This window comes from Myotis yumanensis, unplaced genomic scaffold (genome assembly GCF_028538775.1).
Source record: "Myotis yumanensis isolate MYYU_CA2020_CCGP unplaced genomic scaffold, mMyoYum1.0.hap1 SCAF_13, whole genome shotgun sequence".
In the NCBI taxonomy this organism is placed as follows: Eukaryota; Metazoa; Chordata; class Mammalia; order Chiroptera; family Vespertilionidae; genus Myotis; species Myotis yumanensis.
The window spans coordinates 40,292,334-40,409,660 of NW_027223764.1; the positions used below are offsets into that span (position 1 = coordinate 40,292,334).

At 39.3% G+C, this 117,327-nt stretch overlaps 1 protein-coding gene, 2 non-coding genes and 3 pseudogenes across 7 annotated transcripts; 2 read left to right on the forward strand and 4 right to left on the reverse strand.

Annotated features, from left to right (window-relative positions):
• The first annotated feature begins 1,007 nt into the window (after nt 1-1,007).
• TET1 (tet methylcytosine dioxygenase 1) lies at nt 1,008-102,674 on the forward strand. Of its 5 annotated transcripts, XM_070431912.1 has the most exons (14): nt 1,008-2,888; nt 3,204-3,209; nt 25,683-25,736; nt 68,978-71,276; nt 74,136-74,226; nt 74,762-74,855; nt 85,580-85,791; nt 89,159-89,309; nt 89,671-89,757; nt 93,298-93,387; nt 95,626-95,763; nt 99,151-99,527; nt 101,373-101,407; nt 101,641-102,674. In XM_070431912.1, the coding sequence occupies exons 1-14, from the start codon at nt 1,008-1,010 to the stop codon at nt 102,606-102,608; spliced, it is 6,483 nt and encodes a 2,160-aa protein (XP_070288013.1). In that variant the 3' UTR covers nt 102,609-102,674. The 5 variants fall into 5 exon arrangements, with proteins under 5 accessions (XP_070288013.1, XP_070288012.1, XP_070288015.1 ...); XM_070431911.1 differs by lacking the exon at nt 3,204-3,209; XM_070431914.1 differs by lacking the exons at nt 3,204-3,209; nt 89,671-89,757.
• Nucleotides 4,649-4,776, forward strand: LOC139022242 (small nucleolar RNA SNORA11). The gene has a single exon (XR_011473627.1). It is a non-coding gene; the product is annotated as a small nucleolar RNA SNORA11 (small nucleolar RNA).
• Nucleotides 6,885-7,159, reverse strand: LOC139022143 (small ribosomal subunit protein uS14-like; annotated as a pseudogene).
• Nucleotides 56,485-56,591, reverse strand: LOC139022267 (U6 spliceosomal RNA). The gene has a single exon (XR_011473650.1). It is a non-coding gene; the product is annotated as a U6 spliceosomal RNA (small nuclear RNA).
• Nucleotides 102,675-109,876: 7,202 nt separating the features above from the next.
• Nucleotides 109,877-114,401, reverse strand: LOC139022195 (cilia- and flagella-associated protein 298 pseudogene; annotated as a pseudogene).
• Nucleotides 114,387-115,253, reverse strand: LOC139022196 (ferritin heavy chain pseudogene; annotated as a pseudogene).
• Between the last annotated feature and the right edge of the window lie 2,074 nt (nt 115,254-117,327).

Sequence of the window (117,327 nt, forward strand, 5' to 3'; positions counted from 1 at the left end):
ATGTCTCCTTTTTTCCCCACCTTGACATTCCCCCGGCCCTTACCCCCCGCCCCCCCCTGCCCCGTGTCTTGTGTCCATTGGTTAATCTTATATGCATTCATATAAGTCCTTCAGTTGGTCTCTTAATCCCCCCCCCCAACCCTCCCCAGGCTTCCCACTGTAGTTTAACATTCTGTTCAATGTTGCTCTGCTTCTGTATCTACCCCTGTTCATCAGTCCATACTGGTCCCCTTTATTTGTCCCAACCTCACTGGAGTAGTCTCAACCTCACCAGGGCCGTCTGAGCCTCACCAGGGCCGTTTCGACCTGACCGGGGCCGTCCCTACCTCACCGGGGCCGTTTCGACCTGACCAGGGTCGTCCCTACCTCACGGGGGCCGTTTCAACCTCACCGGGGTCGTCCCTACCATACCGGGGCCGTTTCAACCTGACCGGGGTTGTCCCTACCACACCTGGGCCGTTTTGACCTGACCGGGGCCGTCCCTACCTCACGGGGGCCGTTTCAACCTCACCGGGGTCGTCCCTACCACACCGGGGCCAGAGAAATACTTTTTTTAAGTACCGTATCCAAATTTGTGAAGATTGGGATTTGAGCTTTAAACTGCATGTAACAACAATTGTGTGGTTTCTGATATAAAGAAACCCCCATGCCTACCTTATTCAAAGAAATTCATCAACTTCATCAATTGTCACAGTAAATAAAGTAGCTTTATTGTGAATCTAGAATTTAAAGAATGTTTTAGTGATTTTTCTGTTTACTATATCTTTTACAGTAAAAATTCCAGTTTCCTAATTTTAATTAATAATTGATAGTAAATGTTCTGTTTCAAATGGGAGAATGCATTGGAAAAGGACTCACCTGCAATGTTTTTTTGTTATTTCAGACCACACTTGGTGCGAGTAAGCCCAACCATGGTGCAGCCAGATTCTTCTCAAAAGTGAGACCTTCCGAAGGACCAATGACTCTGTTCCCCGTGTCCTTTCATTTTCTCCTCCTACTCCATCACTATGTCTCGATCCCGCCACGCCAAGCCTTCCAGATTAGGCAGGAGGGAAGATCTAAACAAAAAGAAAAACAGTCAACTGAAGAAGACCTTCAGGCCAGTCAACAGAAACGTGTCATCAGGCAAGACCATGAGCCCTGCAAAATTAAAGCAATTCATTCAAGAAAGGGAGGTTAAGAAAAAAACAGAACCCAAACCACCACCCATGCCAGTCAGAAGCCTGCTGACAAGAGCCAGCGCAGCACGAATGAAGTTGGAGAGGACTGAGGCTCTTTTTCGGAACCCAGAGTCCTTAACTTGCAATGGGTTTACAATGACTCTCCGAAGAACCTCCCTTAGCAGGCGACTCTCCCAACCCCCACTGGTCATAGCCAAACCCAAGAAAGTCTCACCTCCTAAGAATTTAGAAAAGCCACATAAGTGTGATCATAAGGTAACGCCCTCAGAGAATGATTCTGTGCCAACACAAGACCAAGACCCCCTAATCCCTCCTGATATAGAGAATCTAATGGACATACAAAATGCATCTTTAGTTACAGATGAGAGCCAAGGGACAGCCCAGTCTTGGTGCCAAAGGGTCGACGATTCCAAAATAAATTTTCCCACTCACAGTGGCCCTGCAGCAGGCATCCTTTCTGGGGCACTGGAAGGGACACATGGTGGTGAAGGACTGTTCTCTAAAGAGACCTTGGATGACATCAGTGATTCCCCAAGGATGCTTGCTCAGGACACTCTGTGTGCTCCTTTGCCCCTTCGAGCAGACCTTCATGTTACCTCGGAAGGAAACAGCAGCATTCAGGTAGAAGATTTGGGTTCACAAGTAGAATCTCTTAAGCTATCTGATTCTTACCCGAATCCCATCCAAAGTGAACATGAATGCTGCCCCACCTCCAGCTTTAATAAGGTTATACCTGAATTGGACCTTAGAAACTATTTGTCAATTGATGGGTCAGTATATTCTACCTCATTATTAAAACTCTTCTTGGCAGGTTCAGAACAAGGAGCCCTTGGTGCTGAACCAGATCATCTGGAGGCCCTCAAGGCTACTCCAGATCAGCGGGAAGTGCCTGATAACACCCCTGTCTTAGGACAGGCCTTTAGTGCAGTCCCACATCAATGGGAAATTCCTGGTGCTAATCTGGTTCATGGAGAGGCTCTGGGTGAGACCCCAGACCCACCAGAGATCGCTGGTGCTATTTCAGTCCAAGGAGATGTCTTTGGTGCCATCCTCAATCAGGAAATCCTTGGTCCATACCAGATGGGAGCCAGTACTGCCCCAGACCCATCTGTCTTTCTTCCTGCTCCTCTAAACCCAGTTGCTACCTATAACGCTCTTACAGAATGGCCTGATCCCCAGAACACGGTTTCATACGGGCTTGAGGTCCAAGGTGCTATGCAGATTTTACCTTTGGGCTCTGCTCACACTCCCCAACCATCCTCCAACTCAGAGGTAAATTCCGAACCTCCCGTCATGGCTATAAACAATGTGGACAATGAGAAGCAAGTCCATCTAAGCTTTCCACCAGCTGACACTCAGGGGTTTGCATTAGTCCCTGAGGGAGGACTCCACCATGCTTCACAGAGCCTTGCCCAAGATGCCCAGGCTGGTCCCAGCAAATCAGAAGGAGGGAGCTTCCAGGTGGACACCACAGTGGTATCTACGCCAGTGTCACTTGCCAGTACCTCCTCTTCTCCTTCCCACACAACTGTGCTACCTACTTTGGAAAAGAAGAAACGGAAGCGATGTGGGGTCTGTGGGCCCTGCCAGCAGAAGGCCAACTGTGGTGAATGTACTTACTGCAAAAACAGAAAGAACAGCCACCAGATCTGTAAGAAGAGGAAATGTGAGGAATTGAAAAAAAAGCTACCCGGCCTTGTGCCTAAGGTGAGCAAATAGCCCCATGGGCCTGGGAGACGCCTGGGAGACTTGATAGAGGGATCTGTGTGGGGGTAGCTCAGTATCGGACCTTTTCCTGGGGTGTAAAATGTTGCTTTAAGTTATCGATTAGAAACGACCTACCTGCAGTATGTCTTGTGCATGGACACATGAGCTTATTTTTTAGGATTTGTCTCAGAAAACCAGAACGTACAGTTTTTTCATTGTAGAATTTAATAGAGACACAGGGAAATGGTATGAAATGTGATTTTGCAAACATTTCCACTGTGCCTCATTTGGCTAAGTGTGGGTCTTTTTTGGAAGTTACAGGTTTAAAAATTAAGAGTGGAACAAATTCATTAACTTCTTTGTAGCCTGAGAAACCAGAGGAATTAAACTTCCTTTTTTTTTATGATCCCCCTTTTAAAAAGTATATGATTTTTAGCCCTGGCTGGTTTGGCTCAGTGGATAGAGCATTGGCCCGAGGACTGAAGGGTCCCGGGTCCCATGACCAGGTTGCGGGCTTGATCCCCTGTCGGGACTGTGCAGGAGGCAGCCGATCAATGATTCCCTCTCTCATCATTGATGTTTCTATCTCCTTTCCCTTCAATAAAAATATGTTAAAAATAAAAAATATTTGATTTTACACAGAGAGGAGGGGCAGAGAGAGGGAGAGAGGGAAGGAGAGAGAGAGAGAGAGAGAGAAAAGAGAGAGAGAGAGAGAGAGAGAGAGAGAGAGAAGCATGACTTTGTTGTTCTGCTCATTTATGCATTCATTGCCTCTTGTATGTGCCCTGACCAGGGAATCAAACCCATAACCTTGGCACACAGGATGGCTGAACTACCCAGCCAGGGCTTGAATTACACTTCTTTTGAAACAATAAACTGTTTGCATTCTTGATCTTGAAACTTTGCCTTAGACGTATAACACAATATAGCTTTCCTCTCAATTTTGACAGGTGATTTCTACCTACTCTACGTATCTCACAGGGTTGTGGGATTAGGTCAGTGGTTCTCAACCTTCCTAAAGCCACGACCCTTTATTTTATTTTATATTTTAAAAATATATTTTATTGATTTTTTACAGAGAGGAAGGGAGAGGGATAGAGAGTTAGAAACATTGATGAGAGAGAAACATCGATCAGCTGCCTCCTGCACACCCCTACTGGGGATGTGCCCGAAACCAAGATACATGCCCTTGACCGTAATCGAACCTGGGACCCTTCAGTCCGCAGACCAATGCTCTATCCACTCAGCCAAACCGGTTAGGGTGCCACGACCCTTTAATACAGTTCCTCATGTTGTGGTGACGCCCCAACCATAAAATTAATTTCATTGCTACTTCCTAACTGTAATGTTGCTACTGTTATGAATCGTAATGTAAATATCTGATATGCAGGATGTATTTTATTTTTACATATTGAACATAATTAAAGCATAGTGATTAATCACAAAAACATTATGTAATTATATATGTGTTTTCCGATGGTCTTAGGCGACCCCTGTGAAAGGGTCGTGACTCACAGGTTGAGAACCGCTGGATTAGATGGTAATTGGAAGTTGAGCCTGGCACAGTTGGTGTGCTTGCAGTCCCAGCGTCTCTGGAAACTGAGGCAGGAGGCTCTCTGGAGCCTGGATGCTGGGCTGTAGTGCCTGCACTAAGTGTGGCAGCAATATGGTGACTTCTAGGAGTGGGGGACCACCAGGTTACCTAAGGGGAGAGGTGAACCAGCCCAGGGCAGAAACAAGCATGTTAAAACTGGTGCTATAGGATGTGGAGAGAGCAGAGCGCCTGAAGAATGGCTGCTTCGTGATTAACACATCCAACAGCAACGTGGGCTTACTCCTCACGGGTGGCAGCATACCATGACCTTCCTGTGACATTTCGCCCAACAATAACAAAAAAACACAACTGGTGCTGATCGCCTGTGAGTAGCCATGCTAGTCTGGGCAACATAGAGAGACCCCATCTCTTTTGCCCCTCCCTGATTTTGGGAATCCTGTATCTCCTAATATTCCCCGTGATATATAGATATTGGTCCTCATGGCTACATTTCATGAACCTAAGGTAGTAAAAGTATTGGTTGATTTAGACTTTACTTAGAGGATTATGTGGAGCTTGGTTAATACTCAGACTTGCTTTTCAGACCTTGAAAACTCCCATCAATTACGGTGTTTTATGGTTTTTAGCTCCCTCCTTTGAAGTTAATATTTATTTTGTGTCTATTACGCATACAGGTATGGTAGACGGGATGAAAAGTATTGAGAACTTAGGGACTGGCTGACTAAAAGATTGCATTTAAAAAGAAAGGATGAATGCCATGTTTTCCAGGCGGTCCTCCATGAATATTTGTGTGTAAGGAAATGAGAGTGGTAAGTGCAGGTTAGCACTGAGTTGGATGTTCCTTCCTCTGACAAACAGCAATACAGTGTGGACTAACTCACCCTTTAAGGGCAGATTCCTGGGGTGGAGATAGGGTGGGCGTCCTTTTCAGAAAACTGGGGAGTCTGACCAGGATTTGTAGAAAAGCTAGGCTGCATTTAGTGCAGGTATGTATATGTGATCAAATCCTATGAATGAAATTTCGGTGTCATAGGATGTGTATACTTTATTGATAGCTACTGTCAAACTGCCTTCCAAAACGGCCATATCAGGACACCCTCCCATCAATGCAGTGGGTTATAAGAGCTGAAAGTCCTTCTTTTGGAGGGGTTATTAAAGGCTGGTGGCAAGCTTTATTTCATACTAGAGGCCCTGTGCATGGGTAAGGTCCCTAGGATCAAGTCCATTCTGTGGGGCAACCTGTGGGGCAGTTCGGGGTCCCCCGCTGGCACCCACCTTGGCCGGCCTGGCGCCGCCCACTTGCTGGCCCTGCTCCCCTATCGCCCCACCACCTTCGTCACTGGCCGCCTCCCTCTGCTCATGGTCACCTCCCTTTGCGGGGCGACTGGTGTGGCGATTGGGGGGGCCCCCCGCTGGCACCCACCTTGGCTGGCTTGGGGCCTGCAGGCTGGGGGCAGCTTCTGCATTGAGCGTCTGCGCCCTGGTGGTCAGTGCACATCATAGCTACCGGTTCACTGGTCATTTGGTTGATTTGTATATTAGGCTTTTATTATATAGGATTTTTACTAATTCTCTCCCTTTAGTGCAGTGATGGCGAACCTAGGACATGCGTGTCAGAGATGACACGCGAACTCTTTTTTTTGGGTTGATTTTTCTTTGTTAAATGGCATTTAAATATATAAAATGAATATCAAAAATATAAGTCTTTGTTTTACTATGGTTGCAAATATCAAAAAATTTCTGCATGTGACACGGCACCAGAGTTAAGTTAGGATTTTTCAAAATGCTGACGCGCTGAGCTCAAAAGGTTCGCCATCACTGCTTTAGTGGAACAGAGTCTCAGTATGTTGTTACACTGTAGGCAGATTCTTTCCTTTTAAAAAATTTAATTTATTGGGGTGACATTAGTTAATAAAATTATAAATTTCAGGGGTACAACTCTAGAAGACCTCTGTGGGCAGATTCTTTTTAATTATTTATTGTTTCAAGTATTAAACATGTCTCCTTTTCCCCCCATTGACCTCTCCCTGGCCCCCCGTTGGCAGATTGTTTTTGCAGTAACCTAGCTTTCCTACATGTGCATTGGTTTTCTAGGGCTGCCATAACAAAGTACCTCGAACTAGTGGCGTAGAATAACAGAAATGTGTTGTCTCACAGTTCTGCAGACCCGAAGTCTGAATCAAGGTGACAGCAGAGCCGTCCTCTCTCTGAAGGTGCCGGGGAAGGATCTGTTCCAGGCCTTTCTCTCCTTGCTTCTCGTAGTTCTTTGGCTTGGAGCAGCATAACTCCAGTCTTCACATGCAGTCTCCCTGGTGCATACTTATGTCCACATGTGTCCTCTTTAGAAGGACACCAGTCATGATGGATTAGGGCCCCACGATACGTCAGGATGACCTTAACCAGTTACTAGCCGACATTACAACTCGTCCACCTTCTCTGTTTCATTCTTTTAAAAAATATATATATTTGAAGTTTATTTTATGTACAAAGAGATAGCATCCTGTCGTAAGGTAGCTGTCTTGAATGACCCATTCATGGAAGTTCGCTTGGTCCAACTTAATGAAGCCCACGTCCTTCGGGTCCTGACGGAAACACTGGTGGCACATGTTGAGCCCGTATTTCCAGACCAGACCGTGCTGGTTGAACAGACGCTGCAAAAACGAGAACCCTGGCCGCATTTTCTCGAATGGCTCCAGTAGAGTTTCTGGTGACCCATCTTGCTCTCTCTGTAGCAACGAGGAACATAGTCTATTTCATTCTTGACTTAAATTATTTATCCAAAAACACTGACTTATTTGACTGAGCCATTTGGACATTTGACCAAACGTATTTAAGGTGGACATTTACGGTGTTTCTAAAGTATTTTATTTCAAATCTTACTGCAATGAGTAATCTTCCTTTACTCAAGAATCTTCACAATATGAGAATCGTTCACAATGTTCCCAGGAACTTAAGGTTTTACAAACGTACATCTAAAACACTTAGCAGTTTCTCCAGCAGAGAGACCTCCCTTGAAAGCTCCTCTGTTGCCAGGAGGCATCATTGCCAAAAATGTTCTATGTCTAATACATATAAACAAATTTGCTCTCTTTCCTAAACTCGCTACTCATCTTACATTACACGGTGCAATGGCTCACCTGTATGGTCACCCAAAATGGAAAGTTCAGTCATCTTTGAGTCCCTCCACTCATTCTTCTTGATTTTCTCGTCCTACAAGATCTGAGCACTTCTACCTCTCCATTTTCTTAGCCACGACTACAGTTGAGGCCTTTATCTCTTACTGGAAGAAGTTTAGTGTTGTCTTTATTATCAGCAAGTATTTATTGCACTTCTGCTTTGGAGTTGTTTACTAAGTTGGGGGAGGCAGCGGGGGAAGGAAGATGTAGTTGTGAGTGAAACAGCTAGGGAAGTCAGGATGTTGAACAGCAAGCTCTCGTTGGTGCAGTTTAAGTTTTTTATGAAATCCCGATTCTCCTACTTAAATACATGTAATACTCTTCTGTATGTGTGGGATATCTCACAAATCAAAAGAAAATAGAGCAAAACTTTCAGTGTCTTCAATTATAGGTGAAGCTATTTGCAAATCATCAGGTTTACAAATTTAGATGTCAGTGTGTGGCTTACATATATAAACTTGCTCTGGCAAGCAAGTGGACACTATTGTAAAGTTCTGTCGGTGTGAGAAAGCACAATATTTGTTAATGGATGAATGACTTTGGCTGTTGGTCATAATCTCCTAAGTGCCACACACTACATCTGATTATATGGATACTGATTGATTTCAGAGATGAAGGTAAAGGGAGAGAGAGAAACATCAATGGGAGGGAGAATCATTGATCGACGGCCTCCTGCATGACCGCCACTGGGGATTGAATCCACAACCCAGGCATGTGCCCTGATCAGTAATAGAACCGTGACTTCCTGGTTCATTGGTGAACACTCAACCATGGAGCCACATGGCTGGCCCACATATTTCATTCAAACAAACAAGAAAAACAACTTTCAGCCCTGCCAGTAGGGGGGTGCAGGAGGTAGCCGATCCATGCTTCTCGGTCATCATGGATGTTTCTGTCTCTCTCCCTCTTCCTTCCTATCTCTGAAATCAAGAAAAACCTTTAAAAAAAAAATCTTTCAGTCCTAGCCTTTTTCATTCAGAGGGCAGAGCTTTAGCTTGCCGACTGAAGGGTCCTGGGTTCGATTCTGCCCAAGGTCAAATGCCCAGGTTGTGGGCTCAATCCCCAGTGTGGGAGTGCAGGAGGCAGCCGATCAATGATTCTCTCTCATCATTGATGTTTCTCTCTCCCCCTCTCTCTTTCTCTCTGAAATCACTAAAAATACATTTAAAAAAACCTTTCATACTGACATAATTCAGAGTTATAGAAAAGTTACCAGAGAAATACAGAGAATTTGGTATGTCTTTCAGCCCAATGATAACATGTTACCATATTACTTTGTCTCTCTCTCTCTCTCTTTTTTTTTTTTACTTTATCTCTTTTTATCTCCCCTGTCTCACTGTCTAAACTCTCTATTTTTTTCCCCCAGAACAAATTGAGATGATAGGATATACCTTTATCTCTAAACATTAAAGAGTATATTTCCTAAAAAAAAAAAAAGCAGGCTATCGCACCCCAACTCCAATAGGGGGCGGGGCCGGCCAGCCAACCTCCTGCAGTCCCCACCCCGTTGCTGGCCCTGCCCCCGATGGGCCCCCACCACACGGATCGGCCCACAGCTCCTCTCCCCAGCCATCCCCACCCACTATGTGCCCCACCACCCTGATAGTCCTGCAGCCCCTCTCTCTGACCAGCCCCACTCCTGATCACCACCCCACCCCAATAGGGGGCGGGGCCCGCCAGCCAACCTGCAGCTCCTCGCCCTGGCCGGCCCTGCCCCTGATTGGCACCCCACCCAACCACCCATGGCCCAGCCCTTATGCTGCTAGCCCTCAGTTGGCACCCCCCACCCCATTTGGGGAGGGCCTGGCTGGCCCATAGCCCACAGCCCCTCCCCATGGCCAGCCCGCTCCCAATCTGTTCCCATTCCCAATCGGGCCCCAGGCCAATCTCCTGGGGCCCCTCCCCGCAGCCGGCCCTGATTGGGACCCCATCCTTCCCATTGGGGTTGGCCTACTGGCCAACCGCCCGCCATCTCCTCCCTACAGGCCCAGCCCTGATCTGCCCCGATTGGGGCCAGGCCAGTTGGACCCCACCCATGCACGAATTCATGCTGCGGGCCTCTAGTTCTCTTATATTATCAAAATTATTATTATCTAACCCATAGACTTCATTCATATTTCGCCTCTACGAAAATGTCTTCTTGACCCCTTTAATCTGGAACAGTTCCTGAAATTTTAAAAACTATATTGAGATATAATTGACATAATTGACATAAAAAACTGCTCATATTTAAAGTATCTAATTTGACAAATATGACATTTGCATGCACTGTGTAACCCTTACCACAATCACAACAATCGGAACCTATCACTTGCAAAAGTTTGTTTCTACCCGCTCCCTGCACCCTGTCTCTTCCGTCAAACAATGTCTTTCTGTCACTATAAATTAGTTCACGTAACCTAGAGTTTGATATAAATGGCATCATACAATGGACTCTTTTTGTCTTTATTTTTGGCCTAAAACAGTTGCTCAATTTTTGTCTTTTATGACGATGCTACTTTTGCTAAGTGCAGATCACGTATTTTGCCCCCTCAAACTTTCACTCCTTAGTTTTAGCATTCCCTGGTGACTTTTGCCTAAACGTTGCCAAACAGTAATTCTCTATTTCCATCATTTCTTCTAGATGTAACTTTAAGGAAGAGCTTTTCCTTCTTGCTTACTATTTATTTCAGCATGAATGTGTATTTTTTTATTATATTCAGTAAATTATAATCCTTTATTATTTATTTTGATGCTGAAATTGTCCCAAATTTGGCCAGGGAGCTCCTCAGCCATATTTTTGTTATTTATTTATTTATTGTCTTTTAAATTGATTTTTAGAGAGAGACAGAGATTGGAGATCCAACCCATAATATAGGTATGCTCTGATCGGGAAACGAACCTGTGACCCTTTGGTGCACGGGAAGACTCTGCAACCAACTGAACCACCCGGCTGGGAGTCCTCAACCATTTGAGTAAATTTTTATTTTCTGGCACAATTGTTCTAGGCATTCTGCTTTCTGTCCAGCCCAGACTTGAAGGCAGCTGTTTTTAGTGGAGCATAGTACTTAGAAAGATCTTGATGATAGATGCAATCATGGTTATTGGAATGTCAGTGCTGGGTTCAAAAGTTAATTAAATTAGTTCTCTCTCTCATTCTCTGTCTCGCACTCTGACAACATCCTCGCCCTTCATTGTGGTTATATTCTTCATATCAAATACAGTTCTAATTAATGTATTTCTGTTTACTTCCTACTTCAGGGTTCTATACTTGATGATATGCATAGTCTCTCACTTTTTCTTGCCCTCCTGCCCCAAAAGATCACCTGGATCACTGGCAAAAGCTGATTCTGAAGAGTGTATTAAGCCATTCTTTTACTGAACTCTGGCAGTAGATAGACCTACCCATCCAACAGTACATGAAGGGGCAGAGGAGCACGCAGGCTCTCCAAGGGAAGTTCATTCCGAGAGAGCAAGGAATAGTTGTTTAATAATCCTTTAGTTTTGGGGTGGCTTTTTTTTTTTTTTTTTTTTTTTTTGCTTAATATGCTTATTAGATTATCCATAATGTTGCCTATAGTTATAGACATTCATTGTCATTTCTAGTATAGTATTCCATTATATGTATACTAGAGGCCTGGTACATGAAAGTCGTGCACTCGTGGGGGTTGTCCCTCAGCCCAGTCTGCATCCTCTCGCAGTCCTGGAGTCCTCAGTAAATGCTGCAGAAGCAGGAGAGGCTCCTGCCACTGCCCCTGCACTTTGCGCTCCCCAGCCGTGAGCCTGGCTCAGGGCTTCTGGCTGAGCATTGCTCCCCATGTGGGAGCGCACTGACCACCAGGGGGCAGCTCCTGCATTGAGTGTCTGCCCCCTGGCAGTCAGTGCACATCATAGCAACCGGTTGTTCTGCCGTTCAGCCGATTTGCATATTAGCCTTTTATGATATAGGATATCACAGTACATGCTGTTAATGAATAGTAATGCTACTATGAACATTATCATAAATTTCTTTGGTGAATATGTTTGCATTCTATTGAGTATATTTCTATGGGTGGAATTTCTTGGTTATAGAATATGCATAGTTTAGCTTTTGTAGTTACTAGCAAACAGCTGTAGTTCTGATTATGACTCTGATCAGAGGTGTTTGAGAGTTCACTTGCTCCACATGCTTGGCAACACTTGCTGTTTTGTTGTCTTGTTTTATTTTAATAATTTTGTTGGGTGTGTAGTTGCATCACTACATTGCATTTCCTTGATGTCTAATGGAATTGAGCTATTTGTCATATGGTTGTTAGTTATTTAGATATCTTTGAAGTGCCTGTTAAGTTTTCTGTCTATTTTTAAATTGGGTTCTTCTGCCTTTTTATTTTTATATCTTTAAAAAATATTTATTTATTTATTCATTTATTTTCTTTTTCAAACCCTTGGGGTTGACTTTCAATAGATCACAGCGAAGGATGCCTTTTAATTTTGATTTATGAGTTCATTAAGATTTGTGGATAAAAATCCTTTGTTGAGTAATTATGGCGATCTTTACCTTTTTCAGAGGTACAATATATCTGGACTTAACTTTTATACATGGTGTGAAATAGGAGATAAGATTCATTCTTTTTCATATATCCATCTGCTTGAGCAGCACCATTACTGAAAGACCATCCTTTCCCTGATACTGCAATGTCAACTTTATCATAAGTCAGGAGATTGATAAGTTCTAGATCTGTTCCTAGACTCTGTTTTATTGGCCTTTTTGTCTATCCTTGTGTCCAAATTGTCTTTATTTAACAGGCTTTATAACTGGTCTTATTAACTAGTAATGTAAGTCCTTCAGTTTTGTTTTTTAGTAATGATTTGGGTTATTTTGTTTGGTTATTTTTTTTTCTTCCTTTTTTTTTTTTTTATTTTATTTCAGAGAGGAAGGGAGAGGGAGAGAGAAGTAGAAACATCAATGATGACAGAATCATTGATCAGCCGCCTTCCTCATGCTCCCACTTGAATGGAACCAGCAACCTGGGCACATGCCCTTGACTGGAGTGGAATCCTGGACCTTTCAGTCTGCAGGCTGACACTGAACCATACCGGCTAGGGCTGTTTTTTGTTCTTTTTCATTTTCTTTTTTTTAAGTAAATATTTTTAAAAAACATTTAATCACATTTATTTATTTTTGTTTGTTTTTGTTAATCCTCACCCAAGGATATTTTTCCATTGATTTTTAGAGTGAGGAAGAGAGAGGGAAAGACAGGGAGAAACATCGATGTGAGAGAAACACATCAATTGGTTGCCTTCTGCAGGACCCCTGACCAGGGCCCAGGCCAGAGAGGAGCCTGTAACCAAGGTACATGCCCTTGACTAGAATTGAACCTGGGACCCGTTGGTCCGCAGGCTGATATTCTATCCTCTGAGCCAAACTGGCTAGGGCTGTTCTTTTTCACTTTCATTAAAATGTTTTAGTTTGGCCCAGCCAGTCCTGCGCACTGACCTAAGAACCAGGAGGTCATGGTTCCGATTCCCTGTTAGGGAACATGCCGGGGTTGTGGGTTTGATCCCCAGCGTGGAGTGTGCAGGAGGCAGCCGATCAATGATTCTCTCTCATCATTGATGTTCCTATCTCTGTCTTCCTTCCTCTCTGAAATCAATAAAAAAATATTTTTATTTTAAAAAAAGTTTTAGGCCCTCGCTGGTTTGGCTCCATAGATGGGAGCATCAGCCTGCGGACCGAAGGGTCCCATGTTCGATTCCAGTCAAGGGCACATGCCCGGGTTGTGGGCTTGATCCCCAGGAGGGGGCATGCAGGAGGCAGCCGATCAATGATTGTCTTTCATAATTGATGTTTCCATCTCTCTCTCCCTCTCCCTTCCTCTCAGAAATCATTAAAAATATATTTAAACAAAAGTTTTAGTTTGTAAATGTCTATCAAAATATCTTGCTTAGATTTTTGATTATGTTGAATGTATACATTAATTTGGAGAGATTGATGTTTTTATAATATTGCATCTTCTGTGGTATATATACTTTACAGTTTTTAATTAACTAGTTAATTAACAAATAAATTATAAATTGAAGTATAATCGATACACAAATCATGGCATATTTTTATTTATGTGTCTTTAAATTTTTTCAATATTTTTTTTATATACTTTTATTGATTTCATAGAGAAAAGGAGGGGGAGAGCGAGATAGAAACATCAGTGATGACAGACAATCATTGATAGGCTGCCTCCTGCACGCCCCACACTGGGGATCCAGCCCACAGCCTGGGGCCTGCTTGACCAGGAATTGAACTCCTGGTTCATAGGTCAACACTCAACCACTGAGCTATGCAGGTGGGGGCAATAAATTTGGTAGTTTTTTGTTAGTGCTTCCATGAAACAGAACTGTTAGAATTTTTTTTTTCCCTATAAAATATACGTAACCCCTAAAGGCATATGCCATTTAGCAAAATGTTAACTACTAATGTCAGGGAGAAGTAAAAATAGTATTTTGCTTATTTTTTGGGGTCATGATTTGCATTTCTGTCTCTCATAATAATTGAATTTCCTTTCATTGTACAACAAGGTAGTTAGTCTTCCAAAAGATAGCAAAAAGATATCTAGCGATATCTTTTGGCCAAGAGATAAAATGTTATTTCTCTGCCAAGTGTATTTCAGAAATGAAGATAATTAAAACCACTAACTTTATAACTCAGTCATCTAGGAATTTGCTCTTGGCTATGGGTTCCTCGTGTGTATTTGTAACTTAGTATTTTGAGACATGTGCAATCCCTTATTTTTATTTTATTTATTTTTAAAATATTTTTATTGATTTCAGAGAGGAAGGGAGAGGGAGAAAGAGATAGAAACATCCATGATGAGAGAGAATCATTGATTGGCTGCCTCCTGCACGCCCCACACTGGGGATCAAGCCAGCAACCCAGGCATGTGCCCTTGACTGGAATCAAACCTGGGACCCTTCAGTCCGCAGGCCGACACTGTATCCACTGAGCCAAACCGGCTAGGGCTCCCCTATTTTTAAGTAGTGATAGAAGTAAAGCGGTGTGTGTGTGTTGGGGGGGGGGGGGTGGTGGAGGTTTTTTAAAGATCTACAGAGTAGAGGCTTTGGCCAGCATACACTTTCACAAATAATTTTCAGTATGTAATAATGGAAGAAAACAAAACATAGTTTTTGTACTTTTGCTTTTGAGGGTGAGATATTGCATTCTGTATCTTTAGGTGGATGTTTTGGTATAATATAACACATTTAATGAACATTAATTAGATAACTAAACGAGCAGTTTTTTGGCAAAATGAAACAGTCTCTCATGTTTATTCTAGTTGATTTTCCCCTAAAATATTAAAGGGTTATACTATATGTATGGTTAAACAGCACTGTATTAAATAATACTGTAAAGTATGGTGTTTATTACCATGCTATCTTCTTAGCTAATGCAAATGACACCTGGGAAAATAGTAATACCTACTTGTGTCTATGCTTGAAAAGCTGTAAGTATGATACAAACTGAACCACTCACTGTCCCCCATCTTATGGGTAATGTGATAACAGTCTAGGTCCAGAGATGTTATTTCAGAATTGGTTGACATATGTGTCTTATTTTGTCCATTTTAGTGAGAGGAGGGGTGGGGCCAGCCTCTTTGGCCCCTGCTTTTCTTAGTGTTCTCAAGCAGCCGGATCTCCTTTTGGCAGATGTTGTCTGTGGCATATGGAACACATTTTTGCTACCAACTCCTTCAATTGAGGGCAGATGTTCCATGTCCTTAAATATGCCTTTATGGAATCTCTTTGGATCACTGCTGAGACTCCAGTAGCAAACCTAACCACAGAACTGACCATAAAGGAAAAAAGAAAAAAGCCTTTGGGGTCTAGGATCCTTGCCTGTGTAAATCCCAAGAATGTTAACACCGTGCTGATCTTGACTGATTCTTACCGTGGGTGTTAACTTCTGGAATCTTGTTATGAGGGTTCAAATCTTACCTTGCCATTTTGAGTGTATCAGCTTATCTAGGAAATAAATGTGTGAAACTGATGAACTAACACCTTTATCTAGTGTCAGCATAATACAAGTTATATTAGTATGTAATAATGAGCACCATAGTGTGGTTCATGTTTATTTTGCTATGGAGTTTAATTCCACATCTCTTTTAGTTGATCAATCTCTTAGTTGTTTATTCCCAAGTAGTACTTCAAGAGTTGATGGCTTCAAAGCTTCAAAAGTCTTTCTCCTCATGAAGTAGCCAGGCATTGTGTCTCTGTGATGGATATGCGGCACAATTGTTACCGGGAAGGAGAGAAAGCCAGGTCTTGTCTTTTTGTGTTATTATCATTCTAAAATAAGATACAACTAGCAAATAAGTCAAGCTAATCTAAGCAATGCAGATTCCTACCTTGATAAGGAGACAACAGTGGTTAAGTCATGAATATCCAGAAAGTCGTGGCTAGTTATCATCTGCTCTTCAGGTCTGTTATGAAAGCAACAAAATCTTTTCTGATTTAATTATGTCCTATTGATAGTGCCTCCTGCAATCAAACCTTGACCTGGTTCATAGGTAGAGGCTCAAATACTAAGCCACGCCTGCCAGGCTGAATTTTTATATAATAAGCTGCCCGGCCTGTGTGACTCAGTGGTTGAGCATTGATCTATGAATCATGAGGTCACCCATTTGATTCCTGATCAGGGCACATGGCCTGGGTTGTGGGCTCAATCCCCAGTAGGGGGCATGCAGGAGACAGCCAATCAATGAATCCCTCCCATCATTGATATTTCTACCTTTCTCTCCCTCTCCCTTCCTTTCTGAAATCAATTAAAAACATTTTTTTAAAGTAGTAAAACACACTAAATCAAAGTAATGTAATTTGCATTTAGAAAGCTTAGAAACAGGAAAAAAGCTATAATCCTATCAAGAGGCAACCACCATGAATATATTGTTATTTTTGTTTCCAGTATTTTTTTCTGCATGAAATAATGCAGTTGAAGTCCAATGGTTAAATTTTTTCTTCTCCTTTTGTCATTTAGTATATTATCAGCATTTAAAAAAATATATCTTTATTGATTTCAGAGAGAAAGGGAGAGGGAGAGATAGAAACATCAATAATGAGAGAGAATCATTGATTGGTTGCCTCCTGCACGTCCCCTAATGGGGATTAAGCCTGCAACCCAGGCACATGCCCTGGACCGGAATCGAACCCAGGACCCTTCAGTCCGCAGGCTGACACTACCACTGAGCCAAAACAGTTAAGGCAACATTTTTATTTGTTATTCGAAATTTGTAAAGATTTAAAAATATGTGCATAAATGAACATAATCTATTTTTTTTTTATGTCAGTCTCTTAAAAGTTTTTATATGGTAGTGGATTTTATATATATATATATATATATATATATATATATAAATCTGGGTTCCCATGTCAGATTATTTTCTCAACACTGGAATCAGTCTTTTATTTCAAACTAAACATATTAGCATAACCAAAGTACTTGGTTAGCATTTCCCTAAGGATTTCTAAATCTTTATCACTTTTGGAAACCTAATGTTTGTGGTACAGGTATTTTTTTTATTTTATTTTTTAGAAAGCCAGGTTCATTTCCTGCTCCCAAAATCAGAAACTAGAGTTTAATTACATTCTTTTTGGTACACACATCTTAATACTTTCTCAAAGATGGGGATTGAGCTGGCATATCAGTATATCTTCTTACTAATGACTGGATACTGGCCACCTCAGATTAAGTACTTGGTGTATTTTTAGCTACTATGGAAAAAAACAATTTAAAATTTTCTATTATTATATTAGTGCTTTAGTCTTGCTAAACTTTCCACATATTTTTGGTTACTAGACAAGAATTCCGAAGACAAATTTGATCCTATTTTCAATGATCCCAACATTTGTCTTTATTTTCTTTTTTTTCCTTCACAGGGATGTTCAGATTGAACAGATTGTTATTTTTTTAAAAATATGTTTTTATTGTGTGTGTGTGTGTGTTTTGTTTTGTTTTGTTTTAAGAGAGAGGGAGAGGAAGGAAGTGGGAGAGAGAGAAAAAGAAATAACAAAACCCCACATCAGTGTGAGAGCGGAACATCAATCAGTTGTCCCTTGCATGCACCCTGACCAGGAATCAGACCCGAAACCTGGGCATGTGCCCTGACCAGGAATTGAATTGGCTGCATTTTGGTGCGTGGGACAATGCTCAGCCAACTGAGCCACACTGGCCAGGGTCCAACACTCATCTTTCCTATGATGCTTCAGAAATCATAAAAATAGAATTGCTACATCAGAGTTTTTTCATCTGGATGGGCTGAAGTGCTCCCTTGATCCCATCTCCACATAATTTATATGCAACACATTGTTTTTATATGCCTTGTTTTTGAAAGATGGTTCATAGCTTATCATCTCCTGGAAATTACATGCAACACATTTTTATATGCATTTTTCTGGAGAGATGGTTTTATTAGCTTTTATTAGAATTTACAGAAATGTAAGTCACGGCTTCTACTCCCCAATACAAAACCTAGTAAAAGAACCACACCACATTTTTTTAGACTTCGAAGGAATGAAATTGACAACTGTTCCTATAGTTAAGTAAAAAACTATTACTTAGAATTTGGATATTTCCTTATGTGCTTATCAGTGTGGGACTGGATCTATTTGCCACAGAGTGATAGACTGCCGTGTGCGGAAGAGATGTTCACACAGGGTCAGGCAGCGTGCCTGCCACAGAGTAAGTTCTTAAACAGTAGTTATTGTTGTAGCGGTGAAGGGATTTGCATATCACTGTTACCCTTTTCCCTCCTGCCACTTGATTCATGTTATTTAGAGGAAAGAAATGGAAGTCCCCAGAAGTGGCCATCAAAATGCAAAAGCATTTCTTCCTGCTGGAGAAGATGTGCTATTAATGAATTGGTTTCAGTGTTCCCATGTGCTAGAGAATTACAGTTGTGGTTTGCAGCCAGACGCCGATGCCACAGCTATTTTCTTGTCCTTGCATAATGAGAGGGTTTTGGTGTTTCTGCTGTATTCTACACATTTACACTATGCAGCTCATTTTCATATCGTATTTCACATGCAACACCATTTTGTGGTGAGTTTTCTGTTAAAGAGCAAAAGTAGGAAGAATCAAGGCAGGAGGAAGGGGGAGGACGAGACGGGGAAGCCCAGAGTTCATCCCAGCCGTGGAATTTTGGATGAAGTTGATAGCTGAGATCTAGAGAGAAAAGCATGTGTTATTTTCTTCTGTAGTTGCAGGAGTAAGAACTTCTTTGAAAGTTAATGCAGAATTTCAGGGAGATTTGTCTACTAGGCAACACAGAAATTAAATTACCTTCTTTATTCACCTGATTCCATTTTTCCAGGGACCCTCGCAGTGCACTATTAGATGTTAAACAAAAAATAAAAACAGGAACACAAAACCATAATGTTTAACTTTTCTCTTTTTATGTTTGTTTTTTGGTAATCTCCAACCAAGGATACTTTAAGAGAGAATAGAAGGGAGGGAGAAAAAGCAGGCAGGGAGCGGGGAGAAGAGGGAGTGGGTGGAGAAGAGAGGGGAGGGGAGAAGGAGAGAAACATCAATGTGAGAGAGACACATCGATTGGTTGTCTCCAGCACATGACCCACCATGGCTGGGGATCAAACCTGCAACCCAGGTACGTGCCCTTGACCTGTCCTTGACCAGGAATCAATCCCAAGACTCTTTGGTGTACAGCTTACACTGGCCAGGCCTCCTTCTCTGTCTTTTTAAAATATTTTTTTAATATATGTTTTTATTGCCCTAACTGGTTTGGCTCAGTGGATAGAGCGTCAGCCTGCGGACTAAAGGGTCCCAGGTTCGATTCCCATCAAGGGCACGTACCCAGGAGGCAGCTAATCGATTATTCCCTCTCATCATTGATGTTTCTAACTCTCCCTCTCTTTTCCCCTCTGAAATCAATAAAAATATTAAAAAATGAAAAGTAAATGTTTCTCTTCCTCTCTCCTTTCTTTAATATATATATATATGTGTGTGTGTGTGTGTGTATATATATATATATATATATATATATATATATATATGCTTTTATTGATTTCAGAGAGGAAGGGAGAGGGAGAGAGAGATAGAAACATCAATCATGAGAGAGAATCACTGATAGGCTGCCTCCTACACGCCTCCCCACTGGGGATCGAGCCCACAATCTGGGCATGTGCCCTGACCAGGAATCAAACCAGTGACCTCCTGGTTCATAGGTCTAGGCTCAACTACTGAGTGACACCAGCTGGACTAAAAAAAAAGAATATTGATTATAAAATACACAGGGCAGACTAGCAATAGTAAGAAGCAAACTTTAATACATCATTCACAAAAGGGGAAAAATTCCCAAGTAGCAGTAGCCTCTGTGATTTTATCATTTTTGACAAAAACCCATAGATGCTGTTTTCTCTTTCTAAATTAATGGATCTAGATTGGCGGGAGTAGGCCTGTCAATTTCAAGTTAGTACTAAGAATTGTTTGAAATTGGAGAGGTGGTATATCAGTCCCATTAGTCTCAGGCATTATCTATGGCTCACCTCACTGTCAATGATTCTCACTTGGCAACAATTGAAGATCATCATTCAATTGTTCCTTAATTCTTGTTACTGAAGAGCAGTTACTTTCGCCAGCAGGATGCCAGACTGCTAGGGCGAGTTGGGTGCATACTAGGTAGACCTGGCCCTTCAGAGGGAAAAAGAACTGCTGAAGATAAGCCTCAGGGAAGGAAATTGGGGAGTGGGAGGGAAGACTGTGAAGGGGATCAACAGCCCTTACCCAGACTAGTATTACTTGATCCAATCTGTGAGAGATTTCTCTAGTGTTAGTCATCCAGGTTCCTATGTCTCATAAGAAACAAACCAAATTAACTTTAAGATCTCCATTAGAATTGTGAAAAGTGTAAGCCATCTTTTCCTTATTCTTATTGACCAGAAATTTACAATATGGGACTTGGAATATTTTTTGATTTTATCACTGTAAAACCTATAACTTCCCCCACTCCCAAAACACACACACACACACACACACACACACTCCACCAGAAGAGAAATATATAAGGATTTAATGGGAGAGTGGCTAATATTGGAAGGATTTTGTGCTGCAGAGGTGTCAATTTTGAGGAAGAGTGAATTAACTTGCGATGACTTTAGAACTCTCCTCCTAGGCAGTGTTTGTATGTCTAGTTTCTTGTGGGTACAGAATTGCTTATGCTTAGGAAGAGAAATATAATTTTGAAATTATTCATAAATTTACCTCAGAGGGAACAAAACATTTTTTTTATAAAAGCACACCTATTGTTACGTTGATTTAAAATTCCAATCTTGTAAAAATATGAGTTATTTCTCTATCCTAAAAATGAAGCATGTGGTTTGAAGACATGGGGGGAGGGTGTTGGTCTTTTTTTTTAAATTCAATTATAGTTTACACTCAATATTGTATTAGTTTCAGGTGTATGGTACAATGGTTAATCATATACTTAACAAAGTTCCCTCTGAAGACAGTTCTGTTAAGTTTATTTTGGGATATTTACAAATACCCATTGCTGGATATTGAAAATGAAGAGCAGTTGTATAGAGAGCAGCCTAGATGGTTAGAACTAGGCTCAAGTCAAGTTCTAATTTGTTGTGTAGCCTGAGATAAGTAATTACCTCTTTGGGCCTTCATTTACCTATAAAATAAAGTAGTAGTTAGGCTGCCTTTTCTGATTTTTAAAAATTTTAATTCTATTATAAATAATTGATTTTTAAGAGAAAAGAGATCTCATTTTGTAATATTTTGAAGGATCTAATACACCTGTGTTATTATAAAATCGAATATCAACTTGTGCAATTTAATAATCATAACCCATTGTGGGGGAAACAAATAGATCTAAGTGAAAGAATAAGTTCTGAATAAGTAACACAAAGTTTCTTAGTTTCTAATTTGTTGTACTTGCAACAGGATCTAGTTGTATGAACTTTGCCCTAAATAATAATAAGAGAATGGCTCTCTTAACGTCCAATCTCTCTGTTAGAATTCTCTCCCTCAAAGTTCCCTGTTATGTAAGCCCTTAGCTGAGCCTGTCAACTCTTTAACTATAGGGTTTAGAACAGATGGTTACCACCAAGTGAGGTTACCCATCTATTCTATATTCAAACACGTGCAGATCTTCATGGTGTAGTATCTGTTGGTTACTTGGAGTTAGTGTGAGCTCTGGTCACTTTCATTAACCCTCGAATTTAGCTGGGATGAATTTTGTCATTATTTAGTAATTCACTTTATGGAACACTGCACACAGACCTTCGATGTTTGCTTAGGCCACTAAGGACAATGTTGTATGGCTTCAATCTCATGACTGTCCATGGGGCTTTAAAAAATGAACTTCTCAACAGTGTGGATATTCAGTACACCTAACACTAGGAGCCTGGTTTGGTTTCATTTTATTTTATTTTATTGAGGCAAGCAAACATATGGATGACATAGGTAAGAGATTGATTTTAAATATGTAACTATATCTTAATATATCATAGCCACTGTACTAAGTATTGAGTAATCAACCTGGTAAAATGTTGATGCTTTAAAAAATTATATTTAAATATTGCAGAACTAAAAAAAAAAAAAAAAAAAGTAAAGGAAAAAGAAATGAGAAATGCAGGGCTGCTCTAGCCAGTTTGACTCAGTTTGACTGAAGAGTCCCGGGTTTGATTCTGGTCAAGGGCCCTTACCTCAATTGTGGGCTCGGTCCCTGGCCCTGGGTCGGGGGGCGTGGGAAAGGCAACCAATGTTAAATATTTTGACATTTATTGACAGAAATCAGATCTCTCTCACATCCATGTTTCTCTCTTTCCCTCCCTTCCACTCTAAATAAAATGATCAATGGAAAATAATTCTCAGGTGAGGATTACAAAAAAGAAAAATGCAGGGCTTGTCCTTGTATGCATTATTGGTGGGAATGTAATGGTATAGTTGCTATAGGAAATGGTTTGTGTTCTAGCCGGTTTGGCTCCGTGGATAGAGCCTCGGCCTGCAGACTGTAGGGTTGCGGGCTCGATCCCCAGTAGGGGTTGTGCATAAGGCAGCTGATCAACGATTCTCTCATTGATGATGTTTCTATCTCTCGCTCCCTCTCCCTTCCTCTCTGAACTCAATTAAAAAATATTTTTAAAAAAGAAAAAGAAAATGGTTTGTCAGTTCTGGGAAAAGTTAAACAGAATTATGATCCAGCAATTCCATTTCAGGTATCTGCTCAAAAGCAGGGAAATTAGGCCTCAAATAGATACTTGTACACCCATTTCATAGTGGTATTTACAATAGCCAAAAGGTAGAGACAACCCAAATGTACATCAACAGAAGAAGTGATAAATAAAATTTATATACACAATGAAATATTATTCAGCCTTAAAAAGGAATGAAATTCTGATATATCTTACAACCTGGATCAACCTTAAAAATACCATGCTGCCCTGGCTGCGTGGCTCAGTTGGTTAGAGTGTCTTCCCGTGCACCAAGTTTGTGGGTTCGACTCCCCTGGGCTGCCAGTTAGAACAAGAGGCAACCTTTCGATGTTTCTATCTCTCTGTCTCTCCAAAGTCAATAAAAACATATCCTCCGGTGAGTATTAAAAAAAAAAAGCAAAACCCAAAACATTAAATAGCCAAACCAGCTAGGGCTTCACCTGTTTTTTTAAGAAAGCATCTTTTGAAAAAAATATATGTTTTTATTGATTTCAGAGAGGAAGGGAGAGGGAGAGAAATTTTTTATCTCATCAATGGTGAGAGAGAATCATTGATTGCCTGCCTCCTGCACACCCTCTCATTGGGAACCTAGTCCGCAACCCAGGCATGTGCCCTTGACCGGAATCGAACTCATGACACTTCAATACGCACCAGGCAGACGCTCTATCCACTGAGCTAAGCTGGCTAAGGGTTAAGAAAACATCTTGCACCAATTCTTAAATCTTGTGTTTGATCCTGTTTTTCCACCTATTTCATCGTTGCTTCATTCCCCACAGAGTTCCTTCGTGTGGTTGTGGTGGCTTTGGTGGGTGTGATTAGGTCAGGATCCACTGGTTTTGCTCCCAGCAGGCTTGCTTCTTACACTGGTTAAATATTTTGAGGGTGGTGGGTGAAGGAGAGGTAGTTTAAAATGGAAAGACAATGCATGTTGGAGTTCCCATTCCAACATAGAAAGCGTGGCTTTTGTGGCAAACCGAAAGGCTGGGAATCAAGGGTGATGAAATACGGGCCTTCTTGCCCTCCCCATTTCTGGTTGTGGGAATCTGTTCTGAATCCAACTGCAAGTGGAAAACCCATCTCTGGCTGAGCAGCCAGGGAGGCCCTCCCGCCAATCCCCCAAATGTGCTGCTGAGAGTTGGGCCCCGTGAGGATGGACCGAGGCTGGGTGGCTGCACCCGAGGCTGGGTGGCTGCACCCGAGGCTGGGTGGCTGCACCCAAGGCTGGGTGGCTGCACCCGAGGCTGGGTGGCTGCACCCGAGGCTGGGTGGCTGCACCTGAGGCTGGGTGGCTGCGATGGGGCTCTAACCCGCCTCTGCACTGAATGTTGGCCGTGACCTTGAGACTTGCCCGCTCGCAGCAGCTGTACTGGTTCTTGCTCGATTGCCACTATTGCATGGCCAGAGCTGAACTCCTCTGGCTCTGCCATTGACAGGATCTGGCAAGTTCCAACTATGGTTCCAGCTCTCCCGGTACCTACCACCCAATGGGCATGGGGGCAGCTCAGGTGTGTATGTTGGTGGCTCTCCTTGTACCACCTCTGGCTCAGGTCTCAATCCCTGGGGAGTGGGGAGCTCCCTGTCCATCAGCCTGGCCTGCGGAAAGGCTGGGAGTGGGGGGAAGGGAGGGGGGATGCTTAGTGACAGTTGAGGGAGAGATTTCTTTGGGGAAATGAAGGTCACCAGAAATGTCCAGAGCAAGAGAGAAATCTTTTCTCTCCAGCCACAGAGTGGCAAGTGTATTTTGAAAACTGCCTCCCCCCGCCCCGCCCCCCCCCCGCCCCCCCCCCCCCCGTCCTCATCCTGTCCTTTTAAGTGGCTTTATTATAATTTTTTTAATCCGTCTTTGTCATTGGACATTTATTGACAGAAATCAAATTGCTGTGTTTCTGGGCAAAGCGCCTGCTGCAGAGAGGTGTGGTTCCGGAGGAATGAGACACGCAGCCCAACAGCTGAGCCTACACTGTCCTCACATAACCTCCTGCCTTAAATATCGCCAATATTTAGCCTTGCCTTATAAAGTAAAAATGCACAATACCTTCCAGAGTTTCAGCAAGCCCAGCTGCCCCCCGCCCTCAGCTCAGCTATATCTTCTGTATGTTGGAGGCAGGGCCGCGCCGCTTCCCCCTCCGCCCCCTCCCCACCGCAGACCTGCCCTCAGAGCCACCCAGGGGTTACTCATCAGGGAGACTCGGCCAGCCATCGATCCGATGGCGGAGACCTGGGGGATTGGTGTGCATTGTTTTTGCCGAAGCCTCCCGTGAATTCCCTGCGACCAGATCCTCCGCAGCGAACTCCATGTCGCAGCTTGTGGCTGCCTGTGTCCTGTGGTGAGAGCAGACCCGCACAGGAGATCCTTTGTCTGGGAAGGCTAGGCAGAGAGGATCACTTTGGAGTTGCTAAGCTCTGCATTGCCATTGGCTGCACTCTTTGTGGGGCTGTTTTTGCAAAAGGCATGCCCAGCACGTCTACAGTGCTGGCAGGCCAGGGCTGCCTTGAAACACCATGATAATAATACCAAAAAGCAGTTTGCAGAACTGTTCCACTGTAGAGGCTTCCTCTGCAGAAGCAAGCAAGATGGCTACCTCGTGGGCTTCGCTGTGAAGAATGCAGAGGCTAATTAAGACAGACTTTAAGGGGAAGAAAGGGTATTTCCCTACTTCATCTTTCTGCAAGGCTTTTTTTTTTTTTTCAGTGACTTTTAAAGTATACATTTTACATAAGCTCTTGAGATTCTGCTTAGCAAACATGTTGATGCTTTGAAAGGGTATAAGTAGTTTTATAGAGAAATAGCCAAAATAATTTTGGGGGGTGGGAGTTAATTTTTTCCTTAAATGGAGGCTCATTTTGCAATTTATTTTTTTATTTTTATTTTTTTTTTAGGTTATAAAGGAAAACAAGAGGCCCAAGAGGGAAAAGAAGCCCAAAGTTTTAAAGGTAATCAGCTATTGATTAAATCATATCAGTTTTTTTTTTCCATTTCATATAGTATTTTTCTGTCACTTAGGGGTAAATTTGCAGTACAGGGGATGTGAATTTCCCCAGACTTTCAGTAAATGAATTTTCACTCCAGTAAAGTGTTTTCTCTTTTTTTTTTTTGATGTGCTGCATAATGTGCATATTAGCATCCTTTATTTTCAACTCCACACAGATCTGCAGAAGGAAAAGTTTATATGCAAAGTGTTGTGAATAAAATTTTTCTCTTTGTAGCTGCCTTGGTAGCATCTGCATTTGTGGTGTTTCACCAGAGTGTCAACTTAAGCTCTTAAGAAGAAAGACACTCTTTGAAGTTGACAGCTATGATCCATTATGATTTTATTAGACTTTCCATTAGATACTATTTTAAAGTGTGTGATTTTTCTTTCCAAAGGAAAAGATCCTTAGAGATTTTAGTGCAGCTGAAAATGTGTAAGCCATTTGAGATCTTACAGCCAAATTATACTTGCTTAATCCTAAATTATCATTATGTCATCTTTAATTTTGACATTCATGGGGCTGTAGGGATATGCATGTTTTCTTTATTTTCAGTAGTTTACCTAATGAGTATTTGGTAGTAAATTAATTCGGTATAAGCTAGCAATTCCTGTTATGAGCTTTGTACAGCATTTAACAGGGTTAATTTAAAAGCATAGGGCATTGCTAAAAGTTGGAGGCTAGCTTCACTCTAGCAAAGAAGTGGTAAAGGTTCCACTTCAAGCGGTATATTGCTATTATAAATGTAAGCAGCCTTTTTCATTCAAGAAGACATTAAGCAATAAAGCTGCTGGTCTTTAAAATTATATTGTGCACCTATAATGTAAAGCATTTTAACCTGATCATAGCTTTTCTTTTACAAATGAAGTTTTAGCATTCAAAGAGGAACAGCATGTTGAACTATGAGTATGGCAAATTTTCATTTCACTCGTTCCCCAGTGTGCATCTTGAACATGTTATTGGCACGGAGAACCACATCTTGCATTGCTTTCTAATTTTGTCTGATCACCTCGAGTTTCTGTTTCCTGTGTGTACACAGCTTTGCCACGTACATTTTTCATCAACCAACAAGTCTTTATTTAATATTTACCATACAGTCACCTGTGTCCTAGGCATGATGAATGAATGAGATTGCTTGGCACAAATTCTCAATTGGCCTGGACAAGTAGAATACTGGTTATTTTCAAATTAAACCCTCTTCTGTGTGTTTTTTAAATTTTTTACCCCTGCATATTGACCCACCCCCCCCCAACTATATAAGTACATAATGAAAAGCCCTACTTAGGTGTTTTGTCTTAAAATCTTCAAGGGAGAAATAGTTTTAGTCCTACTGTTAATAAATGGCTTTGAAATTTGTGGGAGGCAAGGGTGAGGCCATAGGATAAAGGGAGAAACTATATGGAGAAACTAATATAGACTAAGCTTGGTAGCTTAAGTTACCCACGTTTGCTAGGAAGTAGACTTGGGGTATGGTAGTACTATTTAATTCTGTGTTTGTTTTGTCAGTGTGTGGGTGTCCTGTCGCCTGAAATAAATTTCAGAAATAAATATACTGTGTGTTGCTTTTTTTGAATAATGGCAGTGGACTCTGACTTTTTGAAAAATAAGTGCCTTTGGTGATTGAATTTCATCTGCCACAACAGAACCGAATTCTCGCTCACTCTGCTCTGTAGTTATCAATTATTGTACAAAAGTAGGGAAATGCTCTAAAAGGGAAAAAAAAATTTTTTTTCTGATGTTGGCATTTTAAAATATTTTATCTACTATTCTATTGACACATATTTTTTGATATTTTAAGAAAACTTTCTCTGCTTCATAGAAGAAATGCTAAAATACTTTGATATTTTAGCTTGGTTGTGTAAAATACAGTGAGAGCAAATGTAGAATATTATAAAACCCTGAAGGGAGATGTTAGCAAAACGAATTTGGGGGGGGGGGGGCGGGGGGAGGGAGTACAACCTTCAATTTAAGTTTTTATGGATACAGACTTAATAACCAGCTGGCTGTACCCAGGAGATCAGTGATAGGACCTACAGGTTACAACTGGTCTCCTTTCGTAATTCTCTTTGCCTTTGGCATTGTGCCAGAGAACTAGTCTGCTTCGTTTGACTCTGGCCTCTTAGATGTTCAAATAGCCTGGGTCCTTTGTTCTTTGTTAGGGTAGATGCTGTAGGTACCTTGACCAGCTTTCATCCTCATCATATATGAGGAAGTAGTTGGATAATGAAGAGTCTGATTAAGGAAACTGGGTATAGAATTGAAGCTTGTCCTAGCCAACTCTGAACCTGCTAACTCAAACACAGACTAGTTATGGGGGCTGAAATTTCTTGGTGTGTCTCACACCTCTCATCTTTGAACAACCTGTATCCATGACCTATATTTGTTCTACTGCAACTCAAACTTATAAATTACTGATAGGGATCTCAAATTCCTGACTAGAGAGACCCTTTTCCTCTAGCTGAAACGACCGTTTCTGGGAATCAAGTCAAGTGATTGAGGGGGTGGCAGGTCAGCACAAACTTCTGCCCCTCCACATGCTGTAGGACCCGGTTCCTGTTCAAGCCCCGTTAATGATCACCGGGTTGTTTTCATATATAAACGGCAGCTTGTGAGCTGTGCTATAATTTTTGCCATGACCCTTGAATAAAATAAAGGTGTGAAATAATTTCAGGCCTTGGTTCTTGAAATTTGACTTGTGACTTGGTACTTCACTTGGTCAAAGCGTTTATGTAAAATAACCTTTGCTTTGTGTGTTGGGGGTAGGAGGATATATTCCCTTCTTAGAGAAAGTCAATTTTGAGGTAACATCACTTTGGTTAGGTCGTCAGTCTTTGCCCCTGGAGAAAGTCAGGTTGCACGCTCAATTGGGGGTATTGAGGGTAATTTAATAAAGGGGTTGTTTGAAAGGTGTGGGCAGGCTTATGGAACAATGATGGCTCTAATGACATCAGAGAGCTATTGCCACTCCTGGGCCTGAAGGGGCGAGGGGTTGGGAGCAGGTAGAAGAGTTGCAGCTGAATACAGTGAGCAGAGATTTTGTTGTGGACTTGGGTAAAGGGATCTTCCTGCAAAGAAAAAGCTATAGCGTGGAGGGTATGGATAAATCCCCTGCCCTCCAGTTTCCTGTTGCTTTCTTAGGTTGCTCCCACTCAGAAGAGAAAAGGGAAAGGAAAGGGAGCCCACTGATGAAATACATCTTGGTCAGCCTTCCCTGGCATGTAAGGCTGGAGTGTGGGCCTGGTGGGGCACACAGCGTGTTCAGCATCGCTAATGACCAGAGGGCAGTATGGTGGGGTTAGAAAGAGTACTAGAAACCATGCTTATGTTAGAGGGGAAAATGGGAGACATCTGTAACACTGTCAACAATAAAATAAACTTCAAAAAAAATTTTAAGCCCTAGCCAGTTTGCCTTAGTGGATAGAGCGTTGGCCTGCGAACTGGAAGGTCCCAGGTTCGATTCCGGTCAAGGGCACATGCCCGGGTTGTGGGCTCAATCCCCAGTGGGGGACTTGCAGGAGGCAGCCGATCCACCATGATTCTCTCTTATGGATGTTTCTGTCTCTCTCTTCCTCTTCCTTCCTCTCTGAAATCAATAAAAATATACTTAAAAATTTTTTTCTTTTACAAAAGAAGGTAACATTAGGCAAGGCTGGGTGAAATATATAGAACTCTATTATTTTTGCAATTAAACTATAAATCTAAAATCATTTCTAAATACTGTAAATGTGAGCATCCCCGAGAGAGGACCCCATTTGTACATTCTGTAATTAGATACTCTTTTGAAGCTGGTAAGGGACATTTTCTAGCGATTTGATTATAAAATACCTTCAAAGTAGTATTTGGAAGACTGAGTGAACACATATGAAGAACTATCAGTGGGTATTAAACCAGGACACAGTCTACAGATGATTTAGAAAAGAAAAAATGAAAAGTAGGGGATCTTCCTGCCAGCTTCTGCACTAGCAGCCTGCTCTTCAGTTTCCTTCCTTCCTTGATGGTGGCGATAAAGGAGAACAGGTGATGGTGGAGTGATGGGGAGTGGGGAACATATAAGATGTATATTTCACTTAGAGAGAACAAACACTGGCATATTTTATATATATATACTAGAGGCCTGGTGCATGAAAATATGTGCACTTGGGGGGGTCCCTCAGCCCAGCCTGTGCCCTCTCGTAGTCCGGGACCCCGCAGGGGATGTCCACCTGCTGGTTTAGGCCCGCTCCCCAGGGGATCGGGCCTAAGCTGGCAGTCAGACATCCCTCTGGCAGCCTGGGAGCCCTCTGGGGATGTCTGACTGATAGCTTAGGCCCACACCCCGCGGGGAGCCACAGTCAGACATCCTTAGCGCTGCCAAGGAGGTGGGAGAGGCTCTCGCTGCTCTAGCAGCTCTCAGCCTGGCTTTTGGCTGAGCAGAGCTCCCCCTGTCAGCACACTGACCACCAGGGGGAAGCTCCTGCGTTGAGCATCTCCCCCCTGGTGGTCAGTGTGCATCACAGCAACCGGTCATTCCCTGTGGTTCTGCTGTTAGGATCAATTTGCATATTCCTTTTTTATTATATAGGATTTGTTAATCTTCACTCGAAGAGATTTTTCCATTAATTTTAGAAAGAGTGGGAGCGATGGAGGGAGAGAGAGAAACATCAATGTGAGAAAGACACATCGATTGTTTGCCTCCCACATGTGCGAACCTGGGCTGGGGATCGAACCTGCAACCCAGGTATTTGCCCTTGACCGGGAATCAAACCCGAGATCCTTTGGTGCATGGCCTGGTACTGGGCCACATCGGTCAGGGCCATGCTTACATATCTTGAAATACGTTTTAAAAGGAAAATCAAATCATATATCAATCACTTTCATACATCATCCTGATTTGCATGACATGGTGACATTCAAAATATTTAGTATTACTATCATTGCACATAATAAATGCTTAATAAATCTTCTTTTCTGAACACCATTATTAACATTTCTTAAATATATTTTAGTACATACTAAATGCTGGGGCGAAAATAGTTTCTGCCTTCAAGGAGACTAAATGGTGCTGAGGAAATGTGGGCCAATAACAAAATTAAAGACAAATGGATAAATTGCAAATTGTGGTTTGGAAGCAAAAAAACTGCTGAGATAGGGAAAACGCCATCTAGGGAAAGTTACTTGATATCTTTGAGAACTATTCCCTTCATTTCTAAAGCAGCACATACTAGGGCTGCTTTAAAATTACCAAATTAACTATAATGTAGTTACATTATTTATTTAAAAAACCCATTAAACTATAATATAATGGAAGATAACAGTAACTAAAGATTTTTCTCTGCACAGTTATCTAAAATTTTGTTTCAGTTAGTAAAACAAATCATTGGTGAAATGATAAATTTTTCTTAACTCTGGTTACAATGTAACATTCCATGACTTAAGAGCAGTGATGGCAAACTTTTTGAGCTCGGCGTGTCAGCATTTTGAAAAACGCTAACTTAGCCCTAGCTGGTTTGGCTCAGTGGATAGAGCATCGGACTGCGGAACGAAGGGTCCCAGGTTCGATTCCGGTCAGGGGCACATGCCTGGGTTGTGGGCTCGATCCCCAGTTGGGGATGTGAAGGAGGCAGCCAATCAATGATTCTCTCTCATCATTGATGTTTTTATCTCTCTCTCCCTCTCCCTTCCTCTCTGAAATCAATAAAAATATATTTAAAAAAAACAAAACACCCTAACTTAACTCTGGTGCCGTGTCACATAGAGAAATTTTTTGATATTTGCAACCATAGTAAAACAAAGACTTGTATTTTTGATATTTATTTTACATACTTAAATGCCATTTAACAAAGAAAAATCAACCAAAAAAATGAGTTCGTGTGTCACCTCTGACACGCGTGTCATAGGTTCGCCATCACTGACTGAGAGCAACATGTTGCAAGTTTAAGTGATGGGCCATTATTATTTAGGAAATAAAACATGCCATTTTGATAGAGTCCTCCAGAGTCCTAGGCAGTGAATCTCACACTTCTGAATATAACAGACCAGGGGGGCGGGGGAGATTGAGAGTGGGTGGTGAGAGTATCTACAAGAGGATACCAGCTTAGTGTATATACATTGGAAGAAAATAATCTCAATACAGGATGTTCACATACATTTAATAATTTAGACTTACGTTTCAACACATGGTCCTCATTTTCCTCATTATGTCATAAGCTGGCAAAAACTGTCAAAGCCGTGTGTTCATCCATCAGTGTTTATTCACACAGTCAAAGGCACACATGGGGCTTCTGGTTTGCATATGGGGAAATCGTAGGATAGCGTTTTGCCCAGAGATGATCAGACTGGTTTCAGGGCTGAGTTGTCACTAATCCAGCTCACACACAGTCAAATCATTCATTTATCATTGGAGCATGTACATTTCCAGTGACTCAAGACTCCGTTCTGTAATTTCTAGGAATGTTCCCAACCAGAGAGAATCAGAGTGAATGAAAGCCAAGTGGGGTGAATGGGCCTGAGGAAAATTTCATTTAGGCCACAAAGAAAGTCTGTTGAATTCTTTCTAGCACAGAAAAGAACATATGTCTTGCATCTTGAGTACTTATGCTCCTCTGACGCTGTGTTTGTGTTGACTGTGCTGGATTCGTACTTTTTTCCTGTGGTCTAACTTCCTTACTGTATACCTCTTCATATTCTGACAAAACCTTACTAGTATCTTCATTCATTTTCAGATTTATAATCCATTCAATAATGCTTTTTAATTTCGAAGGTATGTCATATAAATAATGTTTTTAAAGATTTGATGGCAAGATTTACCTACCTATGCAAGAGAATTAAGATTACAGTATCTTCTTTAAACCTGTTCTGATGCTTTATGTAGGGTTTGTTTGCACTTTTTGTTTTTATTTTTTTAAGTTTATCTTGATTGTTGAAAGTATTATAGATGTCCCCTCTTTCCCCCATTGACCTCCCTTCTTCCTCCCACCTGTCTGTCCCCCTGATGCTATCTAGCTTTAAATACTATCTCCTTCAGTCCTTTGTGAACTAAAAATAGGTCTTTCTTTTGTATGTGACAAATTTTAAGGGAACAGATGCTACAGTTTTATCAACTACTTGGGGCCCGATGCATGAAATTCGTGCAAGAGTAGATCTTCCTTCCCCTGGCTGCTGGCACGCACCGGCTTCCCTCTGGCACCTGGCTCCGGGCACCCGGGACCAGGGCTTCCCTTTTCATTTTACAGTTTTAACTATGTGTCTCCTTGTGGTATCAGTTGTACCCAAAGGACGGTGCATGACCTTTCATGTCCACAGTTCTGGCTTTATTTACTAATTGACTTAGAGATATTTAATTGAACTCTTTTTTATTTTTAATATATTTTTATAGATTTCAGAGAGGAAGGGAGAGAGAGATAGAAGAAACATCAATGATGAGAGAGAATCATTAAACGGCTGCGTACCCCCTACTGGGGATCAAGCTGGCAAGGCCGCAGGCACGTGTCCTTGACCAGAATCAAACCCAGGACCCTTCAGTCCCCAGGCTGATGCTCTATCCACTGAGCCAAACTGGTTAGGTCTAATTGAACTTTTTTCATATATACATACCTATTTTCATTATCTGTAGAAGAGGAATAATAATTCACAGGGTTGTTTGGTAGATTTCATAATTTTTAATTTACTGAATTTACACCACATATAGTAGATGTTAAATTAATGATAGCTATCATCATTATTGTTTTTATTATGATCATTAATATAAAATAGGATTCTTTATAGAATATTAATGTGTTTACATTTTAAGTTGTTTTCATTATTTTATTTTTACAAAAAATATTATTGATTTTTCAGAGTGAAAGGAAGAGAGAGAGATAGAAGTATCAATGATGAGAATCATTGATCAGCCACCTCCTGCACATCCCCTACTGGGGATTGAGCCGGCAGCCTGGGCATGTGCCTCCACTGGGATCCACCCCAGATCTCCTGGTTCATAGGTCTCCGCTCAACCACTGAGCCAAACCAGTGGGCTGTTTTCATTATACTTTTAACTAGATTATAAACCTTTTCAGTTTAGAACAGCATTCAACTTTGTGTTCTGCATAGTGTCTTCATGTAATATCTTGTGCCTATAACTCAATAAATGTCAGTTTAGCCCTAGCTGGTTTGGCTCAGTGGATAGAGTGTCGTCCTGCAAACTGAAAGGTCCCTGGTTCGATTCTGGTCAAGGGCACATGCCCGGGTTGTGGGCTCGACCCCTAGTTGAGGACATGCAGGAGGCAGCCAGTCAATGGTTCTCTCTCATCATTGATGTTTCTATCTCTCTCACCTCTCACTTCCTCTCTAAAATCAATAAAAAATATATTTAAAAAAATCTTTTGATTTGAAGATCAAGAAATCTAGCTAACAGCCTTGGCTAGTTCGTCCCAGTGGATAGAGCATCAGCCCTCGCTCAGTGGATAGAGCATGCATGGGCCCTTGGAATGTTAGGGTCTCGGTTCTGTTCTGGTCAAGGGCACCTACCTTGGTTGCAAGCTCCATCCTCGGCCTTGGTCTGTTTCTGGGAGGCAACCAATCGACGTTTCTCTCTCTCTCTACCCCTCCCTACCATTCTCTCTAAAAATCAATGGGAAAATATCCTGGGGTGAGGATTAAAAAAATAATAATAATACATAAACAAATAAATAAATCTGGGCAACAGTAAAATTCAGGATTGAGTTAGATTCCACATTTAGCTGTTGAGGTCTTTGTTGGAGACTGTCCAGTACTTCCTGGATTGGATACTAAATTCAAAATTGGAGGAGATTAGCAGATTAAAAAAAAAATGAATGTAGTTGAGTAGACTCAGAAATTAAACTGATCTGCTGCATCTAGAGCAGTTGGTTGCAGGGAAATGGAAGACAACAGGATGCCTTAATTATTAGCTCACTGAAATGAACAAATGAAAAAATGAAGCAGTGGTATTTATAGAGCCATGGGGAAACAGGAAAGTATTACTGGCTTGAAGTAAGGGTTCTGATGAACCTTATAAAAGTCTGAGGCTATTTGTTGATTAAAATGATTAGAACCTATTTCAAATGTTAATTTCGTCATTCCACCCATGAAATAGAGTTTACGCCCTCACTTAATGGGTGGTGTGAGATAGCTAGCTGCTATTTCATCAGACATTTAATCCAGCTGTCTAGGGTTTATTTAAAACCTCTGACATTTGATCACCTCGCTAAAACAACTGAGGACTTTTGGAAAGGTGAGTTAGTTACCTGGGCCACTTTTCCTAAGATAATTTTCATTATGACACATGATACAGTTATCTAAAGACTGGCAGGCCCTAGCCGGATTATCTCAATGGATTCAGCTTCGGCCTATGAACTGAAGGGTCCCGGTTCGATTCCAGATCAGGGCACATGCCGGGGTTTCCAGCTCAATAATCCCCAGTACGGGGTCGTGCAGGAGGCAGCCAATCAGTGATTCTCATCATTGGTGTTTCTCTCTCTCCCTCTTCCTTCCTCTCTGAAATCAGTAAAAAATATATTAAAAAAAAAATAAATTATGTCACGCTAACTCTGCTCAACATAATGTCTAGTGAAAAATTTTAACTTAAAAATTAAAATTAATATCTGTGAAGATTAGTTTATGTGCTGCCCAAGGACAGAAAGAAAAGACAATATAAACAATGTGTTTTCCTATTTTGACTTTTCAGCCAGAAAACAAAGCCAAATTAATTGGTCAAGCACTGTAATATGCTCAATTCTGAAATGAGAAAGTATTTTATCTTTCTACTTATTTTTGGCAACTTCATTAAAAAATTTTTTAAAAATCAACATAATTTTAAACAACAGAAAAGCTGTATAAGAATAGTACAAAGTATTCTCATATGCCACTCACCCACTTTACCCAAATGGAAACATTTTATCTTGTTCATCTGTCTCTCCACATAGATTTTGTCCCCCCTGAATTCTTTTAGAGTAAGTTTCAGGCATGATGTCTCTTTATCCTTTAATACTAAAGTGTGTATTTCTTTTTTTTTTTAAATGTATTTTATTGATTTTTTACAGAGAGGAAGGGAGAGAGATAGAGAGCTAGAAACATCGATGAGAGAGAAACATCGATCAGCCGCCTCCTGCACATCTCCTATTGGGGACGTGCCCGCAACCCAGGTACATGCCCTTGACCGGAATCGAACCTGGGACCCTTCAGTCCGCAGGCCGACACTCCATCCACTGAGCCAAACTGGTTTCGGCAAAGTGTGTATTTCTTACAAGAACCTCTCTTCTTTCATAACTATAGTACAATGATCAAATCGGGAAGTTAACATGGATAACAATACTATTGCTATTCAATCTACTCATCAGATTTTACCAATTGTCCTTAATAATAATTTCCTTAATTGGAGTTTATTCATTGTTTGTTTATCCTTTGTTAACAAGAATGCCACAGAAACAAGTTTGTGTTCTTAGGGAATCATATCTAGAGATACATTATGTCAATGTGTTCCATTAATAGGTTTTAACATTGATCACTTCATTAATGTGGTATCTTGTCAAGTTTCTCCAGTACTAAATTATGTTTTCTTTTGTGATTAAGTATCTTTTGTTGAGATATTTCATAAAGTTCTGCTACTTCTCATTGATTTTCAGTATCCATTCATGATTCTTATCTGAATGAAATACTAGGATGGACCCCATTTTAACATAAACTTTCTGGCTGTTTTGTGTTTTGTTACCTTTAAGGCACCTTGCTTTTCTTTTGGACCTAAAAATGGCATGTCTTAAGTTTTATAGATTAAATGAACAGAGCTTTTAAGTAATAATGAAAAAATGCTGTGGCTCTATTTAATGTCCTCATGCACAATGTAGTCAAATGGTTACTTTTGGTTGAGAAAGGTGGAGTCAGGTCACTATGTGGTAAAATGCGGGTATACCTGGGGTGTGGGAAAAAATGCAGATAATTAGGATGATGAGGCTAATTGGGCATAGAATGCCAAGGGAATGTGACAGACTTCATTCCTTCTTTATCTTGCCTTTTCTGGCTTTAATCTTCCACACAATCCGATCTTATCAAGCACCTAATACCAAAGAAAGCAGCCCAGCTCAGAGAAATGCAGTGCAGACAAAGTAAAATAGAAGATAATCAGTAACAACTAACTTCAGTTTTGGACCATGTAGCCTTGAAGAAAACAATAAAGGGTTTTTTTGATTCCCAGTCGGGGCACATGCCCGGGTGCCGGGTTTGATGCCCAGTGCAGGGCCTGCAGGAGGCAGCCATTCCACGATTCTCTCTCATCATTGATGTTTCTATCTCTCTCTCCCTCTCCCTCCCTTTCTGAAATCAATAAAAATATATTTTCAAAAGAGACTGTTGAATTTAATTAGAAGAAAAAGAATAAAATATATTTTTTATGAACCTGATAGGTAACAAATTACATTAAATATCCTTCAGGATAAATACAAGAAACAGAACTCACAAAATTACATCCGGGTGAGGTATATAGTTTATCAGAATGGCAGCAAAAGTATACTCCAATCCTATGTACAATGAATGATCTGAGGGAAACATCAAAATTAATTTTGTTAAGGAAGAAAATGCAAGCATAAATATGATTTAGATACAGCGGTTCTGAACCTGTGGGTCGCGGCCCCTTTGGCCGTCGAACGACCCTTTCACAGGGGTCGCCCAAGACCACCCTGCATATCAGATATTTACATGACGATTCATAACAGTAGCAACATTACAGTTATGAAGTAGCAATGAAAATAATTTTATGGTTGGGTCGCAACATGAGGAACTGTATTTAAAGGGCCAGAAGGTTGGAAACCACTAAATTAGAAGGAAATCCAATAAAAGTTTTAAATTACAAAAAAGAAGTTTTCAGTTACACACACACAAAAAGCAACCTTGAAATTCAGAGAAGTGTCTGAAGAGGAGATGAAAGTTCTCCTAAATGCTCATTGTTTCTCCTTCCAACCTCCTTCCTCTCACATCTGAGGTACTTAGTAGTTTTGTGTATATTCTTTAGAGAGTCTGTGTACATACAAGTTATTCATGTTGGGGCCTATGTCAGTTATTTGTTCCTTTTTATTACTGAGTAGAATTCCATTGTAAGAATATACCACACGTTGTTTATCCATTCTCTCATTGAGGCATGGGGATGGTTTCCAGTTTTGGGCTATTCGGAATAAAGCTGCTATTTACATTCTTTTTCAAATTTTTATTGATTTCAGAGAGAGGAAGGGAGAGAGATAGAAATATCAATGATGAGAGAGTATCATTGATTGGCTGCCACCTGCACACCCCTCACTGGAGATGGAGCCCACAACCTAGGCATTTGCCCTGACAGAGAATTCAAGTGTGACCTCCTGGTTCATAGGTCGATGCTCAAACATAGCCATGTCAGCTGGACATGAACATTCCTATATCTATATATCTATATATCTATATATCTATATATATCAATATTTTAATGGCCATGTTTTCATTTCTTTTGGGAAAATAGGAGTTAAATTTCTGAGTCATGAAGTAGATGTATGTTTAATACTTTATGAGTGACACTTTTCTCAAGTGAATGTACCATCTGATACTTTCACTGCAATTATAAGAATTTCTGTTGCTTCACATCTTCAACATTTGGTTAGGCAATGTTTTCATTGTCATTCTAGTGCTAGCTACATCCTTGTTAATTGTTACCCATCATATGGCTTTATAATAATTACCTTAATTTATTTTTGAATAATATTATATATAGACATAAAAATAGTAATATCATGCATTATGGTGACATTTTTGGAACAACAGAATTGTCCGGGAGAGTTAATTGGCTTCTCATTTTTCATCATCCCATATCATAAAAGCATAATACACAAATCGACCAAATGGCGGAACGGCCAGTCGCTATGATGCCCACTGACCACCAGGGGGCAGATGCTTAATGCAGGAGCTGCCCCCTGGTGGTCAGTGCACTCCCACAGGAGGAGCCCAGGTCAGCCAGAAGCCCGGCTCAGTGGTGGTTGCCTCTCCCGCTTCCACTGCAGGCAGGCAGTAAGGAGCAGCGAGCCAGGCTCACAGCTCACAGCTGGCTAGCGCAGCTGCGGTGGCAGGAGCCTCTCCCATCTCCACTGCAGGTGGGCGGTAATGCACGAGGGGTCTGTGAGAGGCACAGGTGGGGCTGAGGGACACACACACACACACACACACACCCGCTGCCCCCAGTGCACGAATCTCATGCACTAGGCCTCTAGTTATAATTACTAATAAGGTAAACATACTTTATTGAACACATTTATTGAAAGATGTTATATAGTCTATGCATGTCATGTAATAATTGAACATCACTAACAGCATGAAAGAAGTTAAAAGTGAGATGGGGTGGGCGGTTTTTTTTTTTTCCTTTTTTATGCTAAGCATTGGTGGGGAATTTTAGTAGTTATATACAGTAGAAAGAACTTATATTGCAGCTTTACCATTTGCCCTTAATCTTTGAATTAATGAATGATAGTATTTAGGAGGAGTCGAATTTCATGATGTTTAACAATAGGTGGGTGAGAAGAGATTAACCATAGAATTTATATGCATCGCCCATGGACACAGACAATCATGTGGTAAGGGCCTGGGGCATGGGGTGTTGGTGGGGAGGGGGACAATGGGGACAGGGGGTGGTGGTGGTGGTGGTAAGGTTGCAGGCTAGAAGGGGTCAGGGGAGAAAAGTAGGTTACATCTGCAGTACTTACCGCAATAAGATAAATTAAGAACAAAGATGTTTGCCCGGCCAGCATGGCTCAGTGGTTGAGCACCAACCTAAGAAATAGGAGGTCGAGTTTGATTCCAGATGCCCAGGTTGCCTACTCGATTCCCAATGTGGGGCGCGCAGGAGGCAGCCAATCAATGATTCTCATCGTTGATGTTTCTATTTCTCTGTCCCTTTCTCTTCCTCTCTGAAAGCAATAAAAATCTATTTGAAAAAATAAAAAAAGAGATGTGTATTAATCGTGTACAAAAGCTTCTCGTTGGTGTGAATAAAGTTCATATTTGTAATTAAGATAGTTGACATCCCATAATACTGACAGTACTTGGAAACGAGAGCACTTAAGTATCATCGGTGATGTTTATGAAATCTGGAGAATGAAAGAGGCACCTGGAAGTTTAAATGAAGGCAAACACTAAGTGGTTAACTTCACAAAAGAAGGAATGTAAGTGTCCAAGAACTAATTTTTAAATGGTCAGCCTCTATAATAAATTGAAAAATATACATATTATAATATTTTATTTTTTCCATATGAATTTGGCAAGGTAAAAGCAAGGTTAGTAAATATGGGGAAAATGAGTTAAAATAGGATAGTGTTGGTACTCAGAAAATGTTGGTACTATCTTTCTGGAAAGCAGTTTGGAAAGAGTGTTTTTAAATTTATGTATAGATTTTAGAGCGAGAGAGAGAGAGAAACATTGATTTGTTGTTCCAGTTTTTGTGCATCCATTGGTCGCTTCTTCTATGTGCCCTGATGGGGATGAAACCCAAAACCTTGGCATATCAGGACTACACTCTAACCAACTGAGCTCACAGCCAAGGCTGGATAGAGTCTTGAAAGTATGTATGTCTACTACAATCTAAGCAAAGAAAGGGACTTAACAATGTATTTTTTTGAGTGAAAAAAAAATTACAAAATTACATGGTGTAGATCTCATTTTTGTTTTTAAAATGCAATGCACCAGCCCTGGTTAGAGCATCAATCCGTGCACAAAGGTTAGAGGCAACTATTTCTGGTCGGTCAGGGCCTGCAGGAGAGAAAACTGATCCCTGTTTCTCACATCAATGTTTTTCTCTCTCTCTCTGTTTCTCTTTCCCTTCCTCTCTCTAAAGATGCCAAATGAAAAAAATACAATGTACCAAATATAATATTTATATACATAAAAGGGCATGGGGGGAGGGGGTGAAAGGGGGACATATGTAATACTTTCAACTATAAAGATGTAATTAGAAAAGAAAAAAAGGCAAGTGGCAGACTGCTTTCTAGTTTTCCCTGAGTAGATGACTTGGAGGTTTTCCTCTTGTTTTCTCTATATGTATCTGCAACAGATTGCAATAAAATAAAAGAAATTCTAATTAAAATAAAAACTGCAAACCCTAATATTATAACTAAAGAGCCGAGTGAGTAAAGTACAGCATGAGGAATATAGTCAATCATATTAATAACTATGCATGGTGCCAGGTGGGTCCTGGAAATATCAGGGGAACACTTTGTAAAATATTGATTGTCTAACTACTATGCTGTAAACCTGAAACTAGTACAAAATAATTTTGACTGTGAACTGTAATTGAAAAATAATAAAATAGAGAGCAGAGTGAGCCGCACACGGAACATTGTGAAGACCAACTGCTCTATATGAAAGTTCCATTTAACCTCAAGGGAAGAAAGGGATTTAGGGAAAGGGGAAAGGTCTCTAGACTATGATAGGTATATGGGCTTTTTGTTTTGTTTTTGCTTTTTTGGGGGTATCATTTCTAATTTATAAAAATATTACAAAACTAGTAATATTTTAAAACTAGTAAAATTACAAAGAATTACCGTATACAGTTTACCCAACATCCGTAAATGTCAACATCTTACATAACCACAGTACCACGATCAATATCAGGATATTAACATTGACACTATACTAATTACTATTGTAAGACCTAACTCAGAATTGGCCAATTTCCTCACTAATGTCATCGTTTTTTTTTTGGTAGAATTCAATCTAGGGTCCCTCATCATGTTCAGTTGTCATGTCTTGCTAATTTCCAAATTACAACAGTTCTGCCGGAAGCCGGTTCATCCTTGCTGCTTGACACAGTCGCTGCAGGGAAGAAACATCTGCACAGCATATGTTTCAATGGACCTGGCATATATAGCATACTGTTCTTAATATGTTTGCTCCCTTTAGCGCCATGTGTTTTAACCAAGGTCACCTCTCCGAGAAAGGTTGTTTCCCCAGGTGGGGATTTTTCCCTGAGGTTAGGGAGGGGATACAACCCCTTAATTAAGTGCCAGGCGGGTAGTTAAGCTACATAATCTTTACTCCCTGGAATGGAGATGAGAAACGCCCTAACCTTTGTAATAGAAATTGACAGGATTAAAATCGGCTGGTATAAATACGGATGTAACAAGACAATAATCATCAGATCCACATCAGATCCTCATCAGATCCTCATCAGATCCTCATCAGATCCTAGACAGAACCGAGAGACAGAACCTAGACAGAGAACCTAGAGAGAGAACCAAGAGACAGGACTTGGCTGGAGATCCTAACCAGAACCTAGCCAGAGAACATGGCATAAGATCCTGGACAGAACCTGGCTACAGAACTTCACTGGAGAACCTAGACAGAACATGGCAAAAGAACCTGGATAGAACCTGGCTAAAGAACCTGGTGACTGAACCTGGCTGGAGAACCTGGAGAACCTGGCTGGAGAACCTAGCGAGAGAACATGGCACCAGAACTTGGTTGGAGATCCTGACCAGAACTTGGTTGGAGTTCCTAACCAGAACTTCACTGGAGATCCTGGAGGGAGAACCTCGCTATACTGATGAACTGAAACCAGTTTCCATGTCATTCATTCTTCGCCGACTCTGTCCACACCTTTGAGGATCCCTGGACCCGTTGGGGTTGGACCCCAACACAGTTCCTCAGTGTTTTGAAAGTCTTTAGTGGCATTGGTACTTTTGAGCAATTCTGGTCAGATATTTTGTAGAGTCCCTCAAGTTGAGTTTGCTCCCTCATGATTAAATTTAGGATGAGAGGGAATCATCAATTGGCTGCCTTCTGCAGGCCCTCCACTGGGGATCCAGCCAACAACCCAGGCATGTGCCCTGACCAGGAATCGAGCCATGACTTCCTGGTTCATAGTTTCTATGTTCAGCCACTAAACCATGCTGGTCGGGCTTGATATAATAATTTTAACAAATTTATTTTGTTTCCTTTTTTATGTTCTTATTTTTAGCATTCCCAAAATATTAAACTTTATTTTTATTGAAACATTTTTAAGTTTTATTTTTCCTTAGCTTTATTGATATGTAATTGATATATACTATCGCTCTGTAAGACTAGGGTGTACAATGTTGATGATTTTTTTTACAGCGTTGATGATTTTGATATATGTGTATATAGTGAAATGATTACCCCATATTTGTGTCCTTTTAGAATGTGACTGAATTTTTTCCCCCTTTTAGTAGCTTGTAGCCTTGGTCTCATTTATTACTAAATTTTCTCATATCTGTATTTTTCAATTTCTTGTTAGATTTAGAGGGTCTTGGATGCTATTTGAATCTCTGCTACTCAAGAACTGCTAGCTAGCCCCTGGCAAGGGTCCTTTGTTTACACTTGAATCCAGCTTTCAGCCCCTCTGGTGGCTTTTTCCCAAGCTCATTTGTTTGGATCAGTTTTGCAAGTAAAGTATCAAGAGGCCTTGTAGGAATTGCTTCATTATTAATGTCCAAATGTATAACATCTGCGGAGGCTTCCTCATGCCTGGAGCCTCGTGTTCTCAAACCTCAGACTCCTTGGCTGTCATCTCATTTGCTAACAGCATCAAAATGGTTTAAAAACAGGCCACTGGAGTCCACCTGACAGCTTTCCAGAGAGGTGTAGAATGGAGGTATTTTGGGGTCAGGTTTTAACTACGTAATTCATCAAAGAGAGATGAGAAAAATGCAGCGATAGCAGAAAACAGTGTTCACAGAGTAGGAAACCATTTTTATTTATTTACTTTTTAAATACTATTTTTTATTGTATATTTTTATTGATTTCAGAGAGGAAGGGAGAGGGAGAGAGAGATGGAAACATCCATAATGACAGAGAATCATTGACTGGCTGCCCCCTGCATGCCCCTACTCTGTATCAAGCCTGCAACCTGGGCATGTGCCCTTGACTGGAATGGAACCCAGGATCCTTCAGTCCACAGGCTGACGCTCTATCCACTGAACCAAGCCAGCGAGGGCTAGGAAACCCATTTTTAGATGCTATTTTGTTGATTTTTATTAAGAGGCTTACAGCTGTGTCACTCTTTCCCATTGTCCTCAGTTGTAGGATATTAAAATTTTGTGATTTTTCTATTTTATTGTGTAACATCAATCTTTTGGGAACTGTGGAATTCAGAACTTTGCTCCTTCTTTCTGATTTCTTTTTTTTTCTTCTTTTCCTTCATTGGATTTATATTCCATGATATATATGATGATTAAAAGGAATTAAAAGTAATGTAGTCCCGGATGTAAATTTTTTTTTTTATAACCCTCAAAAGACACACCTAAGAGGAAGGGGGAAAGTGCAGTGCCCTTTTTTGTAACTTTGTTATGACTTATGACTTTAATAGATTTTTAAATAATGGTTTCATTTTTATCTGGCATTTTATTTGCACCAGGAAATACATGAAACAATGACGACAACGGTGTTTTATTTTAAACAATGGGTGAGTTCAAGCAGATGATATTCTAGTAGACACTTATTATATCTTTCTTTAATTGTAAATTTTTTGTAATGGACAATTCATCTTCCCTGATTCACCCAGATGGACCTAGTATTAATAGTTGTCAGACCTTTTTTTAAAAAAAATATATATATAATACACATTCAAGAACTTCACATAAGACTTTTGTAAAGTTCAGAATTATTTCAAGAACACTGTTAATCACCAGTCAAGTGGTTAAGAAATAGAACACTGCCAGTGCTGTGATCATCTGTGTATGTCACTGTACCGCCACCTCCTCCTCCTCCCAGTCTCCAAGAGGAAATGTCCTTCCTGAAGTTGGGATAATTATTTCCTTGCTCTTCTATATAAAGTTTTACCACTTCCGTATGCATCCTTAATAATATAGGTGGTTTTTGTGCCAAAACCGGTTTGGCTCAGTGGATAGAGCGTCAGCCTGTGGTCTGAAGGGTCCCAGGTTCGATTCCGGTCAAGGGCATGTACCTGGGTTGCGGGCGCATCCCCAGTGGGAGATGTGCAGGAGGCAGCTGATCGATGTTTCTCTCTCATCGATGTTTCTAACTCTCTATCTCTCTCCCTTCCTCTCTGTAAAAAAATCAATAAAATATATTAAAAAAATAATAATAATATAGGTGGTTTTTATTTTTATTTTTTTAGTTTTATTCACCCCACAGGCTTTATTTTTTATTTTTATTTTTTAAAATATATTTTATTGATTTTTTTACAGAGAGGAAGGGAGAGGAGGGATAGTTAGAAACATCGATGAGAGAGAAACATCGACCAGCTGCCTCCAGCACGCCCCCTACTGGGGATGCGCACGCAACCTAGGTACATGCCCTTGACCCGAATCGAACCTGGGACCTTTCAGTCCGCAGGCCGACGCTCTATCCACTGAGCCAAACCGGTTAGGGCCCCCACAGGCTTTATTAAGATTCCACCCATTGTCCTGCTTGTCCTCTGCAGTGAGAATATTTCAGGTCCAGGATCCAATTCAGGATCACCTGCTGCATTTCAGCTGTCATGTTTCTTTAGTTTTCTTCATATGTGTCAGTCTTCTTGTTTCTTTGTCCTCTAAACTTTGACATTTTGTAGAAATGGGGCCGGTTATTTTGTAGCTTGTCCCTTGGTTTGGGTTAATCTGATACTCCATTGGTCTCAGGTTATGCATAGGTGGTAGGAATACCCCCGAAGTGACTCTGTGTTCTTCAGGTGATCCTAGCAGGTTGCAGGCGATTGTGACTCGTTCCCTTATTGGTGATGTTATCTTTGATCACCAAGTCCTGGACATGTCCTCCAAGTTTCTAGAAGAGTACTAACCCGTGGGGAGATTATTTGAAGTTTTGAGAATATCTTATTCCTTATAGTACACTGATGGCTCTTACTGAATCAAATTACCATATTGATTTTCAAACTCTATCATTCCTTCTGCATTTATATTAGTACACATTTTACTAATTTATTTACTTCTGTCCGTATGGATCTATGGATTCTGATTTTATTCAATGGGTTATAATCCATTACTATTATTATAGTACTTACCCTGATGCTCAGACTGTCCCTGATTTGGCCAGTGGGAGCTCCTTCAAGATGGCTCTGTGCCTGTCACTCTTTGGGCACAAGATGGTCCAGGCTTACTTTACCAGCCCCAGGTCTGGACTCACCCTTTTTTGCTAAGAGGACCCGCAGTCCAATGCTCTATCCACCGAGACAAACCGGCTAGGGCCAAGTGTTGGTACCCTTTTTAATTTTTTTTATTAATTTCAGAGAGGAAGGGAGAGGGAGAAAGAGGTAGAAACATCAGTGATGAGAGGAACATCAATCATTCATGGGCCGGCCGCCTCCTGCACGCCCCCTACTGGGATGGAGCCTGCAACCCGGGCATATCCCCTGACTGGCAATCGAACCATGACCTCCTGGTTCATAGGTCGACACTCAATCTCTGAGCCACATCAGCCAGGCAAAATGTTGGTACTCTTGACATTGTCCCAGAGATCCCTTAAACTATCCTCATTTTTAATTTTTATTCATTAGTTTTTAATATATTTTTATTGATTTCAGAGAGGGAGGGGGAGAAAGAGAGAATCATCAATGAAGAGAGATAATTATTGATCTGCTGCCTCCTGCACAACCCCACTGGGGATTGTGCCTGCAACCCAGATCGAACCCAGGTTCCTTCAGTCCCAGGCCGACTCTGTCCACTGAGATAACCTCTCCAGGGCCAGGCTCCTCATTTTTTAAAATTTATTTTTCTTTTTGCTCAATTGGGTGTTTTCCACTACCTTGTCTTCCAAATCACTAATTCGATTCTCTCCTTCATCTAATCGGCTATTTATTCCAACTAATGTATTCATTTCAGTTGTTTTATTCCTCATTTATGGCTGTTTCTTTATTGTTTTCTATCTTCTGGTTGAAGTTCTCACTGAGATCAATGAACATCTTATAATCAATGCTTTGAACTCTTACCTGATTAATTGCTTGTGTCTATTTCATTTAGTTCTTTTTCTGGGGTTTTGTCTGGCTCCATATTTCTTTGTCTCCTCATTTGGACTGTGCGTGTGTGTGTGTGTGTGCGCGCGCGCGCGCGTGTGTGTTAATATATTTATTGATTTCAGAGAGGAAGGGAGAGGGAGAGAGAGAGAGAAACATCAATGATGAGAGAGAATTATTGCTCAGCTGCCTCCTGCATGTCCCCCACTGGGGATCAAGCCTGCAACCCAGGCATGTGCCCTTGACAGGACTCGAACCCGGTTCCCTTCCTTCCTCAGGCCAATGCTCTATCCACTAAGCCAAACCAGCGAGGGCTCTCTGTGTTTGTTTGAATCGCTTTTGGTGGAACAGCAACCTCTACTGGTCTTGAAGGAGTGACCTGTGTAGTAGCTGTGTATCCTGGGTATTTTGACAGGTCAGCTGATGCTGGAGCATGAGTGGCCACAGGCAGAGGGGAGGGACAAGACTTAGCAGAGCCTGGACCTGTAGCTGGAGTAGTGACAGGCCACAAGACATATCAGGGTCTGGACTTATAGCCAGAGCAGGGACCGGCCACACTGGAAGCTGGAGCTGATTTGAGCCATAGGGATTCCCAGAGGTAAGCCACTGAAGTGGGCGTGGTCTGCAGGAAGTCCAGGGGACAAGCCATAGCTGAGTGCGAGCTGTAGCTAGAGCCCTGTGAGTTGGGTTGAGGGGAATTCCTGGGCCGGAGAAGTCTGTGTGGATCTCTCTCTCTCTCTCTCTCTCTCCCTCTCTCTTTCTCTCTCTTTTTCTCTCTCCCTTCTTCCCTCCCTCCCTCCTCTCACTTCGATAACACAGAAGCTATGTAGTCAGCTCTCAGTTCTTCAGGAGTAATTGCTGTCTGTAGGTGTAAATTCCATGTGTTCTTGGGAGAAGGTGAGTTCAGGGTCTTCCTATGCTTCCATCTTGGATTGAAGCCATAATATATATAGTTCTTAAGGATAAACTTCTATGGGAGAAATTCCTAGGAGGGAGATTCCAGTGGGGGCATATAGTTAAGACACTTTTCCTTAAAAACGTATCTTTTTTATGATTACAAAAGTAATCATGTTTATTATAAAACTGACCTCATTATACAAATTAATTAAAAGTCACAGAAATGTATGATGCCAAAAGTGAAATTAACTAACCCCATACCAAATAACATACATTTGGTATATGTTCTTATGACTGTACTAACATTTATTATTATTTTAGATTGTGCTATATTCTTTGCAGCTTTGTTCTTTTCATATTAATTTATTGTTTACTTCTTTGGGTGTTAATATATGATGATCTCCATTGTGATTGAGAAATATGGATTTAAGAATACTACTGAAAAACATAAAGGAAATTAGCAGTAAATTTAAAATAGAACGTGTCTTTTAAACTAGTAGAGGGGGAAAGGCAATGGAAAAGAAAAATAACCCACTTAGCAAAAAACCTGCCAACACCAAACTTTTATTATTATGATAAATGTCACCATCTAGAAGAAATGCCACTCTTGTGTAAATAAAACAGCATCTAAATTAAGTGATATGTTGTCCATTAGGGACACTCCTAAAGCAAGGGGAATTGAAATGCAAAGAATGGGCAAAAATATTCCAGAGAAATGTACACAAAAATAGAATGTACCTCTAGGTGTGACATTTTAAGTTTTGGTAACTATCGCCCTCTGTAAATTTAAACTTGAACCAAGAGCAATAAGTTTATCACCCCTAGATATTTTCAATCACTATTCTTTGTTAACCTGACATTTAAAATTGACAACGTTGTTTTAATTTTTAAATTGTTACTGAGTTTTTCCAGCTTTATTGAGGTATAATTGACAAATACGGCTGTAAGATATTTAAGGCATGCAATGGTGATGATTTGTTACATGTTCAGTATACAGTATTATATGTTCCTTGTCAAGAATTCCCCTAATCGAACTAAACACTTCTATCACTTCATACATATATTTGCCTTTCTTTTTAGATAAGAACATTTAAATTCTACTCTTTTAGCAAATTTCAATTATACAGAACAGTGTTACCAACTATATTGTCACCATGGTATACATTCGATCCTCAGTCCTCATTCATCTATTTTCACTTTTGCTAATCCTCACCGGAGGATATTTTATAAAGATTGATTTTAGAGAGAGTGGAAGGGAGGGGGAGAGACAGAGAGAGAGAGAGAAACATCGTTTGGTAGCCTCCCGCACAAACCTGGCTGGGGATTGAACCTGCAATGGAGGTACATGCCCTTGACCCAGAATCAACCCCGAGACCCTTCAGTCTGCAGGCCAATGCTCCAACCAGCTGGGGCAGCCCTCATTCATCTTATAATTGAAAGTCTGTGTGTACCATGTTACTAACCTTTCCCTGTTTCCCCTACTCCCCTAGCCCCTGCCAATCTCTGACTTTTATTTATTTTTTTAGATAGCACATCTAGGTGATACCCTGCAATTTTTATCATTCCGTGTCTGACATTTCACTTAGCATAGTACTCATCAGATTCATCCATCTTATTGCAAATGAGAACTTTTGAAAAAGTTGACTAATAGGCCGGCCCCATTTTGGGGCTCAGCCCATCCGGTTTTCCAGATGACCAAAAATAAAATAAATTAAAAAGTTGACTAATATTCTATAACCCATTTTTCTGTGGACAGACACTTAGGCTGTTTCCTTACCTCCACTATTGAGAATAATGCTGCCATCTCATTGTGGTGATAAATCATTGTGGCTTTGATTTGCATTTTCCTGGTGATTAATAATAATTAGCACATTTTCATGTACCTGTTGGCCCTTTGTATTGTTGGGAAGATACTCTTCTCAACCCTCCCTGCATATACACACAGAAGTCTATATCATTTGTTCTTCAGGGTTTTTTTTCATGATGTTTTAGACCTTTGCCATTTCAGTACATGATATTTTAATGACTACTTAAAATTCCATTATATAGAGATAGCACACTATTCTTTATTCACCCAGCCCTGTGTAATTTTGAAATATTTGCCATTATGATGCAGCTCAAATGAGCCTTCCATAAATATTCTTTTTTTAAAAACATATTTTATTGATTTTTTACAGAGAGGAAGGGAGAGGGATAGAGAGTAAGAAACATCTATGAGAGAGAAACATCGATCAGCTGCCTCCTGCACACCCCCTACTGGGGATATGCCTGCAACCAAGGTACATGCCCTTCACTGGAATCGAACCTGGGACTCCTCAGTCCGTAGGCTGATGCTCTATCCACTGAGCCAAACCAGTTAGGGCCATAAATATTCTTGTATATATTTTTTTATTATAGAAAACTCCAAATCTAAAAATATTTTAGAAATTATTACTTTTATTAAAAATAGAAAAATAAGGAGAAATTTCCATCATTGTAGTTAGCTATAGAAATACTAGTAAAAGTAGGAAAAAAGGACTAAATCCATCATGGTATTGTATGTGTGTGCGCGGGAGAGAACTAATGGATGTGTCTCTCACGATATTTCTCTCTCTGTCTGTCTCTCGCCCTCCCTTCAACTCTCTCTAAAAATCAGTGGAAAAATAGCCTTGGTGGGGATTACCATGCACACAGAAGAAAAGGAATTAGATTAAAAAACAAACCAAAGACCAAAGCTCTGGTTAAGAGGAAAGGTGACACAGAGTCAGTGATGTTGGGCCTGTAGGAGGCAAGAAAATGCAAGTACATCCAACATAACTTTCCTTACCAACCCTGACATTTAAAGATTCTGTTTCTAGAAGAGCCACCTTCTGAAAACAAGTATTGGAAAAATTGACATTTGGAAAGGAGGAAACTCTATTCTTTATTCTAAAGAATATTTGCAAATGAATACAGCAGAGTTGGACAATCTCTCCAGATTATTCACCATGTAAGATCTGTGATTCTTTAAAAAAAAAAAAAAAAATTTCTGTTTTTATTAATTAAAAAAAAATTTTTTTTTCTTGATTTCAGAGAGGAAGGAAGAGGGAGAGAGAGAAACATCAATGATGAGAGAGAATCATTGATCAGCTTCCTCCTGCACGTCCCCTACTGGGGATCGAGCCCTCAACCCAGGCATGTGCCCTTGACCAGAATTGAACTTGAGACCCTTCAGTTCACAGGCCGATGCTTTATCCACTGAGCCAAACCAGCCAGGGCTCTTTATTCTTTGTTTGTTTTTTTGTTGTTTATTCATTTTTTATTTTTAAGATAAACATCCAACTTAAAAAAAAAGATTATTTATTTTTATCCTTACCTGAGGGTATCTTTCCATTGATTTTTTTTTTTTTTTTTTTTTTTTTTAAAGAGAGAGTGGAAGAACCAAAACCGGTTTGGCTCAGTGGATAGAGCGTCGGCCTGTGGACTGAAGGGTCCCAGGTTGATTCCAGTCAAGGACATGTACCTGGGTTGTGGGCACATCCCCAGTGGGAGATGTGCGGGAGGCAGCTGCTCGATGTTTCTCTCTCATCAATGTTTCTAACTCTATCTCTCTCCCTTCCTCTCTGTAAAAAAATCAATAAAATATATTATAAAAAAAAAAAAAAGCGCGCGAGAGAGAGAGAGAGAGAGAGGAAGAGAGAATGAAAGACGGAAATACCCATGTGAGAGAAACACATCTATTGGTTGCCTCCTGCATGCGCCCTGACCAGGGCCCCCGGTCGGAGGCCAGCCTGCAACCAAGGTACAGTGGGGCCTTGACTTACGAGTTTAATTTGTTCCGAGACTGAGCTTGTTAAGGAACCCGTTAACTCAAATTACTTTATCAACTCAATGCAAAAAATCGGCCGAGAGACAGCTGGTATCTCAAAAAACTCATTAGTCGGGACACTCGTAAGTCAAGGCCGCACTGTATGTGCCCTTGACTGGAATCGAACCCGAGACCCTCCGGTCTGACCGATGTTCTATCCACTGAGCCAAACCACCTAGGGCAATATCCAACCTCCCCCCCCCCCCCTTTTAGAAATTATTTATTTATTTATTTTTATTTTTTATTGTCTAAAGCAGCGGCTCTCAACCTGTGGGTCGCGACCCCTTTGGGGGTCGAACGACCCCTTCACAGGGGTCGCCTAAGACCATTGTAAAACACATATAATTACATATTGGTTTTGTGATTAATCACTATGCTTTAATTATGTTCAATTTGTAACAATGAAAATACATCCTGCATATCAGATATTTACATTACGATTCCTAACAGTGGCAAAATTACAGTTATGAAGTAGCAACGGAAATAATTTTATGGTTGGGGGTCACCACAACATGAGGAACTGTATTAAAGGGTCGCTGCATTAGGAAAGTTGAGAACAACTGGTCTAAAGGTTTACATTTGACTTCTTTTTCCCCCATTGACTAGGCCCTCCCCTCCCCCCACCCCCGTCCCCCCCAGCCATTTCCATCCAGGCAAGCCTCAGTGCCTGTGTCCATTGGATATGCTAATATGAATGCATAAAAGTCCTTTGGTTGCTCTCTTTTTATTTTTTATTATTATTTTTTTAAAATATATTTTTATTGATTTTTTACAGAGAGGAAGGGAGAGAGATAGAGAGCTAGAAACATCGATGAGAGAGAAACATCGATCAGCTGCCTCCCGCACATCTCCTATTGGGGAGGTGCCCGCAACCCAGGTACATGCCCTTGACCGGAATCGAACCTGGGACCCTTGAGTCCGCAGGCCGATGCTCTATCCACTGAGCCAAACCGGTTTCGGCGTTGCTCTCTTTTTAAATGAAAAATTTCAGATATAAAACAAGTTGAGAGAATAAGGCAATGAGCACCACTTTACCCATGTTCTTAATTCAATAGTTGTCTTCTTTTTTTATGTGTATGGACTCATGAAAAGTTAGGTCTCTTAATAAGACCATTCTATGCAATCGTAATACCATTATTAGAATTCCCTAGTAGTAGCTAATATCTAGTCTATGCTTAGATTTGCTCGTTTGTCCCCAAAGTAAAATTCACATTTTGAGCTTAGAGGACAAGCACCAAGACCAAAGTCCAGGATGAGGAGATGCATTGCAAACGAAGTGCAATCAGTTGATATGATAAATATCTTTGCACAGATAGTAAAGGAAGGAATGCTCAATTTTATCTGAGTAAGGCTGGGGGATGAACAAAACACTTGATTCTATCACTTGGGTGATTGTTAAGAAATACTTTGTTCTACAGATCACCTTTCTTCCAAGTTCTCCATGTTTTGGGGCAAGTTGGAGAGGGACAGTTGAATGACCAAAGGTCATTCTTTGTTGAAGTTGCTACGTGAGACCAGACAGGCTACTTCAAGTAACCTAGGGGGAAATCAAGGCTGGAGGGGTGGGGCTGATGTGAGAATACTGTTGCTGCTAGAGACATTCTGTAAAATTGACCAACGCTAGGAATTGGAGGCCCTGCTTGCAGGATTGAGAATTGTGAATTTTGCTCTGAGGATTAAGGCTTAGGTTCCCCTACCAAGCTGCTCTTTGACTCTTCATAGAATTTTTACCTTCAGACCCAAGGGAATGTTGTAGTGGTTAACAGAGATGGGGAATCTTTTTTTCTGCTAAGGGCCATTTAGATATTTATAACATTGTTCGCTTAATATAATTTACTTAATATAGATTTATGTTGCCATGAAAAAAGCTCCTAGGGTTATTGAATTTCTGCTGCCTTGGCAGGGCTAAGCCAAATGATTTTGCGTGCCTTACATGGCCCTCTGGCAGGCCGTTCCCCACCCCTGATTTAGAATCTTGATTTTCTAGGGTGATGTTGGTGTTTAGACAGGTGCAGTGTGGAATTCAGCCTAAAGCAACGACATTTGCATTTTAAAAGAAACCCTTAAATAACTGCATTGTGTAATACTTGAAATTTGGTAGTGCAACTAAACAGCTGACTTTGTGATTTGATTTGATTTTAATTAATTAAAATATAAAACTGAAGTAAAGTGAAATATTTGTCAATTAACTATTTGTTTTATTTTGCCATCACTACATTTTACATGGTTATCATTGAAAATTTAGCTTGAACGGAGATTTATTATGTGTGAAATATACGTTGAATTTCATAGACTTCATATTAAAAAAGTAAAATATCTCAGGTACTTTTTAATATTAATTACGTGTTGAAATAATATTTTGTCATGGTAGCTTAAATAGAAATATGTGAACATTTATTTCACCTGTTTATTTTTACTTTTCACAACCATTAAAATGTGGTCTCTATAGCCTGGCTGGTGTGTCTCAGTGGTTGGGCATCGACCTATGAACCAGGAGGTCATAGTTCGATTCCCAGTCAGGGCACATGCCTGGGTTGTGGGCTCTACCGCAGTGTGGGGCCTGCAGGAGGCAGCCAACCAATGATTCTCTTTCATCATTGATATTCCTATTTCTTTCCCCCTCTCCATTCCTCTGTGAAATCAGTTAAAATATATATTAAGAGAAATGTGGTCTCCATAATAGCTAGTACCTTTTCTCTCCTATGATATCCTGTGAATATTTGAATGAATGCACTGAGGAAGAAGCAGTAAGAATGGAGAATGCAAGATGAATGGGATAGGTTTCAGGAAAACTCTGCTGAAGCTGTGTTATCGGTTCTTGTCTTCTTGAAGGAAACATTTCAACAATTCATTGGCCCCACAGCAAAAGCATCCTTAGGACAGTGAAACAAGGAAGGGCATAGAAGAAGCAACAGGAGAGCCTAGGCTGGGCTGCCTCAGCTCACTGGGAAGTCAGAGAAAGGGTCTTGGAGACAGGCTTAGGGGGCCCAGGTTGAGTTACAGCTGTCCATTGCTCCCTTGGTTGCAAGCCTCATGGGGTTCCTCAGAAGTTAGGGCTTACATGCCTTTGGAGGAAGGAGAGGAGGACTGGAATGGCACAGGCATGCCCACTGGAGGGAGAGAGTGCTGGGATCCTAATTTTCAGGTGGTTGTTTTTTTGTTTTGTTTTGTTTTTTACTTTCATTGATTTTTTTAGAGAGAGTAATGGACAGGGAGAGAGAGAAAAATCTATGAGAGAGAAACATTAACATCGACAGGGTGCCTCCTACATGCCCCCTGCTAGGGATTGAGCCACAACCTGGGCATGTGCCATGACCAGGAATCAAACCTGCGACCTTTTAGTGCATGGTCCAAAGCTCAATCATGAAGATACATCGGCCACGTTTATGTGGCCTGTTTATGTCTTAGATTTCACACTCTATACCAGCAGTTCTGGACCTGTGGGTCGCGACCCCTTTGGGGGTCGAAGGACCTTTTCACAGGGGTCGCCTAAGACCATCGGATAACATATAATTACATATTGTTTTTGTGATTAATCACTATGCTTTAATTATGTTCAATTTGTAATAATGAAATTGGGGGTCACCCCAACATGAGGAACTGTATTAAAGGGTCGCCGCCTTAGGAAGGTTGAGAACCACTGCTCTATACCGACGGTCCTCCCTTACCCCTCACCCCACTCCTTCTTGTGACTAACTCCTGCACACCCTTCAGATCACTCTGAAATGTCACTTTCAGAAACCCTGCACTGACTCTCCCTGCCCTGTCCCCCACTCTCCAATCCTCTAAACCCCTACTCCTATCTTCCCCACTAGCCAGGAACTCTTTTTTTATTTAAATCTTTATTGTTGAAAGTATTACGTGTCCCCCTTTTTTCTCCCATTAACCCTTGTAGCCCACCCCTGCCCCCTGCCCCAGGCCTTCACCACCATATTGTCTGTATCCATGGGTTATGCATATGCATACATGTTTTTCACTTGATCACTTCTCAACCACCCACCCTCCCCTGTCTTCTCTCTGAGGTTCTGCTGTCTGTTCTATGCTTCTTTGTCTCTGGATATATTTTGTTCATTAGTTTCCACATGCGTGAGATCATGTGGTACTTGTCTTTCTCTGACTGGCTTATTTCACTTTGCATAATACTCTCCAGCTCCCTCCCTGCTATCTTAAAGGTGAAGAGATCCTTCTTTGTTTACTGCTGCATATATTCCATGGTATAAATGCTCCACGGCTTTTTTATTCACTCATCTGATGCTAGGAATTTGGGCTGTTTCCAGATCTTAGCTATTGTAAATTGTGCTGCAATGAACATAGGGGTGCATACATTCTTTCTGATTGGTGCTTCGGGTTTCTTAGAAGTGGGATCATGGGGTCAAATGGCAGTTCCATATTTAATTTTTTGAGGAAACTCCATACTGTTTTACATAATGGCTGCACCAGTCTGCATTCCCACCAGCAGTGAACTAGGCTGCCCTTTTCTCCACATCCTCGCCAGCACTTGGCATTTGTTGATGGTAGCCATTCTGACAGGTGTGAGGCGATACCTCGTTGTTTTAATTTGCATCTCTCTGATGGTTAGTGACTTAGAGCATTTTTTTCATATGTCTCTTGGCCATCTGTATTTCTGCTTTGGAGAAGTGTCTATTCAAGTCCTTTGCCCATTTTTTAATTGGATTGTTTGTCTTCCATTTGTTAAGTTGTATGAGTTCCTTACATATTTTGGATATTAACCCTTTGTCAGATATATCATTGCCAAATATGTCTTCCCATTCAGTGGGCTTCCTTTTCATTTTGTTGTGTCTCTCATCATCGATGTTTCTGTCTCTCTTTCTTTCTTCCTCTTTCTGAAATAAACTTTTGTTTAAAAAAGGACAAAGACATTACAGGGGGAATAAAATTATTAGTTTCTACCCCTTTTGCTCTGTGTTTATACTCAGGATGCTCCTGACTACAACTAAAACTTGCTTAAACAATAAACAATGCATTTTCTGACATAAGAAATTGAGAGACAAGTGATTTCAGGTTAATAAATTCAGCAATTCGAGGTTATCAGAGTTCCATATTTGTTTTTCTGCACTTCTGGACATTTTTAAATGGAACGCTTCACGAATTTGCATGTCATCCTTGCGCAGGGACCATGCTAATCTTATTTGTATCATTCCAATTTTAGTATACATGCTGCCGAAGCAAGCACTCTGGACATTTTTATACCTTACAATGTGTTCACATCACTAGAATTTTAAGAGTCAAAACATTACTCAATACCATATTTCAACAAAGATTTTTTATTTAAAGCCTTGGTACTTAGGGAAGGTCTTGTTGGAGGGGGAATCAATAGAATATTCATCTGCTTTATGTTGTTGTACCAAAAAGAGATTATTCTCTGAATTTGTCTGTCCTTGGGTGTGGACACTAGCTGGATTTCTGTTATCAGTCTCCCTGAGAAGGGTGATTTAAGCTATTTAACTCTGTTTGGGGAGCACTGCAAACCATTTATTCTTAAGTGCTCTTGGTTTAGGGAATATAGGATTTACTAAGTGCCTGCAAAAGGCTGTATCTTGAGTTTCCCTATTCTGCTAGTCCTGGAATTTTCCTAGCTTCTTACTATTCTGTAACAGTTGGAGGTTGAATTTGGTTCTTGAATGCACAAGGCTCCTCAGAAGATTTATGAGTTATTAGATTTTGAGGTTAAAGCAGATTTGGGGAAGTAGTAACTAGTTAATTTTTAGACATGGCTGAGTTGTAATTGCCTAGTGAAGATGTCCAGTTGGTGGATGACAGAGTTTGAAGTGTAGGAGACAGATCTTGTCTTACTGTGGGAGTCATCAGCAGATAGGTGTCCATTGAAGGCTAGTATTTACCGGTTTTGCATCTCTAGAATGCTCGGTTTCAGTTAGGAATGTGTAAATACTTGTGTGCATATCACCATCAGCTAAGCGCTGAAGAAATACTCAGTATTCTCAGAGCTTATGTGTTTAGAAAGTCTAGACAGAAAGAGTCATTATTTTTTTCTTCAAGGGGAAAAATTGGAGACCCAAGGCCACATGGACAATATGGAAGGAACTGGAACTCGCAACTTTTAGTGGTATCATGTAGGATCATGAATGAACTAATTATCTGTGACCTCTGGATGCAGTTAGATGAGGCAAATTCCTTGAATATTATCTTTGATCATGATGACAGAGCATTCTAGGCAAGAAGAGTTGATAATAGGATTAGTCATAGGACAAATCTGAAAGCTTTAGTATTTATAAGTGTCATTTAAAAAAGCCCACAAAACTAAGAGTCAGGCACCAAATAGGTGCCTGACTCTTTCTGATTGAATAAGATCATCTTCAATTTGTTTTTTCTAGTTGTTGTTGTTGTTTTTTTAAAAATTAAAATGTGGCAATTTATACTGGGGTATTATTTAATACCAATACATTTTCATTGAATCTTAGTCTCCTAATTATATGAAACTGAAATTTTTTAGGAAAGGGGTTAGGAAAAAGGTAAAACATATCAGGGCTATCCAGAAATAAGGAATGTTATTGTCCAAGAAACATTTGGAGAGAAAATGGACAGGGACCTATGACCATATTTTCCCTACTTTTCTTAATAACTTTGTGTGAACTCAGTGATCATATATTGAATTTGGAATGAGGTGAAGATATTTTGAATATCCATACTATGCTGCTATAAATCACAAGCAGATGAATAAAAGTAGGCCATTGGGTTCACAAAGACAATAATTCTGACAATCTGAGAAAAGAAACTACCATGGGAAGTTGTTCTTTCTCTTTTGGGGGGGGAGGGGTTGTTGTTCTTTTAAGTTTTAAGCATCTATGGTAATCGTTGTTCAGTAAACATTATTAAGTATTAATAACTAATTGACTTTATTATAATGTTAATACTTATTTTTTGCTGAAATTAGAGTTAAGCATTAGATATTGTAAGACCTCTGGTTTGAATCCTGGCTCTGAAAGTATTGATTTGATATTGACCAACCTTTCTAAAACCTTATCAGAAACTTTCTTATAAAAAAAATGGAGATATTAATGCTATTATTCTCAGGAGGGAAAGCAAAAGAGATAATTCATATAAAGTGGTCATAATGATGTGTGGCAAGTAGTTAGTGTTCAATACATAAACAATAACTAATAATATTCTTAATTGTGGATTTGAGCCTGGAATTACTAGGATTTTGTTATATGTTGAAGGACAGGTTGAAAAGATCTACCTAACATTTTTTTTTACCTTACAGTTCTTTTGTAAACATTAAGATCCAGCAGTATATGAAATACATGATTTCATATAAGCCTCGCAGTAAACCTGTTCTGTAAGTGCTATTACCAATCATGATTTATCTTAAGGAAACTGACTCAAAGAGATTTCATAGAGCAAGGACTTGCTGTAGGCCACGTGGTTGGTAAAATATGGATCTGGGCAAGTAGCCAAATTTGTCTGATTCCAGTAAAGCCCACGTTCTTAAAAATATTATGAAACAATTACGGTATACAATGATATACTGAACACCTGAGTCGGGTTATTAAGTTCAAGCATGGGTAGGATAGTTCATGAAAAGGCAGTGGCTTTCCTTTTAGACTCCTTGAAGGAATAGGCTCAGGAACACACCTGCAGTCAGGGTCAGGGATGATGTCCTGTGATAATGAGGTTCTAGGGCCTGTGAAGGGCATAGAGATTCAGCTGAAAATCTGGAGGGTCTCCACAAGAGCAGGTTAAATCGGTGGTATTTAAGGAATGATTGACTTTGGTAATCAATAACTCACACCCTTGGGAGTAGCCACTTAAGATACCTGAATAAGGAAGCAATTTGATAGAGCGATAGCTTGAGGCAGATTTGGGGTCTGAAAGATTTTTGACTGGGCATACTATGTACTGTTTCATAATTCCAGGGGAAGACGTCCAGAGACAAGGAGTCCTGTGGTAGAGAGGTCTTCCTCTTTGGTCAGCCATGCTTTCCATACAATTGGAACCAATCTTCAGTTGATGGAATTTTTGATTAATGAGAAGTGGCTACTCCCTTTAGTAACTTGTGTCCCCGCCTTTTTGCCCCACCCCCAAGATAAAAGATTTACTTTGGGGGATAAGACCCTGTGGCCAAATGAGGGTGGAGTTTTGTTCCGGACAGGCTAGGTAGGCTGATAGAAAGAAGAGTAGTACAGCTCTGAATCTCTAGTTGGCAAGTCTGGATCTCGGGAGGAGAAGTGGAGAACATCCGAAATCCTGTCATGGCTCCAGTTCAGCACAGGAGGGACAAAGACCAAAGGCCTTGTGGCTCTAAGGTAGGACAGGTGGGAAGGAGTGCTGACCCAGTCCCTTAGATACCCTCTTCCTGCCTTTCTGTGGCCTTTGAACCCCTCATGGTGGCTGTAGGCAAACTGGAGAAACAGGAATCATAGACAAAACTAAAAAAATAGTAGGGCTACAAAGCTTGGTAGACTAAGTATCTTCTTTTTATGCCCAAAGGAAAAAGAAAACTTAACGGTTGGAATTGTGGAGTAGACAATGGAAAATAACGTAGCTGTTTTGCAGGTTCCTTTTGAAGGAGGATTTTGTGTGTGTTAATTTTTTAAAAATCTTCATTGTTGAAAGTATTACATATGTCCTCTCCCCCCTCCCATTGTGCGTGCTAAATTTTTATTTTAGAATCTCTGTGGGTGGATCTTTGGTGAGTAACTGATTCATCTTTTCTTTTGTTTTAAACTTGGTTTTGTTAGCAGGTGGTTGTGGCAAGCCTTGCACAGTGGTTGGTTGCAAAGCATGGGGTTTCCTCGGTGCTTATTATGGAATATGGGGGGTAAAATATAGTATCGGGCAGGATTGCAGCGTCCTAAAGTCAGCATTAATAGAGGCACTGGTGGTTCTACCTAATTTTTTCTCAACACACTCAATTTTGAGGTTGAGAACATTGATTGTAAGTGTGTCACTTCTGAGTAGGCATAAATAATTTGTGGGCATAAATCCCTTGTGCTCTACATGCTACTCTTTGAAATTGCTTTTTACTCAAATGGGTGGATGGGGGGTAAAAACATCTTAGATATTACAATGGGGCCATAGTATATAAGCCGATTATCTATAGTATTAAAATTTCATGGGGAGAAGTACTGGTGGGGGGGGGGCTGTTTTAAAGGACTCCTAAGGTGGGGGTGGGGAGGGCAAAAAAATAGAAAGCAGGTGGAGAAACACTGACCTACCTGTGCTAAAGGTCATAGTCCTGTTGGACCAGGTCTGAGAACATGCTTTGAAAGGCTTTATTTCTTCTTGTGATCTGAGCACGTGCTCCCCGAGACAGGAAACGCAGCACCTATGGAATGTGAGTGTTGTTGGGAGGGACTGCAACCAGATCTGCCCTGCCTAAGCGGCAAAATCATCTCATGTCAAGTGTGTTTCCTTCCACGTCCCCCGTGGAGTAGGGTTCGGTATCTGAAAGAGGAGCCGTACAACAAATGAGAGAAAAATGACACGAGATAATTTTGAAATATTGGAGGACCAGGCGGGCAAGTCCAACTCAAGGAGAGGGACTTCCACCCATGCTCAGGCTGCTCCAATCTTTTATTGAGCTTGGAGTAGCCTTAGGTAAGGAGATTTCAATGACACACAGATCAGCAGACAATTTCCAGGAATAGACAAAGTATCTGATTAGCTCATCAGTAGATGATTTCCAGGAATAGGCAGAGTATCTGATCAACAATAATCAACAAGGATCTACATAAGTATCTAAGGAATTAAGTGAACTAAGGTGGGGATGATGCTTCAACTATTATTACCTAAATTAACTGGGTGGTTCCTAGATTAACTGGGTGGTGCACAGTTCTGACCTTTGCTAGGACTTCAAAGGTTACTAGCTTTTGGGGGTCTCTGTCTAAACTCAGCTAGTGAAGACAATGAATGGACTCCGGCAATCTCAAAATAAAATACCTCTTTGCTTTATGCCTTTTGAGCTCCTACAGGAGTAGTTTGAGCATCATGATGATAAGAATGTAGAGAAATGAGAAAATGGAGAGGGCTTGAGAACTGCTGGACCCAGATGTGAACTAAGGAGTTCAATGTTCCTGTGGGTTGAGAGGGTAGGAAGGGCCCAGAACAACCTATGTCTTGGGATGGGTATAGAGGAAAAGACAGAAAACTAGGGGACTTTGCATTGCTATCTTGCAAAATATGCCCTTGGGCTCTCTGTGAGGTGGAGGGGGGGCGTAGTTAAGGATGGGAGTGAAAAAATGATGGCAGAGGGGGAGAGAGGAGAGGAGAAGAGAGAAGTGTGTGCAGCTGGCATGAGTTTGTTGTTCCCAAGGAACTTGAGGGTATAAAACAGTCACTTTTCCATTATTAATCTTAGAGGGAAGAAGAGAGAGAGGGAGATAGGGGAGGGGGGTGGAGAGAGAGAGAGAGACAGACAGACAGACAGACAGACAGACAGACATTGATCAGCTGCCTCCCATCCACACCCTGACCAGGTATCAAACCTGCAACCTGGTTATGTGCCCTGATAGGGAATCAACACGAGACCTTTCAGTGGCTACACTGGCCAGGGCAGTTCTCCGATAGGCTTGAAACTCTTTACTACTACTACTACTTCTTCTTCTTCTTCTTCTTCTTCTTCTTCTTCTTCTTCTTCTTCTTCTCCTCCTCCTCCTCCTCCTCCTCCTCCTCCTCCTCCTCCTTCTCCTTTCTGTTCTTCTTCTTCTTCATTTTAAATATATTTTTTATTTCAAAGAGGAAGGGGGAGAGAGAGAGAGAGAGAGAGAGAGAGAGAGAGAGAGAGAGAAAGATAGAAACATCAACGATGGGAGAGAATCATTGATCGGCTGCCTCCTGCACACCCCGCCACTGGGGACTGAGCGAGCAACCCGGGCAGGTGCCTGCCCTTCACCGGAATTAAACCTGGGACCCCTCATTCCGCAGGCTGACACTCTATCCACTGAGCCAAACTGGCCAGGGCTTTTAAAAATATAGATTTTTATTCATTTCAGAGAGGAAGAGGAAGGGAGGGGGAGAGAGAAACATAGATTGGTTGCCTCCCACACACACCCTGGGCTGGAGATTGAACCTGCAACCCGTTCAGGCCTTGGGCCTCTGCATTGCCACTGAGAAAAACCACCCAGAGCTATTCCCAACTCCTGCTCAGGTGGACACACTGTTAGTTTACAATCCCCCTTGATGGGCATATTTATGCCACAAAAATTGCTCAACACTACAAAACAGGCCTCCTCCCACACTTCCCAAGCTGATTGTTAAATATTTACCAGCACACCACTGAACACAGTATCTATAAGACAAGTGTTGACAGTTCTACATATCCTTCCTGACATTTTATTTTTAAATTTTTTAAAGATATATTTTTATTGATTTCAGAGAGGAAGGGAGAGAATCTTTGATCAGCTGCCCTCAGCACGCCCCCTACTGGGGATGGAGCCGACAGGCATTGTACCCTTGACTGGAATCGAACCCGGGATCTTAAGTCTGCAGTCTGACGCTCTGTCCATTGAGCCAACGCAGCCAGGGCTCACTTTTGCTTTCTTAAAGTGGAGGTACTTTCAGGCTTAGCTTTGGGTTTGCTTATGTAGGTGAATAAGGCATAAGAACCACCTCAGAGGCCTCCTTGTTTAGTTAATGGAATAGTAGTTATGTATTAAATTTTTTATTATGGGAAAATTTCAAACAAAAGCAAAGCATATACTATGATTACTCTTTCTGGCCTTCCTCGCCCTGTGCCCTCCCCGCACCCCTAGTGCCTTCCTGACATATTTTAAACAAGTATTAGCCAATTGACATATGTCTACTCTGCATCTCTTTTTCCCTTCTGCTCCACTTTGTAATTCGGTACCACATAAACTATTCTGCATTTAGCTTGTCTTCACTCAATGTACCCTAGGAATCTTCCCATGGAGAGCTTAATCAGTTTTTGTGTAATGTCAAAGGAAATGTGTTAAAATATCAAAACAGAATTTAATCAGGTCTGGGACTCAAGCACCTTCTATTTTCTCATTGCTAAGTGTGGCTTCTAACCTCTTCCTACCCACCACTTGTGTTAGTTTCTTTTTAATCTTTCTGAGTTTTCTTTATACAGATGTGAATGTATATAATTTCCCTATACATTTTACACAAAAACAAGCATTGCATACACAGGTTCTATATCTTTTTCAATACATACTGGACATCCTGCCTATTAGCAATGGAATTGTTTTTGTGTGTTTTTTTCTGATAGCTGCAAGGTATTAGGTAGCTGTAGCACAGCTGAATTCATCTACTATAGATGGGCCTTTGGATATTTTCAGTTACTTGTTAAAACACACAAAGTTGTCTCCCTGACCGGGTGGTTCAGTTGGTTGGAGCATCATACTGGACACCAAAGATTGCAGGTTCAATTCCTAGTCAGGGCACATACCTAGGTTGTTGGTTTGATCCCTGATTGGGGTGTGTATGGGAGGCAACAGATTGATATTTCCCTCATCGATGTTCCTCTGGGGTGAGGATTTACCTAACATACTGATATATGCAAACATGTTATTATGTACAGGCATAATTAGAATACATTCTCCAAGTTGAAGTTGCTGTATCAAAGAATAAGCTGCATTTTTAATTTTCATAATTATTGCCAGACTGCACCACTTTCAGTCCAACCAGCTTTATATGAGACTGTAATCCCCACAGGTTCCCCAAGGGCCTAGGTGGTCAAACTTTTTCATATTTCCTGTTCTGATAAGTAAAAAATAGCTTAGTTTCCTTTTAATTTGCATTTTCTTGAAGTTGAGCACCTTTTCAGTTTTTACCTCAGGGTGGTAGTGAGGATGAACAGCTAACATTCTTTGAATTGTTAGGTCGCAAAACCTCATTTTTGTCACGTTATCTAATCGCCATCACAATCTATACAATCCTTTATGAAATGAAAGTAAGTCATTCCCTGGGTGACATAATTCCTCAGGATTGCTCTTCTCTTCCCCATCTTAGGGTTCAAGATTAACCAGTGATAGCAATTAAGCTGATTTTCTTTTCAACACTCGTACTTAAAAAAATAAATGTTTGGACATTTTTTAGATGTATTTTAAAATAAGATGATGCTACATATATATTTTCAAACACAAGCAAATTTTTAATTTGAAATTCACCGAATTAGACAAAGTGAGCGTGGAGGAAGTGAGCCAGCTGGACTGCATGGGTTTAGGAATGAATTTACAGAGGCAAAAGAAGGGCGCTTGGAAAAAGCAAAGAGATCCCTAGAGGGAGAGGTGGCCTCCTGGGGTCTCTGGGTACTCGGTCCTAAGGGGTTGTTGAATATTTTTAAAATTGCTTTTTCATTCCATGCTCATTCACTTTTTTGTTTTTGGTAACAGCTTTAGTAAGACATTTCACATGCCATACTAGTCATGTTTTGCCCGTTCATTTTTGACATGGCCTGAATTTGGACACCCCCGCCCCAAACCCGTAGTGGTAAATCTGTTTGCTTGGGCCACTCTGTTTCACTGTGAATGGCAGGTTTCACTATGAACACACAGTTTCACTATGAGCAGCAAGAGCAACCGTTTTCGTAGGGCACATGCTCACACACACTATTACATTTAATAGAACGTGTTTGCAAGAGTTCAGGGGTGATTTCTGAGGATTCAGAAGAGAAAAACTTACTAGCCCCTAGTGAAATGTAACATGCTGAATTGTTTTCTTAAAGTCCAAGTTTAGTAGTTGGCAGTGTATAGAGCATGTTTCCTTGTCATTAGACTTGTGATGCTCAGTGTTTTTAAAAAGCCATATGAGATATAATTACATAATAAAGGTCAGTTATGTTTAATTACACTCATTAATTAATGAGGATTATTGTGCTTTTGACACAGATCTTATTTTAAAAAATATGGCTTTATTGATTTTAGAGAGAGGAAGGGAAAAGGGGAGAAAATTCAATGTGAGAAACATTGATTGATTGCTTCCTTCATGCCCCCTACTGGGGACGGAGCCCCAAACCTGGTCATGTGCCCTGGCCAGGAATCAAACGCTCAACCAAGTGAGCGACACTGGCCAGAGCTGGCACATACACCTTTCAAGGACCTCAAGATCTTCTCTGTAGAGGAATGTATCCATCAAAGTTTCAGTGTGTTTGGATATTTATGTTAATAAAACTTGAAACAGCAAGTAAAAAATAAATAGCCTCCCCCTTTTCCTTTCCATTTCCTAGTAGTAAGTGCTGTTAGTATTGTAGCTTTATCCTACCAGCTTTTTTGTAGCGCTAGACAAATATTTGTGTGTTCGAATTAAAAGGCATGATAACATCACATCTGTGGCTTATGTATTGGGGTTAATATACGTATTATGGATATCTTGCCATGCAATGACTACATTGAAATATAGAGTGATGTCTTTACATTATGTCACAATGGGAATGTAGTAACAGGTTGCTCACACTTTCTTGAATAGAAATGTTATGCGACATTATTATTTGCTTACACACATTTTCTATCTTTTTGTTTTTTGCCACTTGGATGGATGAAAAGTGTTTATTGGCATTTGCTTGACTTCTCATATTTAAGTAGGTTTTGAGTCTTTGAATTTCAACTGGAGTGAATATGTCCATTCTGTACTCAGTATTATTATATTGAATCATTTTGCTTATTAATTTTTTGGAGCCTCTTTACATGATGAATAAGAACTCTTGCCCTAACTGGTTTACTGTAACACTATCAGTCTGCGGACTGAAGGGTCACGGGTTTGATTCCAGTCAAGGGCACTTACCTCGTTTGCAGGCCCAGTTGCAATAGATTTCCAACACTATGTTGAATAAGAATTGGTAAAGTGAACATCCCTGTCTTGCTCCTGTTCTCAGTGAAATGGTTTTAGTTTTTGCCCCATTTACTATTGTGTTGGCTGTAGGTTTGTCATATGTGTCCTTTATTATTTTGTGGTATGATCCCTCTACTAGTATTCCCATTTTGCTGAGAGTTTTTATCAAAACTGGGTGTTGGAATTTGTTGAATGCTTTTTCTGCATCTATTGATACGATCATGTGAGTTAGTCTTTCAATTTATGTGATGTGTCACGTTTATTGATTTGTGAATATTGTACCAGCCTTGCATCCTTAGAGTAAATCCCTCTTGGTCATGTTGTATGATCTTTTAAAATATATATATAGTTTTCTTGATTTCAGAGAAGGAAGAGAGGGAGAGATAGAAACATCAAAGATGAGAGAGAATCATGATCGGTTGCTTCCTGCAGACCTCCTGCTGTGGATCAAGCACGTGCCCTGGCCGGAATTGAACCGTGACCTCCTGGTTCAGAGGTTGACGCTTGAACCACTGAGACACACCAGCAAGGCATGATCTTTTTAATATATTGCTGGATCCGATTTGCTAATATTTGTTGAGGATTTTAGCATCTTGTTCATCATGGATATTGGCCTGTAAATCTCTTTCTTTGTAGTCTTTATCTGGTTTTGGAATTAGGATAATGCTGGCCTCATAAAAATGAGCTTAGAAGCGTTCCTTCCTCTTGGATTTTTTTAGAATAGTTTGAGGAGGATAGGTGTTAATTCTTTGGAATGTTTGGTAAAACTCCCCTGTGAAGCTGTTTGGACCAGGGCTTTGGTTTGCTGGGAGTTTCTTTTTTATTATTATGACTGCTTCAACTTCATCAGTTGTTATGGGTCTATTCTTCCTAATTAAGTTTTGGAAGATTATACTTTTCTAGGAATTTGTTTATTTTGTCCAGGTTGGCCACCTTGTTGGCATATAGCTTATCATAGTCTATTCTTACAATCCTTTATATTTCTGTGGTGTCAGTTGTTCTTTCACCGTTTTCATTTCTAGTTTTATTTAGTCTCTGTCATACAAAAAGCAACCAGTAATGCGTAAATAAGTGGGATAACAAATCAATGTTTCTCTCAATCTGTCAAATCAATTAATAAAAAAAAGGAATTAGATATAGTTTTTTTTCTACTAAGATTGATTAGTGTTGCTTTATACAATTGGATAATGCTTACATATTTTATGTTCTGGATATAACTATATTGCAATTCTGAATTCTGATCAGTTTTTAATAAATGCTCCTGATTTCTCTGTGGAATCAATTGTATCATCTTTATCCAACAAGAAATCTCCTAATTTTTTATATTCATTTTTTCTCTCCTTGGCATTGAATAGAACGTCCAGTGCCATGTTTAAATGTTAGTAGTATAGAAGTTATCTTTCTCTTTGCTCCTCCCATCAGTGTTTTAAATATTTCATACATTGACTTTTAGTATATTCATAAGGTTGTGCAATCATCATCATGTCCATTTTTAAAAAAAAATACTTTTTTATTGATTTCAGAGAAGAAGGGAGAGGAAGAGAGAGAGATAGTAACAACAATGATAAGAGACAATCATTGATCGGCTGCCTTCTGCACACCCCACACTGGGGATCAAGCCCGCAACCCGGGCATGTGCCCTGACTACAAATTGAACCATGATCTCCTGGTGCATAGGTCAATGCTCAACCACTGAGACATGTCGGCCAGTCCGAATATGGTTTCTTAATGGGTATAAGGTTTCTCTTCCGATGATGAAAATATTCTAGAATTAGATAAGAGTCAGTTTTTGACAGCATTGTGAATGTACTAAAAACCACAGTAATGTACAATTTTAAATGGTAACATTGAATTTTTATTTTATTAGAATTTGATCTCAGTATAAATTTTTAAAAGGAATTGTATCATTACCCACTCACCAGAATGACCAAATGAAAAGACAGAAAATACTAATTGTTAATGAGAATGTAGAAGAATTGGAGCTCTCATAATCATTGGCTGAAAGTGTATTGATAACCACTTTAGAAAAAGTTTTGCCCGATGTACTAAAGTTGAAGATATACAGACATATTCACACACTCTAGCACCCAGCATTTTCACTCCACACAATGCATATAATAAAACTATAGGAGTATACTTGTAATAGTAAAAAACTAGAAATAACTTAAATGGCCATCTACAGTTGAAAGATCAATATAATGAGTTACTATACAAAACCATGAATTACAAGTGTTCTTAACAAGTTGTGACGTTCCAATGGCTCATAGTGAGATATTTAAATGGATAAATCTCACAAATATAATTTTGAGTGAAAGGCAGTCAGTTATGTAGTTTGATAATAAGCAAAAGAAATCTATGATGTCAAAGCAATGGTTTGCCTTTGGCACTTGAATGATGACTCGAAGGAAATTTCAATTGGATTCTTGGCATTTAGGTGTTCTTTCAGGAAAATTCATTATATACTTAGGATTTATACATTTTCTACTTCAGTGCACTTTGCATTAAAATAACAGAAGTTGCCCCATGAAATGGTACCAATTTATAATTATTTAAAAAATGTATTTGGCAAAACATGAATATACCAAATAATTAAATTAACAGGCAAGAGAGTATAACCGTTTCTAGGTTTTTTTTTTCCTTTCTCTCTACACACCTCTTACTGGTATTTTATGACTTCTCTGAACATGTAAAAGTGAAAGTAATATTCTCTGGGGCTTTGCATTTATTTTCTCTTTAATTGTTAAGTTCCAGTGGCTCGTTTTCAGATATTTAAATGGATAATATGAATATTTGCTGTGTTTGTTTTTACAGGCAGATTTGAAAAACAAAGCAGTAAATGGCCCCAAGTCAGTATCCATGGACTACAGTGGATGTGGTCATGGGGAAGAAAAAAGATCGGAATTGAACCCACACCCCCCTGAAAATGTAACTGAAAATGAAGAAAGTACGACAGGTATTGAAGTGGAGAAGTGGACGCAGAGCAAGAAATCACATGTAACAGATCAAGTCAAAGGAGAGGTTAAGGCAATTGTGACAGAAGGTGAAAAACTGGGAAACTCTGAAGATGACACGAAAAAAGTCCTACCTGACCCTCAAAATGTGTTTGCACAAACGGTAAAAAATGGCATTAAAAATGTACACTACTTACCAACGGAAACGGATGTGTCTTTTACAAAATTCCACATTGAAGAATTTGGCAAGGTGTCTGAAAACAATTCCTATAAACCCCTGACAGACACTGCAAACCAGAACAATGCCATGAGCTCCATTGCTGCTAACGCAAGCAGCGATCATCTTACGGGGAGAAGCGATGTTTTTGTCTTCCAGAAGCCTGGCTCTGAGTCTTTTCCTGATCCTGCAGACTTCAACTGCATGAGTCCTACGAGTACACGCACTGAAAGTGATCAACCAAAATCTCTAGAAAATATACCAACTTCAGAACCAATACATGGATTTCCAGTTCAACAAAATCTTCTATCCCTAGTGACAGATAGGACATTAACGCAGGAGCAAGTGGATGTTATAGAAGCTTTGGCTCAGCTTTCAAAACCCCCTGCAGAAAATTCCTCACCATCAACGTCGGAGAAGGATGAAGGAAACGAGCAGATGTCAGCTAGTTTGCTTAACTACACAGCTTTAATCTATTCTCTAACAAAAGGCCCTGAAGAACCGTTTTTGCAGGGGGAGCCTCAAAGCCTTCACCATGGTCCATCTGTAGAAAAGCAAAGTTCATGCAACACTGTGGTGTTCAATGGCCAGAATAACATTTCCATGTCACGTAACAGTGCAGCTACTGACCAAGTATCCCCGAAGCCACAGGAATATTCAAAAGCAAAAAATTCCACATCTCTTTTTACACCAAATTCTAGTTCATCTGAAATTGACACCAATAAAAATGCTGTTCATAATAGCAGTATTCTTGACAGTTGTTCAGAAAATTTGCATGAGAAACCATCAACAAGTGGGGAATTGGGGTCCTGCAACCAGTTACTGGACAGCAGCAAAAAGTTAGACTCAAAGGATGATCCATCATCATGTCAAGATACAGTTCATAGTCAAATAGAGGAAGATGTTGCTACCCAGTTAACACAACTTGCATCAGTAATTGAATTCAATTATATAAAACCAGAGGAAACAAATGTTGAAAGTACATCAACAAACCTTGTGTATAATGTGCAAAAACACAGTCAGGAGAAGAACACAATAAAACCGAAACCACGCTCCAGTGTAAAAAACAACCATGGCTCATCAACAAAGCAAAAGAACAAAACCCGGAAAAAGACAAAATCTGCTCCATCCAGAGAACGGCGGAAAAAGAAGCCTGCAGTCACAAGTTGTCAAGAAAATGATCAGAAAAAGCAGGAAAAGTTGTCATATGAGTATAATAAGTTACATGACATTTGGATAGCGTCTAAATTTCAAAGATTTGGTCAAATTGGTCCACGTGATTTTCCTATTCGGTTGGGAAAAATTCCTCCTGTAACCCACGTACGGACAACACTTACTCAAGCAAGTTTAGCATTGACACACAAGAAATTATTTCCTCCACTGGCCCAGATAAAATTTGAGCGAAATTCTGAATTAGTACAGGAAGAAGTGATGAACGTGGATCCGCTGCATTCTCACTCCATATTCCATTTACAAACAGAATCCAACGGGCAGGCGTTTACAGAAGAAGTTTCTCATTCTCAGGTACAGCCCATCGTGCATGTCAGTCAGGAAGCCCATCCTGTACTCCAGTCCTCCTCTCCCACCAACCAGTGTGCTAACGTGATGGCTGACCATGGCCGAACACAGTTCCAGCAGGATGTGGAAGACCAACTCATGCATCAGACGCTGCCAGCATTGCCTAGCGGCTCTCCTGAGACCCCTTCATCGGACCCAGGACAAGTGCTCAGGAATGTAAATGTAGAACGTTCAGGTGGAATCACAGTGGTTTCTACCACAAATGAAGAAGACGTGTTTTTACCTAGTGTTGGAGCATCCGAAGTTTCCCCAATAGAAAACGCACATAATTTTCATAATTATGCCATGAACTTTTTAACGAGTTCTACAAGAAACCTGGTGTCCACAACGAAAGATTCTGAATTGCCGAGCTGCAACTGCCTTGGTAAGTGCATGTGTATGGTGTGTGTGTTTCTCCTTTTACCTGCATTAATTGCCTCCAGTCATGGCTAAATCAAGTTTTGTTGGTTGTATTTTATATGTGGCATTTTGGCCCTATTCATATTCTAGCGAAGGTGGACCACATAATTCTATACTACTCATTTTTCTGTCAGACCTTTAATGATGCTGCTCAGGTGAATTGGAAATTCAACTCATAATCAGGAAACTTTCTCAAGTGGAAAATTAGCTGATTTCATTCCAGGCTAAATGTCTCAAGTTGTTTATTCTGAATATTATAAGAATGAATTTTTTTAATATTTTATTACAGTTTGTTCCTATATTTTAAAAAAAATGCCTGGCCAGCATGGCTCAGTGGTTGAGCACAAAAGGATTTCAAAGCTATAAGCTTTTGCTTGTAATATTTTTTTTATTGTGAGATATAATATGCATACAGAGAATGTAAAATATATATACAAACTAACAAATGACCATAAACATTTTCGGTAATTGCTACCTCCAGTCAAGAGCTATAACTGGGATATTTCTTTTTTAGTGCCTAGTGCTTTTATGCTCTGCTATATAATTCATAATACTGACTAGTTGAAGAATTTGTAAACCTTTTGGAATTTTAAAATATTGAATTCTTTGCCCTGGCCATTGTGGCTCAGTTGGTTTGATGTCCTCTGGTGCGCCCAAAGGTTGCTGGTTTGATTACCAGTGAAGGTACTTGCCCAGGTTATGGCCTTGATCACCAGTAGGGGGTGTGTAGGAGACAGTCAATCAATGTCGTGCTATCACATAGATGTTTCTCTTTCTCTCTAAAAATCAATTTTAAAATCTTTAAATAATATTACAGTAGCCCTAACCGGTTTGGCTCAGTGGATGGAGCATCGGCCTGCGGACTCAAGGGTCCCGGGTTCGATTCTGGTCAAGGGCATGTACCTTGGTTGCGGGCACATCCCCAGTAGGGAGTGTGCAGGAGGCAGCTGATCAATGTTTCTCTCTCATTGATGTTTCTAACTCTCTATCCCTCTCCCTTCCTCTCTGTAAAAAATCACTAAAATATATTTTTTAAAAAATATTACAGTACTAAAGGACTAAGCTAGAATTCAGAGACAGGCAATCCAAACTCCAGTCTATGTTTGTAATATTCACCATCTGTTGCTTAAAAATCTGAAGTCAAATAGTATAAGTGATTTTCTGAATATCATGACAAATGGAAAAAAGATCTGTAAAATTTATATACCTGAGATAGTGTAATGATACCATTTGCATTAGCTTCACTAGGATGATTGTCTAGTTTCAAGACTCTTTCCTTACACATAGTAACTAGTCACAGTGTAGGAGTTCAGACAGCGAGGCACCAAAGTTTATTGAGTATCTGCAATGATCACGGAACTGTGTTTTCCTATAATAATTACATGTGAGGTTATTGTGCTCATTCTATAGAAATAGGAACTTAAGAGAAACAAAAAGCAGACTCACTCAGAAATCATCCCAAGTGGGACCATCACATTTAAGGGTAAAGGATTTCCCTGGAGGTATTATGTTCTAGCAAAATAAGGGCAATAACCTCTATCCGGGTCAGGGTTCCTCAAACTTATCGCTATTGGCCTTTTAGAGGGAACAATTCTTTATTGTAGGGAGACATGCATTGTCGCGGTTTAGTGGCATTGCTGGCCTACATATACACACCCCTGCCCAGTTGTCACAGCCAAAAACATTGTCAAATGTTCCACCAAGGAAAATTCACCCTTCATTAAGAACCAGTATTCTAGATAACTAGTAATAAATTGAAATCTATTCAATAGATCTTGCTGCAGAAGCCACAGAACTTAATCCCAAATTGTATTTGGTGCCCAATCAAAATAGTTCAATGATGACATTGTGGTGTAGGTGGGTACAGCCTGGCCAATATTTAATTCCACAGTGACTCCAATTAGGCATGATTCAAGAGACCAAGTTAGATACACTGTTTTCTAATAAATCTGTAATTCACAAAAATTCAAATGGTACAGAATTGTGATGCAAACATCTTCTAAAAAGAAAACCTGTTACTTTTTCTACATGAATTAACATTATACTGATTTTAAATTTGTTTCAAATTTTGAAAAATTTAAGACTTTTAAAAACACTGTATTTTTGCAATTTGCTTCTTTACCTTAAGAATTTAGTACACCTGAAACTAATACAAAATAATAGAATGCATACTGTAATTGAAAAAAATACAATTACAAAATATAATTTTTTAGATTTTTTTCAGTGATTGTAAATATTATCATATTGTTTTTAATAGCTTTATTGTTTTCCACCATATAAACATCTCCTACCTTATTTAACCTATCACTTACTTACAGATGTTAAGGTTTTTCTCTCTATCTCTCGATATTACAAATAATTGTAACTAGGAACATTCTTGTGTATATTTGCATTATAAATACATAATTGTGCAATTGTAGACTAGAACAGGTCCCTAGTGGTGAAATTGTTGGGCTCAATTAATAGGATTCTGAAACTATGCTTTTAAATATATTGTTCTTGGATAAATTTGAATTTTGTACCTCAATTATTAATAGATTTCTTAAAAGCAAGAAATTAAGAGAATAAATATGACCCACTTCTTAAAATGTATTCCCCCTCCTTCCCCCCTCTGATTCTCAGAGGAAGAATGAATTAGGAACATAAAGTTAAATTCAGGGCTCATTGCCCTACACTTTAATGCCTAAAGCTTACCACAACCTTGTCAAGATTCATTGTTCTGAATTGGAAAAAAACACACACCCCAAAACTATAAAAATAGCACTTCCTTGCCCCTACGCAGTTCTGTAAAACTTTGGGTCTAATAATCTTATTCCTTCCACAGATCGAGTTATACAAAAAGAAAAAGGCCCATATTATACGCACCTTGGGGCAGGACCAAATGTTGCCGCTGTCAGGGAAATCATGGAGACTAGGTGAGGAAATACGCTTCCCTGTTAAAATATTATTGTGGACCAGACTCGATGCAGAGACATTACCTCTGGGAACAACATGAGATGAATGGAACCCCTTCAGGAGTGTGAGATGGATGTTTCTTAGGGCCCAGGAAGAAAATCGCTTGCTGGTGTCCCTGCTCAGTCACTCATCACAGGAGGCACTGGGCACCCAACAACACACTCACAAAGCAAGGCTGTCTTCGTTAAATTCAGAAATATTCATTTTTTATATTATTGTATCATAATAGAAGAAATAGTTCAAATTACCTCTATCAACACCATTCACATTCTTTTTGTCTGTCTGGGAGCCAGGCCATTTTTAAAGAGTGATCTTTAAGGATAAGTAAACAACTGGATATAGCAAAGTATCTGCCACACAAAATTAAGTTTTTAACAATAGTAAATAATGACAAGTGTTTGATTTTTGTACTTCTGTAAAGCCATACCTTATGCACATTAAGATGTTAAAAGTATATATCGCAATTATTTTCTTTTCACTGTGTTTTGTACTCAGGTATGGGCAGAAAGGAAGTGCAGTAAGAATAGAAAAAGTAATATATACCGGAAAAGAAGCGAAAAGCTCTCATGGATGTCCTGTCGCTAAGTGGGTAAGTAATTTGTATTTATACATCTTTCAAAATGGGATTTTTCCACGTATAAAAATTTGTTTTCATTGATTTTAGAGAGAGAAGGGAGAGGAATAGGGAGATAGAAACATTGATGAGAGACAAACATCAATTGGTAACCTCCTGCCATAGAGTTTACATATTTCTGGTTTTCCAATTTATTTCTCTTGTGTATCTGAGTTGTACAATCATGTAATCTACCCTCCTTTCCAAATTTTATACTTTTAACTTCTCTCATTTAATATACTTAGTCTGCCAGACTAACTCCAATTTTTTATTCCTTATTTTGTTCTCATTAGTGAGAACTTTCCAGGGGATTCTCATGATGAACGAACATTCAGGAAAGGCCTCTCTGGGAGGGGAACATCTAAACTGAGATCTGAGTGACATAAAGGAGCCCTGAGTATGCGAAGAATACCCCCAAGAATGTAGGGAAGAGCATGTATGAGCCAAGAACATGTGTACAAGTCAAGGAAGAGAGTACATTCCTCATTAATCTTAGAGGGCGAGTGAAGTTAAAGAGGTAACGATCGGAAGCCTGTGAGGGTATGAAGGTAGATAGAAACCAGAGTATGAATGGTTTCATAGATCAGGGTGAGGAATTAGAGTTTTAGTTTACACACAACATGAAGCCTTTGATGTATTTTAATTAGGGGTGTGTTATCGGACTGATTTATGCTTTTTAAAAGGGCATTCTAAGAAGATAATTGATAAAGTCTGTACTCATTACCTGTTGCTACTTAGTGGCTGTGTGCTAGTGGCCTCATTTCCTTAAAAGACATCTTTCTCCTGTCAGAGCATCTTGGTTTCCCCCAGAGTGAGTCAATCAAAGGGTAACACAGAGGAAGCCACAATGTCTCTTGTGACATTAGCCTTGGAAGTTGCTACACAAGTAAGCCCTATTCAGGGCAGGAGGAACTATGCAAGGGCATAAATACCAAGTGGTGGTGATCATTGGGGACATCTTGGAGACTTGACTAATAATATGTTATCTTGACTAAACACCAACATGTAAGAATACTACATTGGCCCAGCCGCTGCTGCCCAGGGGTTGAGCATCAACCAATGAGATGAACCAAGAGGTCATGGTTCAGTTCATGGTCAGACGGGCTTGATCCCTGGCAGGAGGCGGCTGATCAATCAATGCCTAGGTTATGGGCTCATTTCCCGGTGTAGGAGGCAACCAATGTTTCTATCTCTCCCTCTTCCTTCCTTTCTGAAATTAATAAAAATATCTTTTTTTAAAAAAAAAGAATACTATCTATCCTAGCCCTCTCTGATATATCCCATACCAGCTACGTCTATCTTCCTTAACCCTGTCTTCTCTAAAGGAAAAATCCTTGATTTTTGTGAATATTTATTTTAAAAAATAATGCTAGCCCTAGCCGGTTTGGCTCAGTGGATAGAGCATTGACTTGTGGATTGAAGGGTCCCAGGTTCGATTCCCGTCAAAGGCACATGCCCGGGTTGCAGGCTCGATCCCCAGTAGGGTGCATGCAGGAGGTAGCCAATCAATGATTCTCTCTCATCACTGATGTTCCTATCTCTCTCCCTCTCTCTTTCTCTCTGAAATCAATAAAAATATATTTTAAAAATAAGTAAGTAAGTAAATAAATAAATAAATAATGCTATTATTTACAAAGTAATGCACATAGTACCTTGCACATTTGCTGAATTAAACGGCAGGGTTTTATTCTCAATATTTGGCACTGATAATTCAAATATTCATTATCTATATATGTTCATTATTTCTGAGTAATTTACTTATTTGTCTATTAAGTAGCAAAGGGTAAAAATATCCTCAGGACATCAGCTAGCTTTCGTTGGAGTGAGTGATCCAAAAAATCAAGGTAGCTGGATTAAGTTTTAAGATTTTTAAAAAATATATATTTTTATTAACTTCAGAGAGGAAGGAAGAAGGAGAGATATAAACATCAATAATGAGAGAGAATCATTGATTGACTGCCTCCTGCATGCTCCCCACTGGGGATCAAGCTTGCAACCTGGGCATGTGCCCTTGACCGGAATCGAACCTGGAACCCTTTAGTCCGCAGGTTTATTGCTCTATACATTGAGCCAAACCAGTTAGGGCAGTGTTGGGATTTTAAATGAACTTCCTGCCTTTGAAAATTTCTGTACTGCAATAAGAATGCTTACATTGATAGAATTTTAGTTTATAATTTTTTTTAAATTAAAACAAGTATGAAGTCTGCAGCCTAAAGATGTTGATAACAACTTTCTGTTAAAGCCTTCTTTTGGTACAACTCTTCTTCCAGGGTTCTTAGGTACAAAGAAGAGTATTTAGCATTTTCCATGCAGCAGCTGCAGCAAAATTAATTTCTTATTTTCCCTTTGCAATATTCAGATTAGATGGAATATTTTGATATATAGTAATATATATCTGGCCCTTTTCACAAAGAGAATCCAGGGATAAGGAATAGAGTAAAGAACTTATTGAAAAATTTGGTATCTACTAATGACAATTCAAAAGTTTAATTTTGATAACAAAACCAAGTGTTAATTCTACATATCTGATAATTAATGACGTAGGTTTCAAATGAAGATGGATGTTAGAAAAATCATAATGTTAATCAAACTTCTTGCAAACTTTCCAACTTACCTTATTTAAAATACTTTGGTAATTTACCCAATAAATGTTCTCTTATAAAAAAATAAATAAATATTCATATTGTCCATTGTTTGTACCTGGAGCAATGCCACACACATAGTCAACACTTACTAAGTTTTTGTTTAGTGAATGAATGTGGAACTTAAGAATATTTTAGAATATTGAATTTTTAAAAATTGTTGTCTTGAAATAGTATTGCTGTGGTATTCATTATTAGTTTTTTTTCTGGGGCATGGAAAAGTTTTGAGTTTTAGAACTAATAGTCTGCTATAGTTGTTTACCCCACACTTTTGAACTACTGATAGAAATTAAATGAAAAATTGAGTGAAAGGATTAGGTTTCTGAATAATTAAATCCTACATAGGGATGCTTTATACAGGATTTTTTTTAAAAGGGGGTTTTATAAATAAAATGGAGATAAATCATTTTAAAGTAAGGAATCTAGTAAATGTTCCACTAATGGATTTCATTGCCCCAAATATAGTTTCATCTTGCATAGTATGCATTTGTCATGTATTTACTATTAAACTAACTTAAACATTAATGTGATTTTATGTAAAATCGTTCATGTCTCTGTGCAGACTTATATTTGTTAGTAATTGGTTGGATTCTTTTATATATGTGCATATATATATATATATATATATATAGTTGTACATGCTTTTATTTATTTGGGTTTTTTTTTTTTTTCTTAAGTATATTTTATTGATTTTTTACAGAGAGGAAGGGAGAGAGATAGATAGTTAGAAACATCGATGGGAGAGAAACATCAATCAGCTGCCTCTTGCACATCTCCCACGGGGGGATGTGCCCGCAACCCAGGTACATGCCCTTGACCAGAATCGAACCCGGGACCCTTCAGTCCGCAGGCCGACGCTCTATCCACTGAGCCAAACTGGTTTTGGCTTATTTGGGTTTTTTTAGATATATTTTTATTGATTTCAGAGAGGAAGGAAAGGGAGAGATAGGAACATTGATAATGAGAGAGAATCATTGAGTCCACAACCTGGGCATGTGCCCTCGACTGCAATTGAACCTGGGACCCTTCAGTCTGCAGGCTGAGCGCTCTATCCACTGAGCCAAACCCAGTAGGGCTTCTTTTATATTTTTATTGTGCTACACTTGCCTCCTTGTCTTGAAAGAGTGGGTAATTGCTTCTCTTTTTAGGGGTCACAGGCAGAAAGTCTATCAGCAAATTCTGACTGGGCAGCAAAGCTTTCTGAGCCACGCTCTCATTGCTTTGCCTTTATCCTTAATACTGTTTTCTTCCTTCCTGGAAATGTTTCTTTTCCAGGTGGTCATTAACACTCACCCCAAACTGTTAGCCTTTGGCAGACGTTTCACACTCTTCTTCTCTACTGTCACTTTGCATTTGGTCAGGGACTAGTTATTTCTTCACTTAGATTAGGGTGATGCAGTCTTTTGGATATACCATGCTCTATTATCTCCTTACACTATTCTCCCCTCCCCAGTTGAGCTTTGGAGTAATAGCAGGACCAGGGAGGAGAACTCAAACCAGCTGTCCAGATAGAGCAATTCACACTAATATTTCCCCCCTAGATTTATACAATAACATAAACTTCCCCTTTTTGTTTCCGTTGTTCTAAGGCTGTGCGTAAGCCCCGACTTGATTGTCTTTGGCCTGTACCATGGTGCTGCTTCTATCTGTTCCCAAAGTTGGCACTTCTTTATATATTAATATGTCCATGAAATAAAGGTCGCTGGTGTTCTGGTGTACTTGTGAGAAAACCATTTTATGCTTCCGCAGTGGAAATTAGGCAAAAGCTAGTAAGTTGATGTTGTCAGTGACGGTAAACTGACTTTTTTCACTGTTTTTGTTTTAAAACATTTTTCTGGAGCTCCAGTGGCGCAATGGGTTGGCACGAGGTACTTACAAAACATTTTTCTTTACTTAAGCCTATTGTCTGCTAACATACTATTAGAACTACTTTCATGTTAGCTTAGTCGCTTAGAGTTCATTTTTAAGGGAACTTTTTATTCAACTATCTATCTATCTATATATATGAAAGCGTAAGCGACCGTTACAACCAAACAGGCAGAATGACCAGTCAACCAGTCGCTTTGATGCGCACTGACCACCAGGGGGAAGATGTTCAACACAGTAGCTGCTCCCTGGTTGTCAGTGCACTCCCACAGCCAACCTCCCGTGATCCCTCTTCCCTGCTAGCTGGCCCCCTTGATAGGCCCCAATCGCTTGCCAGTCAGATGGACCCCACCGTGCACAAATTCATGCACCAGGCCTCTAATAACGTACATGAAGAAATCTACACAAGTCATAAATGTTCAGTTAAGTGAAGTTGTACAAAAAGAGAACACACCTATGTAATCTCCACCCAGATCAAGAAATAAATCATTAGCCCTGTCCGGTTTGGCTCGGTGGATAGAGCGTCGGCCTGCGGACTGAAGGGTCACAGGTTCGATTCTAGTCAAGGGCATGTACCTTGGTTGCGGGCACATCCCCGGTAGGGGGTGTACAGGAAGCAGCTGATCGATGTTTCTCTCTCATTGATGTTTCTAACTCTCTATCGCTCTCCCTTCCTCTCTGTAAAAAAATCAATAAAATATTTTTTTTAAAAAGAAATAAATCATTACCCTGAAGGATGGAGTTCATTTTATTATAATATATATAGGTAGCTTTAAATTACCTTAATGGGTGGGGTGTTTCTGTTTTGCTTTGTTGACCACCATCATTTTGTGTTGAAAATTTAAGTCTACTTTGTCTTTGACATGATTATTGATAAACTCAACAGTGATCTCTGGCAATCCCACAGAGTTGCTCCTAGCTATGGTTTTTTATAAATACATTTTTATTAATTTCATATATATATAGAGAGAGAGAGATTGAAAGATCAGTGATGAGAGAGAATCATTCATCAGCTGTTCCCTGCTCACCCCACACTGGTGGTCAAGCCCGTGACCCTGGTATGTGCCCCTACCAAGAATTGAACCACAACTTCCTGGTTCATAGGTCGTCGCTCAACCAAACTGGCCAAACTGGCAAGGGCACATCTTCCTAATCTTGACAGTGCTTTGGATATGGGTACTAATTGGTTTTTCTACATTTACACACTTATTAATTCACATTAATTTACTTAGGATATTACCTGAACCTAAATATGCATTGACTATTCATTGTTCCACAGATTAACTTTGAGAAGATATTTTTTCCAATACAAGAAATGCCCCCATTCTTCATCCTCAGGTTATGCAAAAACTTATTCTTTGCTCTTCTTGTATCATTTCTGACAGAAGCCTGTCCTTCACATCATAGGAGTTGGTACTTTCCATCCAGATACCTGCCTGTAGCTTGTCTCTTGCAGTATGTATGTCCCCACTGATCCAGTCACCGTGTCCTGGAGCTTGTCTTCCAATACCCGAGGACCATGAACACCAAAGTCCCAAAACTTTGGCCAGCACCAAAACAATATTTTTTTTAAGTTATTTTATAGTAATTTCAGTCTTACTCAAAGGTGCTTGAATAGTACAGAGATTTTCTGATAATCTTTATTGATATTTGCTTTGCTTTATCTTTCTCTCTTATTCCTTCTCTCTCCTTTGCTCTTCCTTCTATTTTTCCTGAATACCCTAATAGCAATTTGTAAACATGATGCCTTTTACCGTAAATACATTGGTGTGTTTTCAAAACAAGGACATTTCTTAACCACAATAAGTTGTCTTTCATAGCTACTATTATTAAAATCTTACATAAACTTATAACAATTATTAATCCTAATACAAGATTAATATCTAATCTTTAGATTTTATATCCAATAACATCCTTTATGGGAAAAGAAAACATTTTTTGTCCTGATTCAGAATCCTGTCCAGGATTACTTGTTTACATTTATTTGTTGTCTAGCACATTAAAAAAAATACATTTTATTAATTTCATGGAGGATGGGCGAGAGAGAGAGAGGGAGAGAGACATCAATGATGAGAGAGAATCATTAATTGGCTGCTTCCTACATGCCCTCCACTGGGGATCAAGCCTCAAACTCGTGCCAACACTGATGGGTTCTTGGGCTGTGTGTGTGTGTGTGTGTGTGTATGTATTTGATATATATATTAGTATATATGTAATTTTAGGGTTCATTGTACCTCAGGACCTGATTCCTTCCCTATAGAAAAGTTATTACTGATGAATTTTACAAGTTCTCTTCTGCATAGAATAAAAAACTTTTATACAGATTTACTGCTTTTCCAAATTGGTGCTCAAACTAGACTCTTCTGAAACTTTTTTACTTATGAGCAACTTTTCAAACTTGAGAGCATTGGGTCTTCATTTATCTCTCCAAATCTGATTGCAGTAATATTTGTCCCCCTGATACTTGCTTTTGCTGTTTATATCTTTAGAAATTAATAAGTAGGAGATAAGATTAGAGGTCACAATAATATCGACCCAGAACTCTCTTATTCAAATAACTCGAGGCCTGGTGCACGAGATTCCTACACTGGGTGGGGGTTGGGGGGGTTGTTCCCAGCAGTCCAGGAGCCCTCAGGGTATACCCAACCGACAGCTTAGGACATCCAGCGGGGAACAGCCCTAAGCAGGTAGTTGGTAGCGCTGCTGCAGAGGCGGGGTTCCCACCGCTGGCAGCTGTGCTCACCAGTCGTGAGCCCTGCTTCTGGGCTTCTGGCTGAGCTGTGCTCCCCCTGTGGTAGCCCACTGACAATCAAGGGGCAGCTCCTGCACTGAGCATCTGCCCCCTGGTTGGTAGTGTGTGTCATGGTGACCAGTCGTTTTGCTGTTCAGTGGATTTGCACATTACCCTTTTATTATATAAGATTTTATTTTTAAAATATATTTTATTGATTTTTTACAGAGAGGAAGGGTGAGGGGGATAGAGTTAGAAACATAGATGAGAGAGAAACATTGGTCACCTGTCTCCAAGGTACATGCCCTTGACCGGAATCAAACCTGGGACCCTTCAGTCCACAGGCCGGCGCTCTATCCACTGAACCAAACCGGTTAGGGCTATTATGTAAGATTTTAAAGATCAAGTGAAAAATCCCAGATGAAGGTTTTAAACATGGGTCAAAATGTGGAAATATTAATAGTGATAGCAATACAATGGATTACATACATTCACATTGTTTTGAAGGAGATCTCCAGAACTTTTTTCTTGCAAACATGAAACTCGATACCCATTAAATAACTCCTCGTTTCCCATTACCCCAGCTCCTGATAACCAACATTACAATTTTCATTTCTATTTGATTGACTACTTTAGATAAGTCATATAAGTGGAATCATATAGTATGTCTTTTTGCAACTGACCTATTTCTCTGATTCTAAGTATCATTTCCTAAAGTTTCATCCACGTTTCAGTATTTGAAAGGATTTCCTTTTTAAGTCTGAAAAATATCCCATTTTGTGTATATACAATTTTTTTGTTTGTTTATCCATTCATTTATTAATGGACATTTTGCTTCTTTCACTGTGAATATGGATATGGAATCATCGGTTCAAGACCCTGCTATATTAATTCTTTTGTATATATACCCAGCACTCTATTTGTGGTTTGTTCTTTTAGCAACTTCCACAATTTCTATAGTGGTTTGCTCCATTTTATAAACCCACCAACGTATGTAGTGCTTTTAAAACATTTTTACTTTGCTAATAATCTTAACTATATTTTCTTAAGCTCATCATCTGTTTGGATATTCTATTCTGTTCTGCCTATTTAATGGTGTTTCTATTACTCATTTGCAGAAGTTCTTTATTTTGGATAAGAATATTTTATCTGCCGAAACCAGTTTGGCTCCGTGGATAGAGCGTCGGCCTGCGGACTGAAAGGTCCCAGGTTTGATTCCAGTCAAGGGCATGTACCTTGGTTGCGGGCACATCCCCAGTAGGAGATGTGCAGGAGGCAGCTGATCGATGTTTCTCTCTCATCGATGTTTCTAACTCTCTATCTCTCTCCCTTCCTCTCTGTGAAAAATCAATAAAATATATTTTAAAAAAAAAAAGAATATTTTATCAATTATATATATAACATAAATATTTCTCTCACTGTATTGCTTGCTTGCCTTATCTTTTGCCTGTTAATGTTCTCAATGAAGATATGTTCTTAATTTTAAAATAATCTAGCTTAACTTTTTCCTTTATAACAATAAATTTGGTGTTTTATTTTTAATGTTTTACCTGCTCCCAGGTCATGAAGATATTTTCTTTTAAAAACTTCTTGCTTTGTCTTTCATTTTTTAGATCTACAATATAACTCAAGTTACATATGTGAAGTAAGGGTCAAGATTCATTTTCTTCTATATGGATACCTACACAGTACTGTTCATTGAAAAGACTTTTTGCATTGTCACATTTGTCCTAAGTCAGGTGATCATTTTTATACTGATCTCCTGAACTCACTATTCTATTCCATTAATCTCTTTATCTGCCATTGTACTAATTTGAAACTAACTCAATTACCATAGTTTTGCAATAGATCTTGATTTCTCTGCCTTTTCTTGGCTCTTATTGTTCCTTTGCATTTTTATAGAAACAAGTTTGTCAATTTTCACCCAAACCAAAACCAGCTGATAGGATTGTGATTGGGATTGCATCAAATCAAAAAATCAATTTGGGGAAAATTGACATTAATAGTGACTAATCCATCAACATGGTATCTCTCTCCATTTATTTAGGTCACCTTTAATGTATTTACAATTGTCAGAGGTCTTTTGCTTACTTTTGATTGCTCTGAAAAAACACCAGGCTGGATAGTTTATACAGAACAGAAATTTATTGGAAGTCTGAGATAAGGGAGCCAGCACGGTTGGTTGAGGACTCTCTTCTCTTTGTGTCTTAACATGATTGAAAGAGCTCAGAAGCCCCATGGGCTCTCTTTTTATACACTAATCCCATTCATGAAGGCTTTCTGTCTATGACCTAACCACCTTCCAAAGGTCCCTCCTCCTAGTACAACCACATTGGAATTTAGGATTTAATATGTGAATTTTGGAAAAACCCAATTATCCATGTCCTAGTAAGACTTCAGCGATTTATTGAACCTATATCTGAATTTTGAGACTCATTCTTTTATTTTCTATTGCACATTGAAGGAAATTTGTAAAAAAAAAAAAAAAAAAAAAAAAAATCTGATAAAGACAAATACCATGAATAAATAACATTTTAGCATTTTCCATATGAAGAACGGATCAATAGAACTTTGTTGTAGTCTTGACAACTTGAAAGTTATCTGATACCATTTCGTTTGACACCGTATATATAATTTTGTACTTTTTGAAAGCAAATGTATTCTTATTTGGCTATACAGGACATTGAAACATAAAAAAACATTTTAATATAAATAATAGGGTCTAGGGGGAAGGTTCTAAAACCAGCTCTCCTCAAGGGACTCCTTGGTAGCAATGATTGTTAACCATCTGGAGACAGAAAAATGTGATCGTGTAAATAACATCTTAATACCCTACGGGTATAATATAATGTAAGCTAAATGGATAAATACTCAAAAATGATTGTTTTGTTTTACATTCACCATGGCAGCTGGACACTCTAATCTTATGATAAAATAGGTGTGGTAAACCCCGATGACAATGTGGAGAAAAATCACAGGAATTGCAGGAACATTGCTTTCTATGTTCATTATTCTATTTAGTCAACCATCGGCTCAAGGAAAAGATCCATAACTTCCTTCAGATGCTAAATTTGATGACTCAAGTTTATTGTTAATGTTAGCAATCCACGGTTATTTTCATCTAGCTAGATTTGTCCTGTTGTGACATTTGTGTAAGAGAAGTTAGTGAGGCTCCTCCCCACAGCATCCTCTGGTACCTCTTTTGCATAACTGTATCAACAGCGACAAAAACAGAGTGCTTGGGTCTACTTGTACAAATAATAGCCACATACCGCAGATTTCTTTTCTGTGAGTTATTGGGAGAAAGCTAGGATGACAACTGAAGGTCCTATAGGCGTCAACCCTTGGTGAAACAGTAATTTTAAAAGATAAAATGCACTACAGAGCTTCAAAAGCAATAGTCACTGTGTTTAACTTTTGGTTTCTCGAGTTCCATCAGTGAATACATTCTGCTTTTGCAGGTTTTAAGAAGAAGCAGCGAAGAAGAGAAGGTTCTTTGCTTGGTTCGGCAGCGTACAGGCCACCACTGTCCAACAGCAGTGACGGTGGTGCTGATCCTGGTATGGGATGGCATTCCCCTTCCCATGGCAGACAGACTGTATACGGAGCTTACCCAAAACCTGAGGACGTACAATGGGCATCCCACAGACCGAAGATGCACGCTCAATGAAAAGTAATCATATCTATTTTGTACTGTCTTGACATTCAGGCTTTTATTATATAATGTTAAATTGTTAATTAATTACCAACTATCTATATGGGACAACAAGACTTTAGCTATTGTGTAACTAAAAACAGTGACCATTTCTTTAGAGAAAGACATAATTTCATAGGGAGTTAAGACCATTTTAGGATATCCTGCCTTAGAATATTCTTTTATTGATTCTTTCTTTGCTATCTTATCCCACTCACGTCAAGTATCTGGAGCAAACTGGTTTTTCCATAAAGGAAAAGCTTCCTCCACAGGGAACTGTTCCACTTTGCATTTCCTCCAGCAATGTGAGAGAGTATCTGTTTTTTTAATCTTCAACCTTATTTGTGTCTCAATTTTGAATGGTATGTAAGGATATTTTTCTATCTCTCAAGATATAGAGTAATTCACCGATGTTTTCTTTTAGAATTTTTTGAAATCATAAATGATGAGAGAGAATCATTGATCGGCTACCTCCTACACAACACACACAAGGGATCAAGTGACCTCCTGGTTCATAGGTCAACGCTCAACCATTGAGCCCCACTGGCTGGCCTATAATATATTTTAATATTTGGTAGGGTTAGCTTGCCACTCTTACTGTTTTTCAAGACTTGTCATTCTTTTTTTCCCTTTGTGCTTTTATTTTTTTTATTTTTATTTTTTAAATATATTTTTTTATTGATTTTTTACAGAGAGGAAGGGAGAGAGATAGAGAGTTAGAAACATCAATGAGAGAGAAACATCGATCAGCTGCCTCCTGCACACCCCCCACTGGGGATGTGCCCGCAACCCAGGTACATCCCCCTGACCGGAATCAAACCCGGGACCCTTGAGTCCGAAGGCCGACGCTCTATCCACTGAGCCAAACCTGCTTTGGCCTTTGTGCTTTTAAACAAACTTCATAATCAACTTCGTAGTATTAAGGTAAATCTAATTATATTTTTAATGAGACTGCATTAAATTATAATAAATGGACATCTTTATGATAATGAATCTTGCTATCCCATAAATGGTCTTTTTTTTGTTGTTTTTTCAAGTTTCCTTGTGTATCTTTTAGGAGAGTTTTATGTAGTTTTCCTCAAATAGGTCTCTTTTTAAGAAGAAATGTCATTATACAAAATATAATAAAAATATCATTCCTTCTAATTCCCACACAAGATTAATTAGTATACTTCCCAGAGCGTTCATTTATGCTTATATTTTCCTTTCATTATATATATTTTTTAATGGCCACAAGTTTGTGTACATCTTTTTTGTTGTTGTTAATCCTCACCTGAGGGTATTTTACCATTGGATTTGTTTTTTTTAGAGAGAGGGAAAGACAGAGAGAAACACATCTACTGGTTGCCTCCAGCACGTGCCCTAATCAGGGTGTAGGCTAGGGAGGACCCTGCAACCAAGGTACGTGCCCTTGACTGTAATCGAACCCAGGACCCTTTGATGCAGACCAATGCTCTATCCACTGAGTCAAATCAGCTAGGGCTGTACCTAAGTTTTAATGTCTGCTAATTATTTTATATGGGTACACAATAATTTTTTATTTGAAGACACTGCTTTAAATGATACACATATATTGTCTTATTCAATCTTTTCAAGAATCCAATAGTTATATTTCACCCAATGTAGATCTAGCATTTTTTCAGTAATTATTTTTATAGAAAATATGTAAGAATGCTTAAATGAACACTTACCTAGATTACATCATTGTTACTGGTTTGTTATATTTGCATTTATACTCATAGGCACATAGACACATATTTATGTATATACATATTTTTATTACTGATTTTTCAATATTTTCTTCTGTATTATTTGTGAAATACTTTCACACTTAAGACTTTTTCCCCTAAATAATACTTTATAAGTTACTAGTGTCCTGGTGCATGATTTCTGTAAATTGAAAGGAAATTAATTAGAAGAAATATTTTAATAATTGCTATTCGCCCTTTCTCTATAATAGAAGTATCAACCAAATTCTCAGTCGACAATGGCAGATCGAAACACACACGTGCGACTGGCACCAGCAAGGGCTTTATATGTATCACTCATGTGCGAGTCAACTTAGCTTTATATATCTATAGAATCCTAAAGCATTCTTTTGCATAAACCCAGTTCAATAATTAAAATCAGAAAATTTAACTTTGATTTAAACCCTTTAGTTAAAATTATCTAGTCTACAGTCCATATTCAAATATCTGTTTCCCAATAATAATCTTTATCATAATTTCTCCGACCCCAGATTGGGTGGATTAAGTTGTTTTTTATCTTTTGGTCGCTTAATCCTTTAATCTCACTTCTTTATGTTACATGACACTGACATTTTTTAAAGGAAGGGGTTAATTTTGTACAGTGTTGCTCAGTTTTGGCTTGTCTGATTGTTTTTGCCTGATTCAATTCAGTTGAGGAATTACTGGCATACTATACTCAATCCATAAAATTAGGACTTATGAGTCCATTTATTCCATTTCAGAGATGTTGACTGTTTAAGGTATTCTTTGGAAGCTCTAAGTGACTTCACATAAAATATATATCATTGTTTTCAGGCCTCAAAGAATTATACCAATGTGTTTTATAGATGGAGGAAGTAGTCCAAAGAGGTCATGAAATGCTATAGTTTTCCTTTCTGATAAGGATCAGATCTGGGATGTAAATCCAGGCCCTTTATATTCCATTCTCAGACCATCGTCAAATCAAACAGGTTATGAGTGTTTTAGATCTGTATAGTTTATTAGAGTTTTTTTAGATTTGCAGTCTTGAGCATTTTATTTAAAATTTTATTCAATATTTAAAAATCCTATATAATGAAAGGCTAATTTGAAAATCAATTGAACAGCGGAACGACCAGTTGCTATGATGCGTACTGACCACCAGGAGGCAGAAGGTCAACACAGGAGCTCGCCCCCGGCAGGCAGTGCACTCCCACAGGGGCAGTGCTGCTCATCCAGAAGTCGGGCTCAAGTCTGATGAGCGCAGCAGCCAGTGGCCAGTAGCGGAAGCCGCTCCTGCATCTGTGGTAGCGCTAAGGATCCCCTGGGGAATGTCCAACTGCCGGCTTAGATCCGCTTCCCCGAGGGGTCCCGGCCTGCAGAAAGGGCGCAGGCTGGGCTGAGGGAACACCCTCCTAGCCCCCGCCCCTTCAGTGCATGAATGTCGTGCACTGGGCCTCTAGTTAGTTTAATTATATTCACATATATAGTTCACATTGTGTTATTAACAGTAGTTAGATATAATAATAAAATATATTAAAATCAGTTTATTAGCCATGTGTACTTTTAACGTTATATGAACCTATCTGAAGTATTGTCCTGCTTTATCAGTTCATTGCCTTGCCATTACCATCTTACAGTCGCACCTGTACATGTCAAGGAATTGATCCTGAGACTTGTGGAGCTTCATTCTCTTTTGGCTGTTCGTGGAGTATGTATTTTAATGGCTGCAAATTCGGTAGAAGCCCAAGCCCTAGAAGATTTAGAATTGATCCAAGTTCTCCCTTACATGTAAGTGCCCTTTTAACTTTTGAATTATACACTGAATATATATATATGTGTATATACATATATATATATATATATATATATGTATATGTATATATGTATATATTTCTTTTAAATGTTTTTCATGAGTAAAAATTTTTAAGTATTAAAGTAGTGACAAAACAGTAAAAATATGTACACTTATGGAAATACATCATAATTATAAATAAAGTAGGTAAATCTATCAAGCCAAATTCCAATTGTCCCTGGCTCCCTCCTCCTCCCCTAACCCCGGAGATAACTATTATTAAAAGAACATCTAGCATTTTATACCCAGCCAAAGTAGGAAGCCGTTTCACAGACTCAGAAAGTTTACTACCCACAGACCTACTATGAAAGAATTACTAAAGGACGTATTCCAGAAAGAAGATATGTGAGACCGGAAGCAATCTGTCCGGGACACGAGGCCATGGTGAGCAAAGAAATTACTCAACCTTATTGTTAAGTTTAAATAAGTTGAGTACTTACATTTTTACATTAAAAATAACAAGATATAAGTATAATTCCATTCTCTTAACCACTCAAGTGTGCATAGCCAGTGGGAGGGGTGGGGCACCTATAACAACTAAGTGTGGTGATGTTTTATGCTTTGTTTGGAGTGGGAATGGTTTAGATACTGATTAACTCTAAGATCAGTGTTTTTCAAACTTTGAGCTCTAAGAGTAAAAAAATTTTATATCACAAAGCACTATACAGATATATACAAGTAAATAATTAAAACAAAACTATTAAAAAATAACTTTATTATATGTAACTGAAAATATTTTAAAAATTAAAACTTAATATCCAATATAGTTCTTTCTAAGTATCTCTACGATGCAGTAAGATTTTTGAAAATTTTCATTTATTTTTTAAATGCTAGTTGTGACCTACTAGACTGATTTAATGGCCCACTAATTAGTTATACCCACAGCTTGGAAAACACTGCTCTAGATGTCAGTAAAACGTATTTGCATGTTTAACATTTTTTTTAGATGAATAAAAATATAATTTATAGCTTTGAATTATTTGGGGTGGGTGTATTAAACAGCAATCCATCCATAAATTAGCAAAGGGAATTTACACGAAATCATTACGATACAGATAAATGGAAAATAAAATAGCAGGAATTAATCCTATTATATCTGTAATACAATGACTATAACATCTTTCAAAAAGGCTTAGTATTTGTGTGCAGGTTGAGCAACAGGTCACAGTTTGATTCCCAGTCAAGACACATGCCCTGGTAACGGGCTCAATGCCCAGCTTTGGGAGTGCAGGAGGCAGCCGATCAATGATTCTCTCTCTTCATTGATGTTTCTATCTCTCTCTCCTTCTCACTTCCTCTCTGAAATCAAACAAGCTTGGAATTGAATGAATAATCATCTCTTGAAAGAGATCATTTATTTAGCATTTTCTATATTTCCCATCTATTGCAATGAAACAAGGAAAAGGTTCAAGAGATAGAACTATTATTTGCAAATAAAGTACCATAGAAGTCTAACAAAAAGTGTATTAGACATTTGGGGAGAAAACTATTAAAAAATTAGTAAAGGGCATGTAAAATACCTGATAATGGAAAGCTGCTCTGTTCTGTCAAAGATCTGACACTTAATAATGTGATATCATTTGTCCCTTAAAATTAACCAATTGAATTTTCTTTCCAAATATTATATGATGAAACGTAGCATGTAAATATATTAATAATATTAACATGACTCAAATTTCTATTCTATCACAATAATACTGTTTTATAATTAATAAATGTGAGGTCAGTTTTTGCTTATGGTTATTATTGATAATTAGTAACATTTATATAGTTCTTATATTACAAGATGACGTAGTGGTCATTCCAGGAACTGAGTGAAGGCCAGTATGAATCTCAGCAGGCAAGGGAGAGTGAGGTTCATATAATGTCCTTGGAAGCCACTTCCAAGATTTTGGAAGATCATTGAAAGGTTTTAAGAAAGAGAGTGATATAATTATTACACTTGTAATTTAAAGAATTCTCTATGGCTACCCTTTGAATAATGTATTGCAGTTGACCAAGAGTAGGTTCAGCCCTAGCCGGTTTGACTCACTGGATAGAGCATAGGCCTGGGGACTAAAGGGTCCCAGATTCGATTCCAGTCAAGGGCATGTACCTTGGTTGCAAGCACATCCCCAGTAGGGGGTGTGCAGGAGGCAGCTGATCGATGCTTCTCTCTCATCGATGTTTCTATTTCTTGATCCTCTCCCTTCCTCTCTGTAAAAAATCAATAATATATATATTTTTTAAAAAAGTGTAGGTTCAACAAAATGAGCAAGTAGCTTGAATTCTGATTGTGACAGAGGAAATGGTGATCAATGGTTGGACTGGTGAGATTTTTAAAATTAGAGGGTGGCCCTGGCCGGTTTGGCTCAGTGGATAGAGCGAAGGCCTGAAGATTAAAGGGTCCCAATTCGATTCTGGTTAGGGGCACAGGCCCAGAATGCGGGCTCTATCCCCAGTAGGGGGCATGCAGGAGGCAACCAATCAATGATTCTTCTCATCATTTACCTTTCGACTCTCTCTCCCGCTCCCTTCCTCTCTGAAATCAATAAAAATAAAATTAGATGGTGGTTCTATTTCTTGTCCAAAGGGTATGCTAAACTAGTGCCAGGTTGGTAGAGGACTGGGTAACCTCCTGTTCTGGTGGTAACATGTCATGGATGTGGTTCTTGAGATCAGATATAGGGTGAGAAGAACAGAAGGATGTTGGCTTGAGCCCCAATAGGTAAAGATCTGATTTAAGAGAAATCTTTATGTCTGAAACACATTCTAATAAAGCAATTAGAAAGTCAGGGTTTATTTGACTCCTTTCCTCCTCCCCACAACCATTTCCAGTCAATAAATGAAATGACACATTTGACTTGTGACACTATATTGTTAATAATATTTACTGGCAATAAAATACCCTACCCAATATTTCAAGTGTTAGAAAACAATAAAAATCTTTTTAAATAGGTATCCTATATAATAAAAGGCTAATATGCAAATCGACCAGTCCACTATGATGGCGCACTGACCACCAGGGGACAGACACTCAACATAGGAGTTGCCTCCTGGTGGTCAGTGCACTCCTACAGGGGGAGCTCCACTCAGCCAAAAGCTGGGCTTATGGCTGGTGGCTGGTGTGCGCAGTGGCAGTGGCAGTGGCAGTGGCAGGAGCAGGAGCTCCCGCCTCTGCAGCAGCGCTAAGGAGCCCCCTTTGGTGTATGTCTGCCAAGGGGTCCTGGACTGCGAGAGGGTGCAGGCCGGGCTGAGGGGCTCTCCCCTCCACTACAGTGCACAAATGTTGTGCCCCGGGCCTCTAGTTTAAATAATTCTAAGTTTTCCCCAAATAGAGAAAATAATTAATACGTGTATATAGACAGGAAGTGTTTTCAAGTAGGATCCTAACTTTCCTGATTCTATCTAGTAAGCTACATTAAGTAACAGATAATTAAAAGACAGATGAATGGAACAGAGTACTCTAGATATAGGCCTTATTTATTTATTTTCCAATGGAAGCATCAACACAATTTGTTAGGAAATCAAAAGCGTTATCCCTGATTTGTTACAGTTGCCAAGATTGAGACTTGTTAGACACACTCAAGAATTAAAGTTCTTATGTCAACATTACTGGTATTAAAGTAGCTAGTATCATTGAATAATATAGCATATGGGTCTCATTTTTAGTGACATGAGCACATTTGTAACTAACCTCTAATATTTAGATTTCTAATTAGCTTATAACATAGAATTTTAGTTTGAAAAGACTGAATGAAAGCATAACAATCACTAATTGTATACGTTCTTAATAAATAATCCATATTATTTTCTATTGTAGCTCTTTCATCAGTGTAAGTATGAATTGTATGATATGCATCACCCTACATATCATTTCCCTAATCTTAAACTCACCTTATATGATATTGTGAAATAACCTTTATGGGCTGTGTTTTCCTATAGGAAAAAAACCTTGAAGATAATTTACAGAGTTTGGCCACACAATTAGCTCCAATTTATAGACAGTATGCTCCGGTTGCTTACCAGAACCAGGTATGTTTGGGGACCTTATATAGTACATTTAAACATTTAAACCTTTCCAATTTGATCTTTTTTATTGGATAGCTTTAACATTATCTAGGATTTTTAAAAAGTATTATTATGGCAATTGAATTAAAACATCATAGAATTATGATTTGTTCTCCATATGAAACTTAGAAAGCAGGAATGTGTGATTGGTTCAACACATGAAAATTAATTAATGTGCTATACCCTATTAATAGAACAAAGAAAATCATGTGAAGTTAAGTCAGTGAGTAATCCAAGTCTTATATAATAAAAACATTCAACAGACTAACAGTAGAAGGGAATTGCCTCAACCTGGTAAATGACATCTATGAAAGACTCAGAACTAACAGAATCCTATATGACAAAAGGGTAATATGCAAATTGACACTAACAGCAGAACGACTGGGAATGACTGGTCACTATGACACACACTGACCACCAGGGGGCAGGTGCTCAATGCAGGAGCTGTCCCCTGGTGGTAAGTGCGCTGCCACAGGGGGAGCTCTGCTCAGCCACAAGCCAGGCTGATGGCTGCCAGCACAGCGGTGATGGCGGGAGCCTCTCCCAACTCCTCAGCAGCACTAAGGATGTCCGACTGCAGCTTAGGTCTGCTCCCCGCTGGTAAGTGGACATCCCCCGAGGGCTGCCAGGCTGCCAGAGGGATGTCTGTCTGCCAGCTTGGGCCTGATCCCCTGGGAAGCGAACCTAAGCCAGCAGGTGGACATCCTCCAAGGGGTTCCAGACTGCAAGAGGGCATAGGCCGGGCTGAGGACCACACACACACACACACACACACCCCCCCCCCCCCTCCAGTGCACAAATTTTTGTGCACTGGTCCTCTGGTTAATGATTAAAGACAAAAAGCTTTCTGCCTAATATCTGGGACAAGATAAAAATGTCAAATGTCACCACTTGAGTGAAACATGTTGGAGGTTCTAGTCAGGACAATTAAGCAAGTAAAAGAAATCTAAACTAAAAACGAAGGGATAAAACAATGTCTAATTACCAGTGGTATGATACGGTATCCAGAAAATAGTGAAGCATACACACACACACAGAATTAGAAATAAGTGTTAACATGACAAACCCACACCTGAAACCTTTATGTTCATGTTCATGTTGACCAATGTCACCCCAATCAATTTAATTAATTAATTTATTAAAAGTAAACAATTTAAACAAAAGAACTAATAAGTGACTGCAGCAAGGTTTCTGCATTCAAGATCAATATGCAAAATCATTGCATTTGTATGCACTAGCAATAGATAATTGAAAAATATAATTAAGAGAAAGTAGACCATCAGAATTTTTAAATGTTGTGCTTCAAAGGACATCAACAAGAAAACAGGGTGAGGGGAGATGCTGAGATGTTGCAGAAGGGGTACAAACTCAGCTATATGATACATAAAATCAGGGGAACTCATGCACATGTGAATTAACCAATACTATATTATATACTTAGAATTGTTCAGAGATCTTCAGTGTTACCACGCCAAACACAAAATCATTTTAATTATGTGAAGGGATTGGAATGTTAATTAAACTTACGGTCGCAGTCATTTTGCAATACATACATGTATCTCATCATCACATTGTGCACCTTAAACTTACAGGTTACATGTCAGAAATATGTCAGTTAAAACGGTGGAGCAGAGGGTGAGTTTAAACAAAGACAACCACAGAATGGAAGAAAATATTCATAAATCTTGTATCAGAACAGAAAATAAGTGTAAATATTTTATTATTTTAAAGACGCATCAGTCCATATTTTTTAAATCTTTATTTCATTTGTATTATGAATAACATGCTCTCTCTCTTCAATTTCAGCTTTTCGTTTACTTTTATTAATGTACTTTCTATACTTTTTTATGAATGTATGTATATTTAATTTTATACACATTGAAAATTGCATACAAGATTAAGGCACTCTATTTTTCTTTCTACGTGGCATGACTTGGCTACTTAAATAAACAATAAGTGGGCATTAGTGTAGTCACCCTGCCTTCAGTCATAGCAATTACCATTTTACGCACATATCCTCAACCTCTTTTTCCTGAATGTCACTAGACGACACATTCAGTACAGCAGTACTGTCGCTTAGGACAGCTCTAAAATTACAGACTGTAATTAATTTAAGAACTTTGTCAGGAAGTGATTTTTACTCTTTACTGAAATGGATTCTTTCTGTCTGTTATACCGTGTCATACTTCTTTTGTTTTTTAGATACAATTTGAACATATTGCCCGAGAATGTCGGCTTGGCAACAAAGAAGGTCGTCCTTTCTCTGGGGTCACTGCTTGCGTAGACTTCTGTACCCATGCCCACAGGGACATTCACAACATGAATAATGGAAGCACTGTGGTATGGACCTTGCTCGCTTTTGATTCTAAAACCTCCATTGCTATACGCTTAGGCTAAGGCCTTACATATGACTTGTGACATCATTTTGTATGCTCTGTTGCACAATATAGTAATCAATAGTTTTAATTTAAGTTATTATTGAAGTACTGTACCTCCAAAAGAATTGCAGAATTAGCCTTCAACATATATTTTGTTGAAACTCTTGAATTATATATTTAATGGAGGTGTGCTTGCTAGGAGGTAGGAGTTATCTAATATTCAAACCAACGATTCTGTGCTATCAATCTAGTAGTTAGAAAGTTAGACAACTCAATTTTTTTTTTTTTGGTAAGAATGCACATTTGAAATATATGTTATCATTGATTTTAGAGAATGGGAGGGAGAATAAACAGAGAAATAGCGATTGGCTGGCTTCTGCGCAATCCCTACTGGGCATGTGCCTTGATCAAACTGGCCACCTCTCAATGCATGGAATGACACTCAGCTGAGTAACACTAGCCATGTCCTTAATGTTTGCTTCTTTTTTTTTTTTGCTATCTGTTCTTCAGTGTGTGTGTGTGTGTGTGTGTGTGTTTTGAGGGAACTGTGTCAAATTTCTTATCTTTTTAATGCATATAGATTGTTAATGCCAGTGTGTATAAAAGTTGCATGAATTTTCAAAAATCAAGAGATACTGGCTTGGGTTGTGTGGCTCGGTTGGTTGGGCCACATCCGGTGCACCAGGAGGTTGCTGGTTCAATTCCATTTCAATGCACATGCCCAGTTTGCGCAATTAATCCCTGGGCAGGAGGCAGTTTATCGATGTTGTGCTCTCACTAGATGTCTCTCTCCCCCTCTCCCTTCCTCTCTCTCAGAAATCAATAAACCAATCTTCTTCTTCTCCTCCTCCTCCTTCTCTTCCTCCTCCTCCTTCTTCTTATTTTTAGCGAGAGAAAACCCAGGAGGAAATCTTGTAATACTCGTTTTGTAAGAGAAATGAGTTTGCTTCAAGGAATTATTTTCTTCTCACCTTGTAAAACAGAGATTAGTAGATAATGAATGCGTCTCTTTTTTTGTTTGTTTGTTTGTTTTGTTTTAATATACCAATTTGTTTCCTCGGCCCAATGTAAGATACAGCTACAGGGTCTTGACAGTGTGATTTGAAAGACACAATCTTATTCATCACTGGTAAATAGACTAGGAGCCATATCACTCCTCTGCACTGATTATGCAGTGTTTTTTCCAAATGTTGGGATTTTATAAATTTGACCAGGTGCCTAGTCAGTGTTGCTCAGCAGTTGAATGTCAACCCCATGAACCAAGAGGTCACACGTTCCACATTCTCAGTCAGGGCACATGCCTGGTTACGGGCTCGATCGCCAGTAGGGATAATGCAGGAGACAGCCATTCAATGATTCACTATTACCTTTCCTTGTCTCTATCTCTAAAATCAATAAAACAATATTTTTGAAAAATCTCTCCAGGTGACTCTTAGCCAGAGTGGTTCATCGTCATCATTTGGCTAGTACATTTTACCTGAGTTTGCCGCGTTCCAAAATATCGATCATCAAGCAGGGTTAGGTTCATGGTTAAACTAAATGCTTTTTTTAAGTCTATTTTTTTAATTATATATTTTTATTGATATTCGAGAGTAAGGAGAAGGAGAGATAGAAACATCAATGATGCGAGAGAATCATTGATTGGCTGCCTCCTGCATACCCCCTACTGGGGATTGAGCCCACGACCCAGGTATGTGCCCTTGACTGGATTGGAACCTGGGACCCTTCTGTCCACAGGCCGACGCTCTATCCACTGTTAATGCTCATTCTTTTGCACTGCTGTTGTTACTCATTCCATGAGGCTCTTGCCTAGTTCTTGGCATAATTACAAATTTCCCCATCATAAAATACCTGAACCCTTGAAATTCTACTGTCAAATTTCCTTCTACCCTGTCTGTTTCTTATTATATTTCTCATGTTTAGTCCTTGTCCCCTTCTTAGTCTCTCTACGGACAAATAAATAGATTGACATAAGCATTTACTAGTAAAATATTTGATTTTTTAACAGAATGTTTCTACGTTACTAAATTTTAAAATATTGAAATCAAGAGAGTTCAGTATTTCAAGCCTTGCGAGTAAATTTGACTAGAGATATTGAGAAAATAGTAAGATTTTAAAAACTTTTAGTCTGCCTGACTTTATCATCTGTTTCTATCAACCTTGGAAATCAAATGTTGGAAACAATTGTATATGCTTTTAATGGATCTTTAATGACATTTGAAAATTAAAGTAGTTTATGAAGAAGAATTAAGTATCAAAAGTTAGGAATTTCCTGTATATAGTTCTGCATTTTTATTTCTCTACAATTTATGAAAACAATGTAAGGAAAAGGCCTCAGAGATAGGTTATATACCAGACAGAATTTTCTTAAGATGTCCTATTTATCATTCAAACAAAGACATCCCTGGCCATTTTTCTCAGTGGTTGGAGCCCTGGTCTGCACACAGAAGGATCATGGGTTCTGTTCCCAGTCAAGGGCAGGTACCTCAGTTGCAGGTTTCGCATCCCTGATAGCCGATGGATGAGTGTTTCTCTCACTTCAGTGTTTCTCTTTTGTCTCTCCCCCCACTCCCCTCCCTCTGTCCCTTCCACTCTCTAGAAATCAATGTGAAAGAAAATCCTCGGGTCAGGGTAATAGAAACAACAACACAAGTCAGGCAAATTATGATAGAAGCAAAATGAAGCAGAAAGAGAAAATTTATCAAGATACAGTACTTCAGTTATTTTTTAAAAAACAAGTAAAATATGTTTTGCTAGAAAAGGAAATCTCTTTTGTTTTATGAATATCTGTCAATTTATTTAGTGAAGGCAGAAAAGACAAATTCCACCTAACAAACAGAAACGAAAAAGTCCTAAAGGAAAACACAGCAAATTTAAAAATTTATTATAATTAAGCTTCCTCTACCTGAAGGATTTTAACATTACTTAAATATTAGAATTAGGATTATGTATTGGCTATAAAATAGTAATTTCTTAATAGTTAATATTTAATATGAAGGCAGTGAACAACAATTCATAACTGCTCTTTAATGCAGGCAATTAAGATGTCATGTAACAGCTAAAAGGCTTCATTTTTAAAATATTGTAAAATATATAAACATGCAATATCATTTTCTTATAAAGTCAACTGAAAATATAATGGTCTGCTTACAAACAATTGATAAGTTCATAGAATTAAATGGTGTTGGGTCACTTAATATATAAGCCATTTATCCAAAATTAAAATACCAGTAGTAACCAATTGAACATAAAATTTGAATACAGATCCCTTGCATTATGGCAACAAGATGGTAGGAATAACTATGATGAATGTGCAGGACCTACATTTTCCATTTTTTCTTCCTCTCAGGTTTGTACCTTAACACGAGAAGATAACCGCTCATTTGGTATCATTCCTCAAGATGAGCAGCTGCACGTTCTACCCCTTTATAAATTATCAGACACAGATGAGTTTGGCTCAAGGGAAGGAATGGAAGCTAAGATCAGATCTGGGGCCATTGATGTCCTCACACCGTGTCGCAAAAAAAGAACATGTTTTACTCAGCCAATTCCTCGTTGTGGGAAGAAAAGAGCAGCGATGATGACAGAAGTCTTCACGCGTAAGATAAAGGCTGTGGAGAAGAAACTCATTCCTCGATTCAAGCGGAAGAATAACTCGACAATGCACAACAGTAAGGCTTCGTCCCTGTCGCATTTAGGTGAGGCCTCGGACCGTGCTATTTATCAGTGTATAAGTTTCCTTCGCACTGTATTCTTCCTCTCCTTTATCTTTGCTACTCTTAGTAATGGGCATTTATGTCAGATATCAGTCAATTAAGTTAGCTCATTGTTTTATATCTTTTTTAAAAATTTTTTTTTTTATTGATTTCAGAGAGTTAGGAAGATGGAGAGAGAGATAGAAACATCAGTGTCTTGAGAGTATAGTTGATCTGCTGCTTCCTGCACACCCCCTATTGGGGATGGAGCCGACAACCCAGGCACATGCCCCTGACCAGAATGGAACCCGGGACCCTTTATTCCGCAGGCTAACGCTGTATCCACTGAGCCAAACCAGTTAGGGCTCAATTGTTTTTAATATAACTTCATTAGAGTTCAAACTGTATACATAACACCAAATATATTTCTACATAATTACCCACACCAAAAATCAACAAAAAAATGCCCCATCTCTATTTTTTCAAAAACATGTTATTATTATTATTATTTTTAATTCTCATCCAAGGATTAGAAAGAGAAAGGTAGGGGAAGAGAGATTGAGATGAGACATCTATCATGCCCTGATCAGAGATCAAAACCGGCCACCTAGGTATGCGCCCGGACCGGGAATCAAACCCAAAACCGTTTGGTGTACAGGAAGATGCTCCAGCCAACTGAGCCACCCAGAAAGGGCAACGTGTTCTTTTTTTGTTCCCCATCTATTTTGAAGCCCTCATCCTCCTTTTTGGCATACATGAAATGGCATTACTTCCTCCAATTCTTCCTTGATCAATCTAATTATCCTACTCCACTAGTTTTACTGAGCACCACTCAGAAGCATCTTAGGTCTTGGAAATGTAGCCATGGCAATGAGGACAGATAGTGTTGTAAAAGAATTACATTTAAATACATCACAAAGATTTACTAAGAGTAAGGCATTTCTGTGAAGTCCTGAAGGAAATGAGAATCTGCAGTGCTTTTATTTGGAGAAATAGCATTCCAGGCAGAAGAAATGGCAAAGGCAGGAAGCTTTAATTTCCCTTGAATACCTGATGCTAGCAAGGAGGACATTGTGGCTGGAGCAAGTGTGCAATGCAAACAGTTGGAGATCAAATTGGAGAGGTAAGAGGGAATCCAGGCATCTCAGGTTTTGTAGATTGCTGTAAAGACTTTGGTCTTTATTGTGAATGAGAAGACGTTTACTGGAGATTTCAGTATAGAAAAGGGATATGATGTCACTCAAACCTAACATTCTGGTTACTAGGTTAAAACTAGAGTAAAGTGGGGCAGCGAATAGAAAAGTAGGGTCATCCTAAATGCCCATCCTAACAATTCAGGAGAGAGACCAGAGTGGCTAAAGAGGACATAAGGAAATAGCTAATTCGGGATATGGTTTGAAGGTTAAATCAACAGGATTTCTGATTAAATTTGGCATGTGTCCCCCAAAAAGTGTCAGGGTTTACCCTGATGTTATTGGCCTGAAGAAGCTGGAAGTGTGGAGAAACCAACCAACATGTAACGAGGAATGGGGAGAGGAGAACAGGATTGGAAAGATAAACAGGAAGACCAGAAGCTCACTTCTGTCTGACTTTTGAGCCTCAGTGATGGAGTATGAACCATGAGGTTACTGTTCGATTCCCAATCCCGGCATATGCCTGGGTTTCAGCCTGAATCCATAGCAGGGTCCGTGCTGGAGGCCGCTGATCAATGATTTTCTCTCATCATTGATGTTTCTATCTCTCTCCTTTCCTCTCGGAAATCAATCAATCAATATATATATATATATATATATTTTTTAAAGTACTCTTTAATGACAACAACTATAAAAAGCATTTTGTACTTATCTTCACATTTGGTGTCCTTTTCTCTGTTTAGGGAAAAAACTGAGGCCTTGCAACCTGAAATAAAAAGTGAAAATGATCCCTAGCTGGTTTGTCTCAGTGGATAGAGTGTCGGCCTGCGGACTGAAGGGTCCCGGGTTTGATTCGGGTCAAGGGCACATGCTTGGGTTTCAGGGTCAATCACCGGTAGGGAGCGTGCAGGAGGCAGCCGCTCAAAATTTCTCCCTCATTGATGTTTCTATCTCTCTCTCCCTCTCCCTTCCTCTCTGAAATCAATTTAAAAAAATAAAAATAAAAGAAAGGTGAAACTGAACCCAATTTTATCTTCAAAGGTTCGGACAACATTCACATGTACTCACTGATCCCATCCATTCCTCACCCAGTGAAAGAGGCACATTTATCCCGAGACTTCTCGTCCGCCAACACTGCTTCGACCTCAACATCTTTTAAGAACGATGCCTCGGTTTCGTGCGGGTTTCCAGAAAGAAGTAGCGATCCCGACTGCACGATGCCTTCTGGGAGACAGAGTGATGCTCATGGTGCTGCTGGGGAATGCGCTGGGATCGCACAGCCTGGTGAAGTGAGTCCTCTTCCCACTTGGCCTACTCCCATGTCCGATTCCCTGGTTGGTTCTGAGCCTCCCGCTGGTCCATCTGAGCAGATACCTTCTAATGAGCCAAACCAGCAGCCCCCACTCATCGCCTCTGCTCCTGAACTTGCTTCCTCTCTGATGGAAGATGAGCAGCATTCGGAAGCAGATGAGCCTCCATCAGATGACCCCCTATCAGATGACCCCCTGTCACCCACTGAGGCGAAATTGCCCCACATTGAAGAGTATTGGTCAGATAGTGAGCACATCTTTATGGATGCCAGTGTTGGTGGGGTGGCCATAGCACCTGCTCATGGCTCTGTTTTAATTGAGTGTGCCCGGCGAGAGCTTCATGCCACAACTCCCGTCCAACACCCAAACAGGAATCATCCTACACGTCTCTCTCTTGTCTTCTACCAGCACAAAAACCTAAATAGGCCCCACCACGGTTTTGAAATAAACAAGATTAAGTACGAGGCTAAAGAACCTAAGAATAAGAAAATTAAGGTCTCAGAGCAGAGAGATCAGGCAGCTAATGAGGGTCCTGAGCTGTCCCCTGAAGCTAATGAATTGAACCAAATTCCTTCTCGTCAGGCATTAACATTAACCCATGACAATGTTGTCACCGTGGCCCCTTATGCTCTCACACATGTTGCAGGGCCCTATAACCATTGGGTATGAAGGCTGTTCTCCCCTTTTTAATGCCTTTGCTAGTGCAGTGTATTTTCCAAGGTGCTGTTAAAGGAAAGTCATGTTGTTGTTTACTAGATAGATCTTCATCTCACCCATTTGAAGGCTGAAGTAAAACAAGCAAATGCAGTAGGGTGGGTATTTCTTAACTGTGACTATATATTTTGACAATTGATAGAAGGTGCACATTTTAAGCAAAATTAAAAAGTTTTATAGTTTTAAATACATAAAGAAATGTTTTGGTTAGGTGTAAACCTTGAGAGAATCACTCAGTTTGGTGCTTTAAATAAGTCTGTTTACTATGAAACGAGTAATTTTTAGAGGCTTTTAACTGATAATGTGCTATGATGTAAAATCAAGATACACAGTGTTAACTCTACACAGCTCCTGGTGCTTAACCACATCGACACAGTTAATTATAAGCTGAATTATTATTTCATGGTGCCATTGTTTCAACATCTTCCAATCATTGCTAGAAAATAGGCATATTCCTTTGAAATAAACCAATGAAAAGTTTTCTCTCTTAAGGTGTCTCTCCTGTATAAAATAATTCATTATTATTAGTAATGGTTGGACGCTGTTCATAAATTGTAAATATATATTTTAAAAGCACTTTCTATTTTTAAAATTAACTTGAAATAGTATAGTATAAGAATCCAATTGTCTATTGTTTGTGCATATTTGCATACAAGAGAAAACATTCTTGCTGTGTAGAGTTCCATCTTAACTGCAATATGTATTCATACATGTGTATGGTTTGTGTTTTTTTCATGTGTTCTTTCTCATTCAAACATTGGCTACTTCTAAAATCAATCATGCAAAAATTGTTAATTATCTCAAATTGGAATTTGAAAGATTGTCACCAACATTGATTAATATTTTCTTGGGAACTAAGTAAGTGTGAACGCTTATTGAGCAACATTGACCCCAATTTACTTTCAGTGTAACTTTCTCAATATAATCAAAGAAAGGTGTTTCCAAAAGGAGATTTGACATAATAGGATTCAGAAGAGTCAAATGCTTCTAAAGTTTCAAGGTAATAAAATTCGAAAATTACGTAGTAAGAACCCTAATCATCCCAAATTGCCTTATTCTGAAAGTCATTCTAGTAGAGACTAAAATTTTAGTAGAAATATTTTGAAAACAAATTCCTTATCATTGCACATGCAAAACAAATAGTAGGAATGATATAAATAAGTTAGTCCAAAGTAGTTTAAACATATTAGTTTTGGGGAAAATGATAACTCTTCTGAGATAATTGCCTATGATCTAGGTAACAGGAAAATAGGCATTCTGTTTCGTTTTTAGTCCTCCTATTATTTCTTCTATTACGTTTTCCGGTTCATAGCAAAACAAAAGAGATTGCCCAAACCAAATTTTAGATCAAGAAGAAATTTCAATGAAATACTTGATTCTGTTAAAATGCAGAGGTGCTATAACATTCAAAGTCTCAGATTCCTTGGGAGTATGGAAAACCTATTGGTGCTTCTCCCCTGGAAATGCCATTGGAAGCCCATAACCGCTAACACTCACAATTTTGGTGCAAAAGCAAACAATTCCAGTAAGCTCTCTAAATAAAATTAATCATAAATTATTAAAATAATATATGGTGCAAAGTATCTGTTTCAAGCTTTTGACTAATCAAAGTAAAGGAACATGAAGGGATTGTAAATAGCAAAATGTCATTGATAGACCATCTTGTACAAGTAGATTTCTGCTTTTGAATAGGTAAAATAGGGTAATTCATTAACTTGTTTTAGTATTTTGTGTGCCTTAGATTTCTGTTGTAAAACATGTATATTTTTGTGAGCCTCTGGTTTCTTATACATTTAAGTATATAAATAAGTGATTGTTTATTGTTTCAGCTGCTTAAATAAGATATTTACTAGTAGTAGACCATCAGGAATATACCCTTGTAATATTTTATTTTAGGCCTTAGCTCTCACTACAAGTTATTTTCTCACCAGATTTAATGGATAAAACTTAAAGATCCTTTATCCATCCACCCATCTATCCATTCAACACTTATTGAATATCTGCAAAATTTAAGTAATAGCTTTTGTTTTCTTTGAATTACCACCCATGACAGTAAACTTGAAGAATTAAAATCCTAGAAGATACTCTAACACACATTTTTCAAAAAAAAAAAGTAAGCACATTTCCTTCAAAACAGACCATTGTGATATATGTACAGCAATTCAGATCAGTGTCACTAAGTGAAAGTAAGTTTCCTTAACAATATAAACTTGAGGCACGCGTGTTGATTTAGGGGAGTATTGAGATTTTTGAAATTAGTTGCAGTTTACCAAAACAAGTACATGAAAATATCCAGTCTTAGCTAAAAATGTCTCCGTTCAGTTATAATTAACACCTGCTGAACCCCATGATGGGAACCACACATGATTACTGCATTATAGAACTCTTTCATAAGTTTGCCATCCCATTGTATGCCCTGTAATTTTTTAAAAGCTCATGCTTAAATGTTCTGCAGCTTTGTGATTGTATACACTGCTGTTAGAATGCTCTTTTTCATGAAGCAAGGAAATAAATTTATTTGAAATGACATTTTCACTCAGAAAACTGGTTATCTAATATTTCTATACCTCAATTATATTTTATTGTAATGGATCACTTTTGTTTTACCCTTTTTTTTTAGCAATCAATCTTCTGCCTTTGGGTTTTCAAACTTCTGCCTTTGTTCATGGTGTGATAATTGAATTCATTGATGCATGCCTACCAAGTTAGCCCAACCTGTTCATAATATGTCACAAACTTAACTATGATGGGAGAATAACTCCTGTCTAGTGTAGAATCCTACCAAATATGCTACCCTTCAAATCCTATTTCTAATGCCTCTTAGGCTATCATTGAAAACATTTTTTCTTGTTAGCTTCATCTACATCCTCTTTCCAATTCATCCACAAAGTACCAAATATATCATGACGTAGACCTGTTTGAAATATATCAGCGATTTTCCACCTTTGTGCTACAAGAATTAAATTATACCCTTTTGTGGTGTGTTTTGTTTTTGTTTTTGTCAGATTGGCGAAAGATAATATATTTTTTGATGTGCTGCAGAATTTTAGTAATTAGTTTATTTGTGCCATAAGATAAAAAAGGTTGGAAATCGCTGAAATATATTATTATTATTATTATTATTATTATTATTATTGAAAGTGGAGCCTAACAGAATGTATAGCTGTAGGTTAATTTTTGGAACATATTAGCAAAATGTTTGCATCTTAAATAACCTTCCAACATCTTTATGAAATCTGCATGTGGATGAAATAATTTCATTTGTTAAATATAGAATTTTACTAGATTAGAACCATAAGCAATTTGCTTAAGACATAACCCCAATGCATACTTAATTGAATGCATACTCTTGTAAATGAGATATTGACTTAATTCATATCAAGTACCCTACTTTCTAATGTTATTACTTCATAGATTCCTACCCATTATCATTTATTTCACAATAGCATGTATGGAAAATAACCTCAAACTATTTAAGTTTAGTCTTTTTAATACATATTGAAATCTTTTATCTGGGACAATGTTTTGACACTGCATGACAACTTCCACCGATAGCAGGCACAGCATTTCTTTTGAATATGACGAAGTAGCTGTATGTGACCTTTCATATATAGCTACTTTCTATTTCACAACTTTTTTGATGCATGGGAATCTTTTTGTCTAGTTTTAGTACAATTGTGAGTTTTTATCTTTTGCAAGAATTAATGGCAAGAATTGTGACATAAGCTAATTTAATAGTGGCGCCTCACAGCCCTGGAAGACACCTTAGAAGTCATAGAATTCAATCACTGGAGCCCAGAGAGCAGATTTTAATGTCAGTGTGAAATTATTTTTGTAATTATAATTTAAAGAATCAAATGAAGGTTAGGATGACTGTATGAAAATAAACATGATTTGATCGCCCATACGGTATTTTATCAATGGGAATTAACCTTATTTTTGTACAAGTCAAAAATAAAATTGCTTTGGGTTGGTTTTTTTCTGAGAGGTTCAGGGATAGAAGTGATATTGGATCAAGATTTCCCTGCCTTCCGAGTCTCTTGGACCTTGATGGGAAATTTAGCTGACTTTTACCTATTAAGCTATCCTGTTAACACATCCTATAAAGTGTGGCAATGGTCTTGTCTGCTATTTCAATAAATATCAAGTACTTAACACAGTACAGGTTTTTATTCCCCCTGGAACAAGTGTTAGACATTTATAAGAAGTTAAAGGATTGAATGGTTAAAATAATTGGGGGAAGTATATATTTCTATTGTATATACTATTTAACCATAGTTGTACATACACTCTAAGTATATGTCTTGCCTAGTTGGCCCCATAATTAAGTCCCAGCATAGGTTATTTTAATGTGGCTGTCTACATATTAGAATACTGTCTTATTGTCCACAGCTACTAAAGTTGCCCATAAGTGTATTGTACTTGTAACTTCAATGTCAATAGTATGGCACCCTTAACCAAGTGATAAAAATCAGTGCTCTGATTCCTAAGAGTCTGGATTTATCTAAATCAAATTATGCTCCATGTTGAGCTTTCGTCTAATAGGTTTAGGAAATGATGCCATCCATTGCTCTGGCATGCAATTCACAAAGAATCAGTATGAACTTTATCAGAAGCTGAATATCTGTTTTTCTTATCATGTAATGAGATTGACATCTTTTGCTTTTCTCTTGTGTATACAATAGAGACTAATTTCGTCTGTTAATTTTGGACATGGTGAAAATGACTTGTATCCACGACCTCGCCCTTTTTGTCCACATTGAACTCTACAAACTTTAATTCTCGGCATTCTAGTATCTGAATGAGGTTTTCTTAGTCCCTGCTTCTTATGGGTACCCAATCAAATACCAGTGTTTGTTTCAAAAGGCATGTGTCTTATTCCTTCAGGTAATCCAAAGGTATTACTTACTTTCCCCTAATTTTCACTGCCTTGAGGGTCCCGCAACATGTTTTTCTTGTGGTAGTCTGCAGGTTTAGTATTTCCAGCTTTAAACGTCCAGCACATTTTTCCTTAGTTGGCTTTCCCATCCTTACTGTGATATCTGTGATCCTGCCTGGGTCACAAGTTTCCTTCCAGTTTGTCCCCTCAAGTAAAGCAAAGCAAAACTTAGTCTAAGGTAGGAATGTTATCAGATGTTAAACATATTAGCTGATTCTAACCCATCCGTGTTTCAGTGCAACTTTGGAAACTCTGGTTGTTCTAAAAAGATAAATTCTGCCCCTATCTGCTGTTATGAAAGGCATTCTTTTTTTTCCCCTCCCACAGCTGTCTGAAACATTTGCATTTTTAGAAATAACGTTATTAGAATGTAATTTGGTTTCTTCTCCAGTCTGCTGGATACAAACTTATAATCTGACCATAAACTCTGCCTGTTATTTTTTTTTCTCATTTAACAATATAACAGTGTCAATAAGTGCGCTTTAATTCTTTTTACACTTTTTATCCTTTCCTCTGATTTTCCCCTTTCTCTGTCCTGCATTCCCCATGTCCCCTACCAAAATACGCGTGGTTCATTTAAGAATAGCAGTGATCTTGCTCGCTTGTCTTCCTGTCTTTTAAAATCATGTTTCTGAAATTCTGTATGTAATTGTACCAAAAGGAATAAAGAGCTTTTATTCGTTCTTTTAAGTAAGGGAAAATTCAGTTTTTAGGAATAGATATGATCACAAGACCACAGATTAGCATTGAGTGGTCCCTATCGCAACAATGTTTGACTCCAGACTCATTTATTAGTGTTTGAGTGTTTTATAAAAAGTTGTGCAAGCCCTGCTTGGTTTGGCTCAGTGGATAGAGTATCGGCCTGCGGACTGAAGGGTTTGATTCTGGTCAAGCGCACATGCCCAGGTTGCAGCCTTGATCCCCAATAGGGGGTGTGCAGGAGGCAGCCAATGATTCTCTCATCATTGATGTTTCTATCTCTCCCTTCCTCTCTGAAATCAATAAAAATACATTTTTAAAAGAGTTGTGCAAGAAGTTAAATATTCTACCACTACTTCTATATGGCTTTCCTATTTTTGTATAATGCATCATACTAATGGTCTGACTGGTGACTTTCTTAGTAACAGATCTGATCTATAGAAGACAATATTTTTTTTTTGCATGTTTTCCTCCTATATCCCAGCCCAATTTACTTCTTTGGAATTTGGTTGCTGGCAACAATAGAACCTATTCTATAATCTGGGTGAGAAAGGTTAAAAAGTGAACTGAAAGTAATTACTTTATTTAAAAATTTTTTTACTCATTGAATTTGTTCAGGTAACATTGGTTAATAATTGAAGAGCTCTTAAACATGGGAAACGTCAGTCATCAGAAGCTCTTTCAAGTTCCATGGGAGAAGTAAAGGGACAGAAATGAGGGAGAATTGTGTTCCTATCAGCAACAGGCAAATTTACTCTAGGTGCTCAACACCAAGAAATGCTTTTAATGTTTCTTCTCCCGACTCCATACCAGTTTTCTCTGAAAAAATCAATCGCTCAAAATGAGGAACCAGCCCTAGCCGGTTATCTCAGTGGGTAGAGCATCGGCCTGTGTACTGAAGGGTCCTGGGTTGTTTCCGTGTCAGGGCATCTGCCCGGGTTGCAGGCTCAGTTCCCAGTGGGTGGGTGGGTCTTGCAGGAGGCAGACAGTCAATGATTCTCAGCATTGATGTTTCTCTCCCTCTCCCTCTCTGAAATCAATGAAAATATATAACGGAAAATGAGGAACCATTTTGAAATCAAACATGATAGTAAGGAAAATTGTAATTAATCTTGTGCTTTATAATGTTGTAGGATATCAAACTGCTTTATTATGTGCTACTTCTCTCCAGCACTGGGGATTGGACAGAGAATGTTTCCAACTTACTAAAAGAAAACCTCGGAAAACTAGAAATTTCAACATCATTCACAGAGGGTTGTGATTTTTTTATTTTATTTTGTTTATTTTAAAAAATATATTTTTATTGATTTCAGAGATGAAGTAAGAGAAGGAGAGAGATAGAAACATCAATGATGAGAATCATTGATCGGCTGCCTCCTGCACACCCCCTACTGGGGATCGAGCCCACAAGCCAGTCACGTGTCCCTGATCAGAACCGAACCCGGGACCCTTCATTTCACAGGCCAGCACTCTATCCACTGAGCCAAACCAGCCAGGGCCGTGTGATTATCCTTTTTAGTTATTATTATTAATTGGCCTAAAGAGGTGAGCTAATATTTTTGGGAGCTTCATCAGCTGGTGAACTTCATCTTGGTCTCCACTTTGTCTTTAACTTCATGAAAATGCTTTTTTCAAAGCAGTGCTATATGTCCATGGAGAATTCAAACGGGAGCCATCATTTTCTTCTAATTTCTTGAGTTTGGCCTGTCTTCTGTGGTAATACAGCATCAACTGTTTCTGCTCCTCGTTGTTAATATTAGGTCCTTGGGCTGGAGCTCCTTATCCCCTTCGCTGAATCTTGACTGCAATTTGTGTGTGTGTGTGTGTGTGTGTGTGTGTTGTGTGTGTTTTCATTTCTGCCCATGTAGTCTGAAATCTTATTCTTCTTGACTCCTTGACAGCCCTCTACCGTTGTGCTTCTGACTCCTCAATGACCTTGAGTCCTTCCTCAGTTCCCAACATCTTCCTTATTTTCAAATCCCATCCAGATGGGATAGTAGGGTGCAGACTCATGGGAGAAACAAGCATCACTGCCCCATCTCAGCTGGCCCAGCAGTCTTTCGCCATCCCCATGGTAACACAGATGCTGGCTTCCATTTGTTAATTAGATATTATTGTGTTGGCTTCTTATAGTCTTATTTAAAACCTGGCTTCCTTTTTTTTTTTGTTTTTTATTTGGAGCATGCCCGTCTCTTCATCCAATAACGTTTTTTTGGAGAGCCCAGATAACTCAGTTGGTAGAGCATCAATAACGTTTTTTTAAACACTGCACCTCCCCTGGGTACACACTTTTTATCCCATTCATCCCTTAATTTCGATTCTTCAATCTGGGGATCAGTCAGTCCTTGCATATTAGGAGGAAGAAATACTCCATGTTTTGCTCAGTCTTCCATTTGTGAACAGATGTGCCGCACCTGGATGTGCACACATTGTAGACCAGGGTCACCTGCACAGAGCCCCTCCAGCTCCATGCCCCTTTCACACAGCAGAACCATGGTGGCCCGTGGGAGTCTGAGGGGACATCTCCATTATTTATTTAGCCAGCTATTTTCTTGTGCATACTTAAGAAGGTCTCCCCAAATTCCCAAGACTTATGCATTAGGGCTTAGAATAAGTTTTGTTGTTCCCTGTAAAAACACTCTTTCATAAAGAAAGACCTTGTACTACAACATAGAGGGAAACCTAAGTAATAATTGTTTTAAAAACATTTTTTAAAAAGCTAAAGTCAACGACTCACTAAGTTGAATGTGTTTGTTATATTGAAGTGCAGGTGTCTTTTTCCCCCCATTTTTTTTTTAAAGTTTTTATTTGTTTCAGAAAGAGGAAGTGAGGGAGAGAGTAATAGGAACAATCATGAGAGATAATCACTGATGGGCTGCCTCCTTCACGTCCCCCACTGGGAATCTAGCCTGCAGCCCATCATGTGCCCTGACCTGGAATAGAAGTGTGACCTTCTGGTTCATGGGTCTACGCTCAACCTCTGCGCACACTGGCCAGGCCAAATGCATTTTTCTTGAAGGAATTTGCTAGACTCTTCTAGTTCCTAGGCTTATGGTAAAATTGTAAGTTTGGCCCTCGCTGGTTTGGCTCAGTGGGTAGAGCATCGGCCTACAGACTGAAGGGTCCCGGGTTCAATTCTGGCCAAGGGCACATGCCCGGGTTGTGGGCTCTATCCTCGGAGGGGGCGCATGTAGGAGGCAGCTGGTCAATGATTCTCTCTCATTGATATTTTTAACTCTCCCTCTCCCTTCCTCTCTGAAATCAATAAAAATATATTTGAAATAAAATTAAATTTTAAAAAATGTAAGTTTGGCATCTCTAAGAGATATTACTATCTCCCACTTATTTGAATTTGTTTTGTTTTTGTTTTTTACCCTTTGTTTCCAGCTATATACAATCTCTCAGTCAGTGGTTAAACAACCCTTGCCCAGAGAGTTAAGTAAAATTAGATGTATTTGTAGAAATTTTGGTAAGCTCTTTATAGATACAAACAGGTAAGATATTTTTGCTATTTCATCAGTCATTATATGTTACTAATGGACAAAAAAGGTCAAATTGTCCTAAATAGTCAAATTCCACTTTTGGTGACTCAGTTCAGTAACTGCCTATCTCAACAAATGCCTGTTTGCGATATTATAAAGTGGCTGACTACATGTGATTTACAAAAACAGCCCTTAAAAAACAAAAATTATTTTTTATTGGGGTGTATGTCATTTTTTTTTTTTTTTTTTTTTACTTTTTACGAAATTACAATGTGATAGGTGCTTCGAGAGAAATATTTTTTTAGAAATGATTTTATAGTAAAAATAAAGGGTAGCTTTTGCATTGTGACATGGGTGGATGGTCATCTTTGAGTAACTAAGAAATCATAAAGTGTTTCCTAAAGAGAAACATAATAAAACTACTCAAAAGAGAGAAATGCATTAATTTCTAGTTTCTTCATTTAGTCTTATGCTATATGGTGACCTACCAGTAGATTGATGTGCATATCAATAACTTGGTTCCAAGGAGAAGACTGAGTGCTTAACATTAGTGGAACTAAAATATTTACAGGTCCTTCACCATGGTGAAATAGAGTATTGCTGAATTCCCAAGAGAGAAATATCAATTTCTCAAGTTAATATTCCTGCCTGTAGATGACTTTTTCGAGTGTATTTACTATTTATTTTGTACCTTTTTTTTTTTTTTTTTCCTTTGGGGGACTTATTTTTACCTCTTGCTGCCCTACTGTATTAAATATCCTATACAATGAAATAGTAAGAAAAAGATTTTAAAACTCTAAAATATCCTTTTTGTTGTTGTTGATCTTAACATATGGGGAAAGCAGTTTAAAGAAAAAGCACTTCATGTAGAAGGGAAAAATATAATCTTGATTTCAATTCAGGATCAAAATGTAGTGCTCTGCATACAAGGGAACATTTACTAGCAGTACTTGAAGACTTGTGAGTTGAAATTGCATGTTACTTGAAAGATCGAATTAAGCTAAATTTTGGTGCACAGCAGTTGTACATGATTTCATGTTTATGTAGCAAAAGGCATTGAAATGTACTAGTATTGAAACATACATGTAAAGATAGTTGTGGAAATTGTCTATTATATTTTCCTTGTGTCTCATTTATTTAGAGCATAAATTTTCTTTTTTTAAATTGTTCTAAAGGAAAAGGCTAAATGAATACTGTAATTGAAATTATATTTTAAATCTTTGTCATGAGTTTTTTTTATAAAAAAGCTATTGCAAATTGTATCATTCCTGATTATACGGAACTTTGTGGGTGATTTTAAATAAATTTTATACTTCTATTTTGCACCTGGTAGTCTAATTTTTCTTTCCTCTACAAAATAATATTTTTAAAATTTTAATATCCAATCTAATATCCACATATTTTTAATGACAAGGGACTATAAGAATTTTATATTTGAAGATGACCAAATGTATGGATTGTGTTCACAAAATCAAGATGGCTACATGTATGGAATCCTGATTATGTCCCAGAAACCTTGCATTTTATTTAATTCTTACAGTGATGATATTAAGTAAGGGCTCTTAGCAACCCCATTTTAGAACATAGATCAGTTCTAAATCTTAAGTTAGGTGCACACCCCTACTGATTGGCAGAGCTGATAATCAACTTGGGTCTAGACCAGCCGTGGGCAAACTACGGCCCGCGGGCCGGATCCGGCCCATTTGAAATGAATAAAACTTTAAAAAAAAAAAAAAGACCGTACCCTTTTATGTAATGATGTTTACTTTGAATTTATATTAGTTCACACAAACACTCCATCCATGCTTTTGTTCCGGCCCTCCGGTCCAGTTTAAGAACCCATTGTGGCCCTTGAGTCAAAAAGTTTGCCCATCCCTGGTCGAGACTCACTCGCCTTCCTTTGGGTTTATCATTATTTTAATAAACTTAATCCTGAACACAGTATGCTAAAGTATTCATTAAAAATCTGAAGCAAAAAAAAAAAATATTGACAATAGTCTATTAGTGATATTACATTAACTATCACAGAATAATAAGTTAGTTTAAATTCATTTAATTTGAAACCTGCCTCGCCTATTGTAGCATCCTGGTAGACCTCTTCATTCTATAACAGGAACAACTTTATCCCCTGGCCCTACCTCCCCACAGGTTTAGGTTGGCAGCTACAGACTACATTTTCCACCTCTTTCCTGACTGGATACAAGGAAGACATGACTTAGGTTGACCATACATACATGGGCATCACACTAGGGCATGGCAGAACAGCGAAACTAAAGGAACTTTGTCCTTTCCATGAGAAAAAAAATAAGTATTATTTTCTATTATTTTGCTCTGTTGAATAGCTCAGTCAATATTCCAACTAAACATCCACCACCTAAGACAACTATCATATATTTTTAATAATCTCCTGGCCAAATAGCCAGTTCCTTCAATGTTCCTCTGGTGACATGGTTTTTAGATCCTTTACCTTCTTAATGCTCTTTTTTTAATGTCATGGATCATGACATTCCCCTGGTTGAAACATTCCAATGGCTTCTCACTGTACTTAATATGAAACCAAACTACTTACTTAGTCTGCAAAGCTTTTGGGGACCTGGCTTCTGCCAACCTATCCACTCTGTTGACCATGCTCCAGCTACCCTAAGCTGTAGTTCCTTGAACAGGCCAAACCCTTGTCTGACCCAAAGCCGTTTGTACCTGCCACCTGGTTCTACCTTTCGAACTTCATATGGCTAGCTCCTTCCTATAGTTCTCGTATCAGCTCAAACATCATATCATCTGGGGGGTGGGGTACCAAATTACTTTATTTGAAGGAATGTTACAAATGAAAGATGTGAGTGGATGATTTGGTACAAGTTATAGCAAAGGTAAAGGTCGCTCCAACATGCAGGTATTGCTTTGGTGACCAGGAAGTCAACCCCGTGGCTATTGGAAGCCAGCCCAAGGCTTAGCTCTCAGCACTGTCTCCCAGGCTGTGCTTGTCAAAAAGATACTCTACTGTGCCAGTTTCAGGGGCCCTCAACCAGCACAAGTTGATTACATGGTCACCCAGTTCTTTGATGGGTTTCACCTGCTCCTTCAGGTAGTGAGTCTCAGTGAAGTCACACAAATGAGGGTCATTTTTGTCAGTGGCCACTTTGTGCCAGTCCAGTAGTGACTGATTCACACCTTTTCCCAAGTCTAATGCACACTCCATTGCATTCAGCCCATTCTCCCAGTTGTCATGGTCTGGTTTCTTGATATCCTGAAGGAAGATTCGGCCACCTCCTTGGGTCTGCAGCTTCGTCAGTTTCTCAGCATGTTCCCTCTCCTCATGAGGTTGGCGAAGAAAATATTTGGCCAAGTTCTTCAAAGCCACATCATCACGGCCAAAGTAGTAAGACATGGACAGGTAGACAGAGGAAACGTAGAGCTCCAAGTTGATCAGGCCTCTGAGTCCTGGTGGCAGTTCTGACCCACCTGCATGGTGGACCTGGTCATCGTTATGGTGGGTGCTAAGGAGAGGTGGCTGGGCAGCATTGGAGTGATGGCGGGGGCCTTGGGACTGTCGGAGGGCTCTGTGAGGAGGTTGGCAGGAAGCTAGATCTGGGCAGCTGGCAGGGATGGGTCAGCGCCAGGTTCCGTCCAAGCACTGTTAAAGCATGAAACCACAGTGACTTTCCATGAAGACTGTCTCAAATGTCATATCACTTTTAATACCTACAGTGTTCAAGCACATTAATGTCCCATAATTTTATCACTCCTGTTGAGCATTTTTATTGTGTCCAGCTTTCTACTATGATGAACACTAAAATGCTGGCTTAAAGAGAATAAACCTTAATTTTAAAAAATTTAATATTTGCCCTGGCTGTTTTGGCTCAGTGGATAGATCTTTGGCCTGCCCGGGTTGCAGGCTCCATCCCCAGTAAGGGGCATGCAAGAGGCAACTGATCCATGATTCTCTTTCATCATTGTTGTTTCTATCTCTCCCTTCCTCTCTCTGAATTCAATAAAAATATATAAAACAAAAATAAAATTAAAAAGAAAAAAATTTAATATTTAGGACATGTCATTTGGTACAAAATTCAAAAGGTACAGCCTGGCTGGTGTAGCTCAGTGATTCTCAATCCACAAACCAAGAGATCATAGTTCAATTCTAGATCAGGGCACATTACCAGGTTGTGGGATTGATCCCCAGTAAGGGGCGTTCAGGAGGCAACAGATCAATGATTCTTTATTGTTGAAAGTATTACATATGTCTCCTTTTCCCACCCCCACCTCCCTCATTCACCACCCTATTGTCTGTGTCCATGCATACAAGTTCTTTGGTTTAAATCTCCCACCCCTGCCTTCTCTCTGAGATTTGACAGTCTGTTCCATGCTTCTATGTCTCTATATATATTTTGTTCAACAGTGTATTTTGTTCATTAGATTCCACATGTAAGTGAGATCATATGATACTTGTCTTCCTCTGACTAGCTGTATCAAAGGGTAAGAGATCCTTTTTTATTCCTGCATAGTATTCCATGGAGAAAATGTACCACAGCTTTTTAAAAATATATATATATTTTATTGATTTTTAACAGAGAGGAAGGGAGAGGGATAGAGAGTTAGAAACATCAATGAGAGAAACATTAATCAGCTGCCTCCTGCACACCTCCTACTGGGGATGTGCCCGCAACCAAGGTACATGCCCTTGACCGGAATCGAACCTGGGACCCTTCAGTCCGCAGGCCAACGCTCTATCCACTGAGCCAAACCGGTTTGGCTATACCACAGCTTTTTTTTTTTTTTTTAATATATACTTTATTGATTTTTTTTACAGAGGAAGGGAGAGGGATAGAGAGTTAGAAACATCAATGAGAGAGAAACATCCATCAGCTGCCTCCTGCACACCCGCTAATGGGGATGTGCCCGCAACCAAGGTACATGCCCTTGACGGGAATCGAACCTGGGACCCTTGAGTCCACAGGCTGACGCTCTATCCACTGAGCCAAATCGGTTAGGGCACCACAGCTTTTTTATCCACTCATCTCCTGATGGGCACTTGGGCTGTTTCCAGATCTTAGCTATTGTAAATTGTGATGCTATGAACATAGGGGTGCATACATTCTTTCTGATTTGTGTATCTGGTCTCTTAGAATATATTCCTAGAAGTAGGATCGCTGGGTCAAATGGCAGTTCTATATTTAATTTTTTGCGGAAACTCCATACTGTTTTATATAATGGCTGTACCAGTCTGCATTCCCACCAGTGGTGTACTAACATCCACTTTACTCCACATCCTCTCCAGCACTTGTCATTTGTTGATTTGTTAATGGTAGCCATTCTGACAGGTGTGAGGTGATACCTCATTGTAGTTTCAATTTGCATCTCTCTGATGATTAGTGACCTTGAGCATTTTTTCATATGTCTCTTGGCCATCTGTATGTCCACTTTGCAGAAGGGTTGCGGGTTTGATTCCTGTTCAAGGGCATGTACCTGGGTACCATCGGGGCACATGTGAGGGCAACCAATCGATTTGTCTCTCTTATGTCAATGTTTCTCTCTCTTTCACCCCTCCCTCCTTCCGTTC

Bases quoted from the DNA above. Each gene is read 5' to 3' on its own strand.
- TET1 (XM_070431912.1), top strand. From the start codon at position 1,008: ATGTCTCGATCCCGCCACGCCAAGCCTTCCAGATTAGGCAGGAGGGAA. The intron at 89,758-93,297 runs GTGAGCAAAGAA...GTTTTCCTATAG, and splicing joins GTCCGGGACACGAGGCCATG to GAAAAAAACCTTGAAGATAA. The intron at 93,388-95,625 runs GTATGTTTGGGG...TTTGTTTTTTAG, and splicing joins CGGTTGCTTACCAGAACCAG to ATACAATTTGAACATATTGC.